Source organism: Bos taurus, chromosome 16, assembly GCF_002263795.3.
Source record: "Bos taurus isolate L1 Dominette 01449 registration number 42190680 breed Hereford chromosome 16, ARS-UCD2.0, whole genome shotgun sequence".
In the NCBI taxonomy this organism is placed as follows: Eukaryota; Metazoa; Chordata; class Mammalia; order Artiodactyla; family Bovidae; genus Bos; species Bos taurus.
Window position 1 is genome coordinate 29,302,255 of NC_037343.1, and position 144,179 is coordinate 29,446,433.

General features: G+C 45.1%; 3 protein-coding genes and 1 pseudogene across 4 annotated transcripts in view; 1 reads left to right on the top strand and 3 right to left on the bottom strand.

Moving 5' to 3' along the window:
• Nucleotides 1-21,460, bottom strand: part of LIN9 (lin-9 DREAM MuvB core complex component) — an 85,303-nt gene extending 63,843 nt beyond the window's left edge. Inside the window, exons 1-4 of the mRNA XM_024976709.2 lie at nt 21,276-21,460; nt 11,015-11,047; nt 9,361-9,455; nt 7,796-7,900 (exon numbers count right to left, since the gene is read on the bottom strand). Of these exons, the coding sequence (XP_024832477.1) occupies nt 7,796-7,900; nt 9,361-9,455; nt 11,015-11,047; nt 21,276-21,354 (312 nt within the window). The 5' untranslated portion in view covers nt 21,355-21,460. The remainder of the gene's footprint in view (nt 1-7,795; nt 7,901-9,360; nt 9,456-11,014; nt 11,048-21,275) is intronic.
• Nucleotides 21,391-22,385, top strand: LOC101902123 (trithorax group protein osa). The gene is made up of 3 exons (XM_005216872.3): nt 21,391-21,397; nt 21,449-22,076; nt 22,164-22,385. Exons 1-3 carry the CDS (start codon nt 21,391-21,393, stop codon nt 22,213-22,215), a joined length of 687 nt encoding a protein of 228 aa, XP_005216929.1. The 3' UTR covers nt 22,216-22,385.
• A 12,344-nt stretch (nt 22,386-34,729) lies between these two features.
• On the bottom strand, nt 34,730-53,156 carry LOC100138620 (isopentenyl-diphosphate Delta-isomerase 1-like; annotated as a pseudogene).
• Nucleotides 53,157-62,746: 9,590 nt separating this feature from the next.
• Nucleotides 62,747-104,199, bottom strand: PARP1 (poly(ADP-ribose) polymerase 1). Of its 2 annotated transcripts, none has more exons than XM_005216796.5 (23): nt 103,909-104,199; nt 98,346-98,511; nt 91,317-91,432; nt 89,591-89,805; nt 88,070-88,169; nt 86,108-86,224; nt 85,334-85,510; nt 82,503-82,647; nt 80,598-80,738; nt 79,713-79,955; nt 79,382-79,450; nt 79,132-79,264; nt 76,791-76,986; nt 73,648-73,776; nt 70,737-70,820; nt 68,956-69,078; nt 68,285-68,413; nt 66,742-66,840; nt 66,086-66,238; nt 65,076-65,203; nt 64,252-64,313; nt 63,574-63,688; nt 62,747-63,295 (listed from the first exon to the last, which is right to left on the bottom strand). In XM_005216796.5, the coding sequence occupies exons 1-23, from the start codon at nt 104,026-104,028 to the stop codon at nt 63,214-63,216; spliced, it is 3,042 nt and encodes a 1,013-aa protein (XP_005216853.1). In that variant the 5' UTR covers nt 104,029-104,199; the 3' UTR covers nt 62,747-63,213.
• Nucleotides 104,200-144,179: the final 39,980 nt, after the last annotated feature.

Consider the following 144,179-nt stretch of genomic DNA (forward strand, 5'->3'; position numbering starts at 1 on the left):
CACTTGATAAAATCCAATATCTACTAAAAAAAACTCTTAATGGAATAAAAATAGACACAATGACTAAAAAAACACAATATGCCAAGTGATACAGCTAAAGCAGTACCTGAAAGAAAAATTTAATTCATTGGATAAATGCTTGTACTAGAATAAAAGAAAAATTTCAAATATAACTTATCCTTCCACCATAAGAAATTAGAAAAAAAAAAAAAGAACAAAGAAAACTCAAAGCAAGTAGAGGAAGAAAATAATAAAAAATCAGAGCAAAAATAATAGAAATAAAAAACAGAAAACCAAAAGAAGAAAAATCAATACAATCAAAAATTATTTGAAGAAAATAATCAACAAAATTAATAAACCTTTAGTTATACTGACCAAGAAAATAAAAATAGATGAATACTTTCTTAACCTTCAAAACACATTTCTTGGGCTTCCCTGGTGGCTCAGTGGTAAAGAATCCACCTTCCAATTCAGGACATGTGAGTTCGATCCCTGATCTGGGAAGACCCCACGTGCCACCAGAGCAAATAAACCCACGTGCCACAACTATTGAGCCTGTGCTCCAGAGCCCAGGAATCACAACTACTGAGCTCACGTGCCACAATTACCGATGCTCATGCGCACTCGAGACCGTGCTCCACAACAAAAGCGACCGCAAAGAGAAGCTTGTGCATGGCAACTAGAGAGTAGCCCCTGCTCTCCACAACTAAAGAAAAGCCCATGCATCAAGGAAGATCTAGCACAGCCCAAAATAAATAAATAACACATTTCTCCCCAATCCAATCCAAAAGTCAGGATCATATTCAACGTTAAAATTGTGAACATTTCTCATTAAAGTGAGGACTATGATAAAGATGTTGATTATACTATTTTTGACATTGGTTTGATGGTGGAATTAGCCAATTGAAGAAAAAGAATAAAACTGTAAATCTGCAGGTGACATGACTTCCCCAGAAAACTCAAAAAATCAACTATAAGAATTTAATAAAGCAGAAGAAAACAAGCTGTTATCCAAAATTCTCTATTTTTAAAAGATATTATCTTCTCTCTATATAAATGAAAACAGATTAGACAATAAAACAAGAAATACATTATTTATTACAGCAAAAATGGTGAGAACAAAGTATTAAACACCTAGGAATACACTTAAGAAATGTGCAAGATTGACATGCAAAAGAAATTTAAAGTCTGGAATCAAGATTGCCAGGAGAAATATCAACAACCTCATACTGGCAGATGACACCAACCTAATGGCAGAAGGCGAAGAGGAACTAAAGAGCCTCTTGATGAAGATGAAAGAGGAGAGTGGAAAAAGTTGGTTTAAAAACCAAATATTCAAAAAACCAAGATCATGGCATCCAGTTCCATTATTTCATGGCAAACAGATGGGGAAAAAATGGAAACAGTAGCAGATTTTATTTTCTAAAGCTCCAAAATCACTGTGGATGGTGACTGTAGCCATCAAGTTAAAAGACGCTTGCTCCTTGGAAGAAAAGCTATGACCAACCTAAACAGTGTATTAAAAAGCAGAGATGTTACTTTGCCAACAAAGGTCTGTCTAGTCAAAGCTATGGTTTTTCCAGTAGTCATGTATGGATGTAAGAATTGGACTATAAAGAGCTGAGTGCTGAAGAACTGTTGTTTTTGAACTGTGATGTTGGAGAAGACTCTTGAGAATCCCTTGGACTGTAAGATCAAACCAGTCAATCTGAAAGGAAATCAGTACTGAATATTCATTGGAAGGACTGATGCTAAAGCTGAAACTCCAATACTTCGGCTGCCTGATGTGAAAAACTGACTCCTTGGAAAAGACCCTGATGCTGGCAAAGACTGAAGGCAGGAGAGGCGAAAGGGGCAACAGAGGATGAGATGGTTGGATGGCATCACTGATTCAATGGACATGAGTTTGAGCAGACTCTGGGAGACAGTGAAGGACACGAAGCCAGTATGCTGCAGTGCACGGAGTTGAACATGACCTAGCAACTAAACGACAACAAAAAAGGGGCAAAAAAGCTTGAATAAGTGGAACTACAACCAGTTCTTGGATGGGTAGTCCCAATGTTACATGTCATATTCCCCAAATAATTTATAATATTACTGCAATATCAATGAAAATCCCAACAGACTCTTTTTCCTAGTCAAGTTGATTCTAAAGTTCATAAGGAAAAATAAATGTGAAAGAATATTCAGGAAAATCTTAATGCTATATCAGAGGCTAAAACACAATATAAAGTCACATTAAAACAATTTGATACTAGCACATAGAGAGATATACTAGATATAAAGAGATAGGAAGTCTAGAAATAAACCCAAATATATACAGAATTTAGCTTGTCATGCAGTAGCATTATAAACCAATGTAAAAAAGATGGATTATTCAGTAAATGTTACCAGGACAACTAAACAGTCCTCTGGAAAAAAAATCTGGTTGCAGTCTTACCTCATTCCTTACTCCAAAATAAATTTCAGACAGTTAAAGATTTAAACTTTTTTTTTTTTTAATGAAATAAGAAATAGAGAATTCTAAAGCTATAAATTTTAGACTAGGGAAGGTTTTTCTGATTATACAATCAAAAACTCATTAAAAGGAAACAGGTATATTTGACCTATAGAATCTTTTTCAGTCCTCTATGGTGAAAAATACAGAAACAAAGCAAAAGACAAACTATTATACAAACTCTGAAAAAAATTATAATATAAATAGCCAAAGGACTAATATTCTTAATATATACAAAGTTGTTACAAATTAATCAGAAATGACCAATAATTCAATTTTTAAAAATGGGAGAAGGACTTCCCTGCTGTTACAGTGGATAAGAATCCACCTGCTAATGTAGGGGACACAGGTTTGATCCCTGGTCCAGGAAGATTCCAGATGTCGTGGAGCAACTAAGCCCATGAGCTACAGCTACTGAGTCCACACTCTAGAGCCTGTGTTCTGCAACAACAGAAGCCACTGCAATGAGAAGCCCACACACTACAACAAAGAGTAGGCCCTGCTTGCTGCAACTAGAGAAAGCCAATGTGCAGCAACAAAGACCTAACACAGACAAACATAAGTAAATAAATAAATAAAACTTAAAAATTAAAAAAAAAATAGGAGAAAGTTTAGAACATAGGAAAGAAAGTTTATAAATGTATATGAAAAGTATCTCACCATCACTCATAGATGACATACCAACTAAAACAAATGAGATGCTGTTATGAGATTAGCAAAAATCTAGCTGTTTGGTTATACTGGGTTGACAAGCATTAGATAAAATAGGCACTGTGATATATTATTGGCTGAAAGTATACGCCAGTATAATTTCTTTGGAGAATAATCTGGCACTACTTTAAAAACTTTAAATGTGCATATCCTGTGATCCAGCAATTCCACATTTTAGGCATCTGTCCTAGAAAACACTTGCAAATTTATAAAAACATGCTTGGGATGTTCACCACAGCATTGTGTGTAATAGTGAAAACTCAGAAACCACTTGAACGCCCATAAATAGAGAATTTATAAATAAATTATGGTATAAGGTTGAATACTACAAAACAGCAAAAAGAAATGAAACACCGAAGCCTGTCTAAATCAGTCAGCATAGCCAGATCTCAAAAACAAAAACAAATAATAATTTGGTTATTATTTATGCTAAATGACTCATGACATATAATTTTTTTTTACATTAACAAGTCAACTTTCTAAGTACCATGTGGTATCCTGAATTGGATTCTGGGCCAGAAAAAGGACATTAATGGAAAAACAGAAAAAATCCAAATAAAGTCTGTTGTTTAATAGTATTATACCAGTGTTAATTTCTTAGTTTTGACAAACCGTGGTTGTATAAGATGTTAACATTAGGGAAAGCTGGATGAAGGGCATATGGGATGCCTTTGATTCCACTGCAGGGGGCATAGTTCAATCCCTGGTCAGGGAACTAAGATCTCTACAAGCCACAAGACAAAATAAAAACAAAAAAACAGACTTTTGAGTGAAAAAATAAATTACAGAATGATGACTGATACAATATCATGAAAATACTACTATAAATGTAATTTTTAAACTACATACACAAAACAATACTATATATTTTCTGTGAAAACATATAGAAAGGTTTAGAAGTATTAAAGAGGTCTAAAATTGGTTGGTTATCAATGGAAGAGGGAAGCAGATCTGAAGAGTAGATGAAGGTTAAAATTAACTTATTTTTAAATATAAAACTTTATTTTGGAATGACTGTAGATTTATAGAAAAGTTGCAAAGACAGTACAGAGTTCCCATATGCCCTTCATCCAGCATTCCCTAATGTTAACATCTTATACAACCACGGTTTGTCAAAACTAAGAAATTAACACTGGTATAATACTATTAAACAACAGACTTTACTTGGATTTTTTTCTGTTTTTCCATTAATGTCCTTTTTCTGGCCCAGAATCCAATTCAGGATACCACATGGTACTTAGAAAGTTGACTTGTTAATGTAAAAAAAAATTATATGTCATGAGTCATTTAGCATAAATAATAACCAAATTATTATAAAATATTACTATCAGAAAGAGTGCTATTCTTATTTCTATTGAGTTATTGATGCAGATTTTAAAATAGGGTATTGGTGGCTCATTGGACATAAAACTGTATTGAAGATCCCTCTGTTGAGTATGAAGAAATACAGTCAATTTGTTAGTGGAAATATGTTATTCCAACTTTTAAAAATAGATTATTAGGTAGTATCTTCCAAAGTTTAAGTGTAAATACCCTTGCAGCAATTATACTTCTAAGGGTTTATTCAATAAATGGAAAATGGAGAGTGACTACTACTGCTTTTTCTTTTTTTGAGATGATGAAAATGTCTTAAAATTGGCTGTGGTAACTGTTGCACACATCTATGCATATATTTAAAGCATACTGAATTGTCTGCTTTCTTAATTACATCTCAGTAAAGCTACAACAAAAAAAGAAAGGCTCTTAAGACAGGCTGTCTGCCATTCAGTATCAGCTTTCACTTCCCGGCTTTATGATCTTGAACAAGATAACTTCTCTGTGTCTGCTTTCTCATCTGAAAAATGTGAAATAAGTAACCTAACTCATGGGGAATTTGAAGATTAAATCAAAATATTACATACGAAGTGCTTAGAACAGGATCTGGAACATACTAAGGACTCAGTAAATTTGGATTTTTGTAATTTTTCAGCTCTGAGTGGTGCTCTTTAAACAAAAAGAATACAACAGATTAGAGGCTATGACTAGGAGGGTAAGAAAATAAGACATATCATATAAATGAAGACTGAATGAACTAGGCATGTAAGACTAGAAAAAAGAAAACTCAGAGGATATAACATTTTTTCACATATTCGAATAAGTCTCATATCATATCTGTCCTATGTTATATTTGAAAGGTCTTTGTAAAACAGTCCCAGAAGGAATGAAATGTGCCTGGGGAGGAGGGCTTTGGGCAGACTTGTGGGAGGCTGGTTTCACAGTCACAAAGACCAGAGTTTTCTGTATGTTTGAAAGTTTTCCTAATAAATAGCTGAAGAGACATTAAAAAAAATTTTTTTTAACTCCCTATGTTTGGAAATTTTTTAAAAATCTAAATAGAATTAAAGCATCCAAATTATCGTAATAATACAGCTCTTCCAAGGTCAACACAAGGGACTTCCCTGGCAGTCCAGTTGAGGCAGGAGGTAGATGGGGCTCCTGCCCAGGGTAAAGCAATAGGAGATTCATTCCCTGTGGACTGAAACTCCAAGACAAGAATAGCAGAACAATTAAGAGAGGACACTGGACCCTGCCCAGACCACATATTTCTCATTCTTGAAGTCAGGAGATCTCCCTGACCACATATGTGCAGAAAGGCTCCTTGGAGGTCAAAGCAGAGTGGTGCTAACTGATACTCTACCCATATGTCTCTTTGGTAGAATCCGTCTTGGCTAAGAGATATGTGCGCACACTCAGGAGAATCCTGAAATATACTAAATATGGACTCTGAACCAGGCAAATCAAAATGATTGGCCAAAGGAAGACAGGAAGAAAAGCCAATAAGTGATTCAAACTGCTGTGAGGGGATGACGCTCTCTCTCTGAGTCTGGCCATGTGTCTTCCACTGTACTTTTTTATCCTCCTATTTAACACTTGTTTCACTATTTTCCATCTTTGTTGGAATCCTTTTTCTGCAAAGCTGAATGGCCAGGGCCCTTGTCACTGACCACTGGTCTAGTGCTCAGTATTCAGTGCTCTCACCAGTGCTACCCAGCCTCAGTTTCTGGCTAAGAAACCAAAGCCTCACTTCAAGCTGCTGCAGGCTGAGGCCACCCAAGATCACAGTGGTTAAGACTCTGAGCTTCCAATGCAGGGGCGTGGATTTAATCCCTGGTCAGAGAACTAAGATCCCACATGCCACACAGTGGCCAAAAAATTTTTTAAATGAATAAAAACCAAAGTCACTACAAAAATAGTTGTTGACTATTCTTTTTTGTTGTTGTTATAAGCCTTTTATTTCAAAACTATACATAGTGCATAGTTTTGATAAAAAATAAAAATAACTCTTAACAAGGTAAAAAGCAGGAAGAATTCTGATGTATTATAAAGGTTAAAAACCACAGCAATGTCCATAATAATACTAATAAGAACTAGATGGCAGGGTGGAAAAGAAGTTAAACTATATTATTTTATTCTCAAGGCCACTGATTATTGTCCCTGCTATTTATATGGAATTCTCTAGATGATAAAGAAACAGTATCTTTTCCCCCCAAAATAATAGTTCCTGAAAAGTTGTTGACTATTCTTACATTCATTCAACCTGTACCAACATCTACTGAGCCAAGCTATGCATGTTGTGTATTAGTTTCAATTGGTTCAAATTTTTAAGTTGAAATTTAGATGTTTATGCACACTTATCCTTGATGTTAAAAAAATTAATAATTTTTGTTCATTTTATAGATAACAATATATTTTACTATTTGAAATGACCATAAAGGTATGTAAAAGCTCTTTGGATTTTTTTTGGTAGGGCGTATTGCTGGTAATACTTCTAATTTATTTGATGCCAAATCTTTGGTTAAGAAAATTACCTCTACTATAATATATCCTACTAGAAAATTTTAAAACGCTTTTGAAAAAAAATGAAAGTAGGGAATAACTTTATCAAAAATTTTAAGTTTCATAGAAGAAAATTACTTTATTTTTAAAGTTAATACTTCCTTTTCTAATTTTCACTCATTCCTTTGATTCTTATATGTCTACTATCACTTCTAAAAAAAAAAACACATCAAAACTGAAAAAGGAAATACGATTTTTCACTATACATTTTCCTCTTCTGGGTAAAGTAAGTCTTCAACATACTTCCCTTAGTGATAAACTAAAATGATTTTTCCCCTCTGAATTCCATGCAAATGCCAAGCTGATTCCAATTTGCCAAATTCATTTGTTTAATGTCCACTATCTCCATGCTTAAAAAGAGTGTTACATGGTGGTCCAGTGGTTAGGATTCTGCACTTCCACTACAGGAGGCACAGGTTAGATCCTTGGCCAGGGAACTAAGATCCTGCATATTGTGGGGCAGTGCCCCCTGCCCCCCAAAACAGAAGAGTGTGCATTTGTAAGACTGAGGATTGGCTTTCTACTCTGGTTTAAAGTTCATGAATAAAATAATGCCCCTTTTCAGGTAACTAAAACAGAGCTGAGCCGAAGTAATGATTTAAAGAAAAGAACTTGTCACTCAAAATGTGGTAGAATGATAAATACAAATTTTATTATGCTGAATGATTGCTCATTTCCTTTCAATGAAACAAAATTTTAGCACACACATACCTGTGGAACCATTGCTACCCTCTGGTTTCTTTTAGGTGACCTTGTATTTATTTGTCTGTCATCTTCATCAGAAAAGAGCCGACTTCGTTTTGAGTTTCTGAAAGGCTATGATACAAATTTTTTATTTAAAGAAAAGGCCAAACATATCTCATTTTTGTTCCAAAGCACAATTCTACACTTAGAAAATACAGCTAACTGAATTATCATCAGTACTGAAGAAGAAAGAAAATACAAAGCATACAAATAATCTTAGATTTTATAAAGTAGAAATATACATATTTATGTAACTTGTTTAAAAATGAAACACCCAGCTGATAATTAAAACTAGAACCCAAGTCTTCATATAGTATGCTAGTAGTCTTGAAATTAAGTTACGGAAATTCCAGTTCTCATTATGTTGGTGCTTGGATTAATACCAACCAATTGGGTGTTTCACATGATGTGTCTCCTGTGTAGGACTGGGTGGGGACAAATTTACTAGACTTTGAGAGTACATTTACTCACTTTAGAGAGTAAATCTAAAGGTATATAATATTATACTAGATCTGTTATGAAAAATTGTTGACAAATTTCCATTTAATAAAAAGACGAGATAATAACAGACGCTTGATAAGTGCATATGAACTAAAAACTTTTAAGTATCCAAAATATATTACAAACTTAAGGATCTGTAATATGAACAAACTTACAGTCCATCCTAGGTTCAGAGCCTTTATTAATAGAAAAGAACACCAGAAATAATTTCCCAATAATACCCACACCCTTTTCAAATCCTTCTCTCATCATTCAAGACAGTTCCATGCCTACTTTGAACTGAAGCAGGGGCAGTGGAATAGCAACATATGGGAAGCATCCAACTGAAATGACACCAGAGGTATGGACCCTTGAAATTAAACCCACGGAGAGCCTTAAGAACGATAGGCCTAACAGGAAGTCCCCCCTACCCTGCTTCCCTCCCCTGACCATGGGCCGAGAGGAAGAAGAAAATGATGACAACAGGGTTGATAAGAGTACGGCCAACTGTCCAGGCTACTGAGACAGCTACTGTCTAACCCAGCTCTGTGTTTCATGATTGACCCCTAAAATTTCCTGGGGCTAGGGGAGGAAGAAAGGCCCCCAAAATTGTTAGTTATGCCAATTATGTGCTTATCTCTACTTCCTAACTTAAATGCATTTACCCTTGACCTCCACAAGATTTTAATATCTTACCACTTATCTAGAAATCTTTTTGTAGGGTCCGGAGTCACATACATTTCTTTTTTTTTTTTTTTAATCTACTAAATCATTAAAAATCTATTAAAAGTAAGATTTTGGGTTGTTGAGTTTTTTTGGTTTGCCTATTTAAAGCAAGAATTACTTACAAATGCTTAATGATGAACAGATTATCACAGATTATTTATTTAGATATGACCAAATACTGTTCAATGACATTTAAACAAACAAATGGTTGGAACTGGGGAAAAACCTTAGAAAAAGTTTTATAGTGCTATAAGAATGTGTACATGACAATAAAACAGACAATTTAGCTATCATATTCTAAAGAGTAAGAAAAACTAATTCCTCACCATTTCCACAGCAGAGCCTGTATTCCTGCCTTTCCAAACAGGTGTTTTTTGTAAAGAACTGTACTTTTCATTCCATGTGTTAGATAAGCTTCCCTCTGTAATAAATAATTATTATTTATGATATTTAACTTTAGTTCAAAGGACTTTATACTATAAATATGGCCTTTTAATAACAGCAATATATCTGAAATATTTACCAATATGGAAAAAATATACTGCCCATAATAATTTTAGTTTATTACAAATGAAAAAAATCTCTTCTGTATTTTCTCATCAAACTTTGTAAATAATTTGACAAGCTGATTCTACTTGAAACTATTACATTTTCATATTAAAACATGTGTGGCTTATTTCATTTTGGTTTTCAATAATTCCTCTATTCTAATTTTCCAAAAACTGTCTCAGTACAGTCTGACTGAAAGCAGGCAAGGAAAAATGAGAAAAGTTTTAACTTTGAACTTAGAGCATATTTCTAAACGTTTTCTGCTTCAATGTGTAAAACCCTTGATATCAAAAAATGACATATGTGGTATTTTTTTCCCTTAATTCTGTGAAACATCTTCAGAGTTGAATTCAACCAGAAAAAAATCTGATCAACTGATTAAATACATTAAACATGAAAACTGTGAAATTAAAGAAGGTGAGTTTAATTTTTATAAAAATTTGTTTATTTACAGAGAGACAGAGAAAATTGAGATGAATATACATAGGATAGATGTTTCTATTTCCTTTTAATTACCTGATAGCATTTTCTAATTTTCCTATAAACATTTTATGCTCCTTGTATATATTTAAAAAGAGACACGGCTTTAATATTTGGAGAAAAAAATAGTGGAGTTGGTTTTCTTTCTTTTTTTTTTTAATTTATTTATTTTAACTAGAGGCTAATTACTTTACAATATTGTATTGGTTTTGCCATACATCAACGTGAATCCGCCACGGGTGTACCTGTGTTCTCGTTTTTCAGACATATATTTTAATAAGTACAAAAGAGATCAGATGGGGTTGATCCTTCTAGGCAAATAAATGAGGGTAATCCTGGAAGATACATGTTCTTAAGCCAGAAGGACTTGATCTGGTACATCACCCATCCAAGGTACAACATGGTAGCTTTAAAAACTAAAAGTACTAATGAGCCTATGAGAAGATTTAGATTGGTTCCAAATGTAGAATCTTTGCTCAAGAGATAAAATTTCAAAATTATACTAAAAGGACTGGTCTAATCTACTCATACAAAGAAATAGCAAGACCAAGGAACAAGTCTAACTTTTTCTCAAAATAACGCTATCACTGTTTTATTTCAAGAGACCTGCATTATTACTTAGCTCACAAAATTCTTTAAAAATAAACAACCACTGAGCCACCTGGGAAGCCCTCAAAATACAGCTTAGCCCAGTTGTTAATACATTATTTAAATCCAGTAAGAACTGTTCAGAATGTTTAGTTACAAAGTACTTTAATCAATAATTCTAGAAGGAGAAAACCAAGGGCCAAATTCCCATATGAATTTAAAGTTATCATCAGTGAAAACCAATATTTAAAAGCTATAATGAATCGTAACTTAGAAAGAAAAGATAATACTATAACCAAATTAACTTAATGAATTAAATTCCTAGTTTATGCCATATCTAAAGAATCAAGCTCTGATTCTTACCTTTTAAACTGACAAGTGCTTTTGCTGAAGAGCCTGCAATGAAAACAAATCAGTATTACTTCATAATCAGAGTAAGAGAAAAAACTTGGTGATCCACTTAGTTTTAGTCATAGTTGAACATGCAATTAGAAATAACTAATAGACAGTTCAAGCTATTGACCAGAACTCAGACAACATATGGAAGAACTGGAGACATCTGGGAGTTCTGTTTGAAACTATGAGAACTGGTGAACTTTGAAAGCCAGAAAAACAGAAAGAGAGGAAAGAGGAGGAGTAGGGACAGAAGCAATTTTGGATCCTCAACCAAAAGTGTGCTGGTTTTGGAGAAGGAAAAGAGAAAGGGAACTGACATTTATTGAGGCAAAGATCAAAAGTGGTAATAGAGTTTTAGAAAAGAGAAAATGGAAATGATCCAGGGACTGTCACAGCAGTCTAGAATGGAAGTCTAGACTGCAAGTATGTATACTTAAAAGATATAAGTCTGACTAGGGCATTCTGAGAAGCCAAGAAGGACTAGCGTAAAGCTGGAGGGATTCACTAACTAAAACAGTGTATAGCAGAACAACTCGGAAGCTCCTCCTCCATGTAGAAACTGAAGGATTAATAAAGGCCTTCAGGGGATTCTGTTGTAAGTACTCTCAAGCCCATATTGAGAAACACTGGACTAAAGGTTCTGGTGTAAATAAAGAATATAGGATATGTGGGTGAGGAACTGTAGGAGAACTGATAGGCAAAGAAGCTTTTATGAGAGAGCTAAGTCACTTCAGTCATGTCCAACTCTGTGTGATCCCATAGACGGCAGCCCACCAGGCTCCCCCATCCCTGGGATTCTCCAGGCAAGAACACTGGAGTGGGTTGCCATTTCCTTCTCCAATGCGTGAAAGTGAAAAGTCAAAGGGAAGTCGCTCAGTTGTATCCGACTCTTAGCAACCCCATGGACTGCAGCCCACCAGGCTCCTCCATCCATGGGATTTTCCAGGCAAGAGTACTGGAGTAGGGTGCTATTGCCTTCTCCTTTATGAGAGAGGGAGAGCACTAAATTGAAAATCTTGGAGTTGGATATGTATACTGCAAAGAAGATCAAGTCATCTGCAAAATAATAAAGTATGACCTCTCTCACTTATATGGGACATCTAGAAAAAATAAAAAAGGGGCTTCTCTGGTGGTCCAATGGTTAGAACTCTGCACTTTGACTGCTTGAGGGCCAGGGTTCAATCCCTGGTCAGGGAACTAAGATCCCACAATCCACCCAGCATGGCCAAAAATAGTAATAAAATGTTTTTAATAAAAAATTAAAAAAAACCCTACCAAACTGACAGATACAGAGAACAAATTGGCGGTTGTCAGAGGCAGGGGTGGAGGATAGGCAAAAATAGGTGAAGGGGGTCAGAAGGTACAAACTTCCAGTTACAAGATAAATAAGTTCTGGGGATATAATATATAGTATGGTAACTAAAGTTAACAATACTGTATTATATTTCTGAAAATTGCTAAAAGAGTAGATCTTAAAAGTCTTTATCACAAGAAAAAAATTATATCTGTGTGGTGATGGGTGTTAACTAAACTTACTGTGGAAATTCTTTTGCAATATATACAAATATCAAATCATTATACTCATATCTAAAACTAATACAAGGTTATATGTTAATTATATCTCAATAAAAGAAAGTAACAGGGAGGAAAAACCCTTCCTGTGGTCCAAAATAGACATTATTCATAGAATTATTAGTGAGCAAAATCTCCCTTTTTAAATTTAAAAAACTGTTTAGAACACCTTTTCTTTTACTATAGTCAAATTATTATTTCTTATCATTCCTCATTTTAAAATTTATTTTATTTTAGAATCAGCTATTTTTCATCTCAGTTACTGTGACATCCATTTATGCTTAAAAAATATATAATGTAAGACCAGGCAGTAGTGATGTCATTTGAAAGGTTAGACATTTACTTATATTGAGAAAAGGCAGGTTTCTACGTGGTTTGTTATAAATGTCTGTTGGTGACTGCAGCCATGAAATTAAAAGACGCTTACTCCTTGGAAGAGGGTGTTTGTTGTGACCAGTGCATTTTCTTGGCAAAACTCTATTAGCCTTTGCCCGGCTTCATTCCGTATTCCAAGGCCAAATTTGCCTGTTACCCCAGGTGTTTCTTGACTTCCTACTTTTGCATTCCAGTCCCCCATAATGAAAAGGATATCTTTTTTTGGGTGTTAGTTCTAAAAGGTCTTGTAGGTCTTCATGGAACCGTTCAACTTCAGCTTCTTCAGCATTACTGGTTGGGGCACAGACTTGGATTACTGTGATACTGAATGGTTTGCCTTGGAAACGAACAGAGATCATTCTGTCGTTTTTGAGATTGCATCCAAGTACTCTTTTAGACTCTTTTGTTGACCATGATGGCTACTCCATTTCTTCTGAGGGATTCCTGCCCACAGTAGTAGATATAATGGTCATCTGAGTTAAATTCACCCATTCCAGTCCATTTTAGTTCACTGATTCCTAGAATGTCGACATTCACTCTTGCCATCTCCTATTTCACCACTTTCAATTTGCCTTGATTCATGGACCTGACATTCCAGGTTCCTATGCAATATTGCTCTTTGCAGCACTGGACCTTGCTTCTATCACCAGTCACATCCACAACTGGGTATTGTTTTTGCTTTGGCTCCATCCCTTCATTCTTTCTGGAGTTATTTCTCCACTGATCTCCAGTAGCATATTGGGCACCTACTGACCTGGGGAGTTCATCTTTCAGTATACTGTTCAGTTCAGTAACAAAAACCCTCTTCCAACAACACAAGAGAAGACTCTACACATGGACATCACCAGATGGTCAACACCGAAATCAGATTGATTATATTCTTTGCAGCCAAAGATGGAGAAGCTCTATACAGTCAGCAAAAACAAGACCAGGAGCTGACTGTGGCTCAGATCATGAACTCCTTATTGCCAAATTCAGACTTACATTGAAGAAAGTAGGGAAAACCACTAGACCATTCAGGTATGACCTAAATCAAATCCCCTATGATTATACAGTGGAAGTGAGAAATAGATTTAAGGGCCTAGATCTGATAGATAAGAGTGCCTGATGAACTATGGAATGAAGTCCGTGACATTGTACAGGAGACAGGGATCAAGACCATCCCCATGGAAAAGAAATGCAAAAAAGCAAAATGGCTGACTGGGGAGGCCTTACAAATAGCTGTGAAAAGAAGAGAAGCGAAAAGCAAAGGAGCAAAGGAAAGATATAAGCATCTGAATGCAGAGTTTCAAAGAATAGCAAGAAGAGATAAGAAAGCCTTCCTTAGCGATCAATGCAAAGAAATAGAGGAAAACAATAGAATGGGAAAGACTAGAGATCTCTTAAAAAAAAAATGAGATACCAAGGGTACATTTCATGCAAAGATGGGCTCGATAAAGGACAGAAATGGTATGGACCTAACAGAAGCAGAAGATAATGAGAAGAGGTGGCAAGAATACACAGAAGAACTGTACAAAAAAGATCTTCACAACCCAGATAATCATGATGGTGTGATCACTGACCTAGAGCCAGACATCCTGGAATGTGAAGTCAAGTGGGCCTTAGAAAGCATCACTACAAACAAAGCTAGTGGAGGTGATAGAATTCCAGTTGAGCTATTTCAAATCCTGAAAGATGATGCTGTGAAAGTGCTGCAGTCAATATGCCAGCAAATTTGCAAAACTCAGCAGTGGCCACAGGACTGGAAAAGGTCAGGTTTCATTCCAATCCCAAAGAAAGGCAATGCCAAAGAGTGCTCAAACTACCACACAATTGCACTCATCTCCCACGCTAGTAAAGTAATGCTCAAAATTCTCCAAGCCAGGCTTCAGCAATACGTGAACCGTGAACTTCCAGATGTTCAAGCTGGTTTTAGAAAAGGCAGAGGAACCAGAGATTAAATTGCCAACATCCGCTGGATCATGGAAAAAGCAAGAGAGTTCCAGAAAAACATCTATTTCTGCTTTGTTGACCATGCCAAGGCCTTTGACTGTGTGGATCACAATAAACTGTGGAAAATTCTGAAAGAGATGGGAATACCAGACCACCTGACCTGCCTCTTGAGAAATCTGTATGCAGGTCAGGAAGCAACAGATAGAACTGGACATGGAACAACAGACTGGTTCCAAATAGGAAAAGGAGTACGTCAAGGTTGTATATTGTCACACTGCTTATTTAACTTCTATGCAGAGTACATCATGAGAAATGCTGAACTGGAAGAAACACAAGCTGGAATCAAGGTTGCTGGGAGAAATATCAATAACCTCAGATATGCAGATGACACCACCCTTATGGCAGAAAGTGAAGAGGAACTCAAAAGCCTCTTGATGGAAGTGAAAGTGGAGGGTGAAAAAGTTGGCTTAAAGCTCAACATTTAGAAAACTAAGATCATGGCATCCAGTCCCATCACTTCATGGGAAATAGATGGGAAAATAGTGGAAACAGAGGCAGACTTTATTTTTTTGGGCTCCAAAATCACTGCAGATGGTGACTGCAGCCATGAAATTAAAAGACGCTTACTCAAAAAAATTAAAAAATAAATAAATAAATAAAAAATAAAAGACGCTTACTCCTTGGAAGGAAAGTTATGACCAACCTAGATAGCATATTCAAAAGCAGACATGTTATTTTGCCAACAAAGATTCGTCTAGTCAAGGCTATGGTTTTTCCTGTGGTCATGTATGGATGTGAGAGTTGGACTGTGAAGAAGGCTGAGTGCCGAAAAATTGATGCTTTTGAACTGTGGTGTTGGAGAAGACTCTTGAGAGACCCTTGGACTGCAAGGAGATCTAAACAGTCCATTCTGAAGGAGATCAGCCCTGGGATTTCTTTGGAAGGAATGATGCTAAAGCTGAAACTCCAGTACTTTGGCCACCTCATGCGAAGAGTTGACTCATTGGAAAAGACTCTGATGCTGGGAGGGATTGGGGGCAGGAGGAGAAGGGGACGACAGAGGATGAGATGGCTGGATGGCATCACTGACTCGATGGACGTGAGTCTGGGTGAACTCCAGGAGTTGGTGATGGACAGGGAGGCCTGGCGTGCTGTGATTCATGGGGTTGCAAAGAGTCAGACACGACTGAGCGACTGAACTGAACTGAACTCCTTGGAAGGAAAGTTATGACCAACCTAGATAGCATATTAAAGAGCAGAGACATTACTTTGCCAATAAAGGTCCGTCTAGTCAAGGCTATGGTTTTTCCAGTGGTCATGTATGGATGTGAGAGTTGGACTGTGAAGAAAGCTGAGGGCCGAAGAATTGATGCTTTTGAACTGAGGTGTTGGAGAAGACTTGAGAGTCCTTTGGACTGCAAGGAGATCCAACCAGTCCATTCTGAAGGAGATCAGTCCTGGGTGTTCATTGGAAGGACTGATGCTGAAGCTGAGACTCCAATACTTTGGCCACCTCATGAGAAGAGTTGACTCATTGGAAAAGTTCTTGATGCTGGGAGGGATTGGGGGCAGGAGGAGAAGGGGACGACAGAGGATGAGATGGCTGAATGGCATCACTGACTCGATGGACATGAGTTGGGGTGAACTCTGGGAGTTGGTGATGGACAGAGAGGCCTATGATTCATGGGATCGCAAACAGTTGGACACGACTGAGAGACTGAACTGAACTGAACATCTAAAAGAAGCCAGTCCATTATGACATTACACAAAACACAAAAATAAATAAATACATAATAATCTCAGGGGATAAAGTAGAAGATAGAAGAATATGAACTAAGTACAAAAATCAGACAAAAGCAGCAATGATTTATTTACAACTCATACAAATTGACAACAGACTTTAAATGCGAAGTAGCAGATGAAGTATCATGGTTCTGCCTATGAAACATTATTATGCATCTCAGGTCTCCAAACCTCAACTGACTTCTCTTCGAGGCAGTACTCGAGGGGCTTGTAGAACAGACAATCCACCAATATCAAAGCCACTCTTGCTTTCCCCCTATTCTCTTGCCTAGATGTGGAGAATGGCTAACAGGGCACCTTAACAGCTTCTGCATGGCAAACTGAAGTTTAATGACCAAAGGCAGTAAATCTGTAAGGGGAAAGGGGGTGGAGAGAGGCCATAAAGTCTTGCTAAGAAGGATCAAACAATACAACACAACTGGGACGCAACACATATCCACGTAGCTACCAAGAAAAACAGGGTTCATCTGAGAAAAAGCAGTAACCACTCATTCAGAGAGTATGACTGCATCCTGGCCCCTGCTGTAGGCATTGGGGACAAGGACAGCATGCAAAACAAAGTCCATGCTCCTGATGCTGCCCTGGGAATTTACATTCTACTGAGAGGAAATAAACACATACACACATATCAAGGGAAGATAAGCACTACTGGAAAAAAAAAAAATAAAGCAAGATGGGTAGGAGCTGGTGGAGGGAAGACTGTTTCTATAAAAGGTGCTCATGAGAGGTAATATTTGAGCAGATCTAAAGGAAGAGAGGTGAGCTGTAAGGATATCATTTCTGCTCCATGAAGGCAGGGACTGCACCTTGCAGATTCTGACCTACTACCTTTCACCTTCTTCCTTTCTTGAGAGATAGTACAGCACAGTGGTTAAGAACACAGATGAAGACTACCTGTGTTTGAATCTTGGCTCTGCCACTTTGTGTTATCTAAAGCAAGTTACTTAACGGCTCTGTGCTACTTACTCTTCTTTCATAAAATGGGAGATTAAATGAGTTGGTATATGTAAAACTGCTTAGAGAAAAACGTACATAGCACAAGACTAATTTGCAGACCATGTTTATTGATAGTATTATTTTGATCAATCAAAAAAAAAAAAAAGAATTAGGTTAAGAATAATATTTTACAGGCAGGTGAATTCACTTAAGTTAGAATCCTGCTTTTCCTGGCTGTGTTCATTCATTCAACATATATTCACTGCATACCTGCCCTAGGGACCAGGGTTAACTGAAGGAAAAGACAAAGCCTCTGTTCTCAGGGAAGCTTACAGTGTAGCAGAAGGAGGCATACCTTAAACAAGAACATAAAATGACAACGACAATGGTGGTAGCTGCTGTAAAGGAAATAAGTAGGGGATCGCAGTGCGGAAAGTAACTAATTTTACATATGGTAGTTACGGAAGGCTTCTCTGAGAAGGTAACTCATGAAAAAGACTAGTCATGAAAGAACAGGAGATCAAAGCAACAAGTCAGGGTTGTAGAAACAGCAAGTAAAAAAGCCCTGAGGTAGATCACTTAGAATACAAAGGAAGGGTAGGGGGCAATATTATGCTTGGGGACTCACTGACAGGAGAAGGGTGGTACGAAAAAAGAGCGGAGAAAGAAACCAGCTGTCAAGCATGAAACTGCAGGCATGAAGAAAAACAGAAATGGCACCTTCTCTGGTAGGGCTTCTAACCAAAGGTAGCAAATGTAAAGCTGCAATTGTGACAGCTGCCACTAAGAAATTACACAGTGGCATGAAAATATTTAATAAGAAGATGTATTATTTGTCAGGGAGGACAGAAGCCTAAAATGGGATCTAAAGGATAAAGTAGAAGTTAACTGGAAGTGAGGGGAAGGAAGAGCTTTCCAGGTAGACAGAAGAGCATGTGCAAAGGCCCTACAAAAAAAGAAAGCTGAGTGATTATATGGATTGAAAAAGGTCCAGTTTAGCTCAAAGGGACAGAATGAGAGGGTGAGTGGTACAAAATAGTGCTGGAGAGATGGGGAATGGCCAGACCACAAAGGGTCTTGTAGTCAGTAGACTTTTCAGCAGTAGGATGACATACATATATTTTGAAAGGATCTCTCTGGCTGTGAGTAGGCTGAGGGGGAGGGTTACGGTGGTGGATTAATGGGAGGCTGAAGTGAATCATGCAGAAGAGATGGTGACAACTTGGATGAGGATGAAGGTTAAAAAGTAGGTAAAACTGAGAGATATTTAAAAGGTAACAGTTAAAAGATTTAGTAAAAGCTTAAATATTGGGAGTGAGCAAGGTAACTCAGTCTAGGTTTTAGCTGATTGCAGTGCAGCCATTAATTCAACCAGAAACTGAAAGTATCTCTGTACTGGGGTAGGATGATGAGGTAGATCTTGAACCTATAAAGCCTGAGGGGCCTCTAAGACGATGTGTGAAATGAGCAGGAGCTGTTAAGCACAGAGGTTCACTGTAAAGTTCTGGGCTGAAGACAGCCTCAACTACCTCATTAAGAGTACTTACCTGAACTGGAATGAGGATTAAATGAGCAAATGTATCCAATACGCTTTGCACAGCATCTGGTGCATAGTTAGGACTAAATAAAAGGTAGCTTTTTCATTGATAATGTTATACAGACTACTGGATAACTTGTAACTAGCTCCCTTGACCAAATCTGGCAAAGAAACATATTGCTACTTCTAGCATCAAACTGAAATCACTTCTGCTCCAGTCATTCACTATGCCTCTTACCCTACATTCAATTCCATTTAAATTAAGCATATAAAGATATATACCTGACTTGTGGCACTGTGTGACAAACCAGGTAAAGCAATCCCTGCTTTCAACAAGCTCTGGTCAAGCTAAACAAGACATATACCGGACAAGCTAAGGTGCATGCCACACACACCCTAGTGTACCAGAGATGTTACAAAGTAATATAAATGACTACATTATACAGTCTGAGAGTGTAGCTGGAATTTGAACCCTAGTGTGTCATTCTAAATGACAGTTATCAAGTGGCTGGGACTTCCAAGAGGTGATAAAAGATTATGAAAAAGACAGCAAAGATTTCCAGATGATGAGTGCATTGTGTAGGCCCACCTTTATTTAGGAGCATCCTAAATCACAAAGATATTCTCCAGACAAGAAATAATAATATTCATTGGTGGTCTATGGTTGTGCCTTGTCCAATACAGTGGTCAATAGCCATATGTAATTATTCAGACTTAAACTAACAAAAATCAAATGAAATTTAAAAGTCACTGTAGCCATTTCTGAAGAGTTCCAAGAGCCAATACGGCTAGTGGCTACCCTACTGGACGTTGCAAAACAGAACAATCTCCATCGCTGACAAAGTTCCATTGGAATTCAGCACTGGTCTAGAGCAAATATGAAACACAAACTCTCTTAATACAACTTTTTCCCAGTTTGGCAACTTGAACTTTCAACTTTATAACACGTTAAGATTATATGACCACATATAAGGAAAACAGAATTGGCTGTTTTCAGCCCTCATTTTAAGGGTCTTGCACAGGCAGATTTAACAGTGATTGTTAAATCACTTTTGTTTTCTTTATACTAAAACTCTCATAAATAACAAGGATACATAAACTGAATAGGAGTGTGAATCAGGTCTCTTTTGTGATTAACTAAAATATCTGCCTTTATCCTGTATACTTTATACAATATTGTAAACTACAAAATTAAGTTCTATTGTGCTTAAACTACGAAATAATGCTTTTACTTACTGAACACAAGTGAATATCAGATGAGTAAACACGGTTAAGGGAGGCAATGCAGAGGGTGGGAGTCAGGGGAGAGTACTGTATGTGCCTGTTGTGATGGTCACATCCCTGCATAAAGGTACCCCAGGATTCTTAAGACATAGAAGGATTCCTAAGACACAGAAGAAAGTCAGTCGGATGGGGGCTCCCTGAACACTTGTGGACCCTGTCTGTATTAACCTCTGGAAAGGTCCACAGCCACCTGTGGTCCCAGGGGAAGGGGCCAGCCCTTTGACACGGAAACGCTTCTAGGGGTGGACACACCGGAGGAGGATAGGAAGGGCAGTGATGATCACAAGTGCCCGCAGCGGCAAAAACTGTGACAGGACAGGATCAGAGACCCGGGCAAGAAGAAGGGCTGTGACCACCCCCTCCCCAGCCTGAGACCTTCTCAGCCCCCGGACAACGAGTTACATAACCCCGTCAGGCGTCTCTCCGCGCCAGGCGAACGGTGCAGGCGGCGAGGACAGCCCCCGCGGCCGGGGGCCGCTCTTCCCCCACCGCGGCCCGGGGCCCAAGCAGGGCCAGGGGAGCTGCCACTGCCTCCGCCTCTCACGGGCTGGACCCCTGGGCTTTCGGTTTCCGGCCCTGGCGCTCACACACCCCAGAAACCAACACACAGACACCATAACAAAGGCGGCGACGCGGCGGCAACACCGAGGTGGAAGGACTAGGGGACCGCGGCAGGGCTGGCGGTCAGCCCACTTGCTCGGCAGAGGGCACGGCCGCCCGTCCCGGCCGATGCAACCCGGGGGCAAGCGGCAGGCGGGAAGAGTGGGGGTGCTTTGAGGTGCTACTCACTCTCATCAGGCAACTGGTCGAGCTCCGCCATCTTGAACGAGCCGCGCCGCTTTTTCAAAGGCTGCCCGCCGCGGTGCATTGTGGGGCGGAGACTGTCTTTGCGAGGGAGGTTCGAATGCGGAGCTCGCTGCCCGCGGCGCAGCGCGGCGTTGCTCCCGCCGCGGCCGGCTGAGGCGGGCCCGGCTCCGCCCGCTCCTGCCTGGGGAGGGTATACAGCCTAGTGGGGCCGCGTCTCGCCCCTCCACCCCCGCCCCCAGCCGGGCCGGAGGGAGGGGGAGGGAGGCCGCGCGGACAGGCCCGTCTCGCGCCGCCCCTGCCCGGGCCCGGCGCCGGAGCGCGGGGGGAGCAGCGCGAGCTGCTGTGTCCCGCCCGGGCCCGCTCCCGGCCCGCGCGGCCCTCCTCCTCCGGGGCTCGCTCCCGGCGCGCGTTTCGCGTCTCTCGCTGCAGCTGCGGGAACTGCAGGCTGTTTATTCCGAGTGGGGAAAAGGAGGGAAGGTGGGGAGGAGGCCCGGGCCGGTTAAGGAGCGGGGAAGGGAGGCATCACCTGTGGGCCTGGCGCGGGGAGAGGCCCCAGGTTCTTGGCCGTCTTCCCCTAGGGGGTTTTACTCAAAGTAAAATTTTCACGGCTCCCCATGCCCACGTTTCTCCCGCGTTTCCATCCCCTCCTCCGGAGAGCTGGAGGGAGGCCCGAGAAGGAGAGCTCGGACCGCCTCAGCCCCACAGCTTGTTTGCCCCGGACTCGCGGTGCCCGGAGCCCCTCGCTAGCTGGGGCCACTCCATCCAATTGCGTGGAGCTTGGAGGTGAGACCTTGGGAGGTCATGAAGTTAGTCACTTGGGTCGGCAGCCGAAGAACTGTTTTGCTCAGCTCTTTGATCCATTCACACTAGACCACGTAGTGAGCTGGAAGAGAATTCCAGAACCAGGAAGTGGAGGCTTTGAGAGGATACAGACAAAACCCGACAGTGACACTTCAAGATGAAGCATCCTGATCGAAATGTTATGAGAACACTGAATGAGAAGTCATCCAGTTTTGAAAGAAGCCCAGGGAAAGATTTCACAATTTCAGACTTTTAACTGTGCAATAATAAACCACTCTTGCTTTTCAACAATTCATCTAAGAATGTTATTGAGCGCCAGTCCTTTCTTTCCAGGGATATATGGGGGAGGGGTTGGGGTGAGGGAGATAGTTAAGCAATGAGAATACAACATGGGTGAATTCCAGGAACTAAAGAGTTAAAAGGTAGTAGACGGAGGTGGAGAAGGCAATGGCAACCCACTCCAGTGCTTTTGCCTGGAAAATCCCATGGACGGAGGAGCCGGGTAGGCTGCAGTCCATGGGGTCGCTAGAGTCAGACACGACTGAGCGACTTCACTTTCACTTTTCACTTTCATGCACTGGAGAAGGAAATGGCAACCCACTCCAGTGTTCTTGCCTGGAGAATCCCAGGGACGGTGAAGCCTGGTGGGCTGCCGTCTATGGGGTCGCACAGAGTCGGACACGACTGAAGCGACTTAGCAGCAGCAGCAGCAGCAGACGGAGGTAGGTGGTAGAGATGAAGACAGCAGAACACAGGCCAGCCTGGACTAAGGAGCTGAACTTGCTAAGAGCACTGGAGCAATGGATAGGTGGGGTTTTAAAGTGTAGGGCTGGCATGTTTCCATTTGTGTTGTAGAATAAAAATGTGGAAAACTGAGTGTGACAACTTGAGAGTTCTGGAAACCAGTCAGGAGGAAGCCTGCTAGGGCAGGCAGGCAAAGGAGAACAGATAATCAGTACCAACCACCCTAGAGCTTCAGAGGGTGGACTCAGGAGCCCCAGGGCCTGAGATTCTGGCTGCTAGTTGTATAATCTCAGGCAAGTTTGTTTCTTAATTCTCTGTGCCTCAGTTTCTCATAATAACAGGGTGGTTTTGACGATAAATGACTTGATGAACATAAAGACCTCATAATACTTCCTGGAACACGTTTTGGCTCAAACGTTAGCTATTGCCACCACCACTTTAGAGAGTATCACTGGATGCCAACTTTGTGCCTTGGGTAAATGGGTGCTGCCACTTGCTGAGGTAGGAGGAGGTGAAGCAGGGTGAAAAAGGAAAGGGGGTGACTAAATTTTACAAGTAATCCTTTCATCGGTAACTTAACCCCTTCTGCGCCTTTTAATCACATTCTGACCTACCTTCTACAAAGATGAAAAACAACTTATGGCAGGCAAACAAGGTTTTAAGGCAGTTTTCACACATACACATATACACAACAGTTCAGTTCAGTTCAGTCACTCAGTCGTGTCCAACTCTTTGTGACTCCGTGAACCGCAGCACACCAGGCCTCCCTGTCCATCACCAACTCCCAGAGTTTACCCAAACTCATGTCCATTAAGTCAGTGATGCCATGCAACCATCTCACCCTCTGCTGTCCCCTTTTCCTCCTGCCTTCACTCTTTCCCAGCATCAGGGTCTTTTCAAATGCTCTTTGCATCAGGTGGCCAAAGTACTGGAAGTTTCAGCTTCAACATCAGTCCTTCCAATGAACACCCAGGACTGATCTCCTTTAGGATGGACTGGTTGGATCTCCTTGCAGTCGAAGGGACTCTCAAGAGTCTTCTCCAATGCCACAGTTAAAAGCATCAATTCTTCGGTGCTCAGCTTTCTTTACAGTCCAACTCTCACATCCATACATGACCACTGGAAAAACCATAGCCTTGACTAGACGGACCTTTGCTGGCAAAGTAATGTCTCTGCTTTTTAATATGTTGTCTAGGTTGGTCTTCACTTTTCTTCCAAGAAGTATCTTTTAATTTCATGGCTGCAGTCACCATCTGCAGTGATTTTGGAGCCCAGAAAAATAAAGTCACTGTTTCCACTGTTTCCCCATCTATTTGCCATGAAATGATGGGACCGGACGCCATGATCTTAGTTTTCTGAATGTTGAGCTTTAAGCCAACTTTTTCACTCTCCTCTTTCACTTTCATCAAGAGGCTATCTAGTTCCTCTTCACTTTCTGCCATAAGGGTGGTGTCATCTGCATAGCTGAGGTTATTGATATTTCTCCCAGCAATCTTGATTTCAGCTTGTGCTTCATCCAGCCCAGCGTTTCTCATGATGTACTCTGCATGTAAGTTAAATAAGCAGGGTGACAATATACAGCCTTGATGTACTCTTTTTCCACTGGTAATCTGCATTTTAAACAAGAACCCTAAATGAGTGTGAGTTTTCTCACACTCTGAAGTCTAAAGCTGTATCACAGCTTCAGATCTACCACTTACTAGCTTTGTGACTACAAACAAGAAACTGAACTATTTATTATTTTCATTGAGATTCTTTACTGGATATTTATATGAGGATGTTTATAATCATTGCTTACTTGATCCTTCCAACAATCTGGTGACTTGTTCAAGGACAGCATTGACTGGATGATAGAATTAGGAATCTAACCCACTCTCAGAGCCTCAGTTTCTCCCTCTATGATGTGAGGATAATACACACATCATGATGTTGTTAAATTTCCTCGAATTGTGTATTCCAATTTAAAATGACATGATTATATAAGTCATTGTTTGTTTCTTGTTTATTTACAACATTTAAAAATTTACTTTTAATTGGAGGATAATTGCTTTAAGATGTTATGTTGGTTTCTGCCATACAACAATATGAATCAGCCGTAGGTATACATATGTCCCCTCCCTCTTGGACCTCCCTTCCACCCCCTACTCCATCCCACCCCTCTAGGTTGTCACAGAATACTGGGTTGAGCTGCTTGTGTTACACAGCAACTTCCCACTAGCTATCTGTTTTACAATATGGTAATGTATATGTTTCAAAGCCAATCGCTGAATTCATCCCACACTTTCCTTCCCCCACTGTGGTAAAGAACCAATCTGCCAACACAGGAGATGTAAGAGATGTGAGTTTGATCCCTGGGTTGGGAAGATCCCCTGGAGGAGGACATAGCAACCCACTCCACTATTCTTACCTGGAGAATCCCATGGAAAGAGGAGCCTGGCGGGTTATAATCCATAGGGTCACAAAGAGTCGGATATGACTGAAGTGACTTAGCATAGCAAGTAATCTTCCCCTACTGTGTCCACAAGTCTGTTCTTTGTGTCTGCGTCTCTATTTCTGCCTTGCAAATAGGTTTATCAGTACCATTTTCTAGATTCCATATATATGTGTTAATATAATATTTGTTTTTCTCTTTCTGACTTACTTCACTCTGTCTCAAGATTCATCTATCACACTAGAACTGACTCAAATCCTTTTTTTTTTTTAATGGCTGAGCAATATTCCGCTGGGAGTCATTGTTTGCTTGAAGAAAAAAACCCTAAAATTTCACAAGGACAATAGTCATGAAAATAAGTCATAAGGAAAATAAATATAGCCACATTTTAGGGATATTGTTTGATCATTTCCAGTCCCATGGCTCATTTATCAAATATTGAGTTATTTTTTTATTAACTTGTGTACTTCAAGGGCTTCCCAGATGGAGCTAGTGGTAAAGAACCCACCTGCCAATTCAGGAGACATGGGTTTGATCCCTGGGTTGAGAAGATCCCCTGGAAGAGGGCATGGCAACCCACTTTAGTATTCTTGGCTGGAGAATCCCTGGACAGAGGAGCCTGGCGGGCAACAGTCCATAGAGTAGCAAAGAGTAAGACACGACTGAAGTGACTTAGCACTCATGCACAGGTACTTCAAAGGACACTATCAAGAAAGGAAAAAAAAAAACAACAAAAAACCATACCTCAGAATAGGAGAAATATTTGTAAATTACATGCCTAATAAGGAACTTGTGTTCAAAATATATAAAGAAATCTTACAACTTGATAATAGATAACCCAACTCAAAGATGGGCAAAGGATCCAAAGAAGATATAAACCAATAAGCACATGAAAAGATGCTCAATATTATTAGTCAGGGAATTTTAAATCAAAACTACAATGAGGGACTTCCCTGTTGGTCCAGTGGCTAAGACTCTAGGTTCCCAATGCAGGGAGCCCAGGTTCAGTCCCTGGTCAGGGAACTCTATCCCACACGCCACAACTAAGACCCTGGTGCTGCCAAATAAATAAACAACAAATATTTTTTAAAAACCCACAATGAGATACCACTTCACACTCACTGGGGTGGCTATGCTCAACAAGACAGATAATAGCAAGTGTTGACAAAGTCATGGAAGAATTGAAATCTTTGTGTACAGATGCTGGGAATGTAAACTGGTATAGCCAGTGTGGAAAATAGTATGGTGGTTCCTCAAAAAAAATTGAGCAGCAAAATCATATGCTGTAGTAATTCTACTTCTGAGTGTTGAAAGCAAGGTCTTGATATACTTGTAGACCTATATTCATAGAAGCATTATTCACAATAGTAAAGAGGTGGAAGTAACCAAGGGGTCCATCAATATTGAATGGATAAACAAAATATGGTAAATACATACAATGGGCTATTACATTATTCCTCAGCCTCAAAAAGGAAGCAAATTCTAACATATGCACAGTATGGATGAACTTTGAAGACATCATGCTAAGTAAAATAAGCCAGTCACACACACACACAAAAACAAGTATTGTATGATTCCTTTTACATGAGCTAATCAGATTCATAAGGCTTCCCTGGTGGCTCAGACAGTAGAGCATCTGCCTGCAATGTGGGAGACATGGGTTCGATCCCTGGGTCAGGAAGATCCTCTGGAGAAGGAAATGGCAACCCACTCCAGTACCCTTGCCTGGAAAATCCCATGGACAGAGGAGCCTGGTAGGCTACAGTCCATGGGGTCGCAAAGAGTCGGACACGACTGAGCGACTTCACTCACTCACTCACTCAGATTCATAGAAACAGAGAGCAGAATGGTGGTTGCCAGGGACTGGGAGAGGCGCAAATGGGGAGTTACTGTTTAATGGTTATGGAGCTTCAATTTGGAAAGATAAAGTTCCGAGATGGATGGTGGTAATGTTTGTGCAGTGTATGAATATACTTAATGCTACTGAACTGTACACTTAAAAATAGTTAATATGGTAAGTTTTATATTATGTATATTTTACCACTATTAAAAATACACATTGTACAAATAGTACACACAGTGTGATCTCATTTATAAATACACATGCAGAGACTAAAATCTAAAACAAAAGATATACAATGGTAGCTGTCTCTCAGTGGTAGGATTATGGGTGATTTTTATTCTCTTTATATCTGTATCATTTTTCTACAGTAAGATTTTGTTACTTTCATGATAAAACCAGTTGTTGAAAACAGTGGTATGTAATAGTAATAGTAATAATGGGATATTACCTAGCCATAAAAAGAAATGTACTAATGCATGCTACAACATAGGTGAACCATGAAAACATGCTAAGTGAAAAAAGCCAGTCACAAAAGACCACATATTGTATGATTCCATTCATATGAAATGTCCAGAATAGGCAAATCCATAGTGAGAGAAAGTAGATTAATGGTTACATAAGGCTGGAGTTGCCAAATGTGGGAGACCTGGGTTCAGTACCTGGGTTGGGAAGATCCCCGGAGGAGGGCATGGCAACCCACTCCAGTATTCTTGCCTGGAGAATCCCCATGAACAGCGGAGCCTGACGGGCTGCAGTCTATGGGGTCGCAGAGTCGGACACAACTAAGCGACTAATCACAGCACAGCACAAGGATGGAGTTGAGACAGAGAAGGGATTGGAGGTAGCGGAGAATTGGGAATAACTACTCAAGGATGCAGCGCTTCCTTTTGGAGTGAAGTAAATGCTCTAAAATTGACTTATTGCAGTGATGGCTGCACACCTCTGTGCATGTACTACAACCCACTGAATTATAAGTTTTAAACAGATAAATTTCATGGTTGTGAATTATCTCTCAATAAAGTTGTTACATAAATCTTATTTTCAGACTCTTTGGATTTTACCTCAATCTAAAATCTTTGGTAGTCACTTTAAAAAAAAAAAAAAAGGTTTATTTATATTACTTTTTGGCTGTGCTGGGTCTTCGTTGCTGCACGCAGGCTTTCTCTAGTGGTGACAAGCCGGGGCTACTCTTCACTGTGGTGCCAGGCTTCTCGTTGTGGTGGCTCCTCTTGTTGCAGAGCACAGGCTTCAGTAGTTTCCGTTCACAAGAGCTCTGGCTCAGTAGTTGTGACGTTTGCGCTTAGTTGCTCCGAGGTATGTGGGATCTTTCCCGTCCAGGGATCAAACCTGTATCCCCTGCATTGGCAGGCAGATTCTTTACCACTGAAAAGAAAGAAAGTGAAGTCCCTCAGTTGTGTCCGACTCTTTGTGACCCCATGGACTGTAGCCCACAAGGCTCCTCCATCCATGGACTTTTCCAGGCAAGAGTACTGGAGTGGGTTGCCATTTCCTTCTCTAGGTGATTTTCCCCCAGGGATCGAACCCGGGTCCTCCGCATTTCGGGCAGACGCTTTACCGTCTGAGACACCAGGCAAATCCCCCCGTGGGCACTTTTTGTAGAATCCTTTTCTAAGTCACTCAGTGAAGATGCAAAGTCAACTGCCCTCTGCTGAGCAATTTTAAATGATAGATGCAAACAAAAGACCAATATCAAACTGCTTTCCTGTCCACTCTGTCTTTTCTGCCAAACATTCTACTTCCTATTCTGCAAACTCTGCTGGAAAGAGAAGCTGCTTTTCCTGTTCAACCCAAGTGACTACAGGAAGATGCAAATTGAATTCTTGATAGATCCTATTTCTTTAGAATGACCCTTAGGAGGGTCATCCAATACCAATTTTTCCTGAGACCCAGGTAAAAGTATCATTTAGTTTAAAAACAACAACAGAGGAGGGGATCATTAAACCTATTTCCTAAGGCTGTACTATGAATTAAATGAGAGCACTTACATAAAACACCTGGCCCATATCCCAGCACAGAAACACCATCTCCTGCCTCGCTTTCCTATGTCCTGTTTCCCTAACTGTACCGAGAAGAAACTAAATGTTGTGAGTTGTATTTCTGAGAAACTACTTCTAAAGACATTATGCTCAGCAAACTTTAGTAGCATATCCCAGTTTTTTTTTTGTTGTTGTTTTTTTTAGTGAAGATCTCTTTGTTTTTTATTCTACAAAATGGAGTCAAGCCTAAGGAAAAACATCACTTCCTTGAAGGAATAAGAGCAACCTCTTTCACCAAGTATCTTTCATAACAAACTACGGAAAAAGTTGTACTAGATTATCCCATGGGAGGTAAAGTAGAAAAACATACTCCCCACAGAAATGAACATACTCAATCATTGTCTAGAATTTTCTGAATGAATTGGGGAACGTCAACTAGGGGGCACAGGAGACTAGACCACCCAATAAGGAGTGCCACGTCATCAATGCTGCCCAAACCAGAAAGATGGCTTCATGAAGTGGATTTATGGATTCTAGCCCAAAAAGATTGTCCCTTCAGGACATGTATATGTTTGTGGGATGTAAGAAAACATTAAGAGTTGTATAATCATTGATTTTGCTTTCATTTCTAAACTCTCAGATTCTAAGCAATTCAAAAGGGTGAAATTATCCAGTAGTCAATCAGCAAATATTTATTAAGCACCTAGTGTGACATGCGTTAGGTAACATTCAATGTGACATAGTGCCCACCCTTACAGATTGTGTGGGCTAGTGGAAGACACAGATTCTTTCAGCTATTAACAGTCAGTGATGAGTGCTATGAGGTTGAGGACAGGATGCTATAGAAGCATACAGGGGCAGGGAGCAGGAAAGTTTTCATAGGGAAATGGTGTCTGAACTGAGACCTGAAGAATGAGTAGAAGTTAGGGGAAGGAAGTGGAAGAAGAAAGTAACAGTATTAATGGCAGAGGGTCATGAGCAGAGGCCCAGAGGTGAGAAAGTAAATGACTTTTATTGCAGGATATTTAAGTAGTTCAGGATGGCTGGAGAGTTTAAGATACGGCAAGACAGCACTTCCCTGGTAGTCCAGTGGCTAAGACTCCACATTCCCAATGCAGAGGGCCTGGGTTTGACCCTTGTTACTTAGGGGAACTAGATCCCGCATGCCGCAACTAAGACCTGGCACAGTCAAATTAATTAATTAAATTTTTTTTTAAAGATATGTCAAGAGGAAAGACTAGAGTAATAAACATGGGTCACAAGAGTCAGAGGGAGCTTGAAAAACTTTTCCTGAGGTGAATTTTGCTAGCTATGGTGATAGATGCCTCGTAGAGCTCCAGCTGTGAGGAATGTAGTTGGTTGACGGGCCCCCCTGCTGCACCGTAAGGTCTGCTCAGCATTTCTGCTGATGCCAGGCTCTCCTCGGGCGGCTGCTCCTAGCCAGTAACTGAGCATGACAGAGCTGCCAGAGCCAAACCATTTGTACTCAACCTGGGCCTCCTGTATTGGGCAGTCTTGGCTCTGCGGCTCCTGCATGGCATGGTCTGGATTGGCTGCATACTCATCTAGCTGCCTGCAACATGGGTGACCCTTGGCAACACTGTGGAACATAATAAATGATGTTCTGTGACTGCTGGTCTGTATTTGGGGTGCAAGATATACAAGCTTGTCAGCATTGATTAGTAGTTGTTTCTTTGGTGGAGTCTTGGGGATTTCAATGATTAGAACTGGTCGTGGAGCTAGAATATGCCTACACTATCAGCTCCCTCTAAGTGATCTCCACCATGAGTCAATTTTGGACTCCTTGGTACACAAGCTAATGGTGGTTTGAGACGTGGAGACAAAGTGCATCCTGTGGGATCCAGTAGTGGGTGAACAAAGAAGCCTGTACCTGAGATCTCCAGCCCCTTCACTGCATAACTTTGCTGTTGCCACACTGTATCCTTTGCTTGTTAAAAAGCAAACAGGGACTGGGAATTCCTTAACCACTGGTGGCCCAGTGGTTAAGACTCTGTACTTCTAATGCAAGGGGCATGGGTTCAATCCCTAGTCAGGGAACAAGGACCCCACATGCTACAGGGCATGGCCAAATAGTAAAAAAAATAAAAAATAAAAACAAACAAATAGAAAAATTGTCCTGTACCAAGAGTGAACACTATGTAAACTGTGGACTTTGAGAGATAATGGTGTGTCCACGTAGCTTCATGAGTTGTAACAAATGTACCACTCTGGTGGGAGATATGTAAATGGGGAGGCTGTGCATGTGGTGGGGACAGGGGGTGTATAAGAAACCTCTGTACTGTCTGTTCAATTTTGCTACTAAAATTGCTCTTTAAAAATAAAGTCTAAAAACACATAAACAAAAAAAATATGAGTGTAAGCTGTTGGAGTCCTGTGAGTCCTTCCAGCAATCAAACATTGAAAGTGATTAAAGCATAGTTAACACAGTCTCCCAACTGGCCTGCCCAAGATGATCCTGGAGCTGCATTACAGTCGGAGCCTCTTCCTATGAGAAGCTCTTTCCTTCCTTCCATCTCCTTTTACATGTGTCAGACCTGGAGTCTGCTCTGAGGTTCTCCCCACATCCTCTTGCTCCCTCTCTGCTTTATCTTTCAAAAGTGTTTCCCCAAATAAATCTTCTGCATTTCTGATTCCCTCCTGATACCTGCTTCTCAGATCACCTGAACTGGAACCATGTGTATTAGGAAATAGTCTGGAAAAGTAGGTGTTACAATGAACTTTGAACTGGATAACTCATCACCTGGCTGGCAGGGAATATCCCAGCCCAGGTGGAATGTGGGACATAATTCTTGGCACATTGGTAACTGAAGATTTCACTTGTGGTGTCCTAGAAAAATATCCCAGGGGAGGGGAACACACCTTCGCTTATGCAATGATTCAGGCACTGAAAGAAAAGGGGAAAATGGTGCTTACAAGGACAGTGGATTGGCTAGTTATTACTAAGTTGTACTGATGTCTTGCATAGGAATAACGAAAAAAAAGTTATCCAACACCTAAAAGCTAAGTGGAGAGCCAGAGGGTTCTTGGCTAGCTTATTAAGAGGTCTTTATTGCCTCCATGAAGAGAGAACATAGCAAAAGAGTAAGAGTAGGATTTAATAGAGTCATTGAGCTCCAGAGACATGTAAATGCTCAGCCAGGGCAGGTTATGTCATGCCTAGGTCAGAGTCCTAGGTGAGAAAACCTGGAGTCCTTTGACAGGGCTTCCTCTGGCAGCTCAGATGGTAAAGAATGTGCCTGCAATGTGGGAGACCAGGGTTCGATCCATGGGTCTGGAAGATCCCCTGGAGAAGGAAATGGCTAACTACTCCTCTATTCTTGCCTGGATAATTCCATGGACAGAGGAGCCTGGCGGGCTATAGTCCATGGGATTGCAAAAGAGTTGGACACAACTGAGTGACTAACACACTTTCTTGGGAAGGAGACTTGTAGGGGAATGTTCCTGAGGATTTGGCTCTGCAGACTCTCCTGAACCCTGTAGGGTGTTCAGGAGGTGTAGAGGAATCCAGGCCTCCTTTTAGAGCTAGCTCTCTTCCCACTCAGGAAGACACTGAAGCATCTTCTCTCTGACAAAACAATAGGGTTCCCCCACCCCAATCACACTCTCTTGATTGCTAGGCTGATAACCAAGGTTAAATCCCAGCTTAAGGCTGAAAAAGAAGGAGAGAGATAACACCGGATGGAGCTTCCAGAATTACCCAGCACATACTGGTAGAAACCAGGAGATTTTGAATTAGACTTTTAAAAAATTATTGACTTATTTGGCTGCACTGGGTCTTAATTGTGGCATGAAAGATCTTCCAGTGGTGGCATGTGTGATCATTAGCTGTGGCACGTGGGATCTAGTTCCCTGACCAGGGATTGAACCTGGGTCCTCTGCATTGGGAGCATGGAGTCTTAGTCCAGGGGGACCACCAGGGAAGTCCCTAGATTGGATTTTGAAGGTTATTGATCAGGAAGACTATATATATATAAAATAAAATTTTCAATAAAATAAAATATTTATTTTATTTAAATAAATATAAAATGGATGAGGAAGGATTCATTGACTTGGGGACCTTCTCTTGGGACATAGGATTTAATGTCCTGACAAAAATCTCAAGGGTTACTGCAATATCACAAAGATGCCTGGAGAAAGCAACAGTCTAAAATGAATGAAGTTGAAATTCCTGAGTTTCCCTGGCAGACTGTAGAGGAAGGAATAAATGGGCTCAGAGAGGTGGGTGTGCTCTAATGGATACTTCATACAAGCCAGAACAGAGAAGTGTGCTGCTATTTGGGAAAGCCCAGGGGACATGTCATTCAGAATGTGCTAGTGTGGAGAAATTCAGCAGTGATTCTCCCGTGAAGGCCAGGGGTGACCATAGGAGAGGCAGTTGCAGGCTGTTCTCCTTAAGAGTGATGGGAATGATGTGGGGCCTGTTGAAAATAACAGCAGCTAGGGATTTCCCTCAGAGAAGGGAATGGCACCCCACTCCAGTACTCTTGCCTGGAAAATCCCATGGATGGAGGAGCCTGGTGGGCTGCAGTCCATGGGGTCGCTAAGAGTCGGACACGACTGAGCAACTTCACTTTGACTTTTCACTTTCATGCACTGGAGAAGGAAATGGCAACCCACTCCAGTGTTCTTGCCTGGAGAATCCCAGGGATAGGGGGAGCCTGGTGGGCTGCCATCTATGGGGTCGAACAGAGTCAGAGACGACTGAAACGACTTAGCAGCAGCAGCAACAGGGGCTTCCCTGGTGGTCCAGGGGTTTAGAATCTGCTTTGTAGTGCAAGGACATAGGTTCGATCCGTGGTTGAAGAACTAAGATCCCACATCTCGCAGAGCAACTACTGAGCCTACAGCTAAGACCTGAGGTAGCCAAAACTAAATATAAAAGAATTTTTTTTTTTAATAACAGAGGCCAGATGGCAGTGCTTAATCATGAGAAAGCAGTGTGGGTGGGGGATGCTTCTACCACAAAAACTGGCATGGTTGAAGGGACAGCCAAGGGAGTTGACCCACAGAAACATGTGGAAATGGAAATAGTTAGTAACATATGGTGTCTCCAGGGGCAAAATAGATGGGTAGCCAACAAAGCAACTACTTAATAACTACAGTCAAGACAAGGTTGGAAGAGGCGGAACAGGAGGGGTGCTGCTGCTGCTAAGTCGCTTCAGTCGTGCCTGACTCTGTGCACTGGAGTGGGTTGCCATTGCCTTCTCCGGAACAGGAAGGCAGTCACCCTAATAAAAAGTCTTGATGCCTTGCTCATTTCCCAACCCTGAGCCAAATTACATACAGATCTGGGACCCACTGATGGAAGAGCTGGCCAAGTTCTTAGGCGGAAGCACCCTTGATCCGCTAGTGAACACCAATGATTCCTACTCGTTCCTCAAAGGAACCTGTTTATTCAAGTGACAGTACACTGAGGAAAAGCGGATACCTAAGTGCTTCAAGGACTGTTGAACACACATCTGAGTTTGATAGTCATAGGCCTGAGGTCATCATCAGTCCCTTTTATTGTGGACCAGTTTTTCAGTACTTGTAGAATCATTCATGAACTTTCATATTCATGTTTTCTAATGTTCAATGAACTGATTCAAATAAAGTTACCTCAACATGTGAAAAGAAAAATCTGTGAGATCATTTTAAACCCAGAAGTTATTTTGATTACACCATTGGTTGCAGAAATCTTCTAGTTCTCCCTTGGACACATAACAATAGCTCTTAATTTCACAGGCATTGGAATCCAAAGCTATTAATACATTCTTCCTCACAAGCAAAATGCACCTAATTTCACCCCAAATGCCATCGGATTACAGTGAATTCTCATTAAAAAATTATTGTCTTTCAGCCCTCAGAATGGGAGAAAATATTTGCAAATGAAGCAACCGACAACAACAAGGGGTTAATCTCCAAAACATACCAATGGATAATGCAGCTCAATATTGAAAAAATGAACAATCCAATTAAAAAAATGGATGGAAGATCTAAATAGATATTTCTCCAAAGAAAACACATGGATGGTTAAAAAGCACATGAAAAGATGCTCAACATCACTAATTATTACAGAAATGCAAATCAAAACTACAATGAGGTATCATCTCACAACCAATCAGAATGGCCGTTGTCAAAAAAAAAATCTACACAGTAAACGCTGAAGAGGGTATGGAGAAAAGGGAACCCTCCTACACTGTTGGTAGAAATGTAAACTGGTATAGTTGCTACAGAGGTTCCTTCAAAAACTAAAAATAGAGTTACCATATGACTCAGCAACCACTCCTGGGAGTATATCCAGAGAAAAACACTACCCAAAAGAATAATGCACACCAATATTCATGACAGCACTATTTACAATAGACAAGATGTAGAACCAACCTGAATGTCAAGCAACAGAGGAATGGATAAAGATGTGGTACATATACACAATGGAATATTATTCAACCATCAAAATATGACATCATGTCATTTGCATCAACATGGATGGACCTAAAGATTGTTCTACTGAGTGAAGCAAGTCAGACAGAGAAAGACAATACCATACGATATTGCTTATATGTAGAATCTAAAAAGAAAACTACAAATGAACTTATTTATAAAACAGAAATACAGTTACAGATGTAGAAAATAAACTTCTGGTTACCAGAGGGTGTGGGGGAGGGATAAATTGGATGACTGGGCTTGACATATACACACTAATATATGTAAAATAGATAACCTGAACAAATAATAAATAAATAATAAGAACCTACTGTATAGTACATGGAACTCTTCTCAACATTTTGTAGTGGCCTATATGGTAAAAGAATCTAAAAAAGGGTGGATATATGTATATGTGTAACTGATCCACTTGCTGCACGGTAGAAATTAACCCAACATTGTAAATCAACTATATCCCAATAAAGTTTTTAAAAAAGGACTTCTCTAGTGGTCCAGTCATTAAGAATCTGCCTTCTGATGCAGGGGACTCAGGTTTGACCCCTGGTCTGGGAACTAAGATCCCCCATGCCTCAGGGCAACTAAGCCCACATGCTTTAACTACTAAGCCCACGCGTCACAAACTAGAGAGAAGCCCGTGTGCTGCAATGAAAAAGATCCCACTGCTGCAACTAAGACCAGATGCAGTCAAAAATAAATAAAATTTAAAAAGTCAGTATCGTCTGGGGAAACCTGTGCCATGGAAATCACTAATTCAGCTTTTAAAGGCCTCTGTGCTGCCCTTCGTATTTCAGTTGCATTATTTTCTTCAAGTTCCCCTTTATGACTTAATGGATAACTGCAAGTGCTGGTAAAACAAAATGGAAAGGAAATTTTAGCATCTGATCTCTGCTGTATCAGGAGTTGATTTTCTGTGTTGAATAAGATGACGCTTAAGGCTTGATGCAATAGTCTTTTCGCAATGTTTTCAACCAAGACACACTTCATTTTGATTCTAGGTCTAATTTTGTTGTCGTTTTCATGGATAAGAATATACATCACTGCCAGAAATGGAAATCATTGCTCATCAGAATTGTCAATATTTGTTTCAGGCACTGTTAGCACATGTCTATCCTGTCCTAAATATCCTTGCTCTGGCTGCAGCAGAAGGTCCCAGGGCTGAGTCAGACAGCAAGAACCAAGAAAGCACAGCTGGGCTTGAAATGTGTCTCCCTAGGACTTGCAGGTCACAGCTGATTGGCTCAAAAGTAACTCCTACCCAAGATTTGCTTTCTCTCACTTTGCTACAGGTAATTGGTTCAAGAATAGGAAACTGAATCAGTGATTCTCTCCTATAAGGATTGTGGAATGGGGTGGGAAAGAGTGGACTTAGTCACTTGCCAAATGGTTACACGGTACGGCACAGATGTGTCCTTTTCTTTGCCTGTGTTTTCTGCCCTGTGGCTAGAAAAAGCCAGTCCACAGAAAAGAAAGTGGTGGACTGAAGGTGCAGAGAGAGGACAGAGGTTGAGCCCTAGCAGTGCTCCCAAGGCTCTTTCCATTTCTTTCCTTTTTTTTTTTTTTTTAACAGAAATGTCATTGATTTACAATATTGTGTTAGTTTTCCTTTGTTTTTTAATTCGGCTGCATGGGTCTGGCTTGCAGCACGCAGGATGATTTTTTTAGTTGCAGCATGTGGGATCGAGTTCCCCGACCAGGTATTGAACCCAAGGCCCCTGCATTGGGAGCTTGGAGCCTTAGCCACTGGACCACCAGGGAAGTACCTTTTGTGTTAGTTTTAGGTGTACAGCATCCTGCCTCAGCATTTTTGCAAATTATATTCCATTGTAGTTTATCGTATTTTTAAAATTTGATTTTAGTCAGTCCTTTATCAAAAATGAAAGGATTAGATGAGACTGACTACAAAATAAGAATTACATATGTGTGTCTGTACATAAAATATCAGCATAATCTCTGTATTTATTGCATGGCATATATTCATACTTATATACAGACATTCATACCGAATACAGTGCAGGCAAAAGAAATAGAATGGTTAGTTCTACCTGGTGGTCTCAACTATGAAAATACTTCAAACCAGTGAGTTTGCTTGAACTGAACTGAGATAGAAAAGGCCACATGAATATCTAATTGGATGAGACTTACCCTGGAAGGTGAAGATATTGTCATTTTTTTTTTTATTTGTTGTTGTTGCCATTCTGATTCTTTAATGGTCAAAGAACATACTCTACACTGTTTCAGTCCTTTTAAATGTGAGACTTGTTTTATGCCCAGGATATAGACTATCTTGGTGAATGTTACATTTGCACTTGAGAAGAATGTGTATTTTGCAATCATTAGGTGTCATGTTCTATAAATAACAGTTAGGTAGAGTTGATTGATAATGTTCAAAGCTGCACCTATTGATTTTCTCTCTACTTAACCTATCGATTGCCCAGAGAGAATTGTTGAAATTTGAAACTGTCATTGTGGATTTATTTCTCATTTCATTTTTGGTTTCATCTATTTTGAATTTCATTTACTAAGTATACACATACTTAGGATTCTTATCTTCTTGATGGATTGTCCTTTTTGTCATCATGAAAAAATGTTTAAAATCTCTGGTAGTACTCCTTCTTCTGGAATTTACTTTGTCTGATATTAGTTTAGATTGCTTATGATTGGTGTTTGCATTTTTTCCATTCATTTATTCTAGAATTGATGCTTTTGAACTGTGGTGTTGGAAAAGACTCTTGAGAGTCCCTTGGACTGCAAGGAGATCCAATCAGTCCATCCTAAAGGAGATCAGTCCTGGGTGTTAATTGGAAGGACTGATGTTGAGGCTGAAACTCCAATACTTTGGCCACCTGATTAGAAGAGCTGACTCATTGGAAAATACCCTGATGCTGGGAAAGATTGAGGGCAGGAGGAGAAGGGAACAACAGAGGATGAGATGGCTGGATGGCATCACCGACACAATGGACATGAGTTTAGGTGAACTCCCGGAGTTGGTGATGGACAGGGAGGTGTGATTCATGGGGTTGCAAAGAGTCGGACACAACTGAGCAACTGAACTGAACTGCTGCTGCTAAGTCGCTTCAGTCGTGTCCGACTCTGTGCGACCCCATAGATGGCAGCCCACCAGGCTCTGCCATTCCTGGGATTCTCCAGGCAAGAACACTGGAGTGGGTTGCCATTTCCTTCTCCAATGCATGAAAGTGAAAAGTGAAAGTGAAGTCGCTCAGTAGTGTCCAACCCTCCGCGACCCCATGGACTGCAGCCCACCAGGCTCCTCTGTCCATGGGATTTTCCAGGCAAGAGTACTGAGGAACTCTTTTAAAAGCATTTCTTAATAATGCAATTCTGAGGGAAATTACCCTCTCACCCTTTGCTTATCTGAAAGTATCTTTATTTCATTAGACTGGTAACTTTTTATCTTTCAGCATTTTAAAGAGGCCATTTTGGGGGTGGGTGCTTGCATTGTTTCTAATGAAAACTGTTTGGTCCTCTAGATGTAAGGTATCTTTGTTCTTCTCTACTTTTAAGATCTCTATTGCTTGTTTTTAGCAATTTGATTATAATGTCCTTTGGCATGTTGCTATTTGAGTTTTTTCCTGCTTCAGGTTCATTGAGCTTTTTGGATCTTTAGTGTACTTCTGCATTGCACCCCAAATGTCCATTTTTGGGAAAAAACCTAAGGTTGTGTAAAAAATAAGAGTCATAATCTCTGTGGCAGAAAGTGAAGAAGAACTAAAGAGCCTCTTGATGAAAGTGAAAGAGGAGAGTGAAAAAGTTGGCTTAAAGCTCAACATTCAGAAAACTAAGATCATGGCATCCGGTCCTATCACTTCATGGCAGATAGATGGGGAAACAGTGGAAACAGTGGCTAACTTTATTTTTCTGGGCTCCAAAATCACTGTAGATGGTGATTGCAGCAATGAAATTAAAAGACGCTTGCTCCTTGGAAGGAAAGTTATGACCAACCTAGACAGCATATTAAAAAGCAGAGACATTACTTTGCCAACAAAGGTCTGTCTAGTCAAGGCTATGGTTTTTCCAGTGGTCATGTATGGATATGAGAGTTGGACTATAAAGAAAGCTGAGTGCCAAAGAATTGATGGTGTTGGAGAAGACTCTTGAGAGTCCCTTGGACTGCAAGGAGATCCAACCAATTCATCCTAGAGGAAGAGATCAGTCCTGGGTGTTCATTGGAAGGACTGATGCTGAAGCTGAAACTCCAATACTTTGGCCACTTGATGAGAAGAGCTGACTCATTGGAAAAGACCCTGATGCTGGGAAAGATTGAGGGCAGGAGGAGAAGGGAGCAACAGAGGATGAGATGGTTGGATAGCATCATCGACTTGATGGACATGGGTTTGGGTGGACTTCGGGAGTTGGTGGTGGACAGGGAGGCCTGGCATGCTGCGGTTCATGGGGTTGCAAAGAGTCGGACACGACTGAGTGACTGAACTGAACTGAACTGAATCTAGACATGATACTGTTTTGCCACATGTGCATGAGAGAGTATTCAAATCAAATAAAGCTGGTTGACCTTAAAATGATCTCCTCAGTCTTTAAATAAACTTCAAGCAACCTGCATCCCTGTTAACTCATTTACTCATTCATTCATTCAGCCAAAGTATCCTCAGTCCTGCCCTGATGTCAGGCACTTACCTGCTTAGAGCTAAGAGAACAAAGTTGAATCAGACGGTGCCCACTGCCCTCAAGAATCACAGAACAGGGTGAAGAGCATCACTGCCCAAGGCAGACTGACACTTCAGAGACCCCAATAACGAAGGTTTTTCTGCAAATTCAAAAACAGCTTTTCTGCAAATTCAAAAACATTATAAATAACAAAGAGCTCAGAAGACTGTACACGGAAAGATTTAGAAATATATCATTGATTTGAAGGTGGTAAATTTTAAAGAAAAGTAGGATGCAAAATTGTACATGTAGTATGGTTACAACCAAAACATTTTATATAGAGAAAAGACTGGAAGGGAATATACCAAAATGTCAATAGTAGGTAACTTTGGTTATTTGGTGATTATTTCATAATTATTGGTCATTACTTTTTTCTTTTTTCTGGCCCACTTGGTTTTAGGCCTTAGACTGTTTTGCATGCCTGTGATAATTGTTATTATGTATTTATATAATAATTTTTTACTTTATAAAAATTTTATATAATAAGGGTAGCCATTCCTTTCTCCAGGGGATCTTCCTGACCCAGGGATTAAACCCAGGTCTCCTGCACCAAAGGCAGATTCCTTATAGTCTGAGCCACCAGGGAAGTCCTATATAATGACTTCAGATCAGATCAGTTGCTCAGTCGTGTCCGACTCTTTGCGACCCCATGAATCGTAGCACGCCAGGCCTCCCTGTCTATCACCAACTCCCGGAATTCACTCAGACTCACGTCCATCGAGTCAGTGATGCCATCCAGCCATCTCATCCTCTGTTGTCCCCTTCTCCTCTTGCCCCCAATCCCTCCCAGCATCAGAATCTTTTCCAATGAGTCAACTCTTCGCATGAGGTGGCCAAAGTACTGGAGTTTCAGTTTTAGCATCATTCCTTCCAAAGAAATCCCAGGGCTGATCTCTTTCAGAATGGACTGGTTGGATCTCCTTGCAGTCCAAGGGACTCTCAAGAGTCTTCTCCAACACCACAGTTCAAAAGCATCAATTCTTCAGCGCTCAGCCTTCTTCACAGGCCAACTCTCACATCCATACATGACCACAGGAAAAACCATAGCCTTAACTAGATGGACCTTTGTTTGCAAAGTAATGTCTCTGCTTTTGAATATGCTATCTAGGTTGGTCATAACTTTCCTTCCAAGGAGTAAGCATCTTTTAATTTCATGGCTGCAGTCACCATGTACAGTGATTTTGGAGCCCAGCAAAATAAAGTCTGACACTGTTTCCACTGTTTCCCCATCTATTTCCCACTAAGTGATGGGACCGGATGCCATGATCTTAGTTTTCGTTGAGCTTTTTAGCTCTTAATTAAGAATACTTAGTATGTGAAAAGTGAAAGTGAAGTCGCTCAGTCGTGTCCGACTCTTTGTGACCCCATGGACTGTAGCCTACCAGGCTCCTCTGTCCATGGGATTTTCCAGGCAAGAGTGCTGGAGTGGATTGCCATTTCTTTCTCCAGGGGATCTTCCTGACCCAGGAACTGAACCCGGGTCTCCTGCATTGCAGGCAGACGCTTTACCGTCTGAGCCACCTCATTAATTATCACTACCTTCATTTTTCTCAGTTAATTCTCACAATCTATCGAGAGAAGCACTACTATTATCTTTATTTTACTGACGTTCCTAGAGTTTAAAAAACTTTTCATCATCACGTGACTAGCAAGAAGCAGTCAAGAAGCAGTCAGGCAGCTTACGCTCCTCACTTCAGGGTAACTATGACAGCTTCAATTTCTTAGTGACATAAGCACCAAGCTTAACAAAGACTCTCTTTCAGTTAAGCTTCTTTGTGGTGCCTGTTTATTAATTAAAAAATGTAAGAATTGCTAACATTGAAAAGAGTGGCACAAAGATTATATTAGTCACTCAAGTTTTTTCATACATTTTTCTGTTTGAATGAAATCCTTTTTACCTTTTAAATTAAAAACAATTAGTCACACATTCATTTCTACTGCATTGATAACATGCTTGCTCTGGATCATAATAATTGGACTTATTTAGACTGCAGCAACTGCCAGGCATCTATGACTAAGAATTTAATGACCCACCACAATATCATTAATTCTCTACACATTTTTCCATGCCCAAATAAATTCTCTATAAATTTCAAGACCCAGTTCATATATCCCATGGTTCCTTCCAGAATCACTCTAGCCACTCTGCTAGTTTTCCTTTCCCTGTGTTCCAAAGACACAATAACCCTAACCCAACAATTGGCTTCTTGATCAAATATTGTTCCTAATTGATTCAAGCAATATTTATTGTATGCATCTTATGTGCAGGATAGAATGTTCTCCATTGCTTTTTTGAGAGAAAATCTTGTACTTTGGCTTCAACTGTTCTTGGATTTATTGTGTCACCTGCATGAGCAAACACAGAATGAGTATCTAATAGGTATTTTTGCATTTGCTTCCTCTCACCTGGTCCTAGAACTGGTGCTTTCTCCTACTACCTTAGTCCTTTAATTCTTGTCCTTTCCCTGGGCCTCTGTGTTTGAAAACTATATTGCCTTTCCATTAATCATCAGCATTTTAAAATTCCCAAAGTTATTCAGCACCTCTTCTTGATTTCTTCCTGTATCATTCTAATTCCTCTTCTAAACATAATCTCCTCTTGAACGATATATTTGGGTTTTTGTCTATATTTAGCTCTTGGCTTCTTATCCCCCTATCTTCCTCTGCCTTCCTGTTCTGTTTCATTTGTTCCTTAGATGTTGCTGTTCCCTTGGGGCAAACACACATGCTAGCGCACACACACACTTCCCACTCCTGAGCGTTCCCTCATGAGGAATATCTTTTTAAAGTCCTTTGTGTTGTTGTTGTTCAGTTGCTAAGTTGTGTCCAACTTTTTGTGACTCCATGAACAGAAGCACGCTGGGCTTCCCTGTCCTTCGCTGTCTCCAGGAGTTTGCTCAACCTCGTGTCTGTTGAGTCGGTGATACCATCCAGCCACCCCATCCTCTGTCGCCCCCTTCTCCTGCCTTCGGTCTTTCCCAGCCTCAGGGTCTTTTCCAATGAGTTGGCTCTTCGTGTCAGGTGGCCTTTATGTAGTGAGTCCTTTATATATTGAGAATTCTTAATTGTATCAGTTAGGATCTTTGCAAGTAACAGACTACCCTCACTGCTACTGCTAAGTCACTTCAGTCGTGTCCGACTCTGTGCGACCCCATGGACTGCAGCCTACCAGGCTTCTCCGTCCATGGGATTCTCCAGGCAAGAACACTGGAGTGGGTTGCCATTTCCTTCTCCAATGCATGAAAGTGGAAAGTGAAAGTGAAGTCGCTCAGTCGTGTCTGACTCTTAGCAACTCCATGGACTGCAGCCTACCAGGCTCCTCCATCCATGGGATTTTCCGGGCAACAGTACTGAAGTGGGGTGCCATTGAGTGACTTTAAACAATAAAGTAGTACTCTCTCAGGTAATGAGACTGCTGGAGGAGGGCAGCCTCAGGCTGGTGGGTGTGCAATTTGGGGAGATTAGCAGGGCCTGGGTCCTTCTGTCTTTTTGCTCTGCCTTTCTCAGCACATCACCTTTTCCTTGAGAGAGCTCCTCTCGTGGTGATTGATGGTTACGGCACATCTAGGCATCCAGACTCAGAGTACCCAGGGCAAGGCACCCCGTCTTCTACTTCTTTTTTCATTTATCTATTATTTTTGGTTGTACTGGGTCTTCACTGCTGGAAGCAGGCTTTCTCTAGTTGCAATGAGTCAGGGCTACTCTTTGTCGTGGTGCATGGTTTCTCCTTACAGTGGCTTCTCTTGTTGCAGAGCACGGGCTGTAGGGTGAGGGGGCTCAGTAGTTGTGGCACGTGGGCTCGGTAGTTGTGGCTCCTGGGCTCTAGAGCACAGGCTCAATAGTTGTGGAGCATGGACCTATTTGTTCCTCAGCACGTGGGATCCTCCCAAAACAGGGAACAAGCCCGTGTCTCCTGCAATGGCAGGTGGATTCTTTACCACTGAGCCACCAGGGAAGCCCCTTGCCTGGCATTCTTATTCCACAAATGCTACACAGAATATGCACTATCTTTTGGAGCTGATATTTTCAGTAGCAAGAAACATTTTACTAGGTTAACAGGGGTCTTAAAAAAAAAAAGAAGACAGGGCAGAGGAAAGCTAAGTTTGATAGGGATTGAGGAGCTGGGAAGGACAAATGAAAATACACAGGTCACCAGCCACACAGGCAGGAGCTCATGCACTAGATTTTGGCTCAGTACAAGTCACTGTTGAGAAAAAAAATGAACTGAATGATGTTATGAAGTAGGAATACTGGAAGTATCCAAGTAGTGTATGTTTGACCTATACCCAAGGATGTTGTAGAAACGATTTTTACTTAGGTTAGGAGGCTGGACAAGATCCAGGGTTCTTAAACCTTTTAGGGTCAGGTGCCCCCAGGAACCCAAAGAAAGGGAAAGACCTTTGTTTCCCTCTGAAAATTCACATGCCCACTGAACTTATGGCTGCATAATAAATCACCCCTGAGAACTTAGTGGCTTATTAGCTCACAGTTTTTGTGGGTCAGGGATTCAGAAGCAGTTTAGCTGGGAGATTCTGGTTCATGAGGTTAAAGTTGAGAAGTCGACCAGGGCTGCAGTCATCTAACACAGTGGCTGTCAGCTGAGGGTGACTTTGCCTCTCAGGGGAGATTTGACAATGTCTGAAGACATATTTGATTATCACCAAGAGTGTGGTGTGTGCTATCAGCATCTAGGGAGTGGAGGTCAGAGATGTTGTTAAACCTCCTCATCGCACTAGAGAGCTCAACACACAAAAATGATCCAGCCCCAAAAGGCAGGAGTGCTGAAGCTGAGAAACCCTGGCCCACAGGCTGGACTGGGTCGGGCGGACCCCCTTCTGAGGTGGCTCACTCATGTGGCTGGTGAGGGCTGCTGGCGTCCTCACAATGTGGTGGCTGGCTTTCCTCAGGTGAACTGAAAGAGAAAGCAAGGAGGGCCTGTAGGCAGTGCCTTTATGACTGAGTTTCTGGGAGCAAGTCACCGAACAAGCACACGAGGAAGGGGAGAGGAATCAACTTTCCTTGTTGGAGGGGAGAATTACCAAAGAATTTGTGGGCGTATCTTAGAATCAACACACCCTCATACAACAACATTTTAACCTGTCAAATTTGAGGGTTCACAGATTCCTCTCAGGCTCCCTTGACCTCCAACAGATAAAAATCTGACAACCCATGGTCAGGAAATTGGCAAGGACAGGTAAAAACTGGCAAAACAACAAAACAAAACAAGAAAAAAAAAAAAAAAACCCTCAATATTCTACCCCCTGTTATAGTTCAGGCCCCTGTTTTTACACTATCCCTTTTCTTATCTCCTTCTGGGTTTCTAATCCAAAGTCCTTGTAATTTACTGTCTTACATTCTATTTCATTCTAAATGTAATATCATTCAATTTCATTCTAAAGCAGAACAGAAGTACTGAGCCACTGTCATTTGCAGATTGGAGAGTTGAGACTACATTTTAAGAGAAAGATTGGCTGGGATTTCAAGACCTCCCTCACCATGAGATAAAACAAGTAGGACTAGAACTTCCTGAGGGTCTAGCGGTTAGGATTCTGCCTCCACTGCAGGGGGTGCCAGTTCCATCCCTGGTCTGGGAACTAAGATCCCACATCCTGTTAGGCTGGGCCAAAAACTAAAAAACAAACAAAGCCTCCCCAAACCAACTAGGACTATTAATTTTGCAAGTAAAGGTAGCTCTCATCGTCTATCAGAGAAAATGAAGGACAGCAGGTTAAGTGATGCATTCAGATCCATTCACTGATTTCCTGATGACTTATTTAATTTCAGCCCATAAATTTATTTGCTTTCCATTAAATAAAGCAACTTCCAACATAGTCGTTCCAAGAGTGTTCCTTGGAATAGAACAGGATATATTTTTTTACTTAGATTTTTAAAAGATTTTCTACAAAATAATTTTTTGGTAATAATTTTCTGCTTTCAGAACAGACAGGCATATATATAGTTTTCTGGATATAAAATGACTTTCTCAATCCAGTGCTTTGATAGATGAAAGGGGAAAAGCTCTAATACACTTGGCTATCTGCCCTTGAAATATCTCAGCTGAGCACCTTGGGGCAAATTATCAGTGGAGCAGAGGGTTTTAAAAACAAGGTCCAGGTGTTTTTCCTGGCCTGGAAATGCTGCCAGCTTTGCTTCTTGCTGCTTCTTTGATCACCTTTGGAACAAAGAGAGCCTGTGACAAGAACAGTCAGACTCAGGCCCTGTGGTTTCCTCAGAGATCTGATTTTTCATGGGAGGTACTTGCGAAACCGCATCTGTGGGAGGGGGCGTTCCTTCACAGGCTTCTTGGGATAGAAGTGGACATCGTTTGTGGCATGAAGGCACGGTGGAAAATGGACAAGGAGCCCACTCCTCAGGCATCAGATAACACCTGTTAATCTCTTGTCCACAGGAAGTTAAGCCTCTGTGTGTCTCTGACATGGGGGCTCAACCTCTGCTCCCCAACTGAATGGTGGGGCACCATTCATTACCAAGCACAGTAGGGCCTGGCAGGTTAACTGGACACATAGAGGCCTAACGGGGGAGGTCCTCACTGTTTCATATACTTCCTGAAATCTGTAGGATGACTGATAGATAAGTTGGCTGAGTTTCATGCCTAAAATAGAGAAATGACAACTACAAAGAGACTCCGTCAATCTAGTTGAAAGCACCTATGGCCTTGAATTTTGTGTTAAAGCCAGGCAAAAAAAAATTTTATTTTTTTCTCTTAAAAATTACAAAAAAATACGGAGTGAGATTTTTAAATTAATTATTTTCTAGTTTTAAGATAAAATACAGTAGTTTCAATGTGTTGATCTTTTTCTGAAGGACTTAGAACAGAACCAGGCAAATACTATAGCTAAGTGTTGGTTAAATGAATAAAGTTAAGTAAGTAAGTAAATTGTCTATTTACATCTTCAAATAAACAATGAAGACGTTGTAGACAAACTTAAAAGATGACATACTATGAAGAAGTGTCTTTGACCTCTAAAAATTCAACAAGTTACTATTGATATTTATCTGGGTTTTATTTTTTTTATTCTTTTGGCTGGGCCTTGCTGCATATGGAATCTTAACTCCTCAACCACAGATGGAACCAGCGTCCACCTGCAGTGGAAGTGCAGAGTCTTGCTGGACCACCAGGGAAGTCTCTGCTGCTGCTGCTGCTGCTAAGTCGCTTCAGTTGTGTCCGACTCTGTGTGACCCCATAGATGGCAGCTCACCAGGCTCCCCCGTCCCTGGGATTCTCCAGGCAAGAACACTGGAGTGGGTTGCTATTACCTTCTCCAATGCATGAAAGTGAAAAGTGAAAGTGAAGTCGCTCAGTCGTGTCCGACTCTTAGCGACCCCATGGACTGCAGCCCACCAGGCTCCTCCATCCATGGGATTTTCCAGGCAAGAGTACTGGAGTGGGGTGCCATTGCCTTCTCCGAGGGAAGTCTCTATGTGGGTTTTAAATCAAGCTTCCTGAGCTTCACTTAGGATGTGGGGTTTATAATGTGAAAATGAGTTTTGCTGGGGGCTCCACACTGGACTTTGCGCTGCTCAGCCCAGAGTCCCCTGTATCAGGACCATCCTCTCAGAAATGTTCCCCCCTCTGCAGGAGGCCTTGACCCGCCCTTCACCCTTCTACTCTTTGGAGTGCTGAGGAGGGCTGCCCAGAACTCCCTGCTTCCCTCTTTCTTGCTGCTATCAAAGGCAAGCACATTGACCCGTTTCCATTTCAAGAGTTTTCCTGCTAATCACTAGGGAGCAGGCGGCTGCTAACAGTCAGGACCCACGTGGAGAAGTTCCTGAGGTTCCAGAAGCTTACCACTGTCTTCCCTCTGCTCCACAGTTCCTCACTCCCTTATCCTTAACCAGCCAGCACAGCTCACCCTCCCCTTGGAGTCCACCTTGACCAAGTGGACCTTTTCCTCAGTAAAACCCAACTTCCCAGTCAGAAAATATGGTCAGTCCCTGGAAGTGCAGAAAAATGAGTGCCCCTTTGACTCTACCAGTGGGTGGTTATAACCCACCCAGAGATGAAGGGAGAAGGCAATGGCAACTCACTCCAGTACTCATGCCACAGAGTTGGACACGGCTGAAGCGACTTAGCAGCAGCAGCAGCAGAGGTGAAGCCTGGAAAAAGTTTTCTCAGAAACCAAGGCCAGCAGCAGTCTTGCAGGCCTGTGTTCTAGAATTGAAGGCAGGAGCGTCTTGGAGATAAACAGCCCCAGCTAAGGTGCCTGAGGAGGTGGCTTTGGAGGGGGCTCCAGAAAGTCACCCAGCTGTGCCTGTGCCCCTCTGCCACAGCGCCTTCTGCTTCCAGCTAAGGGCACCCAGGGTCTCTCAAGGGGAAATCTTAGAAAAGACTTCAAGGGGACTTCCCTGGTGGTCCAGTGGTTAAGACTCTGTGCTGCCAATGCAGGGTATCCGGGTCTGATCCCTGGTCAGGGAACTAGATCCCACATACCGCAGCTAAAAGATCCTGCAGGGCACCATGAAAGTGCCACCAAGTTAGACCTGGTATAGCCAAATTAACTAATTAATTAAAAAACAAAAAGACCAGTGCTTATCTGTAGTAAAGAGCAGAAATAATGAGAGTGTGACAGGAAAATTGACTTTCCAACTATATTAAAAAAGATTTATTGTTTTTATTGAATGCATGTGTGCTTAGTTGCTTCAGTCGTGTCCAACTCTCTGCGACCCCGTGGACTGTAGCCCGCCAGGCTTCTCTGCCCATGGATTCTCCAAGCAAGAATACTAGAGTGGGTTGCCATACCCTTCTCCAGGGGATCTTCCTGACCCAGGAATTGAATCCACGTCTCTTGGATCTCCTGCATTGCAGGCAGATTCTTTACTGCTGAGCCACTGGGGAAGCTGATTATTTTTATTTTCTGATTGTTAAGGCTTATTGTGGGAAAATGTGAAAAACCTGAACATAAGAAGTACCTACAAGGCTACCACATAGAGACTGCTATTTTTACATTTTGGGGGTTTCTTCTCAATCTTTTTTGTTTTTTCTATGCCGGTACTGGAGTTTCAGCTTTAGCATCATTCCTTCCAAAGAAATCCCAGGGCTGATCTCCTTCAGAATGGACTGGTTGGATCTCCTTGCAGTCCAAGGGACTCTCAAGAGTCTTCTCCAACACCACAGTTCAAAAGCATCAATTCTTCGGCGCTCAGCCTTCTTCACAGTCCAACTCTCACATCCATACATGACCACAGGAAAAACCATAGCCTTATGAACTTTTGTTGGCAAAGTAATGTCTCTGCTTTTGAATATGCTATCTAGGTTGGTCATAACTTTCCTTCCAAGGAGTAAGCGTCTTTTAATTTCATGGCTGCAGTCACCATCTGCAGTGATTTTGGAGCCCAGCAAAATAAAGTCTGACACTGTTTCCACTGTGTGCCCATCTATTTCCCATGAAGGAAGGAATGATGTTAAAGCTGAAACTCCAGTACTTTGGCCGCCTCACACGAAGAGTTGACTCATTGGAAAAGTCTCTGATGCTGGGAGGGATTAGGGGCAGGAGGAGAAGGGGACGACAGAGGATGAGACGGCTGGATGGCATCACTGACTCGATGGACGTGAGTCTGGGTGAACTCCGGGAGTTGGTGATGGACAGGGAGGCCTGGCGTGCCACGATTCATGGGGTCGCAAAGAGTCGGACATGACTGAGCGACTGATCTGATCTGATCTGACATTTTCAATTTTTCTTATAGAATTGCTTCATGAATATAACTTTTAAATATTTTAAATATAACTTTTAAAAATTTAACTACATTTTAAACCTAATTTCAACTTTAATGAGATGAATATACATAGATAGTGGGCTAAGCAAGTGAAGTGTAAAAACAAGTGTGTTTTAAGGTCTTTCAGCAAGACTTTCAAGTCTTTAAGCAAGTTGAAATGTTTGAAATTGACAGGGCTGGCTGAGAGGAGGGGCATGTTTGGGGCTGGGGGTGGGTGAGAAGAGTTTGGTATTGACTGTTGAGGTACTTTCTGAGGCCATGTGGTCTTTGCTGCTGTGGCCACAAAATCACACTGTATCAGGCACTAATCTAAGTACTTCATATTCTAACTCATGGAAACTAAAGAAACAAAAATTGTCCCAAGCCTTCGCAACAACTGCATGAGTAGGTGCTGTGATCCTCACCTACAGATGAGGAATGAGGCAAAGAGAGGTTTAGTAAGCTGTCCAAGGTCTCACAACTGGTAAAGCCAGGACTGAAGCCCAGGCAGTGTATCTGGAGACCATGCTCTCCTGCCCTGGGCTTTGGCTGTGGGTTCATCATGCCAGGCCCCCTCCCCTTCAAGCTACAAGGGTTCAGAACAGTCACACCAACCTCCTTCGTTTGGGCAAACCAGTGCTTTCTTCATTTCAGGCATCCGTGGCTCTGTCCTTCTTGTCCCCCTCATGCAGAAAGTGAGCTCAGCTGCTCCCTTTGACTGACATGCTTGGTTAGTTTCCATGGCTTCTCCCTGCCTCATTCCTCCAAGCAGGAGCCAGACCAGCAGACAGCAGACTGGGTCTGGCCTCAGATAGCCATCATATATTTTCCTGTTCATCGGCCCTTTTCCCAGAGAGGCCCTGTAGGCACTCTGTGGGGATGTGAGGGTGAGCTCATCAGATGTCAGGGTACCTGGATGAGTATGCAGTCCCCAGGAGAGGGCCAGCCCAGCAGAAACGTGACAGTTGGGAACTCAGACAGGGACTCCAGGCCCAAGAGCCTGCACTGGGGTCCCTTTGCTGCACACGCTGGGGTGGAGAGCAGCCGTCCACTTGGTCTGGCTCAAGTTTAAAAGGAGAAGCCTTACAATAAAGCTACAGAGGCCTTGAGAGTCCAAAGGAAGGAAACAGAAGGAAAAGGGAAGTAGAAAGTCAGGAACTAAAGTCTTCTCTTCCCCTTGATGGGGGAGCCGAGTGACTTCTCTGGAACTCTGCTGGGCACCTCCCTTCCCTTTGATGACTTCCACTAGCTCTTCATGCAGAGTCCAAGTTGGTCCCCAGCTCCACATGTGCATAATGACATCTCAGCTCTAGTCCCTCATCACTGAGGGGCCAGAGGTTATTATTATTATTTAATTGATTGATATTTCAAAATCAACTTCAGTGAGGTATAACTTAATAATGCATCTGTTTAAAGTGTGTAACTCAATGACTGACCTCACAATCAAGATATATAACCTTTCTGTCACCCCCAAAGCATTCCTTGGGGGAGTAATCTTTTTTTTCTTTGTACAGATTATTGAACATATTGGTCATCAGTTGCTGGCCTTGGGTTAGGCGAAGAGGACTGTCATGTGGTCTACCCATTCACCAGGATTTGTGTAGTGACCAGGGCTTCCAAGATGGCTCAGTGAGTACAGAATCTGCTTCAATGCAGGAGACGCAGGTTCGATTCCTGGGCTGGGAGGATCCCCTGGAGAAGGAAATGGGAACCAGCTCCAGTATTCTTGCCTGGAAAACCCCATGGACAGAGGAGCCTGGTGGACTATAGTCCAAAGGGTCGCAAAGAGCCGGACACGACTAAGCATGCAGGAGTGGCATGGCAGGCAATAAAAGGCATTTTGAGAACAGTCATCCGTTAGCTGTAGGACCTTGGACAAGTCACTTAGCCTCACTGTGCCTATTTCCCATCAGGAGAGTAAGGATAATAATGTCTACCTCTGTTGCTGCTGCTGCTGCTGCTGCTGCTAAGTCACTTCAGTCGTGTCCGACTCTGTGCAACCCCATAGACAGCAGCCCACCAGGCTCCCCCGTCCCTGGGATTCTCCAGGCAAGAACACTGGTTGTAAATAGTGTGCAAGAGGGTATTTGGACTGTAGTTTTGATGGAGACTCTGAAATACAATTGATATGAACGGGAAACAGTCTGAGAAGAGTTTTAAGAATCTTAGAACCCTCAGTCAGGTCGGGGATATAAGGGAGTACTACATACTCCCCATGTAGTAGGGAAGCATCTTATAAAAAGCTGTGCTGAGAGCCCATCTTTCTCCCCCAGGAAGGGGAAGTGGGTGACTTTTTTGGAAGGTTTGTCTGGAAGCCCTCAGCCTGGGGCATGCTGGACTAGAGTCTGTCTCCCACCAGGGAATACAGAACAGATCGAGTGCTTTGCAGGAGAGGTTGGAGAGCGGAGGTTGGAGAGGGGAGGTTGGAGAGGGTCACTGTGCTGGGACTGGCCAAGCTTCTAGAGAGTCAGGGTGGGAGTTGGGGGGCGCAGGGGTAACCAGGGGGAGTACAGTGAGAGGTCCTCTCGTTGCCTGTCCAGTGGAGCTGCCTGTGTTTTGGGGGGAGCCTGGGAGCAGGAGAAAGCTGGAGGCAAATGTCTGATTTTAAGACCTGCCCCACGAAACCACAATAGACACACTTGCCAGGTTCGAGGGGCCCAGGATGCACTCCCTGAGAGCTGACGAAGCACCCTAAGAAAGTCAGTGTCACATAGCTGCCAGAGACAGATCAGCCAGGTGCCTGTGCAGGGGGGACCTGACCCAGCCTCCAGCCTTTGCTTCCCTTCCTTCTCGTCTCTGGGACCCTGAAACTGGCCAGAAACTCAGGAAGAGGAGTGCCTGACAGAGAACCATTGTGTCCCTTTCCCATCTCAGCCTCCAGCCTGAAGCTGGCCCAGTGGAGCCAAAGGAGGGAGAAATGGTAACGTTAAAACCAAGTCTGGAGATTTGATTATCATCTTGGATTGTCCTGAGTTGAAATGGTTGAATTTTAGAGTTACCATGGGGTGTAAAAGACCTTCCGCTTTTATAGAAGGGAAGTCAAGGGCCTGCCTGCCGAGTTTTTTTCCCAGTGGCAGCAGAAAGGTTCCTTCACTGAACAATTTTAAAAGGGTGGTGGGAGAAAAATACAGTAAGTCCCCTGCATACAAACCTTCAAGTTTCGAAATTTCAAAGACATGAACAAGCGTTTCATCAACATCAGGCATGGGTGAAATTGCAGCTTGCCCTCCGTCTTCTACTGCTGATGATCCTTCTGTTCTTCTGGCTCCCATCTCCTCTCCCTCCCCCAGCCAGTAACTCTTCTTGCCTGTTCACTGGATGCCATTCCCTGTATGCCAACTGTTGTACTGTACTACTGCACTTTTCAGGGTACTACTGTTCTTGTTCAGTCGCTCAGTCGTGTCCCACTCTTTGTGACCCCATGGACTGCAGCGCTCTAGGCTTCCCTGTCCATCACCACTTCCCAGAGCTTACTCAAAACTCCTGTCCATTGAGTCGGTGATGCCATCCAACCATCTCACCCTCTGTTGTCCCCTTCTCCTCCTGCCTTCAATCTTTCCCAGTATCAGAGGCTTTTCTAATGAGTCGGCTCTTCACATCAGGTGGCCAACGTATTGGAGCTTCAGCTTCAGCATCTGTCTTTCCAGTGAATATTCAGGGTTGATTTCCTTTAGGATTCACTAGTTTAATCTCCTTGATCTCAGAGTACTATACTCTAAGGTTAAAACTGTTTTATTTTTTGCTTTTTATGTATTACTTTTCAGAAAAGTAATTATATTTCAGTAAAGTATTATATTACAGTAGGCTATCCAGTGGCTCAGACAGTAAACAATTTGCCTGCAATGCAGGAGACCTGGGTTTAATTCCTGGATCAGGAAGATCCCCTGGAGAAGGGAATGGCAACACGTTCCAGTATCCTTGTCTGAAGAATCCCATGGACAGAAGAGCCTGGTGAGTTACAGTTCATGGGGTCACAGAGTTGGACCCGACTGAGTGACTAAAATATACTACAGTACTATATAACTGATTGTGTTAGTTGGGTACCTAGGCTAGCTCTGACTTACAAACAAATTAAACTTATGAACACATTCTTGGAACAGAACTCATTTGTATATAGACTTACTGTAAATGGTTTCGATCACAAGTTGTGCTTGTTCAACATAATATAGATGTGTTTTGTTTGGCAAGGGTGTTAGGTGTGTTTCCACAGTTGTTGCCATAAATCAGGGCTTTCCAGGCGAAGGGATCCCCTGCACCAGGGTTAGTGGGGGGTGGTCACCGAGACGACCAGGCTGCAGCTCACCATGTTCAAGGGAGCAGCAGCTCTCAGTGCCTGTGACCCACTGGCCCTTGTCCCTAGGGAGTCACTAACCCAAAGCAGCAAGCTGTCAGATTGGCCCAGCCACTTGGAGCTGTTTCCTGGTGTCCTGGGCACCACAGTGGCTGCCCCGACCCGAGCAGGAATGGAATCACCACCAGTCCAATTGGAATCCAGCGCCCACTCAGACGGAGTTCAGCTCCAGACGAGCAGAGTATGATCATCTCCTGGGCAAGGATCCTGGGGTTCACAGCAAAAAATTAAGCTGAAGAGGAAAAGAAGAGCTTGGCGTTCCCGTGGGTTGCTGACCATGACCTCGACAGTGTCAGTGAAGCCTGACTTTGTCTGAGATGAGCACTGTGCTGTGCTTAGTTGCTCCGTTGTGTGCGACTCTTTGCAACCCCATGGGCTGTAGGCTCCCCTGTCCATTCTCTAAGTAAGAATACTGAAGTGGGTTGCTGTGCCCTCCTCCAGGGTATCTTCCCACCCCAGGGATTAAACCCAGATCTCCTGCATTGCAAGCTGAGTCTTGACCATCTGAGCTACCAGGGAAGTCCAAGATGAGCACAAAATACTGCCATCCTGGACAACTGTTTCTATTTCTATGATGGTCTGTACCTTTCTTCAGGAACACCACAGATTGTCAGAGCAGCTGAGTGAGGTGTAGTTTCTCCACAGCTATGGTTCTGGGAAGGCCTTGCATTCATGGACTGCTGACAATCTGATGGGTTCTATGGACCCACTGCCCAGAAAAAAGTGCACTGGGCCTCACCTTCCTTCCCATCCACTTCCCAGGGATTGACATGCACTCGACCACCATTCTTGACCCCTTTGGTCCTTGCTGGTAGAGCCCACTTCCCTCTGAACAGGCTGAAAACACCAGATGTTCTGGGTCTAACTTCCCTCACAGCTGTGTCCCAGCCCTAGCCAGTGAGACCAGGTCTACTAGGAGTAATGGAGAGAAGTCTGTCTTGGGACTTCTCTGGTGGTACAGTGGATAAGAATTTGCCTGCTAATGCAGGGGACACAGGTTTGATCCTTCGTCCAGGAAGATTCCACATGCTATGGGGCAACTATGCCATGCGCCACAACTACTGAGCTTGCACGCCTAGAGCCCATGCTCTATAACAAGAGAAGCTACCAAAGGGAGAATCCAGCACACCTAAACCAAGAGAGCAGCCCCCACTCATTGAAACCAGAGAAAGCCCGGGAGCAGCAAAAAAGACCCAGCACAGAAGTAAACCAATATATAAAAAAGTGAAAAATCTTTTTGGTAAAAAGAGAAGGATGAGGGGACAACTCTCTCCTCCTTTGGATGTTGATGCTCGGAGTCCAGCTGCCACTCTGTCACCATCAAGAGAAATAGAGAGCTGAATTAAGCAATCCTGCCACTGTCCACTTCTGGACAGTTTAGTTCAGTTCAGTCGCTCAGTCGTGTTCAACTCTTTGAGACCCCATGGACCGCAGCACGCCAGGCCTCCCTGTCCATCACCAACTCCCAGAGTTTACCCAAACTCATGTCCACTGAGTTGGTGATGCCTTCCAACCATTTTATCCTCTGTCGTCCCCTTCTCCTGCCCTCAATCTTTCCCAGCATCAGGGTCTCTTCAAATGAGTCAACTCTTTGCATCAGGTGGCCAAAGTATTGGAATTTCAGCTTCAACATCAGTCCTTCCAATGAACACCCAGGACTGATCTCCTCCTCTAGGATGGACTGGTTCGATCTCCTTGCAGTCCAAGGGACTCTCAAGAGTCTTCTCCAACACCATGGTTAAAAAGCATCAGTTCTTCGGCGCTCAGCTTTCTTTATAGTCCAACTCTCACATCCATACATGACTACTGGAAAAACCATAGCCTTGACTAGATGGACCTTTCTTGACAACGTAATGTCTGTTTTTTAATATGCTGTCTAGGTTGGTCATAACTTTCTTCCAAGGAGTAAGCGTCTTTTAATTTCATGGCTGCAATCACCATCTGTAGTGATTTGGAGCCCAAAAAAATAAAGTCAGCCACTGTTTCCACTGTTTCCCCATCTATTTGGCATGAAGTGATGGGACCGGAGAGATGACATATATTATTATTGTTGGAACTGCTTTCCTGTTCTTTTTTTTAGTTTTTTTTTTTTTTTTTAATGTGGACCATTTTTAAAGTCTTTATTGAATTTGTTACAATATTGCTTCTGTTCTATGTATTAGTTTTTTTTTTTTTTTTGTCTAAAAGGCATCTTAGCTCCCTGACCAGGGATTGAACCCATGGCCCCTGCATTGGAAGGCAAAGTCTTAACCAATGGACCGCCAGGGAAGTTCCTGCTTTCCTTTTCTTACCTCTGAAAGCAGCTGCTGACTCAATGGATTCCCTGATGACCATCCAGCACCTTCTAAGAGTTCACAGACCCAGCGTTGGAAGCTGTGAACTAGAGCCTGGTCTCCTCATTCTAGCAATTGTCTTCTCGGGTCCTCAACTATCAGCTCACAGAAAGGCAAAGGCAGGCTACGTCAGGGGTCTCCAAGCCATACTGGGCTGTCTTAACTCTCTGAGATAATTTGTATGCAAAGCAGTCTTCATATATGGGGGATGATGTGTAAGAAATATCATGCTGGAAAACACAGGTTCTCAACCTGCTCAATTCCAATCTGTGGTGGGAACTTGGACAGTCTCACCTCTCCAAGACCGAGTTTCCACATCTGCCACTTCACGCTACCTTGTCTTAAGGGACTGTATATGTGTGCATGCTAAGTTGCTTGTCACATCTGACTCTTTGTGATGCCATGGACTGCAGCCCGCCAGACTTCCCTGTCCATTAGATTTTCCTGGCAAGAATACTGGAGTGCGTTGCCATGCCCTCCTCCAGAGGACCTTCCTTACCCAGGGATCAAATCCAAGTCTCTTACGTCTCCTGCGTTGGCAAGCGGGTTCTTTACTAGCACCACCCGGGAAGCCCATTCTTATTTACATCTGTGGTTAATTTCTTCCTGATCACAGTCCTTTCACAGCATCAAAAATACAGCCCATCAACCAGAAGTGGTTCAGGAGATGAACTGGGAAGCTAAGACTCTCTTCTTGTGTTCTGACAAAGGCAGCATCGAGGGGTAGGTGTGCCCCAGATACTGAGGCCCGGCCACCTGCCCATCGCTGGGGGAGCAGGGCAGGAGCCCGCAGCACCGTCTGCTTCTCACCCCCTTCCATCCTCAGTCTCCTGGCTAGTTCCCACCACACCGCAGGCTTGACTGCCCGCTGGTTTTTTTACAGTTTGGGCTCTTGTTGGTTTAGAGAAACAAAATACTTCAAAAATTGTATTTCTGGAATGCCTGTAAAGCACGAGCAGACACAGATCACAACAGCTCAAAGCTTTGCTACTGGCTCCAAACCAAAGTCGCACACTGGCTTATTCAAATCTAAACAGCCCAGCCTGGTCTCTGGGTGAGCACCACATGGCTAAAATTAGACTGGCCATCTGCTGAGACAGCAGCTGGGCTATTCTGAGCCCCAGGAGGCCTGGCTGGAAGCAGGGCTGGGCCTGGGGGGAGCACTGTTGGAGCGTCCGTCCCTTTACAGTTAAGGGGGTGACAGGGAGGGGCAGAGAATGAAGGCACACTGAGGGGAGGCCAGTGTCAAGGTGAGGTTTCCCAGGAGATTGAAAATGTGGGCATAAGGTCACCTTTATAACTCTGGGCTTTTCTTCCTGATGCCTGGGTGGGGAAGATCCTCTGGAGAAGGGAATGGCAACCCACTCCACTTTCCTGCCTGGAGAATTCCATGGACAGAGAAGCCTGGAGAGCTACTGTCCATGGGATCACAAAGAGTTAGACACGACTTTGTGACTCACACTTTCACGTTTCTTTCACTTCCTCCTGACTGTCCAATGGCTCCCAGCAAGCATAGGATTTATTCCTTAGTCTTGTTCCTTGGTTTCTCCTTTTTTTCTTTTTTTTGGTCACACTTCATGGCATGAAAAACTTTCCCACCTGGAATCAAACCCATGCCTCCCTATAGTGGAAGGGTGGAGTCTTAACCACTGGACCACTAGGGAAGCCTGTTTCTTTTTTTTTTAAACTGGAGCTTCCTGTTTCAACTCACACCCCAGCCAAAGGTATCTGTTAGGATTTCAACAATAATGGCTGAAGTTTACTGAGGGCATACCAAGGTCAGGAACCATGCCAAGTACTTTATAGGAATTAGCACACACACTCTCAGAGCAACTCAGAGGTTGGTACCAACAGATTTCAGGCATTCAGAATGGCTAGATTTTTCCTTTTTTTGACATTCTCCTTTTAAAATTTACTGCTGCACTGTGTCTTGGCTGCTGCGCACGGGCCCTCCTTCTGCGCATGGACCCTCCTTCTCCAGTCGGGGAGAGCAGGGGCTACTCTCTAGTCGTAGTGCACTGGCTTTTCATGGCGGTGGCTTCTCTTGTTGCGGAGCACGGGCTCTTGGTGTGTAAGCTTCAGTAGTTGTGGCTCACAGGTTTAGTTGTCCTGTGGCATGCAGACACGGACTGAACCCGTGTCTCCTGCATTGGTGGGTGGATTCTTTACCACTGAGCCACCAGTAAAGCCCTGATTCATCTTTCTGCAGTCAAGAGAAAAAGCCCTGATTGAAAGGACTCAGATGACCCTGGGAAGTCAGGGGTTCTCTCCTTTGGGCCCTGAACCTTGCTTCCCCCAAGCTGAACCCACCACCAGTTCTCAGGCAACAGCATCCCTGAGTTCAGGATCTACCGAATTATGCATGGGAGCTTGGGGGTACACAAATGTAACCTTACTAACACCTGCCTGTGTTGTGCTTAGTCGCTCAGTTGTGTCTGACTCTTCGTGACCCCATGGACTGTAGCCCACCAGGCTCCTCTGTCCATGGGGATTCTCCAGGCAAGAATACTAGAGTGGGTTGCCACGCCCTCTTCCAGGGGATCTTCCCAACCCAGGGATCGAACCTGGGTCTCCCACATTACAGGTGGATTTTTTTACCATCTGAGCCACCAGGAAAGCCCAAGAATACTGGAGTGGGTAGCCTATCCCTTTTCCAGGGACCTTCCTGACACAGGAATTGAACTGGGGTCTCCTGCATTGCAAGCAGATTCTTCACCAGCTGAGCTACCAGGAAAGCCCCACATTGACATTTATAGACACTTTATAAACAATTTTACATTTATAGCCCTTCTAACCCATCATCTCACATCCTAGGCTCAGGCCACTCAGGCCAGTTGTCTACAGCCCCGTACTTGGTTATTTCAGTTATTTATGCTCGGGTCATAAAACCACAATTGTTACCTATAGCTTCTTCTTTCCTACTTCTTCTGTCCTCAGTCTGAACCTTAGCTGATGTTTTTGACCTGGTGAAGTGCCCAAACTATCGTTCCTGAGGGTCAGGTCCCCAACAGCCCCACCACTGTAACAGGCTGCGGACTTCCACTGACCGCAGCTCCGCTCCCCACCCCACCCCCGTCCAACTACGCCATGGACAAGGTGATGCTGAGAAGCCCCCGGGCTGCAGACTGTCCTTCCACCTCCAAGGTCCAGCGTCCCAATCTCCCACTGGGTAATGTCACATTAGCCAGTAGAGTAACCCCTTTCTCTGCCTGTGGAGATGGTGGTTTTTAGAGCCCTAAAGTGGCAGCCTTATCTTCCAAGTCGGTGGAACCACTGTCGTGGCCCCTAGGGAAGCATGTCTCCCTCAGGCCTTGGACTTCCAAACCAGCAGAGCTCCAGGGGAAGTCACACGTGGCAAGAGTCAGGAGCTATGCCCACTCTAGCCCTTGCTTCTAGCACCACAGGCTGGTATCTGATCTAAAACATATTCTGGGGGACTTCCCTGGAAGTCCAGTGGTTAAGACTATGCTTCTAATGCAGGGGGCGAGGGTTTGACCCCACCAAGGAACTAAGATCTCACAGGCCCTGTGGTGCAGCCTCACCCTGTTTGGCACACTGGCTCAGCTTTAGGACCCATTCCACCTTCAATGAGGCCACATCTGGGTGAATGGACACGTGGCAAACCCAGTTGACTTACGGGCACGAGCCCATTGCTGCAAGGTGAGACCCCCTGCCCAGAAAGGCACAGTGGTGGAACAGGGCTAATGCCCAGGTGTCCCCATCTCCAGCCCTGTCCACCAGTCAGCAACATCTTACCTGAGGAAAATGTTTGCAGGCCGTTATCTTTTTATTTTCCAAAATGAGTCTCCAAAAATGTACCTGCTTATAACCTAGATCCTGGCCTGGCTTTGCTGTCCTAAGCCAGAGAAATGCAAATAGGACCTGCCTGATGATCTTTCAGGCAAAGGTTACTGGGCAGAAGTGAGGCAGGTGGTGGGATGTTGGTCATCACTACTCTGGACCCCACAAAACCAGCTATAAGCTCCCAGGGAGCCACAATACGAAAAGCCTTACTTAGAACACCATTCCTTTAAAAAAACAACTCCCAGTATTTGGGGAATTGAAGAGGAAGTGATGCTACTTTGGAAATATGAAATCCTTAAAGTAGCTGGGTGACAAGGAGAGTAATTAAAACCAGCCCAGCAGATTGGAGATAAACCTATCCCTGATATTCAGATCCTCATGGAGAGAAGACACAAAGTGTGTGGAGCAGGTCAAAGGGCTTTCAGCGTGAACACTGAACACAGAACACACTCTGCATGGCCAAGCTGCCACTGGGCTTAACTCAGGGGACCCTAAAAGCACAGTGTTTGGGGGTTTACCCCAGTGCGAAACTCCAGTCATCACATCACTATAGCAGCTTCACAGGAGTGCTCTCACAGGGTTGTTCGAGGTGCTGTTCTCAGCCTCCAAAAGAGGGCAGCAAGAGAGAACTGCCAATGCAAACCCTGTTGGTTAACACATTGGAGTGATGGGTGGTGCTTCTGCTTAGAACATTTAAACCACGGGCATGCGCCACACTGTGTGAACAGTGTGGACTGAAACGTGAGCCAAATGCTGTCTCTGGCAGCTGCGGCCGTCCAAGGGCATTTCCAGGCAAAGGCAGGAGGGCAGGCAGCTCCCAGCAGAGGCCCAGGGCTGCACCTTGGCTCACCAGGCACCCTGTGCTTCTGTATGATTTACAATTTTAAACTAACTATACACATTTTAGCTGCTAACCTCAATTTTTGTAAAGTGAAGGAAGAAAATAAAAAAATGAATATTGAAACATAACATGGCAGGTTCCCTCTTTTAGCAAGAAAGTATGGAATCAGAATCTCTTTTAAAGAAAGAAATCACTTCTGATTATAGAAAACCCATTAAGCAATCACTCCAATCTAAAAATACTCTGTTTAATCAGGTACTGTGGTGCAGGGAGGGGTGGGGGCTGGTAATTGCCCTTCTCTGTGCTGATAAAAAAAAATGGTGAAGAGTACAGAATATTCAGGATCTAGGGAGCCTGAGAGCATTACTGAGTGGCCAGCTAACCAGGAGAGGGGCCTCAGGTTGATTTTGCTAAGGATTTTCATCAAAAGTTAAGGACACCAAACAAAAGATAAAGAAGCTGGTTTGCCTGTTTCTGAAATATGACACCCTAACTTGGGTTTTGTGTGGCCCTTAAATTTTATTAACTGCAGAAAGCCACAAATATGGCTACCAAGACACACAGTCACAGTTCATAACTGCACCTGCTGCTATCATCACTTCAATGTAACAACTCAGAGAAAATGTGTTTTTCTTCTGTCCTGTCTGGAATGAAGTCTGCTCTTTGTTCCTCTGACCCAGAACACCTGTGTGTCTGGGGCTGCAACAGCAGCTCATTCTGAGGCCTTCTCTTACCTGTGACTCCACCTTCTAGCCCTCACTTCCCGTTCTCCTTCTGTAGAAGGTTTAATAAAGTGTCACAAGATACCATTCTGGCTTTCAGGGAACTTAAATGTAAATATTTAATAAGCACTATGCTCCAATATACAGCAGTGGCAGGAGGCAATGTAGTATATGTAAGATACACTCCACAGAAAGGAACTGCACACTGACACGGGTTTATCACCGCCAACTATCTGATAAACTGAAGAGAAAGAAGCATGGTCTCCTATGCTTGGCTTTCTGTTACTCAGACGGGGCTTTCCTACTGGCCACTGCTGTATGTTGCCTGGCACATTCTGGGGTTTCATGGATACGGGTGCAAACAATCCCCCTACAGTCTCTGTGGACCTTGCACTGTGAAGATGAACAGATCCGCAGTCAGAAGGAGACCAAACACACATAACGACAGAAGCCATTTCCATTTTAATCCAGAATTACTATTAGCCCTTTGGTATTTTGGTGATGCTAGTCTTAATTTAGAAGACAAAATTGCTCAGAGGAAAACAGAATTTTAAATGCAATCTAAAACTACTACGTATTCCGAGAGCTTCCACGTTCACGAGTTTCTAGAAAAGGAAAGTGCCTTTTGTTTCTCAGTATGAGAAATTGTTAAAGCTCCTCCCTGTGGTCTCCCAACACTTCTCACCAAAAAACAAGAGGCTGAAAGGGTGACAACAAATACAAAGTGAAAAAAAAAAAAAGGAAATTTAAATAGTATGAAATTAGTTTTTATTTTGACCTCAAAATAAACACTTAACATTTTTCCAAAACTAAAGATGAATACTTAAAAACAAGGGTAGAAGATTATTTTTTTCCTTCCCTGGGGAAACCAGTAAGGCAGATGTTCTAATGTGGCCTGCGAGGCTCTTTCATTGGACTAATCTAGACACAGGTAAGACCCTCCCCAGCTTCTCCTCTATTGTCAGTTGCACCTACCAGGGTTATGGCTGGCAGGAGAAAAACCCCGAAACCACCCCCCACCCGCTCCCCCGCCCAACACAATCAAGGGATTTGAAAAGCTGGGAAAATCGCTGAAACATGTGACCAAGTGTTCATATAAAATCCCTTCTAAGGAGACTGAGTGAAGCTACTATGCCTCAGCAACTCAGCTGAGGTTTCTGCCTGGCCAGTCAGTGCAAAGCACGCCAGTCACCAGCCTGCGCACCTCACAGCTCACCACAGGGATGTCTTAAAGTTGAACTTCAGCTTCAGCAGGTACTTCAGGTGGACCTGAGCAATGTCGTAGACGATGTACCTGGAGGGGAAGTGTGTCAAGGTACAAACGCTTCCACAAAGGAGGGCATGCTTGCTGCCCATAAGCTGGCCTACGGCCACACGCCACAAACCCTCCCAGGTCGGGGGCTGGGTCTCTCATCCTGACCGGGGAGACCACTGAGGGGAACTGTTCCCCGTGAGACACACCACGGGACAGTCTTGAGCCAGCCCGCCCCTGGGTGAACTGGCTGCATTTAAGTGACTTCACAGCCCCAGACCGTTGCTTGAGGCATGCATAGCACACTCGTAAAAGGATACTCGTTATACAGCAGACAGGTGTCATTAACACCAGATGAAATCCCTGTCCCGAGAGGCACCTCCACACCATCCACAGTAATACTAGCCGATGGGTCAGGGGTAGTTTTGCCTAAACCTGCAGGACAGAAGGCAGACGGGATACGATTTGTGGAAACATGCCGAAAACGGTCCAGAGAGATGAGATCTGTATATACATTTAAAAGACATACGAAACCCAATACTGTGTCCTCTTTCCAGACATACAGCTGTAGGTATACAGCAAGTTCCAGCCTAACTGATTTTCATCAGCATAGTAGTACCCCCACCCTGCTTTCCGTTAAGTAGAATTCCAAAGCCCTCGCTTCACCTAGGCAGAAGGAAGTCCTAAATCATTACGGGCTATGAGCTATAGCAATTCAAGAAGCTCTAGGTACCACTATGCCACCAGAAGGCCCTCAATACTGAAGCGAGGAGTCAGGTTAGAACCCAAAGTCAGTGCACCTGGTAATTAGCAGCGGGAACCAGAACTCTTCTATGGCATTTGTAAAACCAGGGTCATTTGTGGCCAGAGTCAAACATTTTTAAAAAAAAAAAAGAACTTGTAACAGCTAGCCACAGAAACTATGACTTCGGGGGAAACAAAGCCCCCTCCCTGTGCCGTCCTAGGTACCTGCAGCAGCAGCTTCCGAAACACATTACCTTTGACACTGTGCTTGCCCTTGGGTAACTTGCTGATATGCGAAGCATGTTTCAGTTCATACCTATAAGAGAAGGTAGTTTCAGAAGAGCCTCTAAAGTCACTGGGCTCTCAGACCAACAGTACAAACAGCAAAGCAAGGCCACAGAAGCTGCTGAGACCACCACTCAGAGAGCCCAGTCCACGTTCCCTGCTAGGAGCTCCCCCCTCTGCTCTGGTTCTAGACATGGAAGGTGCAGCCCCCTTTGAACAGCTGGTGCCAACGATCACTGCCAGAAGGCTGCTTCCAGGAAAGGGCCCGATTAGAGCTATGGTGTAGCTGCCATTGTGGAACTTTGTCCAGTCCAGGACCCTGAGACCCCTCCTGGTCTATTACATAACCCTGCTCTCTTTGGATTATGGTCGATAAGGCCAAGGTGGACAACCAATCCAAGCTAGGCCAATCAGATTTTCTCTGCAAGGAATCTGCAACTGGGATTAAGATTCCAATTCAACCTGAGTTGGTCTCAGAAAGGAAATCTAAAAATCAGTAGGGGGACAGGGGCAATGAAGTGACCACCCTCTGTGCTTCCCAGTCCACAGGAAGAACAGAACTGCCAGTACCTGAGGCCTGGCTGTCTTCCTGTCTTGGTTTTGTGAAGCATTTCTGTGCCTCCCTCATTCACTTAACTTGCATTGGTGTCTGACACCCACCGCCGAACTGGTGGGTCCTATAACTGTGGTGGGGAATTTCCAGGATCACACCTATCCAGGGGAAGCTCCTTCCTGCAGCTCACCCCATCCACCCCCATCAAGTGCCACCAGCCCCAGAGCTGGGGTTACTCACATGTTTCCAAGGGCAACTTCTCCCAACAGGATCAAGCCTATTGGGTCTCCCTGGGACGTGTGGCAGTAGTTGGCACTCTTGGAGACCATGTCGGCGAAATAGATTCCCTTACCAAACATGTAGCCCGTCTAGAGAGATGGAAAAGGGACAGTTGAAAACCTTCTAATGGGAGCGCTGTGAGCCAGGTGCCAAGAAAACAGCCCTGACAGGTTACTAGCAGCCCCCACAGAGGGTAGAGGCTTGTGCTCAGGAGCAGGTTGTTCAGATCCCAGCTCCACCTGCTGCCTAGGGGCTGTGAGAAGTCACTGGGATCTCTTTGGACCTCACTTTCTTCGCTGAACTGGGGAAAAGAACCCTATGGGGCTGCTGTGAAAATTAAATGAGCTACTAACGGCTTCTTAGACCAGGGTGTGGCACATGTGAACACCCGGTAAACACAACTATACTTTTTATTCCTTTAAGGGAAAATGGAGTTAAGAGACATTAGAGTGTTTGCTGCTGCACGGCACAGTGGACTCTGCCACACTAACAAGTCCGGTCATTAAGCTCCTTGCTTTCTACAACTACAGAACAAGGGGCCTGGCAGACCCTTCTTAAGTTCCTGCCTGTGGGTCACGTCTATAATTGAGCAGCAGACTCTACCAAGGCAGACTGGAGGTCCCCAGCTGGGAGGTGGGAGAGGTAGGTTGAAACTCAGCCTGGCCCGTGGCCAAAGTCTGTGCTCTCTGCCAGTCAACACCCAATTATCATTCACAGCAGGGTCTGCAAAACATTTCACTTCCTCTGTTCCAGAAATTGTGTGCAGCTTGGTAGTAAGGTCAGGAAAGGGCCGTGCGGCAACGCTCACCTTAACCACCATGGTTGTGCCTTCATCTTTAAACAAGGCTGTGTGGTCACAGAGGCACACAGAGGCTTCCCACACAAGTACCCACAGGGCTCAAGTGGAGATGGCTGCAGAGATGGGCAGAGTCCACCCCTCTCCTGCTATGGCTCCCGGGCCAGGCACGTACCACAGGTGCTTCAGGTGGGGCTATCCGGAGACCCTGGGACAGGATGCCCGCGAAGTTGGTGGTCCTGGACCCGTGCCACAGCAGCCTCCGGTTATGCAGCTGCTTAAACGGCTTGTAACGCTGGCTTTCCCCTTCGCGCTCTATCTTGAAGATCTGGTCGGAGTTATTACATAAAGGAGACAGGTGGAAGGAGCCACAGGTTACTGTGGGGGAACTGGAAGATCCGAAGAGACACAGGAACAGAGCTGAGACACGTGAGGCCTTCTGCAGTACGTAAGGTGTTCCAATCGGGCTGGGATGCACCGACAGACACTCAAGGTCTCGTCCAGTAGGGACCAGCAGCTGAATGCATACTGCGTGCAGCAGAGGCACACCTGAGGCACTTTATTTTGGATCTCTCATAATAGTTCTGATTCCAAAACTAGGCGAGAACTAGGTTTTTGGAATGGTAGGTAGGAAATGTCCTTTAAAACAGAATAAAAAGCCAACCCCAAACCACAAGACTATGGACTTTTGTGTCCCACAAACAACTGTGTCACTTCCTCTGGTTATTTAAAGCAAAGCCAACTGCTCTTTTCTACCCAGCCCAGGTCGGAGGAATGGGCAGGGAAGAGCTGACAGGACACAAAGGGGGCAGAGGGAGGAGAGAGCCTTACGTCGACGACTTCTAAGTCGTACGCGTTGTGTGTGGTCGCGTGAGTGTTCTTCACATACTTCCTAATGATCTCGGCTTCTTCGGAATCTTTGTCCACAACCTAGAAATAAAGCATCCTGGAATCAGAGCAAGGAGAGCCACACAGAGGCAGGGAGAACAACAATAGGCTCAGTTGACGCACAAGTAATACATGGCTCACGTGGAGCCCGGGTGGGAGAGAGCCAGCCTGTGTTCCAGGCCCCCCATCTCCTCGGGCATCACCTGTTTGCATGATCCCAGCCTCCCTCCTGCCTTAGAACCCTATGCTTTGGGCCATCACGAAAGCTAGGAACATGGGGCTCACTGGGAGCAGGGAACCTCTACAATGAGGAGCTAGCTGGCTCTCAGGTAATAGTCCCCTTAACCATAACTTAAGCAGGAGATCCTGGGTTCAATCCTTGGATCGGGAAGATCCCCTGGAGAAGGGAATGACAATCCACTCTAGTATTCTTGCCTGGAGAATTCCATGGACAGAGGAGCCTGGCGGGCTACAGTTCATGGGGTCACCAAGAGTTGGAAATGACTTTGCTTGCGTGTACTGAACTGAACCATGACTTAAAGCCCCAGGGCCAGGAGACACCCTGCAGCCAAGACCTGCAACCAAAAGCAGTGAGGATACGACAGACTCTAGGGCTTTTGACGACGGTGATGGGTGCTCCATTTGAATCCTCAGGGACAGCACATCGTGGCTCAGAGCAAATGTGCACTAAATAACCGTCAGATAATGGAATCTCTGCCTAAATCAATGAGTGTGTGATGGGACTTATATTTTCAGTCTAATCCAAAGTTCAGAGAATGCAGAAATTCTAGTTCTCCTCATTGCTTCTTAATTAAATGGCTTCACAATCATTAACGGAGACATTAACAAACTCCTTCATGAAGAACTAGGCTGTTTGGTATCCTACTGGCATACACCCACACACCACACAAAACCTATACTTTGTCCTAAGGATGGAGCAAAGGCTCTTTTTAGTTATGTAAACACAGGACACCAGGCTGAACAGATCCCAGTGTACTTGAACTTCCTCACACTGCAGGGCAGGACATGGGCTGTGAAATGAGGCACATGTGAGATGTGAGACCAGGCTCAAAGCCAGGGCAAGCCTGCAGCTAAGGCAAAAATTTCTCCGGTTGGCCAAGGCAGGGTGATTTCTGCCCAAGCCTCCAACAGACTCAAGTTCAAGAACTGTGCGCACCAACACAGCCACTCTGACCCCAGAGGACATGCATCTAGGCACCGCAGCTTTATTACGGCTGCCATCAGCGCTTGCCTTCACTTGGAAGCCTGCCTCGCAAACAAGGTGCTTCTTTACAGGTGAAGGCTCTGAGGTTCTCAGAGGACCAGAAGCAGAAACACCGAGGAACCTTATCAGGATGGTCAATCCTTGGACCCCAGCAATCTGTTTTAACAAGCTCTCTAGGAGATCCCGATGCATGTTTAAGTTTGGGGACCACTGTTCTTGGGACAGAGGGTCTGATGCTTCAGAAAGGGCAGGCCCTGTTACCTTAATGTCAGTTTTGAGCTTCTCATAGTTGACATCAATGGGGTCCTTGCTGCTGTCATCAGAACCACCCCTGAGTAGACTGTAGGCCACCTCAATATCCAGCAGGTTGTCTAGCATTTCCACCTTGGCCTGGAGGAAAGGAAAACCTAGAGCTAAGTACAAGGCGAGGGAGAAACTCACCCAGAACCCAGACAATGTCTAACACAGTGACAAGGTCCCTCCCAGGTGTCCAGGGACAGCCTGTTCTCTGTTCACAGGGTACACGCCTAAGGATTTCTGGAATGCTAAGGAGGCTCGCTCTCCAGGGCAGAAGAGGCAGCAACCACATGGCTGTGTGTGTGGGGTTTCTCTCCCACACACTGGTGACAGGTGGAGACCTCTCACTGGCTGCCTAATGAAGGAGAAAGGGAAAGCAGAGACAAAGATGCTCCCCGCCTCTCCTATAGTTCTTTTCCCCCAGACTGATGTGGTTCAGCAAGGGCAGGAAAACCCAACTGTTCTACCCATGGTCAGGCTCCTGATATGGGGAGATACCCTACTTTGAAATGAGAGCCCAGCAGTGGGCCTGGCCACCGCCCTCGGGGATCACAACACAGAGGGGCAGTGATGAGGGAGTGACACCCAGCCCTGCACAGCCCAGACCAGTGGCTCCTCCTGGGCCGCGGTGCTACCTGCACGCTGTTTGCGTTGTTCAGCAGCGGGGGCTTCTTCATCCCGAAGTCGTGGGGGATCAGGGTGTAGAAGCGGTTGGAGAGATCCAGGATGTGAGAGTCACTGCTGCCCTGGGACAGTGCCTTTGGGGGGAGGGAACAGAGGGAACAGAGGCACCGCTGAGCTCCCAGCACTTTGCCGGACTCTCTCCTCTGGAAGCCGGGTGCTGCCGCCAAGTCTGTGTGGCCAGGCCAGGAAACCACCTTCTGCAACGCCTGTCAGCTGGGCAGCGGCAGGATCCCATCCTCAAACCGGGTGGCTCTGGACACATGGGCTTCCCGTACACGACTTCACGTGTACAGACAGTTGTGCATTTATATACCCATAAACCCTGCACCGCTATGCAAAATACCCACTGGGGCATGTTGATGGTGGGCACACTGGCTGTTGCTACAGAAGTCTTTCAACTTTCTGCGTGTTTGAAAAGATTTCACAACAAACTGTCGGGGACTTCTGTGGTGGTCCAGTGGTTAAGAATCTGCTTTCTAATGGAGGTAACGTGAGTTCAATCCACGTTCGGGGAACTAAGATCCCACATGCCATGGGGCAACTAAGCCCGAGCATCACCAACTACGGTGAAGCCTGTGCACTGCCACAAAGAACCCACAGGTCACAACTAAGACCTGATACAACAACAACAAAAAAAAACAACACTCCTTGAGGGGGAGAAAAAAAGACCCTTTGCTATAAAATTCAATCCGGCCGCCTAGGCCACTGACCTTCATCTTTAAGGCAGGGGCGGGGTGGGGTGGGCCAGGGCCAGCACAGAAAGGTGAGCCCCTCCCCAGGCCGCACTGCTAGTCAGTGCTCCACGCAGAAGGTGCTCAGTAAACGCACAAAGAAACGGAGGAGCTGGACCCCTAGTCAGTGCACGCTCGGCAGACACCCTCGGTGCCTACAGGAGGGTAAAGGGGCAACGAGTCAGCACCTGAAGCCCTAGGTTGGCTTCTCACGGTGACTCGGGCTTGTCCTCGTTGTAAACCTCTGCCTGTGCTGCAGGCTGCTCTGTGCAACAGGCAAAGGACACCACCCCAGCCCCTCCGCCTGGACATTCTGGAATGGGAAAGAGCTCAGGCTGAGCAGGCTTTCAGGTCTCTGGCATTGGGTAACAAGGAAAGAGGTCAACTGATCAGGACTGGCTGTAACCGGATTTAACCGCTACATTTCAGGGCCTCCTCTCCAGCATCAGCTAAAGTCCCCTGCCCTGGTCCGACTTCAGCGTCCTGTGTGGTTTTCTTCTTTCATGTGCCATCCCCAAACACAAGTGGAACCCTCCAGGGCAGAGGCTGGAAGACACTGGGGACGGGGGACCTTGGGAGATGCTCAGCCAAGTGGACGTGGAATGAACATGAGCAAGAGCAAAGCGATATTTAACTGCGTGATGATGCTACTTGATGATTTCCTAGTAACTGCCAAATAAACTCAGCCTCTCTTAAGGACACACAGAATAAAATCAGAACGTTTTTATGAGGCAGGAGAATGAAATTCCTCATCAGGCATAAAGTGTTTACTTCATATCTGACAACTGAAAACACTGCTAATTCATTAGGATTGTGATCACCTTACTTTGTTTGTCATACTTGATGAACTGAAAACCATCTAAATCAGCAGGAATCAGTATGTCTATTTTCTTAACCTTGAGTAAATGTACTGCTGCATTCCCCACCAGAGGACGACAGGCAGCCCAGGAGATGCCCCTGCCCCCAGCATGGGGCAGCTGGAGGAGAGGCTGGCGTCTTACCTGCTGGACCTCACTGAGGATGGAGTATGCAGCCTGGATCTGCCTTTTGCTCAGCTTCCCCAAGGGCATCTTCTGAAGGTCAATCTGAGGAGACAGGGGGATTTTTTCCCTTTGAAAGCTGGGCACTGTCCGGCGTGATGATGGGAGAGCCGGACTGAACGTCACCCCAGGCCTTCTGGGCTCCAAAAGAAGCAGACACAGTCTGTTTGGCCCTCCTAAGGAGACCTGGTGACCCAATTCCACAGGCTCTGCAGCCCTACCCCCAGTGCAGTGGATGGGAGTCTGTGAGAGAAGACTCTTTGTTCATTTACGGCAGAGATAAGCCAAGCCCCCACCCCTGTACTGGGTTTGAAACAGTCCCACACTTCTGGAAGAAAACACAGCAGGACTCTCATCTAATTCCCAAGTGAGGCCCTCCCTGGGGTCTCAGAGCCAAGGCCATCCCCAGCCAGAAAATAACCATAAAGTGGTGAAAATTATTTTTAAAACGACATGCTCCTGAACATACATACTGACATCAAGCTAACAATGTACCCCTCAAATCAGTCACCCTGAAGGTTAAACATCTGTCCCTACAACAGTGCTGCTCACAACACCCTGGGAACCAGCAGGAAGGCAGGGAGCTGGCTGCAGTGGGAGAAGCATGAACTCTGTGGCCAGGGGTCTGGTCACCAGCTATGGAGCGAGGCACCCACTCCCTATGGGAACGACCTGCCTGAATGCTGGCTAGGCCCCCTCCTCTATCAGCCCCCCACGGGGCCCCCTGCTCTGAATCCTGAGCCGCTGTCTCTAGGGTTGTTTCCAGCAGAACTCCTGAGCTCCTGGCCCCGGGACTGCACTTAGCCCATCTTTGGGGCTAGTGTCTGCGGGGCCTGGAACAAAGATGGAGCTGGACAAGCGCTCAAGAAGTGGAACTGCTATCTGATTAGATGAAATATTAAGAGGATGTGAAAGTGCTCACACCCAACAGGCCCCAGTTAGGGGCCAGTGGTGACAGCGTCTGTGTTCTCAGTACTGCCCATCCGCCCATCCCCGGGAGAGCTGCTTTCTGGGAAGAGTTTAAACAGTTGGAGTGCAGTCCAGGGAAGAGGATGGGTAATGTATTCTGAGCCAAGGACACAGTATAGTAAAAGAGCAGAGTGACCCAAGCATGGACTGTGAGTTGGCTCTAAAGCAATTCTAAAGAGGGAACTCCAGAAGATATACTCCAAGAACAGTGTGACCAGAGTGACAGCAGAGACTCTGAGGGAAGCCCTTCCTGAGCTGGGTAATTCTGGTGCTTGTTTTAAAAAGACCTGGTTTCTCTAACCCACACCCTCAGATGCACAGACACAGCCCACAAGAACAAGGAAAGGGCTCAACCAGCACAAGCCACCTCCACTCGCGACTGTGGGCTGCAGTGGGGAAGGAGGCTTCAAAGCTGGAGCGTGGGCTCTGGACTCAGCGCACACCCTCCCCGGCCCGGCTCGGACTCTGCTCTGGTCTCAGGACTCACCTGCTCCAGGGGAGCACACAGTGCCCCTGGTTACTATGTTTCCTTATCTACCTGGTTACCCCATTTCACGTGCAGTCCATTGGGCTGGGAGTGGGTGCCCCACTCTCCACATGCCCAACCCACTTAGTTCCGTGTCTCTAGGCTGTTTTAGAGTGTATGTGTGCTAAGTTGCTCAGTCATGTCTGACCCTTTGCAACCCCATGGACTATAGCCCATCAGGCTCCACTGTGATGGGGTTCTCCAGGCAAGAATACTGGAGTGGGGTTGCTATGCCTTCCTCCAGGGGATCTTCCCAACCCAGGTCTCCCACATTGCAGGTGGATTCTTTATCGTCTGAGCCACCAGGGAAAGCCCTTTTTAGAGTATAAAACAATATTTAAAAAAAAAAGTCATTTCACATAGAGAGACTGGGTCTGATGACAGCTGAGAAATTCTATGAATCACAGAGAAGCCAGAGTACAGAAAGCCAGAAAGGGTATGTGGAACCTTTCTTTTGAAAGATTCATGAAATGAAGATGCCCCTGCCCACTCTGGTACACCTCTTCTCTAGGCATTCTTGCTGAGCCTGCCCATAAGCTGTTCAAACCTGTCAGACCTCCTAGCAAGAAGCCTGGTTGTATATCTACTTGAACAAGACATCTGCAGAAGCCCTAGCTATCTTCACACCTGTTAGGGGTGTCTAAGTCATGACCCAACACTGTAACAACAGCAGAGCCCCAGCAGTCCTGCCAGGCTGGGCTTAAGACAGGGAGATGCAGGGCTGAGGAAGAGAAGCTGCTAGTGGTCTCTACAACCCAGATTTGTCTTGCCTTCTTTAAGGCTGGCTGGAAGAAGCAGAGAGGAAGCAAGCTGGTGAAGGGGCAGGATGGTCAAGGCTAATCTGCAACGCCTGCACTCCGCTGGTCCCTGCTTCTTTTTCAAAGCGGCTCCAAGCTTAGAGGCAGCAAGAACATTCATCTCCCAGGGGACAAACAGAGAGCACCTGGCCCTGGCTGGTGGTCCCTGCCACTTTTCCAGTCATCACTTCCCCCTCCCCTCCACCCTATGATTGGCTGGTATGAATTTTATCTGATGAAGCAAGTGTCAGAAGCTCTCTGCTGGTCACAGCAGTTCTTTCACTGTAAATGGGCTCCATCTTGGACTTCCATGACAACTCCAAGTGGCCTATTTGGTTGAGCCACAAAAGAACCATGCCCCACACTCCTTTATGGCAACTTCAAGGGAAAAAGTGCAATGGGGACAACATACCATCTATTTCACAACAGGCCAATGATTCTCTGTGAAAGTGTAGGTACCCCAGGCCACAGAACTCCTATATGTCTCAGGCTGAAGACCAGCCATTGAACTCGTTGCCAACTCAGCACTCCAATCATCCACCCCAGCAAATGCTCATAAATATAACAAAAGTGCAATAACCTCATACTCCACCATGGCTTTCTTCATACTCTCTACATCAAAGATCATCTTAATGAGGTTCTGCACTGGCTTGGGGAGCTTGGACTTGGTGCCAGGGTTTACTGTCAACTTCTTCACCGCCTCTTCATCCTGTAGGGAAAATCAGGAAGAGACCCAATTAAACAACCCAAGCAAAGTTGTGGTAGTGTCATCTGGCAGAGAAAGGATACAGGATGGAGTGCCACCAAAAGGTTAAAAAAAAAAAAAAAAAAGGCTGCATGTTCATCCAAAAGGTTTGGCATTAGTTGCCAGGAGGAAGATGTTGAGTATGGACAGGATGAGACTGCCTGTGCGCCCCAGATCCTCTCAGCTGCTTCCGATTCTTATTCCAGACACCACCGAAGCATCCAGTTCTGCACAGGCAGACCTGCAGGCACCCGCACGGCCTCCCACGCTGTTGTTGCTGGTGCCCTGTGCCTGGGAACCTGCCCAGTGCCCATTCATGCCCAACGTGGAACTGCTGGCACCTATGAGGGCAAACCTTAAACCCAAGGCACACTGGACTGATGGACAAATTCTGCCTCCTTTCTTCTCTTACACTGCCTCACCCAAGGCTGAATTCACACAGCCTTCTCTATAGTGCCAAAGGATCAAGCAACCAGTCCCACTTCCTGTCAGGCAGCTTGACAGCGTTAGAGCACATACGAGCATCATCCCTACCCCTCACCCCTGCTCCCTGGGATTGCTCTTCCTAATATACTAACAACACAAGACTTATAGCTCCAGCCAGCTGGGGATCCCAGGCTGAGCCAAGACCCTGACTGAATGAGGGTAACTGGTGTTGGGCTTTGCTCCTGGAATCTGCTTGGCTTAATGAAGCTGCAGAGAAGAACCCGTGTGCTAGTGCTCAGGGTGCTGCTGTCAGTGTCACAGTGGATCTACTCTCAATGCTGAAACACACGTCTTTGCATGCATTCTTATCTTCCAGCTGTAACTTTACTTGAAGGCAAACTATTAATATGTTAAAAAGCCTTATTTATATGCATATACTGTAACCAGGAACTCTTAAGGATAGTAAACAAAAAGGCATACAAATATGTACATCAGCATCATTATAGCGAATATCTAAAAATAATCTAAACATCTAACTGGGGGATGGGAGAGTGTTGTTTGGTAAATTACAAACTACAGCCACCCACGAGACCTGGGTTTTGATCTCTGTGTCAGGAAGATCCCCTGGAGGACAGCATGGCAACCCACTCCAGTATTCTTGCCTGGAGAATCCCATGGACAGAGGAGCCTGGTGGGCTAAAGTCCATGGGGTTGCAAAGAGTTGGACATGACTGAGCAACTAACACTATTACTACCAGAGGATGGAATTCTATACAGACTTTAGAAATGATGCTCTAGTTCAGTACCATTTAATAGAGTAGCCCCTGGTTCTGACATGTGGTCATTCTGGATTGAGATATGTTTTAAGAGCTAGAAAAACATCAGCTATCAAAGACTGAGTTAAAAAAAAAAAAAAAAGGAAAGCTATTTCGATATCAACATATCAAAATGATAATATTTTGGACATACTGGGTTAACTAGTATTAATGTCACTCTTCTTACTTCATAAAATGTAGCCACTAGAATATTTAAAATTGCATAAGTGGCTGCATCTCTCTGTTGGACAGCACCGCTCTAGAGGACACGGGGAAATACTCCTAGAACATTAAGGCAAAACGTGGGTGGTAGCAACACAGTGCGTAAGGAAAGACTCCAGGGCTACGGTGGCTAAAAGTACCTGTCAACTGAAAAGAAGAATATACAGACATATACCTTGAGCTTAACTTTTCTGTACCTTTGTACACCTCAGGTGCCAGCCACCCTTCCTTGCAGTTGAAAATGTGCATATAATTTACATAGTTTCTCTCTATCCTCTGCACATCCGTGGATTCAACCACCATGGATTGTATGGAACTGCAGTATTTACAATGAAAAAATTCCACATGTAAGTGGACCCATGTAATTCAAACTTGTGTTGTTCAACTGTACATCTTTTTGAAATGCAAAAAATAAACTCAGTAGGGAGCACTGCTGAGTTAGACCAAGTATGTCCAACACTCAAGTCCAAGTTCTCTACCCCAACATTATATAAGAGTTAATTTCTGTTTTTAATGGTAAAGTTCATGACACTCTATAAACTAGAGAACTTACAGTTTACAAATTTGTCAAATCCCCCTTTGACACATTAGACCTCAAAGATTCGAGTTAAAACCTGTACCACTGCAGTAAATCTCTTTCCCTCTGCATAATAAATGTACACCACCCCTCATTATAAAAGCAACAGGTTTTCATATAGAAACAATGTAAGAATTTTGTCAAAAACAAATGGCCTCAATAGTATCAGTCAAGAGACACTGGAAGGTTGCCTGGTAATATAAAGGGAGACGATCAAGCTACAAATAAAAATAATGGGAAATTATCAGGAAATAATTTAGGACTAAAAACTGTGACCCAGTGTAGTCACTATAATTCTATCTTGATGATAAAGCAAGTCGCATGACCTTCAGATAAGCAACCTCTATGAACTCCTCCCTCCTTGTGTTTAGGGAGCAATTCCAAAGACTGCTCCTTTGTGAGTCTTGAAAATGCTCACACTGTTTTTATAAGCTTCACCTCACACTTCATGGAGTAGATTTTATTCATGAAAGGGCATGGATTTTATTAAATGCTTTTTCTGTGTTCATTAGGATGACTGTGTGGCTTCTATCCTTTATTCTACTCATGTTACATTACACTGATTTGATTTTTGCATGTTGAACCAACCTTGCATTCCTGGGATAAATCCTACTCAGTCATAGTGTCTAAATCCCCATGTGCTGCTAGATTCGGTTTGTTAGTATTTTGTTGAAGGTTCTGCATTTATATTCATAACTATGTTGGTCTGTAGTTTTCCTGTAATGTCTTTATCCATCTGTGCTTATCAGGATAATACTGGCCTTGTATAATGAGTTGAAAAGTGTTCCTTCCTCTTCTGTTTTTTGGAAGAGTTTACGAAGGACCAGTATCGATTCTTTAAATATCTGGTGGAATTCATCAATGATGTCATCTGACTCATGGCAGGTTTTTAAAAGAAAATCTTTTACTAGCACTAGCAAGTGTCAGAGCATGATTACCTGGCCATAGTCAATCTCCAGAGGGTAGAACTTTTTGGGATGCTTCGTAAAGTTTTTAGAGTGCCAGGCGTTTCCGGTTTTCTCTTCATATAATTTCATAAAATGCTCAATGGCATCCTCCTTGGATGGCATCTGCTCCAGTTTGTTACTACCAATCACCGTGCCCACACGGCCCCAGGACCTGAATATCCAGTACCTGTGGGAAGAGAAGAAGAGCATCAGATACAATTTTGCGGGTCAGCCGGTCGTATTTCAGGATGAGCTTCCTCTCACTGCTATTTCCCTTGAGGGAGAAAAGAGTTGTAAACACCCCAAAATGATGATAACTGACAAAGAGGAACAAAAGGAACCAGTATTAAACAACTTTTATTTTAATTTCTATTAAAACTGAGAGTTGTTAAGTTTAAAGTAATTAAAAAATGCCCTTCCATATCATACTGGCAAGTGAGCTAAAAAAGGACCAAAGAACAGTTTAACCTTGGATCTGGCAGCTGAACTTGAGGAGTAAACCCTGAGGCCTTTACATGGTGGTGGTGGTGGTTTAGTCACTAAGTCATGTCCGACTCTTGCAACCCGATAGACTGTAGCTAGCCAGGCTCCTCTGCCCATGGGATTCTCCAGGCAAGAATACTGGAGTGGGTTGCCATTTCCTTCTCCAGAGGCCTTTACATAAAAACATCCAATTCCTTTTCCCAAATAAACACAGCAAGTATTACCTGGAAGTTATGGATTCATTAACAACAGGTACTAAAAAGAATGAAGAACCTTTGGCTCAGATCAGAGGCTGAGATACAATGAAATGGGAGGGGGCAGGAGAGTGGTCCCAGGGTCAGCCACCTACAGACCTAGGCTAATATCCTCAGTTTCTCCATCTCAAGCTAGAGCTAAGTCCCAGGTACTCTAGGGGCAGGGCTGCCTATCTTTGGGGGAGTGCATTTTTCTTAGTGAAAATCATGCAGAAGTTAAACCTCACACCACAGTAAGTACAGATATAGCAGTAAAATCAGAAAAGCTGGTGCTTCCTGCTGGTTTTCTGGGCTACTGCCCAGAGGCATATAAGTTCCTTCTCTGTTTTTTTTTTCCCCCCTCTAGAAATGTTTTCAAGATACCACATGGACCTAACTTGAAAAAAATCTTCTAACAGCCCATAATGCCATTTCCCTATAAAAACCAATAAATCAAGGCCACCAGGATAAGCCACCCATTTGAAATCACCAGTATAACTTCTTGTGTGTTGGTAGTAGACAGTTCTGTTCTCATCGCCTGCAGTTTATGAACTACAGTACTCTTGTGTTTTTACAAAAACCCTACTCCTCCTCCTGCACTCCGATACACAGCTAGCTTCTGGAAGGTTATGTTTTACAAGCAAGAAACCCTATCTTCAAATCTCCAACAAGAGTCAGCAGTAAACTAAACGACGTAGGATTTTATTTCTTTACAAACTTTGAATAGCCACACAGATGTTAAGTGCCCTTGTAAGGTCACCTTTGAGGTTCGCATTTTAAAACCTTGTTTCATTCATATGGACAGACTTGGCAGTCTTTTAATTTTTGGTGTGCTGTGCGGCATGTGGGATCTTAGTTCCTCAGATCAGGGATTGAACCTACACCCCCTGCACTGGAAGCATGGAGTCTTAATGACTGGACCACCAGGGAAGTCCCCGAGGTTCACATTTTAAATGACAGGTTTGTGAGAAGCTGAAGAAATGGGAAGGGCCTGAGCCTGCCAGTGCCTACAACTGGCAGCTGCAGAGATTTGCCAGGTGCTGACATTCTCTCAGGGGTCTGCCTTTCAACGAGTAAAGCTCTTTGAATCTCTTGGACTTTAACGGGTAAACTGTTTCCACTTACTAAAAAGAAAAGATCAAGTTCAAAATACAAAGTGCTTTTCTGCCGCCATTAGGGTTTAGCAAGAGTTCCTTTCACACACCTCTCCCGCTTACATGTAGCTCCCATTCCACAGCGGCTGTAACAAGAGCAAGAGCCCATCCGCTCGTTGGAAGACCACTCCGATTAGATAAGTATGGGCAGTCAAGCCAGCCCTGTCTCTCAGCACGCCAGGACCAGCTCTTACCTGGCTCCATTACATTGAAAAAAAAAAAAAAAAAAAAGAAGCCATCCTAAACACCTTTGGTAACCCAGGAGCCTGATGTGACACAGATGACTGAGGACAGCAAGGCTGTCCAGGGGCCACGGCCTCTTCCCTCCTTCACTGAAGACATCACCGCACACCTATGATCCTCAAGAGGCGGCTGGTCCCCAGGTGCACGGACAGCCCAGCTCCGAGGGGCCCTGCTCTCGGAAGCGCGCTCCTCTGGACACTTCCCCGCCCCCTGGCGCACCTGCTCTCTTTGTCATCCTCCAGGAGCTGCAGCTTGTAATAGGAGTTGGTCCCTTTGACGATGTCCACAAGCCCGAGGGTGGCGCTGAAGACCTTCCCGCCTTTCTCGAGGACGTGTGCATTGTGTTCCAGACCTGTCAGGACAGAGCTCCTGAGAGTCTGCCCCCATGGTAGGGGGAGGGAGGGGACCCTTCTGGTTCCCCAGGACCAGGGAACCTGGCAGCCCACTCTGTTCACTCCCATTTCCTCACCTGAATCAGGGTCGACAGCTGCTCCTCCTTTAAGAGTTAATTTCATCCTCTTTTCAGATTTGTTGGTACCTTGGAAGGAAACAGAGAAATGCAAACATTAAAAATAAACCAGGAAGGGGAAGGTGGCAGGCAGGGCAGGTGAGTCATCTTTGCCTGTATCAGAGTCAACAGGGGATGTGTGTGTTGCCTCTCACCACCTGAAGTTGCTGCCATTCTGTGTCAAGGGAAAACGAACTGACAAAGCCGGTGTGGGCAGCACTCATCAGACCACTGGGGCACAAAGGGAGAGGCTCTGCACGGGTGGACTCGATGGGGCCACTCAGGGCCTCACCTTCCTCCTTGACGGGACCCTTGCTCTTCTTGGAGGGCGCGGCCCCCGACTTCCCCTTTGGGGCCACTGCTTCAACAGGCTCCACCTTCACCTCGGCTCCCCAGGGGGACAAGAGGTGGGTGGAGAGCAACTCCTGAAGGCTCTTGGTGGAGGCGGAGATGTCTTGGAGGAAGTCCTCAGACACGACACGGATGTTGGCTTCTTTTACTTCCTCCATCTTTTTATTCATCTTGTCCACCTCCTCTGTTTCAATTGGAAGGAACAAAAAGCAAAACCTCAGATTACTCCAGAGTCGTTACTCGCTTAGTACTTTCCTCCCCACTCAGTTTTCTTTTCCTTCAAAATCTAGCACTCAGGAACTTCGCTCACTTCGACAACTGTCTGCCACTAGCAACAAGCCTCCTTTTCTAAGGTGTGATGAATGAGAGCTGCTTTCTCCAAACCATTCTACAGAACCAGATGTCAACAAGCATTTCACACAGAAGGCGAGTCAGGTTTGTATGGGAAAAGTGGTGTAGTACTTTCTGCTCTTGGAGACTTAAGATGGTCATTGGTGTAATAAGTCTGCAAAAAAATCTGTGTACCCTCTGAACTCTGCATTTCAAGCCTGCTTAAGCTGTGAACGTTTGTTCTAGTGGAAAATCTACCAACATCTTGTGAACAGTGCTAAGTGACAACAGTGGGCTGGTCTTCAGATAAGCGAGCACAGACCACAGCAGGGAGCAAGGCCAAGTTATGAGAGCCCATGCCCCTTCCCAGAGAACCTGAACCACGCCCGCAGTAAGAGACATACTTCTAGGGTCCCTGTGTGTGTCGGACACTGGGCCCAACACAATCAGGAGAGACAGACAGGGTCCCCCTGGTTCTCGGGCCAGTGAGACTTACTTTTGGTGCTGATACACAGGGAGGCCTTGTTGGCCGTCCCTGTCAATTTCCCCCCGAGTTTCTCAATCGTGGCCTTCACTTCATCCTTGTTCTGGGAGAGTTTCCCGAGAGTCAGGATCTTCATGTTGGATAATGGCTTGTCTGGAATGGAAAACAGGATCATGAGACAGGGCTGCTGCCTGTGGTGGGGAAGAGCAGAAAACGAGGCAGTAGTTCCCAGGGAAAAGTCAGCCAGGTTGCAAGGCCCCTGAACGGCCTCAGCACCCTCTCTGACCAGGGAGAAATGGGTCTCCTTAGGGAAAAGGCCATGTAAACAGCAAAGAGCTAGAGTACCAGGAAAGCAGAGGACAGCAAACCACACCGTCCTCGGCACAAAAAGGGCCAGCTGGGCATGAGCCATGCACTGACACCGTTCTACAATTAGGCCATGAGCAGGGATGTCTGGGGGCGTCTGGGTCTGCACCACAGACAAGGAAGGGCCAGGGGTCTGGGCAGGGGTGGGCAGCCGGAGTCATCATATTAACTTGCAATTCCTTCTGTTATTTTTTCCCCCCATTCCACAACTAAAAACAAACTACAATTCTCACAGGATACTTATTAATCAACCCCATTAAAAAAATCAGTCTTATCCACCACTGGAAGCTCTGGTCAGCAGGACCACACTGAGTTGAGATGGATTCAGGCACCAAGAACCTTGGCATTTCAGGTGTTCAGCACTAACCCCAGGCCAGGAAGACCTGGATTAGGTGTGTGCCTTCTATTTGTTGCAAATGGAGACGTATAGAGCTAGTGACACATTTCCACAAGTGATGCAGTGGAATCCTTTAAGCCATCCCTGTGAGAGTCCCTTGGATCACAAGATCAACCTAGTCAGTCCTAAAAGAAATCAGTCCTGAATATTTATTGGAAGCTGAAGCTGAAGCTCTAATCCTTTGGCTACCGGATGTAAAGAACTGACTCACTGGAAAATACCCTGATGCTGGGAAAGATTGAAGGCAGGAACATAAGGGGACAACAGAGGATGAGACGGTTGGATGGCATCAATGACTCAATGCACATGAGTTTAAGCAAGCTCTGGCAGTTGGTGAGGACAGGGAAACCTGGCGTGCTGCAGTCCATGGGGTCATAAGTAGTTGGACACAGCTGAGCGACTAAACTGAACTGTGAGGGGGGAAACAACCAGGGACACCCACAGGGTTTAACTGAAAGCTGGCTGAGGTCTCCAGAGCAAACAGAACCACTGAGCTGTGAACTGCAAGTGAGGGGAAAGCAGAGGGGACCCTCAGCGCAGGGCCCGGATGCCAACCCCAGCCAGCCCACCTGCAAACAGCAGGGTGACTTGGGATGACCACACAACCTCTCCCCAGGGGATGGAGGGAGGGCACTGGTGGGCTGACATTCACAGATGAATCCTCATCCTCCACCTGCCACATGGTGGCCACAACTAAGCCACATATCTGAGTAAACAAAGACAGCAGCCCCTTTCTGCCAGGAAAACAGACTGATCTCACTGTCTTTGCTGGTGTGGAATACCTTTCACGTCGATCACAGTACATACAGCGGGTCTCTGAGGGGACAGAGCCCGTGTCACATTAGGCTCGGGATGAATGGTGGGGTGGAGGGGGGGGCGCTGCCCAGAGGCGGAAAGGGGAGACCTGGACTGCCTCTGCCCAGCAGTGCAGACTCAGGCAGGCAGGACAACGCCCCCACAGGCAACCGTCTCCCTGATCCTTCTCAGAAGCCCCTCCCCAGCCTTCCTCCTCCTGCTGGCGGTGGGGTGGGGAGAACAAGGGCAGGGTTTCCCCGTGGGATCAGCCAACAGGAGAAGAACCCAGCCGGATTCCCCTCTCCCCGCTAAGCTCAGGGCCCCAGCCCTCCCTACCCAGGCTGGGCCCGGAGCTGTACCTGGGGGGCCAGAGTGCACAGCGGCAGGCGCTGAAGCTGCAGAGGGTGGGGCTGCTGCCCCCACCGGGGTGCTGCTCTCTGGGGGGAATATACGGTCCTGCTTTTTGATCTTCAGTTTCTTGAAGTAAGAGATTTCTCGGAATTCCTAAAGAACGTAAGTCATAGTTAAATCAGTTCTCCCACGAAATAACCAACTGACAGAGCAAAGAATTTGAGAATCTTTCTCTTCTTACAATAAAGAATAACAAAATAGGAAGACTGGAGGCTTTTGGTATGAAATACTGTTGATATAGTACTTATGACTAGTGCTTCTACATTTATAATAGAGCTGGTACTGTGACGCTTTAATAAGAAAAATATTTTCTTTAAAAAGAAAAAAGGAAAAAACCTGTTGATTATCTGGTCAGGGGACCTCTGCTGGAACCTGATTACAACCCTCACTCTCGAGTTGCAATCCTAAGGGTCGAGAGGCGTTGTCCTGGGGTCATATGTCCTTTCCATGACCAAAAGCCCCTCAGACTCTCCACATCCCTGGAGAGAGGTTATTACCTAGAAGGAAATCAAGGCAATTCTCTTCCCTTCCTAGAAGAAGCGGCCATGGATGCAGGCGGCCCAACACCGGTCAGTGTCCAGCACAGTCCACCTGCACCCCAGGTGTCACCATGGGCTCTGCTCTAAGTGGTCACACAGTAAGCATCACATGCACGAGGCTCAGGGCTACCAGCTCCCTACTCTCCTAAGTATTCATCCCACCAACAAAGAGTCCTTCCCCACTAGAGCACATGGACCTCTGCTCAGTGTTACGTGGCAGCCTGGATGGGAGGGGGTCTGGGGTAGAACGGATATGTACATATGTATGGCTGAGTCCCTTCACTGTTTATTAACGTTGTTAACCGGCTATGCTCCAATACAAAATAAAAAGTTAAAAAAAGAAAACAGTCCTTTCCTGCTGGATCCATGGTTAATGACCACCCAGTGGAGAAGACATATGCTGGGCATCTAACATGTGCCACACGTCACAGTGGGTTTAAGAGAGTTTTGGCCTTTGAGAAACAAGTTCAGCCTTGACTGAGAGTCAGATGTAAGGAGGCAACTTCCAGATAGGAGCTGGCTTCTAAACCAGAGGCGTGCTAAAGTGATGCCAACGCTGGGAGGGCTCCTCAGAGGCAGGGACCTGCTCAGCTGGCTGCAAGCTGGAAAGCAGGCAGTTAGGTAAATGCACCGGACGGGTATTGTGATGTACTGGGAACACACAACTGCAGCTGGTTCCCCACTGTGGAGTGCGTGATCAAAGAGACACAGATGAGGACGGACTGGGGAAGGGGTGAGACGGAGGTGGAGAGAACGTGCGTCAAGTGGTGAGAGCAGGATGTGAGGAGGAATAAAAGAGCCAAGAGAGGGGCTGCAGACGGCAGCTGGAGTCAGACCACGGAGGGCTTTGGGAAAGGGGGTCAAGCCAAGGAGATGCCCTTGATTCTGGGATCCAAGCCCCTGGTGGCCGCAGTCCCTACACAGGGCCTGTAAGTCCATGAGTTTGCCTGGGCAGCAAGCACTGCTGACCTGACAAAATGTCTTGCACATCCAGGTATCCTTTTACAACAACCTTTAAAAAACTACACATAGATGCAGTGCAACTGGCATATCAAGCACAAAATAGTTCACGTAACAATCTTATTTTTTCCCCAACCTATGGTAGCTCAGACGGTAAAGCATCTGCCTACAATGCAGAAGACCTGGGTTCAATCCCTAGGTCGGGAAGATCCTCTGGAGGACGAAATGGCAAACTCACTCCAGTACTCTTGCCTGGAAAATCCCACGGACAGAGGAGCGTGGTAGGCTACAGTCCATGGGGTCGCAAAGAGTCGGACATGATTAAGCAACATCACTCACTCAAGATACTGAAAGGGATATGAATACCACAAATGGGCTCATAACATTGGCATTCTCAGAAGAACTGGGAAAATATTTCTACAATAAACGGGGAATCACTTTGAGGTTTTAAGGGTGGGGCAGCGACAAAGTCAGATTTGTTTCAGAGCAGCTGCACAAGAGGTATTCAATAATTACGGTAGGGGACAGAGAAGGCAGGAAAAGAATGAGTGCAAAAGGGGAAAACGTGGGAAAGCGGCGATCAGCCCCGATGCAGGTGACAGTTACATACGCTGCTGGTCCAAATGCTCCCCCCAGGAGAAGACACAGGCAGTGAGGCAACCTGACAGACACCAACCCCAAAGCCCAGTGAGCGGCAGGGCCACGACCGTCCCCGGTGGTGCTGAGTCCTTCCAGCAGCCCGCCCCCTGACACTGCTGGCTCCCCAGCAGCACAGCTCCTAACAAGGTGCCCCAACTGAGGCTTTTTGCATTCTGAGAACTCAGCAGAGAGAAGGTGACAGGGGACACGTGAACCCTGGGTCCTACTCCTCCTCCAGCACCTAGGCAAAGAAATGTCCTTGAGAAGCACCCTCCTGTCATAAAGGCAGGAATCGCCACTGGTTCACCGCTGTGTCCCTTGTGCCCAGAACAGTGCCTGGCAGAGGGGAGGCACTTGAGAAACAGAAATTAAAAACGACTCAGTCTCCACATTTTACACCAGCTGGACAAACCTGTGCTCCGGCTGGAAGTGCATTGGTTCTCCATCTGTGTAGTTTGCAAATGTACAGAACCAGTGACATAATTTCACATTCTGATTATGAGGAAGGCCCCAATGTAAAGAGGTCTGAGACACTCTACTCTGCAGTCATGGTGGCCCTGAGTGTGGACAAGCATGGGAGGTGGGACCAGGTTTTTCTGTAAACGGATCCCAGGATTGCTCCTACCTCCCACCTCACTTACCTTTGGGGTCACCCACTCCTTCCGGTTGGGCGTCTGTGTCTTGACCATACACTTGGTCCAGGCAGTCACATCCCCGGTACAGTAATAGGCGTCGCCCTTGAAGACCAGCTGGCCCGAGCATTCCTCGCAGGGAAGGAGGGCGCCAAACACCATACCGTCGGCCACGCGGTCCAAGATCTGAAGCCAGTGAAGAAAACACATCAGGGAGGAAAGGCGGGGGGCCTTCAGAGGACATTTGCCAATGTGGGATGAAGAATCTGCACAGACTTCACTTGCTAAAAAAGGGAGTGCCCTGAGGCTCCCTAACATTCCCCAGGGGAGGTGGATCATGGTTGGAGCTTGGATCTTATGTCCACGCATGAAGTGTTCCTGCAGCTACCCCTTCCCTCGGTGACTGAGAAATAGAGCGAGAGCCCAGAGAATCCACTGCTTCTGAGTGCACCGGAGTGACGGCAGGGCCTGCTGGGGAAACAGCCCTCGTGGCCCCCGGGGAGTCCGGGAGGAAGGCAGCAGAGAGAGCTCCTTGGGCCCAAGGGTGTGGCATGAACACACGAGGCAGACGTGCGGCCCACCTCAGTGCTTGAGCGCCTGCCCCTTCCTGCCCCGCAAATGGCGACCTTGATGGTGATGACCATGCAACACGACTGTGGAATGTCGCTCCCAATTAATACCGGCAGGTGTTCAACCGGAGGGCCTCCCACACTCCACCGGGACAGTCACCGCACACGGCCTGGCCGCCTGGCTCGCGGCTCCCGTAACACAAGGGCAGCTCACCGCCGACTCCCCGGAGGGCACTTCCTGCTTGTTGAAGATGAGCAGTTCTTTCAGGTCGTTCGTAGAGCACGCTTTCTTTAGCTCGTCCTTGACATTCCAGATCAGGTCGTTCTGGGCCTGCGCACAACAGCCAGCAGCTGAGAGATTGGCTCTTTTCAGAGAAAGAAGCCCAACCAGAGGAAGGTTCCACCCTGGCCCTGCTTTGGCTCCCATCATAGCCCTGCTTCACAGCCCTGCACTGAGCAGAGCTGCCGCATCCCCAGGACCCTGCTCCTAGCACGGGGCGCCGTGTCTTGAGTCGGCCTGGGGTTTGGGCACTTGGGCACCTGAGTCCCTGGAACCAGCCCCTCAGAGACAAATCCCAGGACACGCATGCAAGAAGGCACCGGGTTTATCTGTCCCAACACCCAGCACCAAAGGGAGGAGGGTCGGCTCCCCAACTACCTGAGAGCGAGCAGGGACAAGCCCCAAACACTCCGACTGCCTCAACTGTGCACTATGCTCACTATTGTGAACAGACTTCAGGTCTTCTGAAAACAGAACTGTAAATCTCTGTGGTAACATTTATGCAGTGCTTACTCTTCGTGGGCACTTTTCCCGTCACTGCACTCATTCTCACATGTGCTTTGCTTAGAAAGGCAGTGGCCTCCCCACAGCAGAGTCAGGGCAGGGGAACACTTCCTCCTGCTTTAGGGGACTGCGCAGGTCATGCCCTGAGACCCCCACCTCTGCAAGACAGATGAAAATGCCAGCTCTCTCAGCACTGGGTGAGAAGGGCTTTAACGTGACAAAGCTGCATCACACACACTGCTTCCCCTGCCCCACCTCCGTAAGGGCCTCTCAGTAATAGTGACCCCTGGAACTTCCCTGGTGGTACAGTGGCTAACAATCTGTGCCTCCACTGCAAGGGGCATGGGTTCGAGGCCTGGTTGGGGAGCTGAGATCCCACATGCTGCACGGTGTGGTCCAAAAACAAAGTGAAAATGAATTTAAGTATGCATCATTTTTTAAAAATAAAATATGCAATTTAAAAAATCCACCCCTGCAGGACCACGTGGTGAGCCTTGGAATGAGAGAGCATAAGGAACGAAGGAGGACAAGGAGGAAGTCTAAGGGCGCAAGGTGAGATGGAAGCAGCAGGATGAGGTCACCTACGTGACCAAGGACGGGAGGCCAGCACAAACGGTGTGCCGGGCTGGGGAGCGTGTGGAGCACGGAAGGAAGAACACCAAACCCACTGTAGCGGCCCTGCAGCCAGGCCTGGCACAAAGCAGACACGTTTTCAACTGCAGGACAACCCACACCGAACCTGTGATTCGTGTTAAGCATGGAAATCACACCCCCAAGAAGAGACCGACGGCCCCCTCCTAGTTTCCCAAACAAACACTCGCCATTTTCTGGTTAATAATTCTTACTTTGCTTCGACAACGTTTACCAACACGGTGACGAATGTCTCTGTTCAATGACCACCGATCTAACGGGCAGTTTTCTCCTTTTACTATATGCCTTCTATTGTTTTCTTCCCCAAGAAGAGATTTTCATAAAAAGAAAATTGAATTTTATCTCTTTCAGCCATTCTCTGTGCCAAGAACCTTCGGCATCCTTGAATTCAATACCCAGTTTCCAATGTGCTCCAGGTCTGGGATGCGGTGATGCACTGTATGGCTGAGGTGTGACACGCCCAGCCCAGCACGAGGCTGCTGAGTGGGAAGCGACAGCTCAGCTCCCACCAGCCTGGCCACTGGTCTGACGCTGAGAGCCCACTGTGGATGCCTTCGTGTTGCTTTGGGAGGAGGAAAGAAAGCCTGGGGGGAAAGCCAGGCTACTGAACAACAACTATCGATTTGGGAATTTTAAAAGCTCTTATAAAGCAGGAAACCCGCACCTCCTTTAACTTTCTCCCCAGAATGAGGAAGAGAATTAGACTGAATGGCAAGAGGAGACACACAGCTCGGGACTCACCTTAAGGGCCTTTTCAAGTTTAATCTCCTTGTCTTTTTCTTTTTTAGATTTCTTCTTGGTCACTTCATCTATTCCATCCACCTCATCACCTTTTCTCTTTCTGAAAGAGACAAAGGATGTGAGAGAAAGAACCAGAACCACTGAAACCCTGAAAGCCAATGCCTCGGGTGACACAGCATCCTCACGCCACTCTAATTCGGCCCGGCCAGGCGCTGCCCACTCAGGAGCTCGCCGTCTGCTCAGGTCTGCAGCTGCCACTTCATGACACACTCCACTGTGAGGATGGGCCAGCGGTCGCTCCAGAGCCTTGGAACAACCTGGCGCAGCACCTAGGGCTTAGGCCCCATTTGACATCAAAATGCCACCCATCTCCTGGCATAGACCAGGCCTGGAAGGTTCTGGCAGGGACTATGCTACAGGTTAAGGCCACGGCTGAGGGCAGGGACCGCAGAAGACAAAGCACCAGTGTCAGGCACTGAGTCTTTCAAGCTAAGACACAGGGCTGCTCCTGAGGCCAAAAGGCTGATCTCAAATGCGGGAGGCCGAGCTATCATTTCAAGCCCAACGAGAAGCAGTAGTCTAGGCGCCGCCAGCCGGTCTGCCTCAGCCAGGTCAGCAAATAGTGCTGACCAAGGAGCATCACCCTTGACTTGAGAGAGGGCACTGAGGGTCATCAGTAGCCCCTAGAAACAGGGGAGGCCAGCCATGGTGGTTAATGCTTTCAGCTGTCACGCTGGCCTGAGATCGAACCTGTGGATTTTCCCTCATTCATTAAAGTGGGGAAAAGAATACCCTCTGCCTTGTAGGATCATGGTGATGGTTAAATGAATTATCCTGTAAAAGGCTTAGCATAGCGCCCAGCACACCAGAACGCTCAACCCATTCTGGTGGTTACGGCATAAATGGAAGCTTATGCATTCTTCTTACACCTATACTGAGTGTCAAAGCGCCCTGAGGACTTTAAAATCCATGCCTCTGACTTGCTAGTTTTCTTTAACATTCCAGAACCACATGTGCTATACCATAAACTTGTGCACTTATTTCATTTTTAAAATTTACTATCTGCTCATGGCTGCTCTGGGTCTTTGTTGCCACGTGCGGGCTTTCTCTAGATGTGGTGCGAGGACTTCTTTACTGTGGTGGATTCTCTTGTTGCACAGCATGGGCTCTAGGGCACACAGGCTTAGCTGCCCCGCAGCATGTCGAATCTTCCCAGACCAGGGGTTGAACCCGTGTCCCCAGCCCTGCAAGGCAGACTCTCAACCACTGGACCCCCAGGCAAGTCCTACACGCGCGCATTTAGAACTGGGATAGTGCTTGAAGGACGCCTCTGCACTTGAGGATGCCACGGGGACGTGAGAGCGGGCCATGGAGCGGTGAGAGGTGGTGGCGGACTCTAGTCAGGGGGACGCTCAGACGGGGCAGAAAGGAGGGTGCAGCAGTTTGATACAGACTCTGGGCCTGCGGGAAGCCCTTCCCTGAAGCCCCATGGGCACCCCCCACCCCCAGCCCTCTACCCACCTTTCACCCTTGATGGCCGGGAGCTGCTTCTTGAGGGTTTCTTGGTCCTCTGCGGTGAGGACGCTGAAGCCCATGAGCTGGCTTGCGCTGAACTCGGGACGGAAGCCCAGCTCCTCCCGTTTCTGAACAAAACACTTTGGGTGGTACCAGCAGTCAACCATGCCCAGCTGGGGCTTATCGGGGTACACCACCTTCTTAGACAGGCGCACCTGGCCCTGTAGGAGAATCCACACGTGTTAAAAGAGAGACAAGGAAGGGTGGTCAAACATCAGGGCGGCCCAGGGGCGACCAGGTCCACAATGAAGGTGATGGGAGGGCTGCTGGAAGGTTTTGGTTCTTTTATGCCATTAAGGATTGTGTTACCCTGAAGCCTCTGCTCCCTAATTTTAAGTAAGGTTAAGTCCAACTAGCTACCTGCCCACCCAGCTGCCTGGGCAAGTGATAAAGTGGTAACATCACCCTGAGGACGCTCTGCAGACCCCGGTGCAGAGGTAAGAACAATGGCTGGGACGCTAGACTGCAGGCTCATGGGAGCCAGAAGGAGAAGTATTAGTCGCTCAGTCGTATTTGACTGTGCAATCCCATTGACTGTAGCCCGTTAGGATCCTCTGCCCAAGGAATTCTCCAGGCAAGAATACTGGAGCAGGTTGTCTGTTTTCTCCTCCAGGGCATCTTCCTGACCCAGGGATTGAACCTGGGTCTCCTGTATTTCAGGCAGATTCTGTACCATCTGAGCCACCAGGGAAGCCCCCAAGGGACACAGAGCAGGCCTCAATCCTAGCAGGGATCTTCTGCAACTTCCTACCCAGCCTCCTCAGTCTCTTTACACGGATGAAGGCTCCCTAAAATGCGGTAGCAAACCCGTAAGCTAGCATCCAGTCCTGCCATCCTGCCCAGGTCTGACATCCCTAGTGAGTTCCAGGCCTGTGAGCCCCAGACGGGGAAACTCGGACCAAGTGGCACTGACACAACTCCACCTCAGGCCCGGCCATGCTCCATGACACGCGGCCTTGGGCACTCCCTTTGAAACTTTCAACTTGTGCCTCAAATTCCTGTGGTAGAAGGCAGCTGGAGAAGATATAGCAACTCCATGTTTTTCCTTTCTGAACACTCACTGACTCTCCTCAATTTCCTGTACAATACTGAGGAGGTAGAAACTTCTCATCAATGCCTTAAATTAATCAACCAGAATGTTTGCCTAAGATGAGAGGATCTCTGGTAACGAGGCTAAAGGGCACAGGCCAACCCCTCGATCTGCGTCTGAGCTACTCAGACGGCCGTCACTCCACCCAACCAGCTGTCATTCTACAGGGGTGAGAGCTGGAAAGGAAGGAGGGTGGACGGAGTTCCTGACTAAGCGGAAGAAAGCCTGGAGGCTGACACTAGGGAGCAAATGCACTCCTTAAACTGAGTCTACCATAAAACACAACCAACAGCTTCCTGCAGCCCTTTGGGGGAGCCAGAAGAGACCCACTGTGTGCATGTTTTCCAAACTCTCCCACGTTTCCTAAGAGCAGGTTCAGTGACACACAAGGACAGCACTGTGAATGATCAGGGCTAGATGTGTCCACAAGAAAAGTCACGGTTATCTCCTGTCTCTACTAAGATGATTCACTTTAGTTTTACCCAGCACCTAAAGCCCTATTTTCTTTTTCTTTTGAGCTATCCAATGACATCCAGTGCAAGAAATCCAGAAAGGCAGACAGACCAAGCCCCAAGCTCTCACCTTGTCTATCTTCTCCATGCAGCTCTTGCACGTGCTTCTGTTGGACTTGGCGTACCCTGCCCCGAAGTCAATCAGCGTCTTCTCGGTCTTGCTGCCAACTCCATCTTGGCCTTTGCCTGAAACATCTAACACAGCCATGCTCAGTTCAACAGCCTCAGTGTAGTTCCAAAGAGCCCTGTCCTCCTCTACCTCTTGAGATTCCTCTACCAGGACACCTTGTGTTTTGGGCAACTGCAGCTGGTCCATCTCTTCTACATTCGTTTCTAACTACTGTGGTTGGGTAACAATTTCTTCTCTGGCAATGAAATTAAAAATTTTCTCAGGCTCCTGGAAACAGCACAATGTTAGCTGGTGGTGGTCTTACCACTCCCATGCTGGCTCCTCCTCTGCAGCCCCCTTCCTCACTTTGGAAAGAACTTAGTAAGTGCTTACTACGACGTATGACAGTAGATCAACAGGAGAATGAACAAACAAACTGAGATACAGTCAAGAGACTACTCTTCAGTAATTAAAAAAAGAAGAATTGATGACACATAAGACAACCTGGATGAATCTGACAGACATGCTGAGCAAAAGCAGTTTACAAGAGAAAAAGATACTATTGCTTTCTCTCCCAAATGCTAAATCACACAAAAGTAATCCAAAGGGACAGAAATCAGAACAATGGTTACCTTGCTGAGAGGAAAGATGACTCAGAAAGGACCCAACGGACCCTTCTGGGGCTACTTATTGATGGGTTAAATGTTAGATGCATGCATACACTTGCCAAAATTCACTGAACTGTATGTGTAAAGTCTGTGCATATAACTGTGTATTATTTTAAAAATTCTGGATGAAAAATTTCAAAATACTAAGAACAGGTATTGTGAGAAAACAGATATTACAACAAGAACACTGACTCAAAGATGAAGCTTCATTATGATGAAACACATGTCCAGCGAAATGAAAAGTACTTAGGGATGGATGGTGTGGAAGTGGAGAAATGGGTACATCACACATTGCTGGTACAGGTAGAACTGATACAATTCTTCTAAAAGGCAGGCTGGCACACACACCGTGAAACAGTTCATCTCTTTTAGAAATATTTCCTCCTCTTAGAATTAAAGAAATAACTGGATAGATGCCCAGGATCTATGAGAAATTTGTGACAGTTCTGTTTGTAACAGAACTAAATGGTTTACAGCCTAGTTTCAAAAGTAAGAGAGTGTGGACTTGAATCTCGCCACGGACATTCACCACCATGCTAACCTTGGGCCACTCAACTAACCTTCAGGTGTCTCAGCTCAACTGGAAAAACTGATAAAGCAATATGACAAGGACTCAGTCAAATTACTGTAATATATGCCAAATACTTAAATGATGCACAAAATTTAGCAAGATCTGAATAAATGAGTACAATGTTATCTTGAACAATAATGATGGAAATCTGTAACTTTTAATGTGAGAAGAGTAAATATTAAACTATAAAATGCAATGTGTAGACCACAGGGAAATACAAATCAAGATTATGAAATATCACTTCAAAACATTAAGGATATTTTAAAAACTCCTGTAAAACCAAAAAATCCAGAAAACAAAAGTGTTGATAAGGATGTGGAAAAATCAGAAACCCACAGCTGCTGTGGCAAACAGTACTACAGTTTACACAAAAAAATTGAATGTAGAGTATTGATATGAAAATTCCACTATGATAATTCCACTCATAACTCCACTTATGAGTATATACATAAGAGAACAGAAAACAGGGTCTGCATCAGATAAATGCACACCAATATTCACCAATGACCAAAAGGCAGAAACAACTCAAATGTCCACCAAAGAATGAACAGATAAATGAAATGTGGGATAGCCATATCACAGAATTCTTACCCAGCCTTTAAAAGGAAGGAAATTCTGACAGACGCCACATGAATGAACCCTGAAGACATGCGAAGTAAAATAAGTCAGACACAGATGGACAAATACAGTATAGGCCAAACCCAAAAGGATAAATACTGTGTCATTCCACGTGTATGAGGTACCTAGAAGTAATCAAGCTCACAGAGACAGAAACAGTGGTTGTCAGAGAGTAGGGGGAGGAGAAAAGAGTTCATGTTTCATGGCTATGAAGTAATACTTTAGGAAGATGAAAAAGTTTTGAAGGATGATGGTGTGGCTGCATAGCAGTGTGAATTGCACTTAACACCACTGAAATGTACACTCAGAGTGGTAAGCACTGTGTTATGTATATTTTATCACAAAGAAAAGGTGACTGAACATTAAAAAAAAAGTATTATACTTAAGGTAGAAACCTTTTTCTGCAGGAGTAAAAACCCACAAATACACAAGCATCAATGTCTGAATAGAAAAACATTTTCTAATAAGACACCCTGCAATATTAATGATAGTTCTTTCTGAATTACAGGATCTGGGACAATTTAAAACTTCTTGTTCTCCAAAACAGCCTGGAGTCACAATCATAGGTTAAACTGGGTCAGTTCACAAGAAGGCAGAGAAATGAGAATAGAGTCTCGGGAGATAGCCTTCAAAGGATGATTAAAAAATAAAATCGACCATTTGAAATTTAAAGGCATCTCAGCAAGTTGAGTTTGTGGATACTGACCAACTGACCACAGCTTATACGGAGAGGCAGGAGACCCAGAACAGCCAACGCAATATTGAAGAGGAACAAAGTCAGGGAACTGACACTGCCTGACAATAAGACTCACTGTAAAGCTATATAATCAAATCAATGTGATGCTGGCGAAACTGATAAATAAGCCAGAACACAGTCCAGAAGTATACCCACACAGACACAGTCACTTGATGTTTGATAAAGGAGCAAAGTCAACTCAGTGGAGAACAGACAGCTTTTTCAACAAGTGGTGCTGGGACAATAAGACATAAATGTGCAAAAAAATTTAATCTAGACAGATTACATCTGTGGCAAATAGTAACTCAAAATGGATCACAGACTTAAACGTATTGATTAAACATAAAACTATAAAACTTCTAGAAAATAACATGGGAGAAAATCTAGATGACCTTGGGTATGGTGCTAAGTTGCTTCAGTCATGGCTGACTCTGTGTGACCTTATGGACTGCCAGGAGACTGCCAGGCTCCTCTGTCCATGGGATTCTCCAGGCAAGAATACTGGAGTGGGTTGCCATTTCCTCCTCCAGGGGATCTTCCCAACCCAGGGACTGAACCTGTGTTTCTTAAGTCTCCTGCATTGGCAGGTGAGTTCTTTACCACTAGCACCATCTGGGTATGGTGGTAACTTTTTATTTACTTATCGATTATTATTATTCTTAAAGTTTTTTGGCTGTGCCTTACAGCATGTGGGATCTTATTTCCTCGACCAGGGATTGAACCTGTGCCCCCTGCATTGGAGGCGCAGTCTCAACCACTGTACTGCCAGGGAAGCCCCTGGTGATAACTTTTTATAGATGGTACCAGACCCAGTACATAAAAGAAATAATTTATAAGTCAGACTTTATTAAAATAAAAAATGTCTACTCTGTGAAAGATAGCACCAAGAGAATAAAAGATATAAGCCACAGACTGAGAGAAAATACTTGCAAAAGGCATATCTGATAAAGGACTGCTGTCCAAACTATACGATGAACTCAATAAAATGACGTGAAAAGATGCTCAAAATCATATGGTACTTCTTGCTATTCAGTTGTCAAGTTGTTTCTGATTCTCTGTGATCCCATGGGCTGCAGCATGGCAGGCCTCCCTGTCCCTCACCATCTCCTGGAGTTTTTCCAAGTTCATGTCCATTGAATTGGTGATGCCATCCAACCATCTTATCTGCTGTTGCCCTCGTCTCCTGCTGCCTTCCATTTTTCCCAGCATCAGGGATTTTTCCAATGAGTCGGCTCTTCGGATCAGGTAGCCAAAGTACTGGAGCTTCAGCTTCAGCATCAGTCCTTCCAATGAGTATTCATGGTTGATTTCCTGTAGGATTGAATGGTTTGATCTTCCTGTTGTCCAAGGGACTCTCAAGAGTATTCTCTAGCACCAGCTTGAAAGCATCAGTTCTTCGGCACTGCTTTCTTTGTGGCCCAACTCTTACATCCATACGTGGCTACTAGAAAAAGACTACAGCCTTAACTATACAAACTTCTGTTGGCAAAGCGATGTCCTTGCTTTTTAATACACTGTCTAGGTTTGTCGTAACCTTCCTGTCTTCAAGAAGCAATCGTCTTCTAATTTCATGGCTGCAGTCACCGTGCACGGTGATTCTGGAGCCCAAGAAGAGGAAATCTGTCACTGCTTCCACCTCATCCCCTTCTATTTGCCATGAAGTGCTGGGACCGGATGCCATGATCTTGGTTTTTTAAATGTTGAGTTTTAAGCCAGCTTTTTCACTCTGCTCTTTCACCCTCAAAAGGCTAAGTTTCTCTTTGCTTTCTGCCATTAAAGTGGTATCATTTACATATTTGAGGTTGTTGATATTTCTCTTAGCAATCTTGATTCCCGCTTATAACTCATCCACCTTGGCATTTTGCATGATGTGTTCTGCATATAAGTTAAACAAACAGGGTGACAATAACCAGCCTTGTCATACTGCTTTCTCAATTTTGAACCAGTCAGTTGTTCCATATAAGGTTCTAACTGTTGCTTCTTGACCTGCATAGAGGTTTCTCAGGAGACAGGTAAGATGGTCTGGTATTTCTATCTCTTTAAGAGTTTTCCACAGTTATGAACCACAAAGTCAAAGGCTTTAGCATAGCCAGTGAAACAGAGGTAGATGTTTTTCTGGAATTCCCTTGCTTTCTCTATGATCCATGAGTGTTGGCAATTTAACCTCTGCTTCCTCTGCCTTTTCTAAACCCCAGTTGAACATCTGGAAGTTCTCGGTTCACGTACTGTGGAAGGCTGCAGGATTTTGAGCGCAACCTTACTAGCACGGGAGATGAGCGCCACTGCCCCGTAGTGTCAACACTCTTTAGTACTGCCCTCCTTGGGAACTGGGGTGAAGCCTGACCTCTTTCAGTCCTGCGGTCACTGCTGGCTTTTCCAGATTTGCTGACATGTTGGCTGCAGCACTTTAATAGCATCATTTAGGATTTTAAATAACTCTGCTGGAATTCCATCACCTCCACTAGCTTTACTGGCAGCAGTGATTCCTAAGGCCCACTTGACTTTACACTCCAGAATGTCCAGCTCTGGGTGAGTGACCACACTATTGTGGCTATCCAGGTCATTAAGATCTTTTTTGTCCAGTTCTGTATATTCTTGCCATCTCTTCTTGATCTCTTGTGCTTCTATCAGATCTTAACGTTTCTGTCCATTATTGTGTCCATCTTTGGATGAAATGTTCCATTGCTATTTCCAATTTTCTTGAGGGGCTCTCTAGTCTTTCCCCTTCTGTTGTTTTCTTCTATTTCTTTGCATTGTTCACTGAAGAAGGCCTTCTTATCTCTCCCTGCTATTCTCCTGAACTCTACATTCTGTTGGGTAACCTTTCCCCTTCTCCCTTGCTTTTTGCTTCTTTTCCTGCCTCAGCTATTTGTAAAGCCTCCTCAGACAACCACTGTGCCTTCTTGCATTTCTTTTTCTTTGGGATGGTTTTGTTTGCTGCCTCCTGTACAATATTACGAACCTCTGTCCACAGTTCTTCAGCCACTCTGTATACTAGATCTAATCCCTTGAATCTATTCATCACTTTCACTATATAATCACAGGGGATCTGATTTAGATCGCAATGGACTGGCCTAGTGGTTTTTCTCACTTTCTTTAATTTAAACATGAATTGTGCTGTAAGGAGCTGATGATCTGAGCCACAGTCAGCTCCAGGTCTCGTTTTTGCTGACGTATACAGCTTCTCCAACTTTGGCCACAAAAATGTAATCAATCTGATTTCAGTGTTGACCATTTGGTGTTATCCAGGTGTAAAGTGTCTCTTATACTGTTGAAAAAGAGTGTCTGCTATGACCAGTGCGTTCTCTTAGCAGAATTGTGTTAGCTTTGCCCATATGGTACTAGGGAATTGCAAATTAAAATAAGATACCACTACAAATCTATTAGTTTGCCAGAATCCAAAACACTGGTAACAAACATTGGTAAGGACGTGGAGTAATAGGAACTCTGATTCATTACTGGTAGGAATGTAATGGTCAAGCAAGACAGCTTGCTATCTAAAGATACTCTTACCATACAATCCAGCAACTGTGTGCCTTGGTATTTAGTATTTATCCAAATGACTAAAAAACTTATGTCCACACAAAACCCTGCACGGGGACATAGTTTTATTCATAATTGCTAGAACGGGCTGCACTTGAGGTGTCCTTCACTAGGTGAATGGATAAACTGGTGCTTCCAGACAGTGGAATATTCGGTGCCCCCAAGAAACGTTATCCACCTGTGACAAGATATGCAGGAGCCTTACGTGTGTATTACCCAGTGAGATAAGCCAATGTGAAAAGGTTACATACTGTGTGAGTCTAATGACACAATATTCTAGAACAGATGAAACTATGGAGATAGGAAAAACATCAGTGGTTGCCAGGGGTTGGGAGACAGAGCGACGAACAGGTAGAATGCAGAGGAATTTTACAGAGTAATGGAAATACTCTGTATGACATTATGATGATGGATATTTGTCATTATACATTTGCTCAAACCCTTACAGGAAAGATGTACACCACCACGACTGATGGCTAATATAAACTCTGGACTTTGGCTGAACCGATGTGTCAATGTAACTTCAGCTGCTGGGGCAAGTTGATGGTGGAAGAGGTCACACCTCTGTGGAAACTCTCCACTTCCCATACTTTTTGCTTAATTGTGCTGTGAACCTGAAACTACTCTAAAAGAGGGTCTAGTAAGATAACAACCACAGCAAATTTAAAGGCTACATTTCAAGCATCTAGAAGGAACATATCCCGCACCCAAAAGGACAAGTCTGGGTCACTGAATGCTGCTGGAGTAACGGGAGAGTGAGCTGAAGGACCTACTCTTTGCTCTCACAGAGCGGGCCCCTACCCAGGAAGCTCCAGGGTTGGGGCGACCCCCGCGCCTCCCCACTGCGCACACACCTGTCGCTCCGCCAGTCTCGGCCATCTTCTTGATCGTCTGCTGGTCATCCCAGCGGAGCTCAGAGAACCCCTCCACCTCGACATCAGGGTGCCAGATGGAGAAGCCGACCTTCCAGAAGCAGGAGAGGTGGTACCAGTGCGGGATTTTCCCATCGAACATGGGCGACTAGAAGGGCGGAATCAGAAGCGGAAAAGAGCCGTGAGCCTCAGGTGCGGCCCTCAGCACCAGACATCCCAAACCCCCTTGCTTATCTGTCAACAGAGGACGGCACCCACCCCTCAGCTGAGGAAGCTGCCTTGCCTGCCATGGGACAGGCACCAGGCCATCCCGTGGGGCTGACCGGCACTTCAGCTTAGAGTTCAGCCCTGAGCGCAGATACCAAACTTGCCACTGCGTTTCAGTCGCAAACTCAGCTCAGAACTCGGTGAAGGCACAGGAGATGCCAGTCCTGCATCCTGGGCCCCCCCAAGCGGAAGAGGCCCCGCCACCACCAGGGCCTGCACGACCCCCAGGGCTCTGTGCACCTAGGACAATGGGGAATGAGTCCCTGATAAGCGCCAGGCTGAGCAGATGTGTCAGAGAAGTGTCATGCTGGCAGCAGCCACGCAGATGTGCACGGAATGAAGGACTTTCATGAGGGAGACTCAAAGGGACCGGCTGAGGGGCGCCCCACCCCCAGGAGCTGGAGTGACCCTGCTGCCCACCACCCACCATGGGACACCCCACAGCTGTCTGAGGAACCAGCACCCTCATTTCACAGTCTCATGGGGGTGCGGTCAGACATGCAGCAGGTGATTCAGCCCCCGTTCTTTCCACTACGCTGCTCTACGTCTCTTGGCAGGAAGAGGTACTTAAAAATACACAAACGGTTCTTCTGACTGACTACCCCAAACATCTGCTTTGATAGGACATAAATCTAAATGTCAAGCAGATGGCATAAAACAGCATTAAAAATAAACACCAAGCAAAACGTTTAGGATGGAGTTATGCGGACACAGAAAGTGCTCGGGAAAAGCAGGGATGAGCTCTCCCAACTGGCCCTCTCCTACTAGGTGAGCAGCCTCTCTCTGGGTTTTATAGACAGCACTGAATAAAATACAGGGATAATGGCTGGGGCACAGGACTCAGGGTTGCGCAGCTTGGGTTTACAGCAGCAATGGCTGTCCTCTGGGCTTCCCAGCTCTAACCAGAGCCAACAGCACTTCCTCAGGTCCCATGACAGATGCCCCTTCCCATAGCTCCCCAGAGTTAAGATCCATTTGGGCTATTATTTGATCAAGGTCTGTGCCCTGCATCGGGTCAGGAGCTGCCAGAGAGGCGCCATGCAACGCCTGTCTTGCCAGCACAGTCACGGCAGGCACTCAGAACGTTTGCGGGGTGCCCCAGGTCTGGAGGGAAGAGGAAGAAAGGAAGGATGGAGGAACTCCTGCTGTGGGAAAGATGCTCACTCCAAGACAGCCCTCCCCATCCACACCCAGTCAACAAATGGCATTTCAGAGAACAGACTCGTGTCCTGGCTCTCAAACGTTCACCAAGGCAGCCAGCATATCCTTAAGCAACCGGACGTCTTGTTACAGCATCTGCAGTGGCCTTGACTTGGCTCTGCATGCCCTGGAACCCCTCTTTAAGCCTCCTCTAAGTGCAGAGGGAGGGCCCTAACTCATGGCTCTGCCCACCGCCCCCCCACCCCGGAACCTACGGCCACAATTTCTTCCTGGCTCTCTGAGGCCCCCACACTTGCTCCTTTAACTTTGGCCTGAGTGCTGTGTCCCCAGCCACCGGCACAGTGCCAAACATAACAAGTCTCCACCAGGATATACTCATGGCACAAACTCTGGGACTGCTGAGGCCGCTGGTCTCCCTCCAGAGGAAAGAACCCTTGATCAACACAAAGCTTTATACTTAAGAACTCAGGACTGAGGATGAGATGGCAAGAAAGTAACCAGACCAAGGTCACAAGACTACTGCCTCACCAGGCAGCCGCCCGGCTGCTGTAAGGAGCAGAATCCTTGGCTGTAGACTCAGCAAACATGAGGGCCCACCACGCACCAGGGTCCTTACCCAGCCACCTCAGGCTGCTTCCTGAGAAATGGGCTATAAAAAAGAGGCCACACCAGGGCCAGGCTACCCCAGAGAGTGCAGAACCACTGTTACCAGGAAGAAAGTCAGCAGGGTTTCCTGCAGGCCCTCCCAAGAACAGCAAGGTCCGGTTCATTCCCCTCCAGGCTGCCCCAGGGCCTGCCAGCTAAAGTATCAGGTATTGGATACTCCTCCGCAAACAATCCTCCCACACAAATGTAAAAGAAGGTATTTAAATCCAAAGGGGGTGGGGGTGGGGGAAGAAAGGCTTCTTTTTTCTGGCCTTCACCAGCTCAGCCTACAGGACCTACAAACATTTGTGTTAAAACTCCACCCTCAATTACCATTAGAGAAAAAAAATCACACTTAATTTTAATTCCTTCACTAAAAGTAAACAGGAGAGCCCAGAATGTTACACTTTGTTTAGTTTAGAAGTGTTTACTCAGTGGAACCCTCTGGACTAGAGCCAACCAGCCTCTTCACTCCTCACCCATGTCCCAGTAGAACAGGGTCCTCTCTGACTGTCCAGTGAAGCCTATGGATGTCCCTTTCTCAGACTAACATTTTAAAATGCACAATAAAATACGTAAATTCACAAAGGAAATCAATGGTATTGAAATAATTATGAAAACATTTAAAAAGTTTACTGGGATACAGTAATCTACAAGTCGCTCAGTCCAACTCTTTGCAACCCCATGGACTGTAGCATACCAGGCTTCCCTGTCCTTCACCACAAACTTTAAAGCATTAAATAACAAGATACAGTACCGCTTTAATTACTACTATAATCTTATTGCTAACAACTACTGTAATCTTGTTGCCATGTTATGCCACGCTTAGTTGTTCAGTCATGTCCGACTCTGTGACCCAACAGACTGTAGGCTGCCAGGCTCCTCTGTCCATGAGGATTCTCCAGGCAAGAATACTGGAATGGGTTGCCATGCCCTCCTCCAGGGGATCTTCCCAACCCACGGATCGAATCCAGGTTTCCTGCACTGCAGGTGGATTCTTTACCGTCTGAGCCACCAGGGAAGCCCACAATCTTGCTGAGACGAGTATAAATGATTATTTTTAAAAATCCCCAACATCTGTAAATGATATGAAAATAACTACTGCTGATGACAGAAACTGCAGTTACTGTCACTGTGCCTTTGCTTTGGGGCTTACATTCATAACTGTAGAAAGTAATGAATTGTAACCGAAGTCCAGGGAAGACAGCAATCTTTTCTCATTGAAACTCATGGACCTCTTGAGTTCTACATGCCATCCCACAGACTCCAGGTTAAGAGCCCCTGTATTAATGGGGACTTCACGAGATCAGCAAGCCACCCAAACGTTAGGATGAAATGAAAAGACGCTCTGGGGGAGATAAGGCTCCTCAAACAGGAGGCCTTGTCTACTCCTCCATCCTCAACTTTCTGCCACTTCTGTGGTGAGCTCCAATTTGGCACCCACCATGCCAAGGGCACCCATCAGGTGGCACTCACCCCAGCACAGCAATGTTTACCAGTCATCACCCCTTTAACCAAATTGGGAGCTCCCGGAAATGGAGTCTGTCCTTGTGCCCCTGGTACTTAACACCATGCCTAGAATCTAACTGGTGCTCAGTGAGTGTTTACTAAGTGATAAATGTTCAGTAGTGAGCTAGGTGGCCCTGAGAATGATACTAAGATGACAATGCCAACCCCTGTCATATTGTTGGAGCCTGTCAGGCTCCTCTGTCCATGTAATTTCCCGGGCAAGAATACTGCAGTGGGTTCCCATTTCCTTCTTCAGGGGATCTTCCAGACCCAGGGATTAAACCTGCATCTCTCAGGTCTCCTGCATTGGCAGACAGGTTCTTTACCACTAGTGCCACCTGAGAAGTGACATACTGTTGCTAATTCTAACTCCCAGATGGATCAGGATCTGTTTATTGGACTTTAACCTTCATTTTTCATTGTTCGTTACTATAATCATATATAATAATCTGCTTCCGGGCACCCTGCCCCTCTGCCTACAGGGATTAACACATACATCCCCTCTCTAAGGGCTCCCCTGGTGGCTCAGATGGTAAAGAATCTGCCTGCAGTGCCAGGGACCCGGGTTGGATCCCTGGGTCGGGAAGACCCCCTGGAGAAGGAAATGGCAACCCACTCCAGTATTCTTGCCTGGAAAATCACATGGACGGAGGAGCCCAGCAGGCTACAGTCCATGGGGTTGCAGAGTTGAACACGACTAAGCAACTTCAGTTTCTTTCCCCTCCCTAAGGTTGGCCATTTCAGGAGAGATTTGCAAGAAAATGATCTTTACTTTCTCAACTCCTTCCCCTCTGTGTCCTATAAAAGAAGCTGGCATCCAGATCCCAACAAGACAACTGACTTTAAGACAACAGTCTGCCATTTTCTCGGTCAGTTGACTTTCCAAATAATGAAGTTAGTATTCCTTGCTTCAATTAGCCTGTCGGGCAGTAAGCAAATTGAGCTGGGACTTGGTAACAATATTATGAAATGAGATAGCCTTAGTACACACTGGTACCCATTCCCCTACACCACCTAACTACCGCAAATGCAGCAATACCACCTAGTCATTCCTAAAATACCTACTGCCTCACCGGTGGAGGGAAATCAAGCTATCTTGACCATGAGCACTAAGCTTGGACAAAAGCTTTACCTTGGGGTGGGGAGGACAGGGCAGGTGGGAACTAGAATTACACAGACAGACGGGAGCTTTTTGGAAGCTGAAAGTGGCAGGAATCTCTCTGCCCTGGGAGGGGTCTTCAGACACACCACCTCACTTCAACAACTCTCCTGGCCTGCTCCGAAGCCTTAGGGACCACCGGAGGGAATCTTGACTCTATTAACAAGCCCAGATGAGAATCACTACGAACCACTCTTACTCAAACAGGATAGCTACAAAGACGACGTTCTGTGAACTTGGAAAGTTTGGGGGGAAATGTTAAACCATAACGTAAGCCAAAAGTGAACGCACTGTACTGAAATGACATCGACTTGCATAGTTTTGCATAATTAATTAAAAAAAAAGAGTGAGCGGGTGTTGAAATGATAGCCAAAAATAGATTAAAAAAAATCCAAATCGTCACTTGCCAGTCGCCACCGTCAATGTAGGACAAATATCTTCCAAAACAAGGTAGGTCAAAACCAGACAGACTAGCCTCAAAAAACCACGAGTCAGTTTCCTTCCCGAAACGTATGGCAATAAAATAAACCCAGAATTAAGGACAGAAGCGGCTCCCAATTTTCACAAAGTAAAAGGCCCCACCGGCTCCAGACCGTATTTCCCGGGCTTTTCCTGCAAGATCAGCAAAACCTGACGGAAGAAGGGTCCACCCGGCGGGCTTGTCCCGCGATAGCAGCTGTGCCCGCAGGCCCCGCGCTGGCTGGGAGCGGTCGGCCAGGCCCACGGCTCCGGGCCGGCCCTCCCCCCACCCTCCTCGGACGCGCGAAGGCCCGGCCGCGCACAAAGCGCCCCATCCGCCCGCACCTGCACCATGAAGGCCATCCGGATCGAGTCCTTGGGGATGCTCTCTTTGCATTTCTTGCAAGACGCGCGCCCGCTCTTGGCGTACTCGACCCGGTAGAGCTTGTCTGAAGACTCCGCCATCCTTCTACCGCTCACAGCTCCGGAAGCCCGACGCCGCGACCTGGAGACCCGCTGCTGCTACTGCCGTCTCAACCACCGATCCGCTACCCGGCGGCCAGGCGCCTAGAACCGCCGCCGCCTCCGAACACGCCGCGTAGGCCACCCGCCGCTCCCGATAGATTGCTGATGCCTGGCGGCGGGCACGCCCCGGCGCCCGTGCGCAGGGGCGGGGCCGCCGGCGCGCGCGCCCCCTGCCGGCCGGGGGTGGGGGCGGTAGTTCCCCGGCGCCTGCGGCTGCGCGACCTCCCTCCGGGATGCTGGAGGCAGAGGCCCGGCAGACCCTTGCCTGCAGCCCTGGGAAGGACGGGGTGCCAGTCCTTTCACCATGTGTCCCCTTTAACTGTTTGTCCCCAGGAAGGCTTAAGTGTTTTCACAGCTGATTCCAGCCAGATCTGGAAGGGGCTGGACTAGCTGGGGAAAGTCCTTTGGCAGCCAGAGGACCTGGGCAGGCCTTCCCCTGGGCTTGACTGCAGTCTGCGGACCATTGGGACCGAATACTAACTGAAGTCTAGCATCGCCTTCATATGGATTTTAATGCATGGATACAAATTTCGGGAGTCTCAGCAATAGTTATCACAGCACTGTCATGTCACTTTACAGTTGTTGGGGATGTAAACTACAAATTGGCACTTACCAAGAGCATTGCCAATGACAACAACAACAGAGATTGAACCCCATGCTGCTAAAGCTATTGACCTTCAACAGCCCTGAGGGAGTTCAGGGTGGAGTGAGGCACTCTGTGCTCCAGGGAATCTGATGGGACAGGTCTTTAGATAGTTGGATGTGTTGAGGAACAGATTTTATGATCTCAGTCCTTGCCTCGCCTCATATCTAGAGAAGCACTAAATCCCTTCATGGTGACATCAGATCCTCATGACTAACAAAAACCCTTTGTAAAATGAGTGTTTCATGGCAGTGAACTCCCCCTTCACCAAAACCTTTCCCCCACTGCTGCTTTGGAGCAGTCTCAGAGCTATCTGAGATCCTGCCTCCCAGGCTGCAGTCCTCATTTTGCCCCAAATAGAACTTAACTCACAACTCTCAAGTTGTACATCTTTTTTTAGTCAACAGGGAGAACTCAGTATTAAGCTCATCACTACTTAAATTTCAGTCACTGAAAGATCTGCCTCCCTGCTAAGTCACTTCAGTCGTGTCCGACTCTGTGTGACCCCACAGAAGGCAGCCCACCAGGCTCCCCCATCCCTGGGATTCTCCAGGCAAGAGTACTGGAGTGGGTTGCCATTGCCTTGGGTCTTGTTATTTAATGTAGAACTGTATATACCTGGTTTCTTTTTCAATTCTATGCATTTTATTTTATTCATCTAAAACATGATTATAATGGAATATGCTCTATTTGAGAATATTCCATTCTATAGAGGAAAAGAAAAATAAACAAGATGAATGAAACAAAACTTGTTAAACATACAGAAGGAAAAAGCCAGAAGTTTTTGAGATGCAGATGTTGAGTAGGCTAGTAGGTTGTGAGACAGACCTAGGCAAGAAGCTTAAGTAGTGACCTGTTTGATATGTTACATGTGAATAGAGTAAGTGGAATATACGATGCAACAAATAAAAGAATTTTACTTGGAGGGTAACCAAATCAACAGGCATCATCATCTGACCTCTGGGTTGACAAGTGTGTCATCCCTAATAGCCACTCACTGGTAATAATGTTGTGATCCCATTCTGGCTTCCATGTGCTCTGCTCAAGAACCACAGATAAAACCCACGTCTGTTCAGCAGGTTATTGGCGAGCTACGTCTGCGGCCAGGTGTGCTTGCCCCTGTGTCTTTCTGATAGGTGACTGTGGGTTGGCTCCAGGTACTTACTCTCTGTTGAATAACTTTGAATATCTTCAATTCCAGTCTTCATAACCCCACTGTCAGTCTCAGAGAGAGACAGAACAAATGAACATTGCAAGATCCCAGGTTTAGATGACGTGCTCCATCTCTCCTCCAGCCTGTCCTGGGTATGTTATCCACCCCATGTTGTTCTCCTTGCTGCAGAAGATGTCAATTAGGTGTTTCAAATTGATTTAATAAGCCCTGCAATTCAAGCATCTTAGTCTGTGGAGCTTTCTGTTCTGTGACTTCTCAGATAACTTGCCTGATAGTGTATCTGGAAGCTACTATTGCATTAGAGGCTCATAGACTTCACTGGATTGACAAATGGGCCTTGGGTGCACACACAAAGGTTAAGAATCCCTGCCTTACATATATCTGAACGAAACTATAATTTGAAAAGATACACGCGCTCCTATGTTCGTAGCAGAACTGTATACGATAGTCAAGACGTCGAAACAACCCAGATATCCATTGACAGATGAATGGAATGGAGTATAAGCCATAAAAAAGGATGAAATAATGCCATTTGCAGCTACGTGAGTGGGCCTAGCAGTAGTTTAGTAGTTTAGTTGCTAAGTCGTGTCCGACTCTTGGCGACCCCATGAACTGTAGCCTGCCAGACTCCTCTGTCCATGGGATTCTCCAGGCAAGAATACTGGAGAGATAATTATATGAAGTGAAGTGAGAGACAAATACCATATATCACTTACATGTGGAGTCTTAACATATGATGCAAATGAACTTACATATGAAACAGACTCACAGACATAGAGAAGGGATTATGCTTGCCAAGTGGGAGGTTGGATTGGAAGTTTGCAAATGCAAACTGTTATATATAGATTGAATAAATAGCAAGATTTTATCTGATAGCTCAGGGAACAATATTCAATATCCTGTAATAAACCCTAATGGAAAAGAATATGAAAAAAATTTGTATAACTGAATCACTTTGCTGTACAGAAGAAATAAGCACAATTTTGTAAATCAACTATTGGAGAAGGCAATGGCAACCCACTCCAGTACTCTCGCCTGGAGAATCCCGTGGACATGGGAGCCTGGTGGGCTGCACTCCATGGGGTTGATTCAATTTACAAAAAAGTGAGAGGAACTCCTGCCCAAGAACACTAAGGAAAGCCAGGTATATTCTACCCCTCTACTCGATATTTCTGTTTGGATATCTTACATGGACATCCAGTAATGTCCAAAACCTCCCCCAGTGCTTTCTACCTCGGCAAATGGTCCATGGTCCTCTGCATTGCTTAGGCTAAATGCTTCGTAGTCAGACTTGATTCTTTTTCTATTCCATATCCGATCCATTGCTGAATGTTGACTTCCTGACCTCCACAGTCTCTCAGTATCTTCCCATCAACATAGCACTGGTTTCAGGACCGCCTGCATATTTGGCGGTTCTGGGAGAGTCTCCTTCCATGCTGGCCCTTTTACATTCTTTTTCTGCCCATGAAAGCATGTGAGGTCACTTTAGATCTCATCCTGTGTTACTTCCACGTCCAAAACCTAAAGGCTTTTCATCACACTTGGAATAAAATCCGGAGTTCTTCCTATGGCTGAATCTGAGCTCTGGCTGCTTCCCTGACTTTGTTGCCATCATCTCCTGAGGGCTCCCACTGTCCCAGCCACTCTGGCTTCCTGCATGTTCCTCAAGCCCACCCCCACCCACCCAAAAGTTTTTACCAGTGAGCACAAGCCTCACTCCCTGTCTTCATTCAGCCTCTGCTCACATGTCTCTGTGACCACCCCAGCTAAGATACTTCATTTGTACGCTATCTTCATCTTCTTGCTCTGCTTATGTTCTTCTTTGCACTTATTATTTCTAAGCATATTTCATATACATGTATATGTTTATTGTCTGTCTCCTTTACCAAAATGTAAGCTCCACTAGGGCAGCGATTTTGCCTGTTGTAATATCCTGAGTGCACAAGCACTCAAAATATTGGTTGAGTGAATGAATGAATGCACGTTTGGTACTTCCTTTGCAGAGCCCACCTGTTTAATGAGTTTAATGACATGAGTTTGAGTAAACTCCAGGAATTGGCAAGGGACAGGGAAGCCTGGTGTGCTGCAGTCCATGGGGTCGCAAAGAGTCGGACACAACTGAGCAAATGAACTGAACTGATAATGCCATAAAAGTTTTTTTTTTGTTTTAATTAATACACTATTATATTTACTTAGAAGCATTTAGACTGTCATGAAACTGTTATAACTCCCCCTACCTCCAATTACAGGGGACAATTCAGTAACAGAACAACTATTTCCTATAAGCTGCATGAGAGACAACTGAAAAAACAACCATGCACCTATATAATTAATTTGTCCTGGGCGCCAACATGAAGCTGGTTTGAATTCCCATGCTGATTTACAACCAAAAGTGATACCAGGTGAGGTTGGTGGCCATGAAAAATAGCACCAGTACAGGGCTGTCTAAAAACTTATTGGGGAATTCTTGTTAACAATAATCCCCCACCCCCAAAAGGGGCAGTTTAAAAGAAAATCTTACAGTTTTACATTTCAGTTTTTTTTCAATTTAAAAGGAATGAATTGTGTCCAGGGAGGTTAACTGCTTGACAGAAAAGAAAGAAGAAGAAAAAATAAAAGCTGCCCTAGAACTATTTCATTCATCACTAATCATTATCTTCGACTTTGTTGTCTTTATCTTCCTCCTCTTCATTTATCTCTCCTTCATTGTCTTTCTCTCTCTTTTTTTTCTTGTTTGGATCAGCCTTGACATCATCTTTTTTTTTTTTTTTGCCGTATCAGCCTTCCTTTGGCTCAGGATGCAGCAAGATCCTTTCGGTACTTTTCCTGCCACAGTGCAGACTCCTTTTCAGGCTGCCTGCCATCTGCAGCACTGTCTCTCACATCTCTCCCGGTTTCTTTGCATCATTGCCACTAGACGGACCAGGATCCTCTTTGGTTTTGGGGTGGTACACCAAACACAAGAAACTGGCCAAAGGAGGCTTTTTGGGTGGTTGGAAACCCTGAACTTTTTGTTTCCATTTTGGGAGGAATAAAAGTTTTCATATCTGTTTGATAAGGGGCCTTGTCCACTCTTGACTTTTTCCTTTCTCTTCGTCAGACAAGGCTTTCCACATTTCTGAGCATTTTATAAGATTTTTTTTTTTTTTCCCCTTGGTGTGGACCATTTTTAAAGTCTTTATTGAATTTGTTACAATATTGCTTCTGTTTTATGTTTTGGTTTCTTGGGCAATAAGCCATGTGGGATCTTAGCTCCCCAACCAGGGATCCAACCTGTACCCCCTGCATTGGAAGGTGAAGTCTTAACTTGACTGCCAGGGAGTCCCCTTTCTGAGCATTTAAAGAATAACTTGAGAATGACTGAAGCATCTGGATGGATTTTCCTGGGCTCCTTCTGGCAAGTTTATGCAAAGAGCCTATGACGACATTTGACCTCAGGCTTCTCAGGGCCTCCTCTGCCCTGCCTCAGGGAGGCAGAGTCGCTCAGCGCCCCTCGCTCTCACTTGCCTCAGCAGTGTTTCTGGGGGTTTCTGAGTCCCAGTTTTCACATAAGCGCATGAGCCTGAAAGGCCTAGTGACAGCTCATTCCTTGGTCATTTAAGCCTTGTCTGCTGCCTCCCTGGCCCTTCCTCTGCCATCATCTTTACCACCTTGCCCCTCAGTGTTATTCTGCTCACCCTCTTCCAATACATCCGTTGCCAAATTTGTCTTTTTTATTTTTTAAAAATTGATTTATTATTAATTGAAGGATAATGGCTTTACAGAATTGTGTTGGTTTCTGCCAAACGTCAACATGAATCAGCCCTAGCTATGCATATCTCCCCCACCTCTTTTTTTGGATTCTTTTTTTTAAATTTACTTTTTATTGAAGGATAATTGCTTTACAGAATTTTGCTGTTTTCTGTCAAACCTCCAAAGTTAACTTTTTTAAAAAATGAAGTTGATCATGATGTCTACTCTGCTCAAAACCCTCTCTTGAATTTCCGTATCAAAACGTTGACAACCAACGCAATATTGTAAAGCAATTACCTTCCAACTAAAAATACATTTTAAAAAAAAGGAAAAAAAAATTATTTTTTCGACTCTAGGACTCCCCTGGTGGTCCAGTGGTTAAGAATCTTCCTGCCAAAGAGGGGCACATGGTTTTCATCCCTGGTCCTGGAAGATCCCACAGACCTCAGGGGAGATAAGCCTGTGATCCACAAGAGAAGCCACTGCAATGAGAAGCTGGCGCACTGCAACTAAAGAAAGCCTGCGTGCAGCAATGAAGACCCAGTGCAGCCAAAAATAAATAATGAAATTAAAAAAAAAAATACTTTTTGCTTATACGTGACAGAAATCTGGCTAGAAAGAAGATGGGTCAGAAGGGCAATTTAGGGAGAGAATACTGAAGTAGTTGTGTAAGAGAAGGAAAGTCAAAGTTAGTTGCTCAGTCCTGTCCAACTCTTGTGACCACATGGACGGTAGTCTGCTAGGCTCCTCTGTCCATGGAATTCTCTAGGCAAGAATACTGGAATGGGTTGTCATTTCCTCCTGCAAGGGATCTTCCTGACCCAGGGATTGAACCTGGGTCTCCTGCCTTGCAGGCAGATTACCATCTGAGCCACCAGGGAAGCCCCAAGAAGAGAAGGAAGAATCACCCAAACCTGGGAAGGATGGAATGTGGATGGCAATAGAGACGGTGGGATCCAGGGACTGAGATGCCTCTGGGACTATCTCCGCTTCTTGTTGCCACTTCTCCAGAATATGTTTCTTATAGAAGACTGGCTTCTGCTACATACAGCAGAGATTAAGGCCCCAGATGTCTCTTGACCTCTCTTTTTTTTATAGCTTGTGTCATTAGGGGGAGGGTCTTTTCCCCTCTGTTTTGCATAAGACATTTCAGGTGGGAATTCTGATGAAAACAGTGTGGGTCAGATGCCTATCCCCGAGCCAATCAACAGGGACTCAGAGGTCTGGTCACGTAAGAACATGGAGCTTCTCTATAGCAGCTACTTAGATGGGGTGGGGTGGGGTGGGTTCCCAGAGAAAGAAGGGGCTAGGCAGACAATAGTTACTCCACTTTGCCCAACCAGACCCAGGCAGCTGGTGGCCTGAAGGCCACATTTGGCCCACAGCATTGTCTTAAATTGGCTTAAGATGGTTTTGAACTGTTTGTTAACATTTCAAAACCTGAATGTTTCTCATAAAAGCCTGGATTTCTGTTTTAACTTGAAATGTGGGAACCCTGGATCTCGAATTCTCATGTGGCAAAAATTGGCTGGAGCTGAATGGGTGTTGCCCATTTAAAATGGGGTACTCAATTGTCGTTGTCCTCTCACCTCTTGCTACTCCCCTGTTATCTATTGCTGCATAATCAACCACTCAAAACTATGAGGTGAAAAGCAATAAAGTCACTTATGGTCATTCAGTTCAGTAGCTCAGTCATGTCCGACTCTTTGCGACACCATGGACTGCAGCACGCCAGGCCTCCCTGTCCATCACCAACTCCTGGAGTTTACTCAAACGCATGTCCATTGAGTCAGTGATGCCATCCAACCATCTCATCCTCTGTCGTCCCCTTCTCCTCTTGCCTTCAATCTTTCCCAGCATCAGGGTCTTTTCAAATAGTCATTACCAGCCATGTTCCTGGAGGTTGGCTGGTTTCTACCAGATGGGTCTCACCCAGGGTCTCAGGTGGTTGCAGTCAGCTGGAAGGCTTCCTTTGGTGGCTGCAGCTGGCTCTTGGCTGGGCTGTAGGCGGAAGCCCCTTCACATGGCCTTGCTGTGATTTGGGCTCCCTCACAGCATGGCAGCTGCCCTCTCTTCTCAGGGAAGACTCAGTCTCTATGCTATGTGTTCACTTTTTAAGTTACATTCTTTCCAGGAGCTGTTTTCATTTCAGATAAGAAAATGAAGATAAGCAGAGAAGAATGGACAGCTCAAGGTCACCTGGTATTAAAGCCAGGAAGAGAACTGAGCCTCTGCCTTTCCCTCTCAATTTACAGTTTACGCCACTGTCTCCTCCATCCTTCTCTCTCTGATGAAAGCGCCGGTGTCTTCTAGACTCTTCCTTGTACTGCAGCCGGCTGTGGCCAGACCTGGCCCCTCACTAGGTTTCAGCTCTTCCTTGGCAGAAACTTTCTTTTGCTCAACATTATTTCTGTATGACAGCTAGATGCCTGGCATTTAGCTGGCCTTCAGAAAGTGTTTATTTAATCAAATCCATACTTTTCAAGTACCCTCAATTTTCTTTTTATTGTATAGCTAGCTCCACAGGAACCTCAATTCCTGTTGTATGTGGGGATGGGCAACTGACCAGGGGCAAGGAAATACATCCCCACCTGCTCACCGTCTCTCAGGACCTCCAGAGATGCCTGAGGAGCTCAGAGCCCAGGTATTATTGTTTTGGGGAGAGGTGTATGTGTGTGAGAGAGACTGAATTTAAGGGACGTATGGTGGTTTTTCTTTGATAAAACTAAACAACAAAAACAAACAATAAATTAAACAACACAGGTATGAATAGAATACAGAATGGAAGCCTTTCTACTCTCAAGCTGTCCCTACACCTGTTCCCACAGCTCAGAGGTCATCACTCATCATTGTTTATGGTTCAGCCTATAACCTGCAAGATTCTTTACACACACAGCATGAGTTGAATACATACTGTACCCTACATTTTTTAGTATCCCAGAGATACCATTCCTTTCAACAGCTGCTTGCACATTTATAAAATAGATGAACCATACTTTCGTTGGTTTGTTTGGAGGGATGATAATGTTACTTATGTTTATCTGTACTGAGTTTTCATATTTCACACATGACACACAGACACATCCATTTTGTAAAATATTTAGGTTTAGTGGTTTAGTTGCTAAGTTGTATCTGACTCAACATATGGACTATAGCCTGCCAGGCTCCTCTGTCCATGGAATTCTTCAGGCAAGAATACTAGAATGGGTTGCCATTTCCTCTTCCAGGGGATTGTCCCGACTCAGGGATCAAACCCAGGTCTCCTGCTCTGCAGGCAGATTCTTTACCAACTGAGCCACAGGGCTGTGTTCAACACAGCAGCCACTTCCCATGTGTGACTACAGAGCACCTGAAATGTGGTGAGTTTGAATTCAGATGTGCCGTACGTGTAAATGCACATTGGATTATGGAGACTTAGTATAAAAAAACTAAAGTAAAATATCTCACTGGTAATTTGTTTATATTGATTATATGTTGAAATGATAATGTTTTGGAATATTGGGTTAAATAAAATATATTGTTAAAATCAATTTTATGCTTTTTTTTTAATGGCTAAAATTTGAAATTACATAAGCGTTTTGCATTATATTTATTTTGGGCAGAGCTGATTTGGAGAAAATAAATGTGTACAGAGCAAAAGATGAAAATTCAATTTCATAATCTAACCTCTTGCCTCCCTAAGTTGTTACTGATTTTTATTGCTTTCCAATATGTATTTTAAGACTTTGTACTTTATCCTGAATTATGTTTTTTCCATATTCTTCAGATTGTGTATGTATATCGTGCTTTTGTTTGTTTGTCTTTGAAAAAGTTTATACTATTACTTTTCATAAATACTTTAATTGCAGAGACTTCCCCAGTGATCCAGTGGTTAAGATTCTGTGTCTCCAATGCAGGGGACAGGGTTGCAGTTCCTTATTGGGGAACTAAGATGCCACATGCCACACATGTGGCCAAGAAAATAGAATAAAATAAAATAAATACCTTAGGGGAAGTTCCCTGACTAACCAGTGGCAAAGACTCCATGCTCCCAGTGCAGGGGGCCCTGGTTCGATCCCTGGTCAGGGAACTAGATCCCACATGCCACAACTGAGAGTTCACATGTTGCAACTAAAGATCCCAAGAGCCGCAACTAAGAGCCGACGTAGCCAAATAAATATTTAAAATAAATAAATAAATACCTTAATTGCAAATAAAATAAAGACAGTAAACTCTTCTGGTTTCTCCACAACCCTGATCCTTCTCCAAGATGCATTGTTTTGAGTACTGGCATTGCCACTTACCAAACTGAAGACAAGAAATAGAAATCCTAATATCTGAATAATAGAAATCCCTATTCTTCTCTATCTCAGAAAGAGAAGAATAGAAATGGAGAGAAGGAATTATTTCAAGAAATACTGATGGTATTTCCTCAAAATTAAAACAAACAAAGAAACATGAAAAACCTTTGATTGCAAGATCCATAGAATTTCAGATAGAAAAAGAAAAACCCACATATAGACTCATACAGAAGTGTAAGGATACCAAAAATAAAGAGAAAATGGCAAAACCTATATAAAGAAAGAGCAGAACACGCAAAAGAACGAGAATCAATTTGCCACCAGATTTTCCAACAGCAAAACCATGTAGTATTGGTCAGAGAGATTCCAGAGGAAAATATATCTTTTATGGGAAAAGCTAAAGACATCAAGGTTAGCTAGAAAATTAACACAAAGAATACTGGAGTGGGTTGCCATTTCCTTCTCCAGGGGCTCTTCCCAACCTAGGGATCGAACCTGGGTTTCCTGCATTGCAGACAGTGTCCTGCATTGCAGGCAGATTCTTTACCAACTGAGCTGCCAGGAAGCCCCCTAGGTCTTAAGAGAGAAAGACACAAAATAGGCCTTAAGAGAGAAAACAGGCAAGGTCTCAGAATGCCTTCCACATTTTGGTCTCACAATAAAGGAGGCAAGAACAGAGTGGGAGAAAGTTGAAGTATCAGTGGAAGTGAAAACTGCACATCTTGATGGGCCTGGCAAAGGAACTCCTCTTGTGCTAATACTATTATAATTAAAAACCCCACATGCTAGTAAAGCAAACACCAATTTGAAGGAGTCACCCATAATTTAGACTGCTTCAATCTGGAGAAACATCTGAGGTAGCGTTTGTGGACGGTCTGAACACAGAGGCGTAAGCACGCGAGAAAGAATGTGCATTATCTTTTAAAAAGCTGAGTATAAGTCTCTACAATAAAGAGAGCTTCTGTGAAAGAAAACAGTGATAAATTGTACTTCATCAAAATGAAAAACTTGAGCTTCTCAAGACACACTATGAAGATGCTAAATAAGTAAGCTATAGAATTTGAGACTACGTTTGCACAGGTGTACCTGAAAAAGAATTTGAAATCAATGTATGTTAATATTAAGCAAAAAAGCAACCTAGTAAAGACATGTAAAAGAATAGAGACATCTCAGGGAAGAAAACGAGGAACTCAAGAGCATGAGTCAGCAGGAGTACAAATTAAAACCATAATGAGGTACTAGTTCATACCCAACAGAACAGCTACAATTGAAAAGGTTGACAATTCTAAGTGTTGGTGAAAATGTGGCAGAAGTAGAGTTCCTTCACATTGCTGGCGGGATTGTAAATGGAACAACTACTTTGGAGAATTCTTTGACAGTTTCTCATAAAATTATGTATATATCTACGCCATGATCCAAGAATTTCATTCCTAGATACTCAAGAATAATGAAAACATATTCTGTAAAAAGAAAAGAATCATAGCAACTTTATTTACATAGCCAAGCACTAGAAATAATCCAAACACCCATCAATAGGATAATAGATAACCAATTATATTACATTCTTTCAAAGAACTATGCCTCAGCAATACAAAGGAATAAACTACTGATAACAAAGATAAATATTAAAACATCATATTGCGCAAAAGAAGCCAACTACAGAATGTTAATGCTGGTGATGGAAATCAGAACGGTAATTGCAGCAGGCGTGGGTGGGTGACTATGGACTGGAAGAGGTGTGGGATAATAGAAATGTTTTGTTTGTTATTTTGTGTTTTAATAACTTAGGGGTTTACAATTGCTGAAACTCACCAAACTGAATACTTAAGATCTGTGTATTTTATTGCGTGTAAATTATACCTTTTTTTTTAAAAAAGTAATTCTTTTTTAAAAAAAGACAAAATAAAAAAATTAAAATGCCCAGGACTGAATGATAACGAAAACATTTTGCTTCAAAGTTATGGAATCCAGCAAGATTGGCCCTCTAAGGGCAATTTATAGTCTTAACTACTTATATTAAAAAAAGAAGAAAGCCCATTTTTCAAAATGAGTTAATGTCCGTATTTAAGAAGTGATAATAAATGTTCAAATGAATGGATAAAGAAGATGTGTGTGTGTATATATATATATATATAAAATATACACAATGGAATATTACTTAACCATAAACAATGAATGAAATAATGCCATTTGCAGCAACATGGATGGACCTAGAGATTACCATACTAAGTGAAATAAGTCAGACAGAGACAAATATCATATGATATCACTAATATGTGAAAAGAAAAAATGATGCAAATGAACATATTTACAAAACAGAAATAGAGTCATGGATATAGAAAAAACACTTATGGTTACCACTGGGGAAAGTGGGTGGTGGAGGGATAATCTGGGATACTGGGATTGACATATGCACACTGCTATACATAAAACAGATAACTAATAAGGACCTAATATATAGCACAGGGAACTCTACTCAATACTCTGCAATGACCCATATGAGAAAAGAATCTAGAAAGACGTGGATATATCATTTTGTATACATATAATTCATTCACTTTGCTGTACAGCAGAAACTAACACAAATTGCAAATCAACTATACTCCAATAAAAATTTTTTAAAACAAGAAGTGATAATAAGCAACAAGAGTTTACTGTATAGCACAGGGTACTAGGTTCAATATCTTTAATAATCTGTAATGGAAATTAATTGAAAAAAGAATATATATATGTATACATGAATCACTTTGCCGTACACCTAAAACTAACACAATATTATAAATCACCTATACTCCAACTTAAAAAAAATAGGTAAAAAAGAGGAAGTGACAAAAACAATAAACTCTAAGTATAAAGACAGAATAAAATAAATAAGAGCAGAAATCAGTGATCAGTGAAATAAGAATGAAGGTAAAATAGAAAATATCAACTAATCGAAAGTTTTTTAAATTTTATTTTAATTATGATAAAACACACATAATATTTATAATCTTAACCATTTTTAAGTGTGTGAACCATTTCTAAGAGAATGTATTCAACAGTAGTGTTAAATACATTACTGCTGTTGTGCAACCGCTTTCCAGAACTCTTTTCAGTAAAACTCAAAGTGTATACTTATGAAACAACTCCCCATTTCTTCCTTCCTCTAACTCCTGGCACCTACCCTGCTACTTTCTGTCTATGAATTGGAGGTTTGTTCTAGGTATTCATGTAAGTGTGGAATCATATAGTATTTGTCCTTTTGCGTCTGGCTTATTTTACTCAGCATAATGTCCTCAAGTGTCAACCATGTTATAATGTAGTATGTATCAGAATTTCCTTTGTTTTTAATACTGAATAATATTCCATGGTATGTGTATATCACATTTTATCCACTCACCTGTCCATGAACACTTGGGTTGCTTCCTTCTTTTGGCTATTGTGAATAATGCAGCTCTACTTGAGGTCCTATGGTCAATTATGTTGAGTACATATCCAGAAGTGGAATTACTGGATTATATGGTAATTCTATTTGAAAAATTTTGAGAAACCACCATACTGCTTTTCACAGCTGCTGCTGCTGCCAAATCGCCTCAGTCGTGTCCGACTCTGTGGGACCCCACAGACGGCAGCCCGCCAGGCTCAGCCATCCCTGGGATTCTCCAGGCAAGAACACCGGAGTGGGTTGCCATTTCCTTCTCCAATGCATAAAAGTGAAAGGTGGAAGTGAAGTCGCTCAGTCGTGTCTGACTCTTAGCAACCCCATGGATTGCAGCCTACCAGGCTCCTCGGTCCATGGGATTTTCCAGGCAAGAGTGCTAGAGTGGGGCACCATTGCACAGCAGCTGTACTATTTTACATGCTCATCTACACTGCTTAAGTATTTCAGTTTTTCCACATCCTCCCCAATATTTGTAATTTTCTGTGGTCTTCTTTTCTTTTTATAGTAGCCATTCTAATGGGCGTGAGATGGTGTCTCAACGTGGTTTAGATTTGCATTTCTCTAAATGATTAGTAGAGTCGGTCACGACTGAGCGACTGAACTGAACTGAATTGAAATGATTAGTAAGGTTGAGCATCTTTTAACATGCTTGTCGGTGTTTGTACGTCTGGAGAAATGTCTACTCAGGTCCTTTGGCCATTTTGTAGTAGAGTTGTTTGTTTTCTTACTCTTGAGTTGTAGAACTTCTATATATATATTTAACATAATCCTCCTTATCAAATATATGATTTGCAAATATTTTCTCCCATTCTATAGATTTCCCACTGTGTTGTATATGTCTTCTAATCCACAGAAGTTTTAAATTTTGACTAACATTTAATTAATTTTTAGTCTAACTTACCTGTTTTTACTTTTGTTGCCCATGCTTTTGGTCAAATCCAAAAAGAAAAAAAATCGCTGTTAAAATCCAGCATCATGAAGCTGTTCCTCTATGTTTTCTCCAAAGAGTTTTATATATGCCCTGCCCTCCGTCTCCTCCAAAGATAAAATTTATCTTGCCCCTATTTGAGAACCAAGGGTGGGGAGGAAGCACACTGTAACCGATCACCTGAACTCTGAACCAGAGTTGTCTCTGGGTTTTACTGTGTGTGACTTTTGTAGTGTTGGCAGGATTTAAACCTTTAGTCGTTCTTGGTCACCTGCTGATGTGTGTATTAGAGATTATATATGTGTTCATCTCTGGTTTTGTTTGTCATGGCTGGTGATTTAGTCTGTGGGGAGCAGGGTGGGGAGGTGAGAGTGGGTGCATGCTCCTGCAATGGGGTGCTGGTAGGTTATTCTGCCTGCAGGAGTTCTTACCTCTCCTGGAGACAGCAGAAGTCAGGAGCCACAAGAGGCTCTCCAGTTCCCACACCTAACCTGGATGTGCCCTCATAGCCTTGACTAATACTCCTAAATTCCTCTTCCCCTTTTAGCTGTTGTCTGGGTGTGCAGCTTTTCTTACCCACTAATAGCTGATGGAGTCAGCTATTAGCATAACTGACTCCATCTTGGGCACTTACAGTTTCTCCTATCCTTCTGTTGACCCTACCCAGGACTGTACCGTGCAGCAAATCATTTCTCTGTTGTCAAGGGCATTGTAATTAGTAGATATTGTTTAATAATTATTAGGACCATGTAGCTTCTATGCTCTGTTATTCCCCAGACAATGATGGAAACCTTCGCTGATATATTTCTGGTGCCCATGAGACTAGTTAGTCATTTGTAAGTCTTGACTTAGGAATGCATGTGCTGCTTCTAAGCCTCTGCCCTCATTTCCTAGATTAACTATAAAATTGTCCCAGGTGTGGAGAGCAGCTGCACATTCTTCCGGATCAACCTGATTATGCTCCCACCAAGTGAGTAAGTGACTCTATAATAAACCGATCCATTGATTGTAAGGAGTGGCCTGCCTCATTTTTTCAGTCTTAAGATGCCTTCTGAGTTCAGTGGGCAAATTTCATTCCCTCCATCCTCCAACACCCAGCCTTGCTCCTGCGGCACCGTCTGCTGTGGTGTTATCTGGGAGTTTCCCCACACGCCCCACCCTGTCTGCTCTGTCGTTTGGGGTTTTCTGAGGTCTTGGTCCACCATACGTTGTAAGACCTGGGATGCCATGTCCTGCCTTGCCATCTTTGGGCCTCACGGGACCCAACCCTGTGTTCCCTGGCTCTCACCAGCGTGCCCCTCTCCTATTAGGAAAGGCTCCCCACTGGTTAGTTCCTGTATCAACTGGGCTACAGCACCCTACCCACCTGAATCTCATTGACTGGAAAAAATACACTGTCGAAAAGTTGAGACTTATGTTTTATTTGCTGCATTACTGAGCACTTAAGCCCAGGAGGCAGCCTCTCATATAACTCTGAGGGCCTGTTTGAAAGAGACAAGGAAGGAGCCAGGAGGTTTTGCAAAAAAAAAAAATCAACCAAACAAAAAGCAAACAAAAAACAGGTAGTTAAACATCAAAAGATTACTGGTAATTAAAAAAGCATATCAAATTAGTGAATGTAGAGCTTTTCTATATACGGGAAGATGCAAAAGTCTGGGCTTGATGGAATTATGCTTTGATATGTGTATTAATTATCTAGGGCCAGTATCTTGTTTTTCTCCACTCTGAATTCCCTCAGGACACACCATCAGCGGTGACTGCAGTGGCTGAGGACTTGAAGGCCACAGCATCCTTGTTCACTGAAACAGCAGGTGACATTCTTGGTCCACAGCCTCAATCAAAGGGGTTTTACCTTCCTGCCAGCCTGAACATTTGTTCAAACAAGTCAATGACATCCCCACACCATGGAAACCAAGGGTCAGCCCATCTCCTTGTCACCTCAAAGCCTGCCTCCAACAGTCAGTGCTTTTTCACTCTGCTCCCAAGTGCAGCCCTGGTGTGGCCCTTCCTGGTGTGTGTGCCCTCCCCCCGACGCTGTGATACAGGTGACTAAGAAGCTCCCGTCACCCTCATCTGCTCAGAGTCAGCTGTCATGTCCTACTATTTAGGGCAGGGATCACTCCCTCACTAACGGGGTGAGGAGGGAGTGATCAGAACACACCGACTGCACGCTTTCTTGTCTTCCTGTACTGTTATGGGCTTATTAATTACTTTAACATATTTCTTCCCTGGGGACTTCCCTGGTGGTCCAGTAGCTAAGACTCCACTGGACCTAGTGCAGACTCCTAGTGCAGGGAGCCCAGGTTTGATCCCTGGTCAGGGAACTAGATTCCACATGCCGCAACTAGAAAGACCTCACATGCTGCGATGAAGATGGAAGGTCCCAAGTGCCGCAACTAAGACCAAGCACGGCCAAATAAATAAATACACAAATAAATTTTAAAATATTTTTTATTCTCTGGCTTCATGGGATTTGGGGTGGGTTGGATGTTACATGATATCTGCTGCTCAGTCTCTCTCCCCTTAATTTACTTGGCTTTTATAAAAATCTAGATTGTTACTTACTTTTTTTTGTTGTTCTTAAAAAAAAAAAACCCTCATGCGAAGAGTTGACTCATTGGAAAAGACTCTGATGCTGGGAGGGATTGGGGGCACGAGGAAAAGGGGACAACAGAGGATGAGATAGCTGGATGGCATCACCGACTGGATGGACATGAGTTTGAGTGAACTCCGGGAGTTGGTGATGGACAGGGAGGCCTGGCATGGTGCAATTCATGGGGTCGCAAAGAGTCGGACACGACTGAGCGACTGAACTGAACTGAACTGGAAAAAAAAGTGCTGCCATTTCCACCCTTACACATTTGTTTTTGTACACCTCTGCTATGATTTCTGAGACAGAGTCCTAGAGATGGGATGATGAATTTAAAATTTTTAGAGAATCTGGCAAATTGCTCCTTGAGGAGGCTATACTGATTTATACTCCCTCCAGCAGCATTTGAGACTAACATCTGGTGGAAGTTGTGAATGTGTGGATAAATGTACAGTCCCCTGAATTTTGAGACTCTAATGATTTTCTGATTTTATTTGTAATGATGTTGTTGAAGAATAACATACATACAGTAAAGTGCACATGTCTTGAGCAAACAGCTTGATGGATTTTTACTGAGAGAATTCCTCTGCATGACCACCGCCCAGTTCAGGATACAGAGCATCCCCAGCTCCTCAAAAGCAGCCCCCGTGTGCACTCCCTGTTATTACTTCCCACCAACCACTGCTTGGCTTCTGTCTCTATAGTTTTGTTTGCTTTTGAGCTTCATGCAAATGGATTCCTATACTCTGTGCTCTTTAATGCTTAACTTTTGCTCACCATTGTGTCTGTGAGATTCACCCCAGGGTTGCGTGTGTTTGCACTTCGGTCACTAATTGCTGCATGTTATTCCACCAGGTGACCACACTTCAACGTACTTCTGTTGATGGATATCTAGGCTGTTTCCGTGTTTTTGGTTGATCCAGGTTTCATTACTATCCACTAGAATGTATTGGGTTGGTCACAAAGTTTGCCTGGGTTTTCTGTCACGTTTGCAGAAAAATCCACACAAACTTTTTGGTCAACACAATACATAACTTTTGGAGCTCCTTTCCAATTTAGGAGTGGGATTGTAAATCATAGGGCTTGCATACATTTGATTAGATTCTGCCAGTTTTCCAAAATGTTCCTCCCAATTTACACCCCTGAGAGCACTGTGTCCGAGTTCCATTAGTTACATATCTTTACCAACATTTAGTATTGTTGGGTTTTAATATTTTTTATTTAAATAGTTTTTGACTGTCAACAAAATTGAATATCTTTTTATATATTCATTGGCTATTTCAATGTCTTCTTCTTGAATTTCTTGTTCTGGGACTTCCCTGGTGGTGCAGTGGTTAAGACTGTGCTTCCACTGCGGGGGGTATGGGTTTGATCCCTGGTTGGGGAACTAAATTCCCACGTGCCGAGAGATGTGGCCAAAAGAATTAAAAAAAAAAAAAGAGTGAGAGAAATTTCTTGTTCTACCTTTTGCCCATTAAAAAAATATTTTCCACATTGTTTACTCTAAGACTCATAGTTCTTTTTAAATGACATATAAACATGCCTTACTTTATTTCCCTGTTTGTTCCTACTTCCAAATGCTCTCTACCCTACATTATGTTGCCCGGTTTATTAACAGAGTGAGATGAGAAGAACTAATGCTCTTGCATGATGAGGGAAGACAGAAATGATGCTGGGAGACTGTGGTGGGCGTTTGGAGCCAGGGGTCTGTGCAGAGTGAGAGGCGGAGAAGGCCTGTTTCCATGGCCGCCTCTACCACGCATGGCCTCACCCTCCTTTGCTTGTCTTCCTTTTTAAAAAGCCACAATATTACAGCCTTGTTGCTTCCCTGATTTTATAAGTAAAACATGCAGCCTTAGAAACAAAGCAAAGCCACGTTACTTTCAGGTGAGGAAGGCGGTAAGACTCTGGCTCTATTCACATTTTGGTGGCTGCTCCAGAAGGTGGTGTCCACACGCAGGCTCTCTGTGCGTTTGGTTCTTGTTCACTGCTGGGTCCCTGGGGCCTGGAGCAGTTCCTGGCATAAATATGGTGGCATGGAAGACTTCAGGGCTCCTCCTCATTTTGATGACTGCCTCCTGAGCCTTGTGTATGAGAAAGATGTGTCATTTGAGCTGAAGGAGCACCTTAGGACCAGAGCCCTCATGGAGCCCTTTGGTGGGGGATGAGGAATGTCCATGAGCGTCAACTGTTTAGTTCCAAACACAGGCTACAATTGTGCTGTAACCAGTACCCCTTCCCCATCAGTCTGAGCGCTGGTATCTTTGGAGCCCTCGTGGACATTGTTGCTGCAGACCTCAGATGGAACCATTTCAGTCAGACAGAGGAGTTTTAGTGAGAGACGGAGAGGTTGGGTTCTGCCATTTCTCTCAAGAATTTTCTTGGGCCTCTTAAGTTTTGTTCTCTTCTACCCCCTAGTGCCGATCTACATGCCAAGGAGTCCTGACCAGGGCATGCTTGGAGGCCACATCTCAAAAAGGGGTGATGGGATTGCTCTGGACTTTTTGAGTGATTGGCAATATTTAACATAGATTATTCCAAAGGGACACTTGGGTCAGGCAATTTAGAAAAAACAGCTTCTGTAGAAATGAATCAATGAATGAATGGATGAGTGGAAGGCAGCCCCTACAATGACCTTCATCATGCCAGTTGCACTTCCTACTAAACTGTAAATTCTTTAAGGACTGGCACTTGCTCCTTGAGAGTCTTAGCCATATTATACTTGCAGTGCCCTGTGAATCAATGAATGAGTGAATAACGCAGCTCTACTACTTGGCAATATAGGTAAGTTATAAAATGAATTCTTTTGTATTCTTCACTCTTAGCCTTGCATCTGCGTATGATAAACAATTTAGTAAACATTTGTTGAATGAATGAATGACTGAATACATTTGTGCTCAGTCGCGTAGTTGTGTCCAACTCTTTGTGACTCCATGGATTGTAGCCCACCAGACTCTTCTGTCCATGGGATTCTCCAGGCAAGAATACTGGAGTGGGTTGCCATGCTCTCCTCCAGGGGATCTTCCCGACCCAGGGATTGAACCCGTGTCTCTTGGGTCTCCTACACTGGAGGTGGATTCTTTACCACTAGCGCCACCTGGGAATACATTTCAGTTCAGTTCAGTTGAGTCGCTCAGTTGTGTTCGACTCTTTGCAACCCCATGGACTGTAGCACACCAGGCTTCCATCTCCGTCACCAACTCCCAGAGCTTACTCAAACTTATGTCCATTGAGTCAGTGATGCCATCCAGCCATCTCATCCTCTCATCCCCTTCTCCTCCTGCCTTCAATCCTTCCCAGCATCAGGGTCTTTTCAGATGAGTCAGTTCTTCGCATCAGGTGGCCAAAGTTTTGGAGCTTCAGCTTTAGCATCAGTCCTTCCAATGAACACCCAGGACTGATCTCTTTTAGGATGGACTGGTTGGATCTCCTTGCAGTCCAAGGGACTCTCTCAATAGTCTTCTCCAACACCACAGTTCAAAAGCATCAGTTCTTTGGTGCTCTGCTTTCTTTATGGCCCAACTCTCACATCTATATATGACTATTGGGAAAACCATAGTTTTGACTAGATGGACCTTGGTTGGCATTTATAAATACATAAAAAATTTTTTTCTTTGACTTGCCTTGAAAAAAGTGGGAGTATGGATCTCCCTGGTGATCCAGTGATTAAGAATCTGCCTTATTGAATCCCAGGAAGACACCACATGCAACTCAGCCCTCCAGCCGCAACGACTGTAGCCCTCTTGCCTAGAGCCTGTACTCCACAACAAGAGAGGAGCCCCTGCTCACCGAAACTAGAGAAAGCCCGTGTGCAGCAACGAAGACCCACCAGAGCCAACAAATAAAATAAATCTAAAAAAAAAAAAAAGGGGGGGGGGAGCAAACCCAACAGGGCCTGGTGAAGATGCAGGGCCCCTCAGCAGTGGGCTCAGTTCAGTGAGCCCAGACCAGGTTGAGCCTGGTCTGAGCCTAGCTGCGCTGCCCCACCTCTCTGAGCATGGAGGCCAGTTTTCTCCTGAGCGCCTTTTTCACACAGCAAATAAGCCTAGTTTTTTTTGAAACACGAGACTAATATAAAGAAACTCACGATTGCCTCAGAAGATTATGTTCCCTGCTAAGCCTGCACAATTGTCCTGGACGTTGATTTTCTGTCATGAATTGGGGCTTTGTTATGATGGACTGAAATGTTCTAGAAAGAACTGCCGAGAGATCAAAGCCTCATCCGTAGGTCTGAGGCTGATGCAGGAACTTAAATGCTGGCAGCAAGCTCATTTCTCGAGTGAAAGCAAAGCCACGGACAGTATACATTCTCATTCCCACATTTCTAGTTTGAAGATCTCTGTCCCTGTTCTCTTAGTGATTGAGACAATCTTATTTTATTTCTTTGTTCTTTAAAAAAAAAACATACAAAGGAGAAAAGAGAAGAAAATAAAGCTACAGGTAGCTCACCAATTCAAGTGGGTAATAGCTTCCCCAAGCCACAGTTATATTACCACACAGTTGGGAAACTTTGTATTTGAGACAGAACTGCCTTGGAAATCATTACATAATTCTAATCAGAATGCAGACTTCCTAACTGCATTTACACAGAGTCATTTTTTCAACTGTTGTGATTTATTGTTCAATAACTATTCCTTTAAAAAAAAATAGCATCAAAATCAGTGATTCTTCTTTCTGTACAAATTCAGAGGGCAGAAAATTTAGTTAGAACTAAATACACACATAATTTAATGTTTAAAGGTTTGATTGTTTGAATGACAGTAGAACCCTATTGTAGTGAGATTTGTGATTTGACTTATTGAGAAATAACTTGAGTTGAATTTAATTTCCTGGAATACAATAATAGCAACCCTCTACCCCCGCTCTCCACCCCCAGAATTAAAAAAAAAATTTTTTTTCTTTCTGTGCTGCAGGATCTTAGCTCCTCCGCCAGGGAATCAACTCATACCCATGTCCCTTGCAGTGAAAGCATGGAGTTCTTTTTTTTTTTTAAGTTTTTAAAATTTAAATTTAGTTATTTTTAATTGGAGGATAATTGCTTTACAACACTGTTGGTTTCTGCCATACATCAACATGAATCAGCCATAAGTATATGTATGTCCCCTCCCTCTTGAACCTCCCACCTCCCATCGGAAGCAAGGAGTGTTAACTGCTGGGCCAAAAGTCCCCATCCCCAGACTTTGAAAACAGGGAGGGATCTTGGAGCTGTGTCTGGTCTCCTGGGTTTACAGCTCAAACTGAAACGGAGCAGGACCCTATGGTCCTTGCCCCAACACCATGTCCTCTGCCTGCCTTTTGTCTGTTGAAAACATTAATCAAAGAATAAGTTTAATCAGAGAAGTGAGATATGCTGAAACAAAGGAAAACAGTCAAAGGAGACTAAGCAATAATAATGTAGTTATTAAGCATAGTCAAGGATCTTTAGTTCCCTCTCAGGGGCTTCCCTGGTTGCTCAGATAGTAAAGAATCTGCCTGCAATGCAGGAGACTCAAGTTCCATCCCTGGGTTGCGAAGATCCCCTGGAGAAGAGAATGGCAACCCACTTCAGTTATTCTTGCCTGGAGAATTCCATGGGCAGAGGATCCTGGTGGGTTATAGTCCATGGGGTTGCAAAGAGTTGGACATGATTGAGCCATGAAATTAAAAGACACTTACTCCTTGGAAGGAAAGTTATGACCAACCTAGATAGTATATTAAAAAGCAGAGACCTTACTTTGCCAACAAAGGTCCGTCTAGTCAAGGCTATGGTTTTTCCAGTGGTCATGTATAGATGTGAGAGTTGGACTGTGAAGAAAGCTGAGTGCCGAAGAATTGATGCTTTGGAACTGTGGTGTTGGAGAAGACTCTTGAGGGTCCCCTGGACTCCAAGGAGATCCTACCAGTCCATCCTAAAGGAGATCAGTCCTGAGTGTTCTTTGGAAGGACTGATGGTAAAGCTGAAACTCCAATACTTTAGCCACCTCATGCGAAGAGTTGACTCATTGGAGAAGATCCTGATGCTGGGAGGGATTAGGGGCAGGAGGAGAAGGGGACGACAGAGGATGAGATGGCTAGATGGCATCACCGGCTCAATGGACATGAGTTTGAGTGAACTCCGGGAGTTGGTGATGGACAGGGAGGCCTGGTGTGCTGTGATTCATGGGGTCGCAAAGAGTCAGACACAACTGAGCAACTGAAATGAACTTAACTGAGCGACTAACACATACACACAGGGCTGTAGATAATATTCTGAAGCATATCCCATGAGTTGTCTTATATACACCAAAACACCAGGTGAAAAGTTAACTACATGATGACCAGACTGTGACCAGGACAACAGCTGCCACAATTCTGAGAATTAGCCGCAAAGAAATGGGAACAAATGGACCCTGGAACTGAAGATTAGCTACCTAAAACAACCAAGATGATGCTGGTCAGACCACTGATGACCAATTTGAAGATGACTGTTCGAAATGTACTGTGTTGTTTCTGCATGTGGCCCCCCAAACCCCAGATGCTGGCGTCTGAAATAAAGCAAACTTTCCTTTCCATCAACTTGGCTTGTTTATTGGCTTTTGAGCGGCGAGCAGCCGGATCCCACACACTCTTGGTAACAAGACCAGAGCTACTGTGATTTCCCAAAGGTCACCCAGCTAGTGAGGGCAGAGTGGGAGAGAACACAGCCATTCCAGCCCAGACTTTCTCCACTCTGTCCAACAGGAATATGGTCAATCTATATGGGTTGAGGGCTAGTGTTCTGGATAGAAGCATTCTCTTATTGTGAGACGAAGGTGTGGGCAGAGGTGTAAAGAAGTGGCAGTGAGCAAACCAGCAATGATGCAGACTCAGAAGGCCAGGACAACCCAAGACAGGCTCAGTCACCTCGATTGTACCACAGGTAGGACATGGAGGGCAAGGACCCCTCTCCAGACCCAGCGACTGTGCTCTGGAGACACAACCAAAGAGGCATTCTTTCAGAGCTTCCCAGAGCCTAGAGTAAACTCATGGACTCTCCTTAACCATACGCTGAATCCTGTTTTAAAATAATCTGCTCACATAGCTGGTTTTCCCATCTAACTTGTGAATCCTTCAGGAAAAAGGCAATATCTGGTTCATTTTTGAAATTCTACCCAGCACAGTGACTGGTACAAAAACAGCTCATCAAATATTTGCAAAATAAATAAACAATGGCAACTTCCCCATTTAGAGCCAACCCCAGGGCAGAATAAAATCACAACCACCCATTGCCTAATAAAGTTGAACTTGTTCATCCCTCTGACCCATAGTTTTATTGCTAGAAAGATGCTTGCCCATGAGCATCAAGAAGAGAACATTGCAAAATGTTGGTAGCAGAACTGTTCATAACAACTCCAAATGGAAACAACCCACATTTCAGTGGAATGCATGTGTGAGTGCTAAGTTGCTGCAGTCGTGTCTGACTCTTTGTGACCTCATGGACTGTAGCCCGCCAGGCTCCTCTGTCCATGGGATTTCCCAGGCAAGAACACTGGAATGGGTTACCATTTCCTACTCCAGGTGATCTTTCTGACCCAGGGATCAAAGTCAAGTCTCTTGTGTCCCCTGCATTGGCAGGCAGATTCTTTACTACTGCACTGCCTGGAAAGTCCCACATAGTTCATAATAAAAAGTTTCAAACAATATGTCACCAACAAACAAACCTATATGGAAGCTTTCCATAGTACTTTCATCCTTTCTGCCCACAGAGGTGGGGAGGAACCTGCTGGGGAGCCCAAGGCCCTCAAACAGTCTGGCTCTACATCTAATGGGTGCTGGTGCTGGTCCTCTGATTGCAGGGGTCTGTCTGTAGAATAGACAAGGACAGGGGAGGGCAGCTGTCCTTGTCCCAGGGGGAACTGGGTGTCTCCCCAAAGGACCACTTCCAGCATCCTTGAGGGAAGAAGAATAAATTAACAGCCTCCTGCCAACCCATCACAGTTTACCAAGGTTCTGTGGCTAGCAGGTACTGAGTGTCCATTAGCAGACACCCCTCTTTGGGGCTCAGCATTCATACGTCCTTGTGAGAAGCAAGCTTTTTTCCTCTGGGAGATCACAGAACTGGCCCTTTGACAAGTACAGCATATAGTTTTCTCAAAAAACAAGGGAGGAGGAGAGCTTCTGATGGGGTGCCTTGTTGGTGGTCTATGTCATCTTCCCATCACACGGGGCACAGTAGTTTATAGCCCAGGTTTTGAAGTCTCAGGAGGACCTGGGTTTGAATCTTGGCCCTAGCTCTTGTCCCTGAACAAGGTCCCAACCTTTCTAATCTTCCATTTATTCATCTGTGAAAGGGACATAATACCAGTGGGACCTATGAGGCTGCTGTGAAGATTCAATAAGATAATGCCTGAGAAGCTCCTAGCCTGGCCCATAGAAGGAGCTCAGTAAACATTTACTGAATGAATGGCCTCTGACCAGCACTCACCAGCCTGCGAAGAGCCCAGGCTCTGATCGTCACATTCATGGATTGTGACTGAAGATGTGACAAGATGGCAGTTCCAGAGAAAGGCCAGGTCGCTGGTACTTAGGACAGGTCCAGCTGGCCCAGTCTTGACGGGCTCACCAGGTTCTAGTCTCTCATCCTCAGCTGAGTCTCATAACTCAGTGTTATCCATACACCCAGAAGAAAGCAGCTGGAAACCAACTGAGAGAGTGATGTAAAAGTCAGGACCCATGTGTTAATTTACTACTGAAAACACCAGCACCCAGTGGAGACCCGCATTTGGAATGAACTGGTCAGGGCTATCGTCCTTTTAGGAAAGAGGTTAGGACTATCCCTGCGCTCTGGACTGGATCCACAGAGTGGACCAGCGCCTGGGTCCCCTGGGCACCGTGCCTTCTCGTCTGAACAGCGCAGGAAGCGCCGACCGACTCTCGTGCTGTGTTCAGGTCTCCACTCTGGGTCCCAGCTCCTCACCTGTGAAAGGAAGGCAGCAGCCAGTCACTTCCTCCTGACTCTCCTCAGACAGATGACCGCAGGCGGAGGGGAAGTGAGAGGGGCCTGGGAGGGACTGAACACACAGCCTCGCTCCCAGAGTGCCCCACCACCCGGCCCTGGCTGAGGCCGCGATTAGAGACTCGGGCCAGGCCCGGCCTTCATGCAGCTCCCCGTGGCCAGGATGGTCCCAGACGCTGTCACCAAATCCTCTGCTGTGCTCACCTCACCTCTCCAAGTCCCAAAACAATTTTTTTTTTTTTTTTTTTAATCAAGAGAAAACAATCTCCAAACAGACACTGAAGACAGTTGCGAAGGAACACAAAAATGGGGACAATGTGCCATCTGAAGGGATGGGTGAGGTAGGGGCCAACTGCTGGCTTGGCCTTGTTTGTTGTCTGGTGTCCCAGTGACTCCCCAACAAACAGCACCCTCTTCTCTACCCTGGACTTTAGAGGCACTGAGAAATAAATCAGAACAGGAAAGAAAAACATCCCCCTTTTTACCGATAGGGGCCAGCTTGGAGGATAAGACTCTGGGTCAGGGATCTTGCTAATACTGAACTCCCGAAAGAGGCAGATTTTGGGAGCCTGCCTGGACCTGGTGGGTGTGGGGACAAGGATGCATCTGTCTCCTACGGGCAGGGGAGTAAAGGAGGAGGGAGAAGTCAGGACTGTGCTTGGAAAATCTTTCCCACCAGGAGTGAGGAAGTCCTTCCCTCTTAACATCAATGGTGGTGGGTTTGGGGGTGCTCATGGGTTCCTGTATACTTGCAATCCCCAGTTTTTTATTAAATAAGTATGAGGCATCTCTTATCCCTTCCTTCTTTTTGTTTGAAACATTGCCTATATGATACCATGAAAATGTTTCCCTCAAGAAAAACAGTACTGATGAACCTATTGATAGGGCAGGAATAGAGATGTAGACACAGAGAATGAACATGTGGACACGAGCAGGAAGTGGAGGGTGGGGCAAACAGGACAGTAGCCTTGACTTTGTACACTACCATGTGTAACCCAGTCCATTCTGAGGGAGATCGGCCCTGGGATTTCTTTGGAAGGAATGATGCTAAAGCTGAAACTCCAACACTTTGGCCACCTCATGCGAAGAGTTGACTCATTGGAAAAGTCTCTGATGCTGGGAGGGATTGGGGGCAGGAGGAGAAGGGGACGACAGAGGATGAGATGGCTGGATAGCATCACTGACTCAATGGACATGAGTCTGGGTGAACTCCGGGAGTTGGTGATGGACAGGGAGGCCTGGCGTGCTGCGATTCATGGGGTCGCAAAGAGTCAGACACGACTGAGCGACTGAACTGAACTGAACTGAGTGGGACGCTGCTCTATAGCACAGGGAGCTGTTTAGTGCTCGGTGATAACCTAGAGGGGTGGGATGGGAGCGGGGAATGGGAGGAAGGTCCAAGAGGGAGGGCAGATAAATAAACATACAGCTGATTCACATTGCTGTACAGCAGAAACTAACACAAAATTGTAAAGCAATTATACTTCAAAAAGAAAAAAGCAGAAAAGAAAAAAATAAAGAAAACATCTCCAAGTCCAGTGTAGTAGCCTCTGTGGGTGCCCACCCCCTCTCCACTTCCCCTTGTCTCCTCTACTCAGGATGTCCGACCTCCATTCCAGCAGCTGAGATCTGCTCTGGTTGATGATGTAGAAATGCTTCAGCTCCCTTGTCCTGGGGCTGGGATAATTCTGAAGCTTCTAGAATTTCCCTTCTGGATTAAGCTTCAACTGCCCTCAGAGGGAATCATTTGATAAAGTAGCCTGTTTTGGTGACAGTTCCTCTTATGTCTCATTTCTTCCCCACCTCCCTCCCACTCCAAAATAAACCACCACCCAAGTCCTTGAGTCGGGTCTGCTTCTGGGGGAACCCAAACTAAGGCACTCTGGGCTGAGTGACACTCTTCCTTTTCACTCTGTCCTTGGGATGGGCATGGAAAGCACTGGATTTTGAGAGTACACCCTCATCTTATGACTGACAGTTCCAAGTTCAGTTCAGTTCAGTTCAGTTCAGTTGCTCAGTCATGTCCAACTCTTGGCAACCCCATGGACTGCAGCACACCAGGCTTCCCTCTCCATCACCAACTCCTGGAGCTTGCTCAAACTCATGTCCATCAAGTTGGTGATACTATCCAACCATCTCATCCTCTGCTGTCCCTTTCTCCTGCCTTCAATCTTTCCCAGCATCAGGGTCTTCTCTAATGAGTTGGCTCTTCACATCAGGTGGCCAAAGTATTGGAGTTTCAGCTTCAACATCAGTCCTTCCAATGAATAGCCAGTACTGATTTCCTTTAGGATGGACTGGTTGGATCTGCTTGCAGTCCAAGGGACTCTCAAGAGTCTTCTCCAACATCACAGTTCAAAAGCATCAATTCTTTGGCATTCAGCTTTCTTTTTGGTCCAACTCTCACATCCATACATGACTACTGGAAAAACCACAGCTTTAGCTGTATGGACCTTTTTGGGCAAAGTAATGTCTCTGCATTTTAATATGCTGTCTAGGTTGGTTGTAGCTTTTCTTCCAAGGAGCAAGCGTCTTTTAATTTCATGGCTGCAATCACCATCTGCAGTGATTTTGGAGCCCAAGAAAATAAAGTCTGTCACTGTTTCCACTGTTCCCCATATATTTGCCATGAAATTATGGGACCGGATGCCACGATCTTAGTTTTTTGAATGTTGAGTTTTAAGCCAGCTTTTTCACTCTCCTCTTTCACTTTCTTCAACAGGCTCTTTAGTTCCTCTTCGCTTTCTGCCATAAGGGTGGTGTCATCTGCATATCTGAGGTTATTGATATCTCTCCCGGCAATCTTGATTCCAGCATGTACTTCATCCAGCCCAGCATTTTGCATGACATATTCTGTATATAATTTAAATAAGCAGGGTGACAATACACATCCTTGACGTATTCCTTTCCCAATTTGGAACCAGTCCATTGTTCCATGTCCAGTTCTAACTATTGCCTTTTGACCTGGACACAGATTTCTCAGGAGACAGCTATGGTGGTCTGGCATTCCCATCCCTTTGAGAATTTTCCACAGTTTGCTGTGATCCACATGGTCAAAGGCTTTAGTGTAGTCAATGAAGCAGAAGTAGATGTTTTTCTGGAATCCTCTTGCTTTTTCTATGATCCAACAGATGCCTTTCTTTGGGTTAAAATGAAAATTGACCTTTTCCAGTCCTGTGGCCACTGCTGGGTTTTCCAAATTTTCTGATAAAACGTGATTCACTGGAGAGTTGAATAGCAAACCACTTCAGTATTCTTGCCTTGAGAATGCCATGAAGAGTATGAAAAGGCAAAAAGATATGACACTAAAAGATTAACTCCCCAGGTTGGTAGGTGCCCAATATGCTCCTGGAGAAGAGCAGAGAAATAGCTCCAGAAAGAATGAAGAGGCTGAGCCAAAGCAAAAACAACGTCCAGTTATGGATGTGACTGGTGATGGAAGTATAGTGTGATGCTGTAAAGAACAATATTGCTTAGGAACCTGGAATGTTAGGTCCAGGAATCAAGGTAAATTGGAAGTGGTCAAATGGGAGATGGCAAGAGTGAACATCAATGTTTTAGGACAGTTCCAAAGAGCTGCCTTTTTATAGGTGGCCAGTCATTTGTCCTGGTTTGAGAAGGACTGTCCAATTCACACCGGCTACCTTGGTGTCCATCTGCTCTAGATTTTCTCTTGGAAAAAAGTGCCTGTCTTGGATGATAAATTATATCATCACCCTGCTTTCCTAGTGGCTCAGATGGTAATGAATCTGCCTGCAGTTCTGGGTTCGATCCCTGGGTCAGGAAGATCCTCTGTAGAGGGGAATAGCTATCCACTCCAGTATTCTTGCCTGGAGAATCTCATGGACAGAGAAGCCTGGGAGCTATAGTCCATGGGGTCGCAAAACAGTCAGACATGACTGAGAGACTAACACTTTCCCATTTTCAGGAAAGCTGTGGTCAGCAGGAGAAGTGTGATCTGATAGGACCTAGACTGTTAGAGCTGGAAGGGGTTTGGGATTCATCTAGTACAAGCTGTTTGTTTACAGATGAGGCAGTGGAGGCCCTGGGCACTAGGAGCACTGCTCACAGTCAGGCATTTATCAGCAGAGCTGCCCTGGAGGCCAGGTCACCCGCTGTGTGAAACAACCCACTCTTCCCTTCCCTGGGCCTAGAGTCAGGGTCTTCCAAGCAGGCTATAAATTGCCTTTGCCACATTGATCTTACTGTGGAGTGAAAGAAATCTTTATTTTAAATAACTGGCTATGTACTAAATCTCTGATATTAGGAAGCTTGACTAGGGCTTGGGGAAGCCCTATTTCCATTTCATAGTCTGGAAATAAGTTGCCCTGCTGTCCACTAGATGGTGTCCCATACACGTACACACCCCCTATGCACACATCACTGGAGCTGCACAAGTAAGCGTGATGCTGGGGAAAGATCTAATCCGCCCCAGTTTGGCAGTCTCGTTTTGTTCACTGGCAGCACGCTTTAAAAGAGATTTGGGAACTGGCAGGAGAGGAGGAAGATGTGCCTTTAGAGAGTCTCTCTTGTTGCTCTGTTGCAAGACAGGAGGCAGAGGAAAACAGGGGCTGTCGGAGCCACCTTGGTGGGAGGTGATGGTGGCCTGGACCATGACTGTGCGCGATAGGAGTAGAGAGATGGATCTGGAGGCTGGAAAGACAGGCAGGCCTAGATGAAAGATGGGATCTGGCACTCCTTGAATTTACTAGTTTCCATCTCTCTTTCTATAAGATGGCAGAGGTGTTAGATTATCAATGTTAGATTGTCAGTGCTACATCAATACTCAAAATATGTAGACTTTTTTGGATAATAATGAATAAAACAGCTAAGATGTATTGAGTGCTTGTGTGAGCCCTTCTAAGTACGTTACGTGTATTCCTTTCCTTTATTCCCCCTCAAACACACGTCCTGGGCGCCTGCCTAGATCAGAATCTTTAGGACTGCTGGACCTGAGCCAGTGTATTTTGAAAAATCTCACCACAGGTGACCCTTATCCACCTCTGGCCCTGGTGGATGAAGCAGCTGAAGCGTCTGTGAGGCTGACTTGGGCCTCTTACCTGGCAAGGCTCCTGGTCAAGTCCTCCCAGTGGCCTTGGGCCACGTCTCTTCCACTCTGACCTTCTCCTCACTTCAAACTGCCATATATGGCACACGCTCTCTTTCCTTGTTTTCCCCTTTCTTCTTCGCAGAACACCTCCAGGCCCTCTCAGTCTCTCTCCGTCCCTCAACCCTCCTGCAAATTGTGCACAGTCCTGGAGCAGATCGGTGGTGGTGGCCCCCATCCCCTCAGGCGAGAAGGCCTGGCCACCCATACTCTCCAGAGAAGCCGCTGCCCTCACAGCCTGGCTCCTGTCCTCTTGCCGGGCAGCGTCTGGACTCTACCTCAAGGCCCACAGCCGTGCACCACAGCCCTCCCCTCATCTTCTTCCTGCTCGCACCCCAGAGCACACAGAGAGGAGAGGAGGGCCTGGTCCCACAGAGGCCTGAGGATACGACTGTAGGAAAGCCCTCGCTTTGCTGCCTCACACCCAACAAAAGTGAGAGCCAGAGCTGGATTTAGTTCAACAACCATTCATTGGGTATTTACTGCATACCAGTTGCCAAGCTAGGCTTTGGGGTTACCAAGTCTCCTTCCTTCCACCTAAGCACCTCATTTCTGCTCTCAGGTACAGCCACAAAACACCTGTTACAGGACACCTGATGTAGAGAAGGTGCCCATGCATTGGTCACAGGGAAAAGGGGGATGTTAACTGAGGCTGTGAGAACCTGAGAAAGCCTCCAAGGAACACTACTGCCCCTTAAAACTTTGCTTAAGTGTCACAACCCCCTAGAAGACCTCAAGTCCCATTAAGAAGGCCCCCAGGTGCTCCTAGCAACCCTGAGGTAGAAGATAGATGGATCCTTGGGGTGAACAACTGGTGCTTGTCAAGTGGAGTAAAACTGAAGCTTTGTTTTCCTCCAAACACTCAAAGGACAAAGCTAGTGGCAGAAGCTGAGCTCTGCTGGAGTAAAGAGATAAGGTGCCCACTCTTGAGGTCAAGGAAAACTTCCCTGTCTGCATATGTGTTGGAAGGCTCCTCGGGGGTCAAAAAGGGAGGGGGCCCCACCGCATAATAAGTCTGGACATGCACCCACAGTCTTCTTTGGTGGGATCCATCTTAGCAAAAAATTGTGCATGCACATCAGGGAGGGTCACACCTGACTGGTGTGAAAATAGGAACAAGATAATTGACCAAAGGTAAACAAAGACCCAGAAGGACAGTCCTATGCAAGTGATTTACACTACCTCTTTACTGCTCCTTTACGCCTCTTCATCAGAGAGGACACCATACCCTTTCTTTCCAGTGCGTATTTCTGCCTTGCTTCTGTCTTAAATAAACTGTTTCTCTGTGTGCTCTCCCATAAACTGTGCTGTGTCTCTAATAATACATTTAGTACCTATTTTTGCATTTTTTGCCTCCTTGAAACATTTTTGCTTTCAAACAGGGCAAGAGCCAGGCCCACTTTGCTTCTAGCCTCTAGCCCCTGGTCTAGCAGCTAGGATTCCTAGTTTTCATCCAAGCATTGCGTGTGCGTACTAAGTTGCTTCGGTCATGTCAGATTCTTTGTGACCCTATGGACTGTAGCCTGCCAGGCTTCTCTGTCCATGGGATTCTCCAGGCAAGAATACTGGAGTGGGTTGCCATACTCTCCTTCGGGGGATCTTCCTGACCCAGGTATCAGACTGGAGTCTTTTACTGTCTCCTGCATTGGCAGGCAGGTTTTTTGTTTGTTTGTTTGTTTGTTTTACCACCAGTACCACCTGGGGATCCCTTTCATCCAAGCTGCTGCTGCTGCTGCTGCGGCTGCTAAGTCGCTTCAGTCGTGTCCAACTCTGTGCGACCCCATAGACGGCAGCCCACCAGGCTTCTCTGTCCCTGGGATTCTCCAGGCAAGAACACTGGAGTGGGTTGCCATTTCCTTCTCTGATGTGTGAAAGTGAGGATCTCTCTTCAGGATCTCTCACAGCTGTCTCTCTGAGATCACCCCCGTGGCAGTTACTGTGTGCTATGGAGAGCTGTGATTCCCAGGGTCCCTCTGCAGTGAGCAACTTCAGGCTGGAACCATGTCCCCACTTCCTGTCCCCAGAAACTAGTGCCTACTGCACAGTAGGTGCTGTGTATTTGCTTGTTGAATGAATAGGAGGTGCTGTCTGAGTCGGGCCTTAGTGGATGGGGAGGATTTAGAGGATAAAGTTGTGGGTAGGGGTGCAGGGAGCGGGAGGTGGGATCAGGAAGAAAGGAAGCACAGAAATAGGCCTGGCCACTTTGGGGCCCCCTTCGCTGGTTACTCTCTGGGGCATCTGAGCAGCAGGGAACTGCCCCCACCCCCTCCACCCCAGCAAGCTCTGCAAGGCCAACCTCTTCTCTTAGAGACAGGAGCACACACCCAGGGTTTACACCCCCATCCCCTTGTTCTCTGGCCTTAAAGGGGGAGATGTGTGTGGGATCGACACCCCTCCAACTGGGAGTGGCCCCCTCTCTCTCCCTCCCCAGCAGCCGTAGCTGAGCCTGTTGATCTCATCTCTGGGTGATCTTTAGAATCACCAGGGAAGCTTTTTGAAAATACTGATGCCTTATTTAATTGGTCTGTGGTGGGGCTCGGGGATCATCACTTTTAAAGCTCCTCTGGTGATTCTAAGGCACAGCCAGCATGGAGATCGCACTGAGCCAGCCCCCAGCTGGGGCAGGACCCACCCCCAGCCAGGAGCCTCTCCCTCCCGCTGCTTTGATCTGCTCCAAGCCCCCTTCCTAGCAGTTTTATCTCAAGCTGTACATCCCAGAACCCTCTTGGCACTGAATTATACCCATCCCAGCAGATGGCTGCAGGGAGAATGACTGAGGCCGGAGCTGTAAAGATATCTCTTGGCAAATAAATTAAAGTGTTCAATCATCCGGCCGAGAGCCAAGACTAAGAGAGATTCTCAGCCCCCAGTCCTTGGAGAGAAAGACAGGGGGCCCAAGGAGCATAGGGTGGGGGAGAGCTGGCCAGGGCTGTCTCTCTGAGAAGCCACAGCAGCGGAGGGAGACAAGGCAGTGTGTTGAGAGGCAAGTATCTGGGCCTTTGTCCAGGAACTGCCAGTGGGGACATCAGTGAAGGATCACAGCTTCCGCCCACGTGGCCATCCTGTCTGTGGGATGCCGCAGGCAAGTGAAGAGAGAGCTGGTTAGGCATGGTGGTGAGGAGCCAGGCCTGGAGACTGGTGCCCAGCTGTGCTTGGTCTGTTCCTTGATCACAGATGGTTCTCCAGGCAGAAGTTCATCTTGGTGCCCTTGGGCAGGAGAACTTTCACACTTACCAGAGAGTCAGATGCCCAAATATGGCGCTTCAAGCCAGCAACATCATCCGCACACCCCACTGACCCCCCGTTTTGGGCTCTCCAGTTCTGATTCCGGACAGCTCTGAGAAGGCAGTAGTCATCCCATCACAAACTGGAGTTGCATCTTGGTGGGGGATTTCCATGGCACCTGTAACAGCACAATTGCTGGCTTCGACAGCCCCGGCTTGGCACTCTTAAAATTTCACAGCACACATGCTGAGGTTTGGATTGACATTGTTAAATTGAGTCACCACTCTGATTGGACATATTTAAGAGGTTTTTTTCCACATAAGTGAAAAAACATATATCCCCCTATAAATGAGGAAGTGGGTTATCTGCATCCTGTGGTTAAGAATTTCACTCTGCCTGCACATCCTGGAATCGCGCAGAGGGCGGTGAGGGCCTGGAGGGTGTGGCTGGGCTGCTCCCCGTTCAGGTACCTAACACCCCGAGGAAGCACTACCGATGCTGTGCCCATCAGAAAGGAGGCTGGAAAGATGAACATGGTGCGTTTCCCAGGGGAGGGCACAGACCCGGGCGAGTACAGCGTGGGGTGAGGACCTTGGGCTGCCAAGAAAGACGATTTATTCCTCACCCAGAGGCGGTCATCAATTTCCAATTAGCTGGAGGCGTGGAATTCCAATTAACCCGGGCAGCTGCAGGCTCCAGACTCCACCATGTTAATGAACGAATGGGGCTTGCTGGAGACAGCGATGAATAGGATGGAAGTCAAATTAGGTTATCCCTAGAGAGGGACATGGAGAAGGCAATGGCACCCCACTCCAGTACTCTTGCCTGGAAAATCCCATGGATGGAGGAGCCTGGAAGGCTGCAGTTCACGGGGTTGCTGAGGGTCAGACACGACTGAGTGACTTCACTTTCACTTTTTACTTTCATGTATTGGAGAAGGAAATGGCAACCCACTCCAGTGTTCTTTCCTGGAGAATCCCAGGGACGGGGGAGCCTGGTGGGCTGCAGTCTATGGGGTCGCACAGAGTCGGACACAACTGAAGCGACTTAGCAGCAGCAGCAGCAACAGCAGAGAGGGACATCCAGGCTTTGGTTTGACGCTGTCAGCTCACCTCTGGCAGAGCTGGGTGTTCCCCTGGGCTGGGCTGCTGGAGATGGGAGATTTTTACCCCTGAAGCTGAGCCTCAGGGCTCTGCACTCCCTTCCAGAGAAGAAAAGAAAGTGAAAGTCACTCAGTCGTGTGGGACTCTTTCTGACCCATGGACTATATACAGTCCATGGAATTCTCTAGGCCAGAGCACTGGAGTGGGTAGCCTTTCCCTTCTCCAGGAGATCTTCCCAACCCAGGGATCGAACTCATTCTCCCGCATTGCAGGCAGATTCTTTACTAGCTGAGCCACAAGGAAAGCCCAAGAAAACTGGAGTGGTAGCCTATCCTTTCTCCGGTGGATCTTCCTTGACTCAAGAATTGAACCGGGGTCTCCTGCATTGCAGGTGGATTCTTTACCAACTGAGCAATCAGTTGGTAAAGCAGGGGCTTAAGCCAGAGCTGTGGGGTTTCCTGCCATTTTGGTCTTGTAGTATGCAGGAACACTGGAGCCCCAAGTCCTGCGAGGGCTCTGGGTGGACGGCTGGATTGACTATCCATGTATGGATGAGGCAAGGGGACCAGGAATGGCTGGCCCCTCAGAGCGATGGAGGCGGCTTAGACTCCATGATGGTTATTCTGATCAGCCTTAGGCTCCAGCTCTTAGATAGAACCCAGCCTGTTTGCAGTAACAGGAAAGGAGGGAACACCGACTGGGGGTAACATGCTTTAGAGTGGTTGCTGGGCAGTCTGTGGGAAGCAACTGAAACTCTCTTCTGCAGAGGCAGAGCCTTTGGGGAGTGGCACCTTCCCTTCCTGATTTGCCCTAGTCTATCAGATGCAAGCAGGCTTTCATAAAACTCAAGGAGACGTCTGCTGAAAACATTAATTCAATGGGCAATGAAGTGCTTCTCTGGGGAAACTCCATGCTTGTTCTCTCTACCCCCCTCCCGCTTGGCTGCTCAGAGGGGTTGGGTCTGAGGTGTGGATGGAGCCCAGTCTGGGAGCCCTGGTGACCCAAAGCTCAGACAGCCCAAGGCTTAGGACCAGCCCTAGGGAGGAAGCAGCTAGGGAACATAACAGAGGAGGTGGGCATGTGGCACCCAGGTCACTACCTTCATGACCGTCATAAACCCTCCCATTACTGTGTCCAGCAATAGATGAGGAGATGAAGATATGTGGGAGGATGGAGGAGAATGGGCAACAGAATTAAACAAACACTTCTTCAGCGAAGACTTGAGGCCGAAGAGCCAAAGACTTGGGTTGCATTCACAGATGTGAATCCCGTGAACCTGGTTCCTTGGCTCAAGCACGGAATGTCCTAAGAGGAGCTGGGCCTGTCCACAGACCTGGAGGGAGTGGCCTTTACAGAAGCCCTGCTGGGTGAGCCAGTCAGACATTATATCCATTTAAAGACAGAAGACAAAGCATTGTCCCAGGCAAGTGAAGTCCACAGCAGAATAGGGACATAGAGGGAGGCTTCCATCAACAGATCCCATGCTTTCTGTCCTCACAGCCTGAATTCAGTGGTTCTCAGTCTCTCAATCCTTGAAGAGTCTTGAGGATGAGCTATAAGTGTGAAGATTCCCAGGCCTCACTCCCAATTCTGACTAAGGAGGTCTGGAGTGGGCCCCAAGGATCTGCATTTTAACCACGAGAGCCCATGGGCCCACACTTGGGGAAGCATTGCCGCGGTCCAGCAAGACAAATAAATGTCAGTGAAGGTTTCCAGTTGCTTTAAATTCTCAAAGAGTCTCAAATTAATTAACAAGCATTTTCTGAGCACCTATAATTATAACCTTAAATCAGGCCTGGCCTCAGGGGTGAGCACGTGGGTTGTACAGGGCCCCACTGATAGAAGGGCCTGCAGGCGTTAGGTTTAATGCTCTGTAGTGGGTGCCCTTGAAATGCTTAGTAACTTTATGAAATTGAGCTTCTGTAAGTGAGGTCTTGGAGAAGGCAATGGCACCCCACTCCAGTACTCTTGCCTGGAAAATCCTATGGACAGAGGAGCCTGATGGGCTGCCGTCTATGGGGTTGCAGAGTCGGACACGACTGAAGCGACTTAGCAGGTAGCAAGTGAGGTCTGGTGGGAAAAGATCACGACAAGGACTTGAAGTCTGGATTCACAACCTCTGCCTCTGTGGGTTACCCATCAGGATCTGGCTCCCAGGCCCTTTTGGGCCTGGACTTGCGGCAGTTTGTCCTCCACCCCGACCCCGCTGGCTGGCAGTGCCCCCTGGTGTCTGGTGGCTGCTGGAGAGCAGGGCCCAGCTTCTCTCCAACCCCCATCCCCAAATTCCTGGTGCAGGGTCTGAGAATGGGGGTCTACGCATTCTGGGAATCACCCTTCTGTTGTGGATTGGGGCAGTGGGCCACTGGGAACAGGAGACGCCTGACTCAAAGTTCCTAGTCCTGGCTTCCTGACCTCCTGAACTGTAAAAGGTTACAGTTCCCTGACTTCAATGAAAAAGGTTATTGAACATCTTTCATCAGAAATCTCATTTAATTTTCTTATGTCCTGGCGCCTAGGACACCGGTATGTGCTGTTGTTGTTCACTTGCTCAGTTCAGTTCAGTTCAGTTCAGTTGAGTCACTCAGTTGTGTCTGACTCTTTGCGACCCCGTGGACTGCAGCATGCCAGGTTTCCCTATCTGCCACCAACTCCTTGAGCTTGCTCAAACTCATGTCCGTCATGTCGGTGATGCCATCCAACCATCTCATCCTCTGTTGTCCCCTTCTCCTCCTGCCTTCAATCTTTTCCAGCATCAGCATCTTTTCAAACGAGTCAGTTCTTCTCATCAGGTGGCCAAAGTATTGACGTTTCAGCTTCAACATCAGTCCTTCCAATGAATATTCAAGACTGATCTCCTTTAGAATAGACTGGTTGGATCTCCTTGTAGTTCAAGGGACTCTCAAGTCTTCTCCAACACCACAGTTCAAAAGCTTCAATTCTTTGGTGCTCAGCTTTCTTCACAGTCCAACTCTCACATCCATACATGACAACTGGAAAAACCATAGCTTTGACTAGATGGACCTTTGTTGGTAAAGTAATGTCTCTGCTTTTTAATATGCTGTCTGTGTTGGTCATAGCTTTTCTTCCAAGGAGCAAGCATCTTTTAATTTCATGGCTGCAGTCACCATCTGCAGTGATTTTGGAGCCCCCCCAAAATAAAGTCTGTCAATGTTTCCATTGTTTCCCCATTTATTTGCCATGAAGTGATGGGACAGGATGCCACAACCTTAGTTTTTTGAATGTGAGTTTTAAGCCAGGTTTTTCACTCTCCTCTTTCCCTTTCTTCAATAGGCTCTTCAGTTTCTCTTTGCTTTCTGCCATAACGGTGGTGTCATCTGCATATCTGAGGTTATTGATTTTTCTCCCAGCAATCTTGATTCCAGCTTGTGCTTCATCCAGTCCAGTATTTTGCATGATGTATTCTGCATAAAAGTTAAATAAGCAGGGTGACAATATACAGCCTTGATGTACTCCTTTTCCTATTTGGAACCAGTCTGTTGTTCCATGTCCAGTTCTAACTGTTGCTTCTTGACTTGCATACAGGTTTCTCAGGAGGCAGGTAAGGTGGTTTGGTATTCCCATTTCTTTAAGAAATTTCCACAGTTTGTTGTAATTCACACAGTCAAAGGCTTTGGCATAGTCAATAAAGCAGAGATAGATGTTTTTCTGGTACTCTTGCTTTTTTGATGATCCAGCAGATTTTGGCAATTTGATTTCTGGTTCCTCTGCCTTTTCTAAATACAGCTTGAACATCTGAAAGTTCACAGTTCATGTACTGTTGAAGCCTGGCTTGGGGAATTTTGAGCATTACTTTGCTAGCGTGTGAGATGAGGGCAATTGTGTGGTAGTTTGAGCATTCTTTGGCATTGTCTTTTTTGGGGATTGGAATGAAAACTGACCTTTTCCTGTTCTGTGACCACTGCTGAGTTTTCCAAATTTGCTGGCATATTGACTGCAGCACTTTCACAGCATCATCTTTTAGTGTTTTAAATAGTTCAACTGAAATTCCATCACCTCCACTAGCTTTGTTCGTCGTGATGCTTCCTAAGGCCCTCTTGAGATCACATTTCAGGATGTCTGGCTCTAGGGGAGTGATCACACCATCCTGGTTATCTGGGACATGAAGATCTTTTTTGCATAGTTCTTCTGTATATTCTTGCCTCCTCTTCTTAATATCTTCTGCTTCTGTTAGGTCCAACTTTTTTCAACCCCATGAATTGCAGCACATCAGGCTTCCCTGTCCTTCACCATCTCTGGGAGCTTGCTCAAACTCGTGTCCATCGAGTTGGTGATGCCATCCAACCATCTCATCCTCTGTTGTCCCCTTCTCCTCCTGCTCTCAATCTTTCCCAGGATCAGGGTCTTTTCTAATGGGTTGGCTCTTCGCATCAGGTGTGCCCAGTGGTATGTGAGCAGTACTCAAAAAGGTTCTGGGGAGTGAATGAAGAGATGGACAAACTCATTAAGGTAGACACTATATTTTCTCTATTTTATAGGTAAGATAGTGAGGTCTAAGGAGGGCAAACAGTTCACTGGAGGTGGAGAACTAGCACATAGCAAATAAGATTTGAGTGCAAGTCACAACTGCAATGCTTCCACCATCTCCCAGGTGTGAAGTCATGGCCCAATACCCAGCCAGTGCCGTTTACCTGTGTAAGCTGGGCTTGCTCCTGGCATGGTCTCCAGGGAGGGGGACTGTGAGCCCAGTGTGAGATTTGTCACTGGATTTTCATTGGTCCCGCTCTCCAGGGACCAAGGAGGGAGAGAGAGTGAAGAGCTATACTCACGAAAATTCTCTGATTCACAGGAATCAATTTGGATTCTTCCAACTGCTTAAAACAGAAACCTCAACTCAAAATGACCTAGACAATATTATTTCTTGTAATAGAAAAGTTTACAGCTCATCAGACTCTCGGGCTTGATTTCAGGGCTCTT

Coding starts and splice junctions, on each gene's coding strand:
- LOC101902123 (XM_005216872.3), top strand. Junction 22,077..22,163: donor CAATTGCGTGGAGCTTGGAG/GTGAGACCTTGG, acceptor CATTCACACTAG/ACCACGTAGTGAGCTGGAAG.
- PARP1 (XM_005216796.5), bottom strand. CDS start 104,028: ATGGCGGAGTCTTCAGACAAGCTCTACCGGGTCGAGTACGCCAAGAGC. Junction 86,225..88,069: donor AACTTGAAAAGGCCCTTAAG/GTGAGTCCCGAG, acceptor TGTTGTGCGCAG/GCCCAGAACGACCTGATCTG. Junction 85,511..86,107: donor TGCCCTCCGGGGAGTCGGCG/GTGAGCTGCCCT, acceptor CACTGGCTTCAG/ATCTTGGACCGCGTGGCCGA.